General features: G+C 41.9%; 7 protein-coding genes and 1 long non-coding RNA gene across 19 annotated transcripts; 4 read left to right on the forward strand and 4 right to left on the reverse strand.

Moving 5' to 3' along the window:
* Positions 1–3,733: 3,733 nt before the first annotated feature.
* Positions 3,734–5,591, reverse strand: LOC106601661 (uncharacterized). Its single transcript, XR_001328048.2, has 4 exons — positions 5,406–5,591; positions 4,724–4,813; positions 4,542–4,624; positions 3,734–4,427 (listed from the first exon to the last, which is right to left on the reverse strand). It is a non-coding gene; the product is annotated as an uncharacterized lncRNA (long non-coding RNA).
* An 86-nt stretch (positions 5,592–5,677) lies between these two features.
* On the reverse strand, positions 5,678–33,514 carry prorp (protein only RNase P catalytic subunit). 5 transcript variants are annotated; one of them, XM_045717295.1, is made up of 9 exons: positions 33,240–33,514; positions 32,003–33,007; positions 31,846–31,893; positions 31,529–31,661; positions 18,527–18,634; positions 6,868–6,981; positions 6,496–6,644; positions 6,081–6,276; positions 5,678–5,921 (listed from the first exon to the last, which is right to left on the reverse strand). In XM_045717295.1, exons 1-9 carry the CDS (start codon positions 33,275–33,277, stop codon positions 5,790–5,792), a joined length of 1,923 nt encoding a protein of 640 aa, XP_045573251.1. In that variant the 5' UTR covers positions 33,278–33,514; the 3' UTR covers positions 5,678–5,789. The 5 variants fall into 5 exon arrangements, with proteins under 5 accessions (XP_045573251.1, XP_045573253.1, XP_014048592.1 ...); XM_045717297.1 differs by having other exon boundaries at positions 32,003–33,514; XM_014193117.2 differs by lacking the exon at positions 6,868–6,981 and having other exon boundaries at positions 33,240–33,511.
* Positions 33,395–37,673, forward strand: LOC106600826 (serine/threonine-protein phosphatase 2A regulatory subunit B'' subunit gamma). The gene is given in 12 exon segments (XM_045694748.1): positions 33,395–33,403; positions 33,807–33,839; positions 34,040–34,129; positions 34,131–34,145; positions 34,280–34,392; positions 34,487–34,538; positions 34,771–34,830; positions 35,812–35,935; positions 36,123–36,157; positions 36,159–36,255; positions 36,346–36,482; positions 37,017–37,673. Coding segments are annotated over 12 exon segments (1,023 nt in total). The 3' UTR covers positions 37,275–37,673.
* Positions 37,674–41,642: 3,969 nt separating this feature from the next.
* On the reverse strand, positions 41,643–47,139 carry LOC106601171 (protein FAM177A1). Of its 2 annotated transcripts, none has more exons than XM_014193148.2 (5): positions 46,417–47,139; positions 43,883–44,059; positions 43,714–43,780; positions 43,482–43,579; positions 41,643–43,348 (listed from the first exon to the last, which is right to left on the reverse strand). In XM_014193148.2, the coding sequence occupies exons 1-5, from the start codon at positions 46,534–46,536 to the stop codon at positions 43,154–43,156; spliced, it is 657 nt and encodes a 218-aa protein (XP_014048623.1). In that variant the 5' UTR covers positions 46,537–47,139; the 3' UTR covers positions 41,643–43,153. The 2 variants fall into 2 exon arrangements, with proteins under 2 accessions (XP_014048623.1, XP_014048628.1); XM_014193153.2 differs by lacking the exon at positions 46,417–47,139 and adding an exon at positions 44,542–44,922.
* Positions 47,140–51,272: 4,133 nt separating this feature from the next.
* On the forward strand, positions 51,273–63,463 carry LOC106601170 (F-box only protein 33). Its single transcript, XM_014193138.2, has 4 exons — positions 51,273–51,848; positions 55,101–55,208; positions 55,649–56,316; positions 59,026–63,463. The coding sequence occupies exons 1-4, from the start codon at positions 51,421–51,423 to the stop codon at positions 59,289–59,291; spliced, it is 1,470 nt and encodes a 489-aa protein (XP_014048613.1). The 5' UTR covers positions 51,273–51,420; the 3' UTR covers positions 59,292–63,463.
* A 1,913-nt stretch (positions 63,464–65,376) lies between these two features.
* LOC106601134 (melanoma inhibitory activity protein 2) lies at positions 65,377–96,327 on the reverse strand. Of its 6 annotated transcripts, XM_045717339.1 has the most exons (26): positions 96,094–96,301; positions 95,634–95,721; positions 91,951–95,490; positions 91,566–91,817; positions 84,996–85,127; positions 84,774–84,884; positions 84,547–84,618; positions 84,290–84,400; positions 84,065–84,136; positions 83,815–83,919; positions 83,463–83,585; positions 80,721–80,832; positions 80,484–80,530; positions 80,302–80,392; positions 79,862–80,000; positions 79,316–79,417; positions 78,980–79,040; positions 78,828–78,863; positions 77,554–77,621; positions 77,366–77,448; positions 76,952–77,089; positions 76,233–76,361; positions 74,432–74,575; positions 67,185–67,231; positions 66,497–66,647; positions 65,377–66,261 (listed from the first exon to the last, which is right to left on the reverse strand). In XM_045717339.1, exons 4-26 carry the CDS (start codon positions 91,605–91,607, stop codon positions 66,086–66,088), a joined length of 2,292 nt encoding a protein of 763 aa, XP_045573295.1. In that variant the 5' UTR covers positions 91,608–91,817; positions 91,951–95,490; positions 95,634–95,721; positions 96,094–96,301; the 3' UTR covers positions 65,377–66,085. The 6 variants fall into 6 exon arrangements, 5 of the variants coding, with proteins under 5 accessions (XP_045573295.1, XP_045573291.1, XP_014048569.1 ...); XM_045717335.1 differs by lacking the exon at positions 95,634–95,721 and having other exon boundaries at positions 96,094–96,327; XR_006769675.1 differs by lacking the exons at positions 91,566–91,817; positions 91,951–95,490; positions 95,634–95,721; positions 96,094–96,301 and adding an exon at positions 87,338–87,747 and having other exon boundaries at positions 66,497–66,694.
* Positions 96,328–96,619: 292 nt separating this feature from the next.
* Positions 96,620–99,260, forward strand: LOC106601119 (gem-associated protein 2). Of its 2 annotated transcripts, none has more exons than XM_014193064.2 (10): positions 96,620–96,948; positions 97,049–97,133; positions 97,506–97,595; positions 97,681–97,740; positions 97,826–97,939; positions 98,049–98,093; positions 98,219–98,287; positions 98,374–98,484; positions 98,665–98,723; positions 98,801–99,260. In XM_014193064.2, exons 1-10 carry the CDS (start codon positions 96,821–96,823, stop codon positions 98,838–98,840), a joined length of 801 nt encoding a protein of 266 aa, XP_014048539.2. In that variant the 5' UTR covers positions 96,620–96,820; the 3' UTR covers positions 98,841–99,260. The 2 variants fall into 2 exon arrangements, with proteins under 2 accessions (XP_014048539.2, XP_014048548.2); XM_014193073.2 differs by having other exon boundaries at positions 96,621–96,939.
* A 342-nt stretch (positions 99,261–99,602) lies between these two features.
* On the forward strand, positions 99,603–105,325 carry LOC106601115 (pinin). Its single transcript, XM_014193052.2, has 9 exons — positions 99,603–99,774; positions 100,753–100,824; positions 100,919–100,996; positions 102,105–102,180; positions 102,273–102,367; positions 102,470–102,545; positions 102,741–102,896; positions 103,081–103,219; positions 103,342–105,325. Exons 1-9 carry the CDS (start codon positions 99,662–99,664, stop codon positions 104,619–104,621), a joined length of 2,085 nt encoding a protein of 694 aa, XP_014048527.1. The 5' UTR covers positions 99,603–99,661; the 3' UTR covers positions 104,622–105,325.
* The last annotated feature ends 37,393 nt before the right edge of the window (positions 105,326–142,718 follow it).

The following is a 142,718-nucleotide window of genomic DNA, read 5'->3' on the forward strand; positions in this document are numbered from 1 at the left end:
TGCAAGTAGAGATACTGGGGTGCAAAGGAGCAAAAAAATAAATAACAATATGGGGATGAGGTAGGTGGGTGGGCGGGCTATTTTCAGATGGGCTGTGTACAGGTGCAATGATCGGTAAGCTGCTCTGACAGCTGATGCTTAAAGTTAGTGAGGGAGATATAAGACACAAGCTTCAGTGATTTTTGCAATTCGTTCCAGTCATTGGCAGCAGAGAACTGGAAGGAAAGGCGGCCAAAGGAGGAGTTGGCTTTGGGGATGACCAGTGAAATATACCTGCTGGAGGGCGTGCTACGGGTGGGTGCTGCTATGGTGACATGTGAGCTGAGATAAGGTGGGGCTTTACCTAGCAAAGACTTATAGATGACCTGGAGCCAGTGGGTTTGGCGATGAATATGAAGCGAGGGCCAGCCAACAAGAGCATGCAGGTTGCAGTGGTGGGTAGTATATGGGGCTTTGGTGACAAAACGGATGGCACCGTGATAGACTACATCCAATTTTCTGAGTAGAGTGCTGGAGGCTATTTTGTAAATGACATCGCCGAAGTCAAGGATCGGTAGGATAGTCAGTTTTACGAGGGTATGTTTGGAAGCATGAGTGAAGGAGGCTTTGTTGCGAAATAGGAAGCCGATTCTAGATTTAATTTTGGATTGGAGATGCTTAATGCGAGTCTGGAAGGAGAGTTTACAGTCTAACCAGACACCTAGGTATTTGTAGTTGTCCATATATTCTAAGTCAGAACCATCCAGAGTAGTGATGCTAGATGGGCGGGCGGGTGCAGGCAGCGATCGGTTGAAGAGCATGCATTACGTTTTATTTGCATTTAAGAGCAGTTGGAGGCCACGGAAGGAGTGTTGTATGGCATTGAAGCTCGTCTGGAGGTTTGTTAACACAGTGTCCAAAGAAGGGCCAGAAGTATACAGAATGGTGTCGTCTGCGTAGATCTGGGGAAAGGTACCAAAAATGTCTGCAGCATTGAAGGTCCCCAAGAACAGAGTGGCCTCCATCATTCTAAAGTGGAAGAAGTTTGGAACCACCAAAACTCTTACTAGAGCTGGCTGCCCAGCCAAACTGAGCAATCGGGGAAGAAGAGCCTTAGTCAGGGAGGTGACCAGGAACCCGATGGTCACTCTGACAGTCTCAATGTCCTTGAGTGGCCCAGCCCGAGCCCGGACTTGAACCCGATCGAACATCTTCGGAGAGATCCATCCAACCTGACAGAGCTTGAGGGGATCTGCAGAGAAGAATGGGAGAAACTCCCAAAATACAGGTGTGCTAAACTTGTAGCGTCATACCCAATAAGACTCAAGGCTGTAATCACTGCCAAAGGTGCTTCAACAAAGTATTGAGTAAAGGGTCTGAATACGTACGTAAATGTGATATTATATTTTTATTTTTAATACATTTGCAAAAAATTCTAAACCTGTTTTTGATAGTTTCATTATGGGGTATTGTGTGTTGATTGAGGGGGAAAAAAATATTGAATACATTTTAGAATAAGGCTGTAACGTAACAAAATGTGGAAATGGTAATGGGTTCTGATTACTTTGCGAATGCACTGTATCTTACATTAGTTATCTTTTGTTGGTCTTTCGTGCCAGCCTTCAGCTACCCTCAACCCCTCCCATCAATATCTGAAGACCATCCAGTCACAGCCTTCAGCTACCCTCAACCCCTCCCATCTATATCTGAAGACCATCCAGTCACAGCCTTCAGCTACCCCCAACCCCTCCCATCTATATCTGGAGACCATCCAGTCACAGCCTTCAGCTACCCTCAACCCCTCCCATCTATATCTGAAGACCATCCAGTCACAGCCTTCAGCTACCCTCAACCCCTCCCATCTATATCTGAAGACCATCCAGTCACAGCCTTCAGCTACCCTCAACCCCTCCCATCTATATCTGAAGACCATCCAGTCACAGCCTTCAGCTACCCTCAACCCCTCCCATCTATATCTGAAGACCCTCCAGTCACAGCCTTCAGTTACCCTCAACCCCTCCCATCTATATCTGAAGACCATCCAGTCACAGCCTTCAGCTACCCTCAACCCCTCCCATCTATATCTGAAGACCATCCAGTCACAGCCTTCAGCTACCCTCAACCCCTCCCATCTACAGTTGAAGTCGGACGTTTACTTAGTTAGGTTGAAGTCATTAAAACTCGTTTTTCAACCACTCCACAAATTTCTTGTTAACAAACTATAGTTTCGGCAAGTCGGTTAGGACATCTACTTTGTGCATGACACAAGTCATTTTTCAACAATTCTTTACAGACAGATTATTTCACTTATACTTCACTGTATCACAATTCCAGTGGGTCAGAAGTTTACATATAGTAAGTTGAGTGTGCCTTTAAACAGCTTGGAAAATTCCAGAAAATGATGTCATGGCTTTAGAAGCTTCTGATAGGCTAATTGACATAATTTGAGTCAATTGGAGGTGTACCTGTGGATGTATTGCAAGGCCTACCTTCAAATTCAGTGCCTCTTTGCTTGACATCATGGGAAAATCTAAAGAAATCAGCCAAGACCTCAGAATTTTTTTTTTTTTAAACCTCCACAAGTCTGGTTCATCCTTGGGAGCAATTTCCAAACGCCTGAAGGTACCACATTCATCTGTACAAACAATAGTACGCAAGTATAAACACCATTGGACCATGCAGCCATCTTACCAATCAGGAAGGAGATGCGTTCTGCCTCCTAGAGATGAATGTACTTTGGTGCGAAAAGTGCAAATTAATCCCAGAACAACAGCAAAGGACCTTGTGAAGATGCGGAGGAAACAGGTACAAAATTATTTATATCCATAGTAAAACGAGTCCTATATCGACATAACCTGAAAGGCCACTCAGCAAGGAAGAAACCACCGCTCCAAAACCACCATAAAAAAAGCCAAACTACGGTTTGCAACTGCACATGGGGACAAAGATCGTACTTTTTGGAGAAATGTCCTCTGGTCTGATGAAACAAAAATAGAACTGTTTGGCCATAATGACCATCGTTTTGTTTGGAGGAAAAAGGGGAGGCTTGCAAGCCAAAGAACACCATACCAACCATGAAGAACAGGGGTGGCAGCATCATGTTGTGGGGGTGCTTTGCTGTAGAAGGGACTGGTGCACTTCACAAAATAGATGGCATCATGAGAAAGGAAAATGATGTGGATATATTGAAGCAACATCTCAAGACATCAGTCAGGAAGTTAAAGCTTGGTTGCAAATGGGTCTTCCAAATGGACAATGACCCCAAGCATACTTCCAAAGTTGTGGCAAAATGGCTTAAGGACAACAAAGTCAAGGTATTGGAGTGGCCATCACAAAGCCCTGACCTCAATCCTATAGAACATTTGTGGGCAGAACTGAAAAAGCTTGCGCGAGCAAGGAGGCCTACAAACCTGACTCAGTCACACCAGCTCTGTCAGGAGGAATGGGCCAAAATTCACCCAACTTATTGTGGGAAGCTTGTGGAAGTTTACCTGAAACATTTTACCCAAGTTAAACAATTTAAAGGCAATGTTACCAAATACTAATTGAGTGCATGTAAACTTCTGACCCACTGGGAATGTGATGAAAGCAATACAAGTTGAAATAAATCAATCACTCTCTCAACTATTATTCTGACATTTCACATTCTTAAAATAAAGTGGTGATCCTAACTGACCTGAGACAGGGAATTTTTACTCTGATTAAATGTCAGGAATTGTGAAAAACTGAGTTGAAATGTATTTGGCTAAGGTGTATGTAAACTTCCGACTTCAACTGTATATACGCATAGATTGCATTTGGATTACTGAAAATGTGTTATTTGGGATAACTGGATTCGTTCTGACATTTGTGATTTATTATTTGTGTACTTGTTTGACATTTTTGCTGTACTGATAGGAGCTAGGAGCAATCAATTAATTATAATATTATTGTGTTGTTGCATCACTAATGTATTAAGCTCGTGAGTATCTCTCATGCTTAATACTAGAGTGGCCCACAATTTATTCCAGAAGAGCTGAAACCACATGTCTGTTAGTAAGTTAATTTAACCTTTATTTAACTAGGCAAGTCAGATAAGAACAATGACAATGATTTGTTTAACACTTATGGTTACTACATGATTCCATATGTGTTATTTCATAGTTTTGATGTCTTCACTATTAGTCTAGAATGTAGAAAATAGTAAAAATAAAGAAAAACCCTGGAATGAGTAGGTGTGCCAAACTTCTGACTGGTACTGTATATCTTGAAACTTCTCAGCTACACCGGTGTTTTTTTTGACAATTGTGTAACACTTACAGAAACCAAGAGGTCTCATCTCAGCACTCTGTGTGTACACCTGAGAAATGTTAGCCATCCTCTTACACAGCATATCCACTGGGATTTCATAACCGTACTTGTACTTGCAGGCTCGTAACGAGACCTCCGGACTTGGGACTTGCTGTCAGCTGAACACAAATGAATCGGTCACGATTACAGTCATTATTACATACATTAACTAATACCTTTCACAAGGTTCATTTAGTGTGTATTGGATATTTCAATATTAACACGTTTCTTACCCGTCATTATAGAAATGACGCAGCCAATGTTTTCTGTGATTCTGAATGAGTGTGTGACTGTGGATGGCATCAACAAGCTTGTCCTATGGGAGAGATTGAAGAGTACATCTGATGACTGCATATAACATCACATAGGCATATTGATAACTGAGTACTGAAATAGTCATAAAGGGTGTTCTTACTGGAATTCTGTGTGATGACAACTGCACAGTCTTGTCCTCTGATAGCTACTGAGGTAAGGCCACCTTGGTTGATAGCCTTGAATGCATATTCTGGGAAAATAAATATAACAGGGGAAAATTATGCATCACTCCAGACTTTTGTTAAGGTGAGAGATCAACAGCTTCAAAGCTGTCACTGCATGTCATGATGAAGGCTATTCATCACATTGACGGGCTCAGACCATGAACGCACCTGTGCCAATGACAACTCATTACTGAACAGCTAGTTGCTACTAAGTTAGCCTCCTATGGCCATGGTGTAACGGTCTACTTCTGTCAAATAACTTGACAGGAATTGCTAGTTCTAAAAGTTAGCTTACTATAGTAACTGTTTCAAACTCAGCATGAATAGTGGCAGATTTGAATTTGATCAGCTTACAACGTTAGCCAGCCAATTTAGTTAATTTCTTAACTGCTGTAGTTAGCAAACATAATCAATAAGCTAGCTGTTAGAAATCTGACAATATTAACATACTTTATCCATTCACTGACATTATAAAGCAGCTAGTTAGCTTTAATATTTTTAACTGAGCTAACGTTAGCTATGGCCAGGTTAGATAACATTAGCTACCTACTATAGTTGGCTACAATAATGACTGGGCAAGTTGGTATTTTAATTTCTTCAGAACTATCCCATACTAACCGACTTTTTTAGAGTCTGCTCTCCGGAGAGAAGATGGTAATATGTTGGTCAAATCCTGCACTCGACCCTCGGGACATTGTGTTGGTAAACAAGTAAATGTGTATAAAAGTTGCCAACTGAAAACAGAACTACTGAGGAAAAAGCATGCAAGATAATGACCCCGGAATTGGTTTAGGAACAGTAGTTGAGGTCCGGGTCAATCCAACAAATGTTGTTTTAAGACACCTCTTGGTTTACTGAATGCATTTAAAAAAAAATATTCTAGGACTACAAGAAAAGTACAAAACTTTTTTTCAGTCTTTTATTCTTTTTCACATGCTATAGTTTCATTAACGAACACTGTATTGACAGGTTTGTGAAGATCAAACAGTTCTAAGCGGGTCCTTATTTTGCGTTGGTGAGACACAGCCACTTCTGTGGAACTTCATAAGTGCATCTCTCTGCCCCATTCTCATCATAGGGGATGTGCCAGGAGCCTCCATTTGTCTGGACAATGGTGTCATAACTTAATATCCTCTGGAAAAAATGTACAGAACACAAGAATTGTAATAAACATACACATGCCATATTTATTTTTTATCAATGTGCCTTTTAGGTCCTCATGTAGACAACAGATACTATACTATGCATTGATGTGTAATAAATAAGCAAGCTCTATCTCCCTGTTACTCTCACCTGGAATCGTACTCTCTTTCCCGGGGTGTAGCTGCTCAGCACCAGCTGGTGGCCTCTCTGCCACTTGAAGAAGAGGCGTCGGGTGGCACCATCTGGCAGGCAGGCCTTGTGGTCCCTCATCAGGTCCCGGCTAACAAAGTTGCAGTGGTTCCCAGAGTGCAGTGTGGCATACAGCAGGAAAGGGTCATCTTCAGAACTGACAAACAACCAGAGGTGTCAACATCCAAACAAACCCAAAGAATCCTCATTGGTTACTTTATCCAATGTATTGCACAAAAACATATTTTCTTTCAGCCTTTAGTTATTCTCAATGAGATAAAGTCTATTTTGCAAGAGTGACCTGTACTCTTATAATATGGATATGAATGACTTACCAGAAAGCTATGGTTTGTAAGACACATAGGGCTGAACTCACATGTTGTCAGTGAAGAAGCAGTGGGCCTTCTGCTGGACCAAGCTCATGTCATGTCTGTCCCAGCTGCGTGAGGGCCGCTGCATGTGCTTCCTCCCCAGGACCAGGATGACTAGGCCCTGGCGCTCCAGCTCCGACACCACCTCCAGGAGCTGCATAGAAACACCAACACGATTAGTCATCATCACATATAATGCATTCGGAAAGTATTCAGACGCCTTGACTTTATCCACATTATAGCCTTTTTCTAAAATTGATTAAATTGTTTTTTTTCCCCCTCATCAATCTACACACAATAAATACTTCATAATGACAAATTGAAAACAGGTTTTTAAACATTTTTGCAAATGTATTAAAACTAAAATATAGAAATACCTTATTTACATAAGTATTCAGACCCTTTGCGATGACACTTGAAAAAGAGCTCAGGTGCATCCTGTTTCCATTGATCATCCTTGAGGATGTTTCTACAACTTCATTCGAGTCCACCTGTGGTAAATTAAATTGATAGGATATGAAAAGGCACACACCTGTCTATATAAGGTCCCACAGTTGACAGTGTGTCAGACCAAAAACCAAGCCATGAGGTCAAAGGAATTGTCCCTAGAGCTCCGAGACAGGATTGTGTTGATGCACAGATCTGGGGAAGGGTACTAAAACATTACTGCAGCATTGAAGGTCCCCAAGAACACAGTGGCCTCCATCATTCTTTATGTTTGGAACCAGCAAGACTCTTCCTAGATCTGGCCGCACAGCCAAACTGAGCAATCGGGGGAGAAAAGCCTTGGTCAGGGAGGTGACCAAGAACCCGATTGTCATTCTGACAGAGCTCTAGAGTTCATCTGTGGAGATAGGAGAACCTTCCAGAATGACAACCATCTCTGCAGCACTCCACCAATCAGGCCTTTATGGTAGAGTGGCCAGACGGAAGCCACTCCTCAGTAAAAGGCACATGACCACCCGCTTGGAGTTTGGCAAAAGCCACCTAAAGACTCTAGGAACATGAGCAAAAAAGTTTCTCTGGTCTGATGAAACCAAGATTGAACTTTTTGGCCTGAAACCTGGCACCATCCCTACGGTGAAGCATGGTGGTGGCAGCATCATAATGTGGGGATGTTTTTCTGTGGCAGGGACTGGGAGACTTGTCAGGATTGAGGCAAAGATGAACGGAGCAAAGAACAGAGAGATCCTTGATGAAAACCTGCTCCAGAGAGCTCAGGACCTCAGACTGGGGCGAAGGTTCACCTTCCAACAAGACAACGACCCTAAGCACACAGCGAAGACAACACAGGAGTGACTTCGGGACAAGTCTCTGAATGTCCTTGAGTGGCCCAGTCAGATCCCGGACTTGAACCCGATCGAACATCTCTGGAGAGAACTGAAAATAGCTGTGCAACAATGCTCCCCATCCAACCTGACAGAGCTTGAGGGGATCTGCAGAGATCGGGAGAAACTCCCCAACTATAGGTTTGCCAAGCTTGTAGTGTCATACCCAAGAAGACTCGAGGCTGTAATCGCTGCCAAAGGTGCTTCAACAAAGTACTGAGTAAAGGGTCTGAATACTTAAGTAAATGTGATATTTTACTTTTTAATTTTTAATTTATTTCACCTTTATTTAACCAGGTAGGCTAGTTGAGAACAAGTTCTCATTTACAACTGTGACCTGGCCAAGATAAAGCAAAGCAGTGCGACACAAACAACAACCAGAGTTACACATGGAATAAACAAACATACAGTCAATAATACAATAGAGAAAGTCTATATACAGTGTGTGCAAATGAGGTAGGATAAGGGGGGTGAGGCAATAAATAGCCCATAGTGGCAAAATTATTACAGTATGGCAAATTAAACACTGGGGTGATAGATGTGTAGAAGATGAGTGTGCAAGTAGCTGTACTGGGGTGCAAAGGACCAAAATAAATAAAATAAATAACAATATGGTGATGAGGTAGTTGGATGGGCTATTTACAGAATGGCTATGTACAGGTGCAGTGATATGTGAGCTGCTCTGACAGCTGGTGCTTAACTTCTCTAGGGTAGGGGGCAGTATTTTGACGTCCGGATGAAAGGCGTGCCCGTAGTAAACTGCCTGCTACTCAGGCTCAGAAGGTAGGATATGCATATTATTAGTAGATTTGGATAGAAAACACTCTGAGTAGTGAATGATGTCTGTGAGTATAATAGAACTCATATGGGAGGCAAAAACCTGAGAAAAATCCAACCAGGAAGTGTGGAAATCTGAGGTTTGTAGTTTTTCAAGTGATTGCCAATACAGTATACAGTGACTTAGGGTTCATTTTGCACTTCCTAAGGCTTCCACTAGATGTCAACAGTCTTTAGAACCTTGTTTCATGCTTCTACTGTGACTGGGGAGAGAATAAGAGCTGACTCAACAAGTGGACTGCCTGAGGCCAATGAGTTGTTTACTGCGCAGTCACGCAGGCGCGCCGTTCCTTCTTTTTCCTCTGTAATGAATACGCTATTGTCCGGTTGGAATATTATATTTATGATAAAAAGACCCTAAGGATTGATTGATTGTAAACATCGTTTGACATGTTTCTACGAACGGTAATAGAACTTTTTGACTTTTCATCTAGGGTTTTACGCTTGCGCATTGTGCCTTTGGAATAGTGATCTGAACGCGCGAACAAAACTGAGGTATTTGGATATAAATATGGAGTTTATCGAACGAAATGCACATTTCTTGTGGAAGTGGGAGTCCTGGGAGTGCATTCCGACGAAGATCAGCAAAGGTAAGTGAAGATTTATAATACTATTTCTGAGTTTTGTTGACTCCAGAACTTGGCGGGTAACTGTATAGCTTGCTTTGATGGCTGAGCTCTGTACTCAGAATATTGAACAATGTGCTTTCGCCGTAAAGCTATTTTGAAATCTGACACAGCGGTTGCATTAAGGACAAGTGTATCTATAATTCTTTCAATAACTGTTGTAAATGTTATCAACGTTTATGATGAGTATTTTTGTAAATTGATGTGCTCATTCACCGGAGGGTTTTGGAGGCAAAACATTTTCTGAACATCACGCGCCAATGTAAAATGGGGTTTTTGGATATAAATATGAACTTTATCGAACAAAACATACATCTATTGTGTAACATTGAGTCCTGGGAGTGTCATCTGATGAAGATCGTCAAAGGTTAGTGATTCAATTTTGCTGTATTTCTGTTTTTTTTGACGCCTCTCCTTGCTTGGAAAATGGCTATGTGGTTTTTCTTGTCTCAGCGCTGTCCTAACATAATCTAATGTTATGCTTTCGCCGTAAAGCCTTTTTGAAATCGGACAATGTGGTTGGATTAACGAGAAGTATATCTTTAAAATGGGATATAATAGTTGTATGTTTGAGAAATTAGAATTATGAGATTTTTGATGTTTTGAATTTGCCGCCCTGCTATTTCACTGGCTGTTGAATAGTGTGTCTCGCGGGTGGGACGCTAGCGTCCCACATACCCCAGAGAGGTTAAAGCTAGTGAGGGAGATATGAGTCTCCAGGTTCAGTGATTTTTGCAGTTCATTCCAGTCATTGGCAGCAGAGAACTGGAAGGAAAGGCGGCCGAAGGAGTAATTGGCTTTGGGGGTGACCAGTGAAATATACCTGCTGGAGCGCGTGCTGCGGGTGGGTGCTGCTATGGTGACCAGTGAGCTGAGATAAGGTGGGGCTTTACCTAGCAACGACTTATAGATGACCTGGAGCCAGTGGGTTTGGCGACGGATATGAAGCGAGGGCCAGCCAACAAGAGGATGCAGGTCGCAGTGGTGGGTAGTATATGGGGCTTTGATGACAAAATGGATGGCACTGTGATAGACTACATCCAATTTGCTGAGTAGAGTGTTGGAGGCTATTTTGTAAATGACATTGCCGAAGTCAAGGATCGGAAGGATAGTCAGTTTTACGAGGGTATGTTTGGCAGCATGAGCGAAGGATGTTCTGCTGCGAAATAGGAAGACGATTTTAGATTTAATTTTGGATTGGAGATGCTTAATGTGAGTCTGGAAGGAGGGTTTACAGTCTAACCAGACACCTAGGTATTTGTAGTTGTCCACATATTCTAAGTCAGAACCGTCCAGAGTAGTGATGCTGGACGGGTGGGTAGGTGTGGGCGACGATCGGTTGAGGAGCACGCATTTAGTTTTACTTGCATTTAAGAGCAGTTGGAGGCCATGGAAGGAGAGTTGTATGGCATTGAAGCTTGCCTGGAGGTTAGTTAACACAGTGTCTAAAGAAGGGCCAGAAGTATACAGAATGGTGTCGTCTGCGTAGAGGTGGATTAGAGAATCACCAGCAACAAGAGCGACATTGATGTATACAGAGAAAAGAGTCGGCCCGAGGATTGAACCCTGTTGCACCCCCATAGAGACTGTCAGAGGTCCGGACAACAGGCCCTCCGATTTGACACACTGAACTCTGTCAAGTAGTTGGTGAACCAGGCGAGGCAGTCATTTGAGAAACCAAGGCTGTTGAGTCTGCCGATAAGAATGTGGTGATTGACAGAGTCGAAAGCCTTGGCCAGGTTGATGAATACAGCTGCACAGTATTGTCTTTTATCGATGGCGGTTATGATGTCGTTTAAGACCTTGAGCGTGGCTGAGGTGCACCCATGACCAGCTCGGAAACCAGATTGCATAGCGGAGAAGGTACGGTGGGATTCGAAATGGTCGGTGATCTGTTTGTTAACTTGGCTTTCAAAGACCTTAGAAAGGCAGGGTAGGATAGATATAGGTCTGTAGCAGTTTTGGTCTTGTGTCTCCCCATTTGAAGAGGGGGATGACCGCAGCAGCTTTCCAATCTTTGGGGATCTCGGACGATACGAAAGAGAGGTTGAACAAGCTAGTAATAGGGGTTGCAACAATTTCGGCTGATAATTTTAGGAAGAGAGGGTCCAGATTGTCTAGCCCTTCTGATTTGTAGGGGTCCAGATTTTGCAGCTCTTTCAGAACATCAGCTATCTGGATTTGGGTGAAGGAGAAATGAGGGAGACATTTGCTAACATTTCTTAACACTTTTTGCTTTGTCATTATGAAATATTGTGTGTAGATTGATGAGGGACAAAAACAATTTAATACATTATATTATAAGGCCGTAACGTAAGAAAATGTGGAAAAAGTCAAGGTGTCTGAATACTTTCCGAAGGCACTGTATATGGCATTATGTGGGCGAGCGGTTTGCTGCCTTCAACATTATGAACAAAGTGCCCTGTGGTGGCAGTGAGATTATGGTATGGGAAGGCATAAGCTACGGACAACGAACACAATTGCATTTTATCGATGTCAATTTGAATTCACATGTCGCAAGGATCTGTACACAATTCCTGGAAGCTGAAAATGTCTCAGCTCTTCCATGGCCTGCATATGGGATGCTCTGGATCGACGTGTATGACAGCGTGTTCCAGATCCCGACAATATCCAGCAACATCGCACAGCCATTAAAAGGGAAAGGGTGATACCTAGTCAGTTGTACAACTGAATGCATTCAACTGAAATGTGTCTTCCGCATTTAACACAACCCCTCTGAATCAGAGAGGTGCGGAGTCTGCCTTAATCGACATCCACGTCTTCGGCGCCCGGGGAACAGTGGGTTAACTGCCTTGCTCAGGAAGAGGAGTGGGACAACATTCCACAGGCCGCAGTCAACAGCCTGATCAACTCTATGCAAAGTAGATGTGTTGTGCTGCATGAGGCAAATGGTGGTCACACCAGATATTGACAGGTTTCTGATCCATGCCCCTGTGACAGCCGCACCACGAGCCACACAGGAAAAAACCCTGCCTAACAAATATCCCTTTCATTTTATGTACTCAGTTTGCACTATATACTGTATATGGCGATACATATAATATATAAATGATGACGTGACACATAGCTTGTTTCTTATATCCCATACATAACTTTATTGCAGAAATACAGTTTGACATTTGCTATCATTGTTTCTATGTTGAGTGCATGATCCATAGTTTACGAGGTAATAGTCATTGGTATAATTTAACTCAATCATCTAACTTTATCATTTAACCATTCTCAAGAAAATAGTCACAGTTCAATGTAATGTCTTGTTTATCTCTGTGTCCCAGCAGTCTTAAAGGCGTTACATGGTCAATCTGACGTTTGCATTTATCGTGCAGCATTTACGGTGATATGGCCTCTGCAGAAGTCAGGGCATTCACACTTTGTGCGCTTCGCTGAGCAGTGCAGAGCTGTTGTGAAGGAAGTTGTCAAGGAAGTGAGTTTGTGTTTATACAGGACCTCCCACACTCACCTACCGTCAACCAATCATGTCAATGTGGAGCTATAGAAGCTCTCCACATTGTTACAACATCTAAGAGGCTCACAGCGATGCGGTACAGAGCTCGATTTGGCCTCTGCGCGCCTTCGGAGGCTCCGTAATTGCGTCACACCATCCACACGGCCCCCGACCACATTTGTGGATCAAACATAAATGGGCTTTTACAGCCTCATGTCTGCAGCATGGATGCCGCTGTGTTCTGGTAAAGGAGGCCCAAACGGAATCCCAGGCTTAAAATAGGGTTCCGGCGGGCGTTGGGAAGTGCCAACACTCTGTTCACCCCGGAACCCCCCCCCCCCAAAATTGTTTAAATAGTGAAGTACAGTTATACATTGATATCGTGTACTGTTACTGCTAAAATAATTATTGTATTTAAAAACATGATCTATATATCTAAACGTTATATCATTCTTGTCATAATGTAAACTTGATGGTTTGCAGACTCCCTTTGGACCAGAGAATGGAACTGGCCACTCTCCTTATAGTCTTTGTGGAACTTCCCTTCAGGTAGTTTATTTTTGGTTTGTGTACGTTCTGTTCCTGCACGTTTGATCAAAGTAATTTTTTAAGTTAAGACTGTATAGGACAGTCCGTTTTTCATTTCAAATAACGTATCCCTTTGTATATTTTAAAGCACTTTGGTTTATTTCCTTGACATAATTTGTATTTTCTAAGATTTGAGAAATAAACCCTTTGTCAGTGGTGTGTATTCATGGATGCCAAGGGAAGCCAAGCTTCCCCCAAAAATGTGCCAATAAAAAAAACATACAATAATTTATCTTTCATCTCTCTGTGTTTCATAATTTTCCTTCAATCCGCAAGAGGCTTAATGTATCTCACCGGAGAAAGCATCCGAGCGAGCCAAACAGCGCCCCTCTGTCCCTTTTTGTGTAGGCCATCTATCTGATGCGGTCTGGTCCAAATGAGTATGACCTTGTTGCTCCCAGTAGCACTGAATGGAATGCAAGGGAAGCCATCGAGCATTTGTCCTCCCTTGTTAAAAAAAAGTATAAAAAAATTATCCAGCATTGAGCTAAACTGAGTGAGCTCAACTGTGAATGGTCCTGGCGCACCAAAAAAAAGTGACAAGGGAAGCCAGTTTGTATTTTGGCGTCACTCCTATCAAATCGCATTGAGAGCATACGTCATTGAAATAAACAATTTGAATTGTTGCATCATGTTGTGTTGTTGTCCTCCGGTGACTAGCTAGCTAGCTAAAGTTGGGCCTTCCTAAATTAGCCATGGATGGAGATAGGGATTTGGAATTTGGTTTTAATTAATTCTCCGTACTGGCCAATGATTATAACCCAACCATTAATTCATACATTGTTGTGCCCCTGGCCTGAGAGGATTGAAGTTCAATATGCACTGTAGCTATATGTAGAAGGCTAATGTTAACTAGCTAACGTTGCCCATGAATGTAAGTTAGGCTAGCGAGCAAGCATTTTAGCCAGGCAGCCTAGGACAACAAAAAATAAAAGTGTGTACCTAATGACATTAAAATATTTTTCTTCTTGCACACACACACACACACACACACACACACACACACACACACACACACACACACACACACACACACAGAGAGAAATCAGAACCATGGCAGCCACATCATATTTAGCTTACGTTGATTGGGCTAAATAGTTTTTGGTATCTTTTAATTGTCACTGTATTAGACTAAGCAGAGATGATTTGATGATGTTGAAATGTTGAAGTTGACATGTTGCTGGAATAGTGGAGGCAGCTCCTGTTTTCTTTGTGACTTGCGGTAACTCTCCATGGTTCTAAATCAATAGTTTAGTGGTCCGAAAATGTCAGAAACAATAACTTGCTTGACCATGCTGTAGGTCATGTAACAGTCTGTTACTGTAAATGCAATATGCTTTGTGGACTAAACCAGACAGAGGTTGCTATCCGGTTTTGTGATAAAATAAAGTTATGGTTGAATTTATTCTGTCACTGTGTCTTCTTATTGTCTGCCTTTAGGCATATGAATTAACAGGTTATAGAGGAAACAACGCAATTATCACAACACAAATGTTATAATATGGCATTTATTCTGGCTTGCCCAGTGGATTTACCCACACACCGCTACTGATCCTTATATTGTTTGCACCCTAATAAGTTGTTTCTCATTGCCTGCTTGGTCATCCCGAACAGCCCTTTCCTTTTTTTGAAGGTATCTGTGGCCAATGATGCATATCTGTATTCCCAGTCATGTGAAATACTGATTTCCTTATACGAACTGTACCTCAGTAAAATCTTTGAAATTGTTGCATGTTGCATTTATATTTTTGTTCAGTATAATAACTAAGTGCAAATATCTGTTGGTAGAGTCATAGTTTCACACACATGCAAAAACTCCGACATGTCTGATTGTATGTCTGTCTGATGTGGTTGAGAATGTAGACGAGTGGGTTGGGGAGATGTGACCTTTAGCTGATAACTAGGACAGAAATCAGCACCACAAATACACAAATACTGATTTTAGTCATATTAAAATGGAAGAGAAAGCCCCTCAATAAGGCATCAGAGTCTGTAGGTGTGCTGAAACAAAGCTACTTGTGCTGCATTTATACAAATACAGAACTGCTGTATTTGAAAGCTGGGAGCAGGTTATTCATATCTACTCTATGCAGTCAGTGCCCTGAGGCCACAGTCCCCCCTGCTCCTCACTAATGCTTAGCTCACCTGTCAGAGAAACAAGATGCTAAACAGCTGTGGGGAGGTGGAGGGATTATTCACACTGTGTGTGTGTTTGTGTGTGCATGGCAGACTGCTGGCCAGGCTCTGTGGTGACTGAGGGTTCCGCTTACAGAGCACAGATATAATACTCTGTGGGTTTCTTCGGCTTTGAGCCCATGGTTAAATAAATATACACAGCACTAAAAATATACCCATCTTTCCCACATGAAAAAGTGTTGTAATTTGTTAACAGCCTCCCACAGCACCATGCAGCTGTGACAATGCCATCTCCTCTGTGTCTCAAGTGGGGGAAGCACATGGGTAACTTATGTGGACTGGCATTACAACTTATTCACTTCATTGGAATTCAAGACGGATATTTGTATTTGGCTCTTTCCGAGGGGGTCAATACATGCTGGCGTGGCTGTGCTGTGCACTATATCATCCCCTAGTAGCAACCCGGAGAGAGGGAGCAGACATACCGTACATCCTGTCCAGAATTACTTAATTGTACTGAGTTACAAATACAAGATAGGCACCTTTTATATTCCGTTTCATCGGAATCCGTAATATTGACAGTGATTCCAGCCTTAGTCATCAGTGGGGGAAAAAGCCATTTTCTCCCACTGATTCAACCTAAGTCCGAGATGTTCGAGAGTATTTGCTTTCATGATGATGACTGATGCTCGACCATTCAAGTAGTAAAAAAGTTCAGATTTAGGAAACACATCCCCTGCATTGGGATATTGCTTTTGATTGACGCTGACTGTGGTTTGGTTAGTGTGGAAGACTGAGTAAGACTAACAGTGAGTCAGTATGAACCTAAACACACTGATGTGGAAGTGGTAACACCAGCTGTGCATTATGTTCTAATAGCTACTGTAGATAGGTTGCAGGTCTAATTGCACTGCAGAAGCCACATCACTAGTAGTGCTGGGAATTGCCAGTGACCTCACGATATTATCACGTTACTTACGTGCCGATTCGATATGCAATGTGATTCTCACAATGCTATATAAACTCTCGCTGTCAACTGCGTTAATTTTCAGCAAACTTAACATGTGTAAATATTTGTATGAACAGGATGAGCCTGCAGGAAGGGTATCACATGAGGGAGGAGGATGCGTTCCCTGTAACACACAGCGTTGAGATTGCCTACAGTGACAACAAGCTCAGTCCGATGATGCTGTGACACACCGCCCCAGAGCATGACGGACCCTCCACCTCCAAATCGATCCCGCTCCAGAGTACAGGCCTCGGTGTAATGCTCATTCCTTCGACGATAAACGGAAATCCGACCATCATCCCTGGTGAGACAAAACCGCGACTCGTCAGTGAAGAGCACTTTTTGCCAGTCCTGTCTGGTTCAGCGACGGTGGGTTTGTGCCCATAGGTGACGTTGTTGCCGGTGATGTCTGGTGAGGACCTGCCTTACAACTAGCCTACAAGCCCTCAGTCCAGCCTCTCTCAGCCTATTGCGGACAATCTGAGCACTGATGGAGGTATTGTGCCTTCCTGGTGTAACTCGGACAGTTGTTGTTGCCATCCAGTACCTGTCCTACAGGTGTGATGTTCGGATGTACCGATCCTGTGCAGGTCTTGTTACACGTGGTCTGCCACTGCGAGGACAATCAGCTGTCCATTCTGTCTCCCTGTAGAGCTGTCTTAGGCGTCTCAGAGTACGGACATTGCAATTTATTGCTGTGGCCACATCTGCAGTCCTCATGCCTCCTTGCAGCATGTCTAAGTCACGTTCACGCAGATGAGCAGTGACCCTGGGCATCTTCCTTTTGGTGTTTTTCAGAGTCAGTAGAAAGTCCTCTTTAGTGTCCTAGGTTTCCATAACTGTGACCTTAATTGCCTACCGTCTGTAAGCTGTTAGTGTCTTGACGACTGTTCCACAGGTGCATGTTCATTAATTGTTTATGGTTCATTGAACAAGCACGGGAAACAGTGTTTAAAACCTTCACAATGAAGATCTGTGAAGTTATTTGGATTTTTACTAATTATCTTTGAAAGACGGTCCTGAAAAAGGGACGTTTATTTTTTTGCTGATATATATATATATATATATATATATATATATATATATATAGTGATTCGGGGACAGTGATTTTATTGTGATTTGATGTTCTAAACATATTGCTCACCATATGACTGCTGCAGAGGGACAATAGAGAGCCATGATAAATGAAATTTTGATCAGTCAAGAAAATAAACGTGCTGAAAACGAATTGGCTCCCTATTTAAAAAGAAGATGGAGAATAAGCTATGAAGGAAAATAGTGGAGTTTTGGTGCAGGTACAGCCAACTTCCGCAAAAATTATATTGCGATATCGTCAAAAATAATATTCTCGTCGGCCTCCCGAGTGGCGCAGTGGTCTAAGGCACTGCATCGCAGTTGCTAGCTGTGCCACTAGAGATCCTGGTTCAAGTCCAGACTCTGTCGCAGCAGGCCACAACCGGGAGACCCATGGGGCGGCACACAATTGGCCCAGCGTCGTCCGGGTTAGGGGAGGGTTTGGCCGGCAGAGATGTCCTTGTCCCATCGCGCTCTAGCGACTCCTGTGGCGGGCCGGGCGCATGCACTCTGACACGGTCGCCAGGTGTACAGTGTTTCCTCCGACACATTGGTGTGGCTGGCTTCTGGGTTAAGCAGGCATTGTGTCAAGAAGCAGTGTGGCTTGGTTGAGTCGTGTTTCAGAGGACGCATGGCTCTCGACCTTTGCCTCTCCCGAGTCCGTACGGGAGATGCAGCGATCAGACAAGACTAACTACCAATTGGAGACCACGAAATTGGGGAGAAAAATTGAAATAAAATAAAAAATACCCCAAAATGTAACTATCGTCCCCCGCCCCATCACTAATCAATAGCACAACACCACATCCTTATGTGTCAGATCAATGGTGCCAACCTAGGCTCAGAACATTTCATACCCTGTGATTGTTGTTCCAGTGAGTTTGGCAGGTCTGTTGCTTGCGAAAATAGGCAAAGCCTTGCCTTAACTCATGACACTGATGTATTCTGGACTCACATTCGCAGAGAACTCACCGTCTGCGACTGGTTCCCTTTGATGCCGATGTTGGCCACGTTGAGTCCATCTATGACCACGTCAAAGGCCGGCTTCCGCTTGACAAAGTTCTTGAAGCTCTCCAGCTCCTAGGAGAGGGAGAAACACTTGGTTACCCAAGCTACCGGTTTACATATGTGGTTAAATGTTTTATGCTTCCATTTGAAATGTTTGTGCATGTCAAGTCCATATTAAATGTAATCTTTTTCAAATGAAATGACTCACATGAAATGACTCAGGTGATCTATGAGGGAGTGGGAAATTCACATACTTATTCACAAAAAAAAACTTGAAAGTCTTGAGCACCAGCTCATGATGCATGCTGGTCTGTACACAACAAGGATGAACTTCAGTAGCAGGGCAAGATAAATCAAACATGGCATGGTCAATATTTACTTAACTCGACAGCCAGGACTTCCCTCTCGCTCTTGTTTTTCTTTCATTGTTTCCGTTTCAATGGGAACCTGGACTGGCTCCAGATATAAGTCTGGCAGTACACAGTACAGTGCAGAATTTCTGGATAGACCACATGCCAACCCCAGGCCACACCTCCACGTGTCTGTCTGTCTATCATGTACATTCTACACTGCACGTATGCATTGGTCTCTCATGTTGCTGTCACTGCTGCTTAGTACATAGGAAATAGAGATCCACTGACACATGAACGTTATGAGTTTGGAAAATACTTTTTTTAGATTGCGACATACATGGTCAGTCTTGTTGCCTTCTCAGGAAACATGGTGTATATATTAGCATTTCTATGTGATGATAAAAATGGGAAAAAATTGATTGCGACATACATAAAACATTTTTTTAAATTAATTTCATCACATATAGATGCTAATATATTCACCATGTTTCCTGAGAATGCAACAAGACAGACCAACTACAGCCTACAAACCAACAAATAATGTGGTATAAGTGTCCATTATACAATACTGTAGCCCATGGAACAGGCCAGTACTTTCACTTCTTTGTCTCTGCTAGCAAAGAGCCTGAAAAATCCCCTGACACACCCCCAATACAAACCTAAAAGTCCACCAGAACAACAGTAAAGTACTGTATACCCCTGAGAAAAATACTACTATAAAAAACTGTAGCAAATTTAGCTAAAGCTTTTGACTTTGTAAGCAACAGCATTACAATGAGACATCTGTATGGGACGGAAAGAGGAATAATATTTGGGAAATCCCTATGTGGTGCCGAAGGGAGAACGAGTTCTGCAACTAAAGGACATTAAGTACTGAAGAAACGTTCAGGCCCTGTTTCAAGCCATAGACATTAATATACATCATTAGGCCTCTGGGATAAAGGCAGAATGTTAACATCTCGTTAACCAATAGCCTGGGGAGGAGCTTACTTTCCCCTTTACTTCACCTCTACCTTATTAACACAGCTTGTTGTGTTGCTATCTACTCCCCTGCAGCACTAGCAGTTGTCATGGAGAGTTGAGGTACACAATGGGACTGGAAGAACTGGGAATTCCCAAAGGTTGTAGGGTCACGTGACATTTTTTGGGGGGGGGTTTATCACCCGTTTTTTCTCCCCAATTTTGTGGTATCCAATTGGTAGTAGTTACAGTCTTGTCTCATCGCTGCAACTCCCGTACGGACTCGGGAGAGGCGAAGGTCGAGAGCCATGCGTCCTCCGAAACACAACCCAACCTGCTTCTTGACACAAAGCCCATCCAACCCGGAAGCCAGCCGCACCAATGTGTCAGAGGAAACACCGTACACCTGGCGACCGTGTCAGCATGCACTGCGCCCGGCCCGCCACAGTAGTCGCTAGTGTGCGATGAGACAAGGATATCCCTGCCGGCCAAACCCTCCCTAACCCGGACAATGCTAGGCCAATTGTACACCGCCCCATGGGCCTCCCGGTCGCGGCTGGCTGCGACAGAGCCTGGACTCGAACGCAGAATCTCTAGTGGCACAGCTAGCACTGCCTTATAGGCTGACCACACCGCTCGCATCGCAAAATATATTTAGAAATCTATGTTATAAAATTATTGCACCCACACTGCTCACGCACACGAACGAGCGTCTGCGTTGCCAAGGGCTAAATCAGTTATATTTCTGACGCAGATCGTGCTGCAAGTCCTGCCTCTCCCATCTCCTCATTGGTTTATAGAAGCAGGTACCCATGTGCCATCTCCTCATTGGTTATACCCACGTGGGTGATTGAAAGACGAACTGTTGCCGGTTGTCGTGGTAATACTATGAAAGTTTAGATGCCAATCGCCATATAAGTTAAACGATGAAAAAGCCTGGAAGGAGGAGAGATGACTAGAAACGATTCGGTTGACTGTTTTTATGTGTGGATTAAATGTCGGAGTAGAGGACCTTGTGCATTTCAGGTAAAATAACAACCTAATGTTTATATCCCAGGACAAATTAGCTAGCAACAGCAAGCTAGCTAAATAGGACAAATTAGCTAGCAAGTGCAAGCTAACTAGCTAAATTGCCATAAATGTGTAATGCTTTTCGATCTGTCCCCAAATTAATGTCATTGGTTCAGAGTTTGTTTTGATATTTTAACCTGCGTGTCGTGATCGCGTTTGGTGTAGGGGGACAAAATAAATGTATGCACGATGGCGCACAATGGCGCACGCTCGCAGCCGGTTTGGGTTCCGTGTTAGACCACAGCGCCACTCGGGAGGCCTTTCACGGAACCCAAATGGCTACGCACGTGCGCCATCGTGCTTAAATTTATTTTGTCCCCCTACACCAAACGTGATCACGACACGCAGGTTAAAATATCAAAACAAACTCTGAACCAATTACACTAATTTGGGAACAGGTCGGAAAGCATTAAACATTAATGGCAATTTAGCTCCCCAAACCCGGACGACGCTGGGTCAATTGTGTGCCGCCCTATGGGTCTCGCGGTCACGGGATCGAACCCAAGGCTCTAGTGGCACCTCAGTACTGAGATTTCACAGACATTTTCAATCTCTCCTCGTCCTAGTCTGTAATCTCAACATGCTTCAAACAGATCACCATTGTCCCAGTTCCCAAGAATTCCAAGGTAACCTGCCTAAAATACTGTAATCATCCTGGCACTCACAACTGTAATTATGAAGTGCTTTGAAAGGCTGGTCATGACACACATCAACACCATCATCCCAGACACCATGGACCCAGTCCAATTCGCATACCGCCCCAATAGATTGACAGATGACGCAAAATGGCAATTCACACTGCCCTCTCCCACCTGGACAAGAGGGGAAAAAACTATGTGAGAATGTTGTTCAGACTACAGCTCAGCGTTCAACACCATAGTCCCCTCCAAGCTCATCACCAAGTTGGGGACCTTGGGACTGAACACCTTCCTCTGCAACTGGGTCATGGACTTCCTGGCCCAAGGTGGTGAGGGTAAGCAACAACACCTCTGCCACGCTGACTCTCAACATGGGGGGCCCTCAGGGGTGTGTGCTTAGTCCACTCCACGCACGACTACAACATCATTAAATTTGCTGGCAACACAACGGTGGTCGGCCTGATCACCGACGGCGATGAGACAGCCTACAGGGAGGTCAGAAACATAGCAGTGTGGTGCTAACCACCAGAGGACACCAACCTCTCCCTCAACGCCAGTAAGACCAAGGAGCTGATCGAGGACTACAGGAGAAAGAGGGGAGAGCACGCCCCCATCCACATCGATCGGGCTGTAGTGGAGCGGGTTGTGAGCTTCACGTTCCTTGGCTTCCACATCATTAAGGACTTAACATGACCCACTCACACCCGCACAGTAGGGTGACCACATGTCCCAGATTGTGCAGGACAGTCTTGTATTTTGGTCCTTGGTCCCATGTCCCACAACCAAACAATCATGTCCCACAAATAATCAACAAATTCAAACACTACTAATTTATTTTTTAAAAGGTTGAGGGGGGGTTACACAGACAGACTACATTGTCCAGCAAAATCATCCCGTTGTCCCGCATTTGGGTATTTTAAATGTGGTCAGCTTCTACCCCCAAGCCATAAGACTGCTAAATAGTTCATCAAATGGTTACCCGGACTATCTGCCCGGACCCTACTGTCTCTATGCAAACTCACAAGACTATATATATATACACACACACTACACTGACACTTTCACACAAAACGCATTCACATACACTACATAAGCACACAAACCGACACAAAACAAACACACAAACATACACTTTTACACTATATGTTGCTGCTACTCCGTTCTTCATTTTACTCTTACTATTATATACTATTATATATCCAGATAATGTCACTTTACCCTGCTTCATGTACATACAGTGCATTCGGAAAGTATTCAGACCCCAACAATAAAAACTCCACATTTACATAAGTATTCAGACCCTTTACTCAGTACTTCGTTGAAGCACCTCTGGAGCGACTACAGCCTTGAGTCTTCTTGGGTATGACGCTACAATCTTGGCACGGTATTTGTGGAGTTCCTCCCATTCTTCTCTGCAGATCCTCTCAAGCTCTGGCCGGTTGGATGGGGAACGTCACCCAACAGCTATTTTCAGGTCTCTCCAGAGATGTTCGATCAGGTTTCGGCAATGGCTGGGATACTAAAAGACATTCAGAGACTTGTCCCGAAGCCACTTCTGCGTTGTCTTGGCTGTGTGCTTAGGGTTGTTGTCCTGTTGGAAGGTGAACCTTCGACCCCAGTCTGAGGTCCTGAGCAGATTTTCATCAAGGAACTCTCAATACTTCACTCCGTTCATCTTTCCCTCCATCCTGACTAGTCTCCCAGTCCCTGCCGCTGAAAAACATCCCCACAGCATGATGCTGCCACCACCATGCTTTACTGTAGGGATGGTGCCAGGTTTCCTCCAGACATGACTCTTGGCATTCAGGCTTGGTTTCATCAGACCAGAGAATCTTGTTTTTCCATGGTCTGAGAGTCCTTCAGGTGCCTTTTCGCAAACTCCAAGTAGGCTGTCATGTTCCTTTTACTGAGGAGAGGCTTCAGGCTGGCCACTCTACCATAAAGGCCTGATTGGTGGAGTGCTGCAGAGATGACTGTCCTTCTGGAAGTTTCTTGGGGACCGTCAATGCTGCAGAAATGTTTTGGTACCCTTCCCCAGATCCGTTCCTCAACACAAACCTGTCTCGGCGCTCTACGGACAATTCCTTCAATCTCATGGCTTGGTTTTTGCTCTAGCATGCACTGTTTTAAAAACCTGTTTTCGCTTTGTCATTATGTGGTATTATTGTGTGTAAATTGATGAGGAGAAATGGTATTTAATCCATTTTAGTATAAGGTTGTAACGTAACAAAATGTGGAAAAGGGGAAGGGGTCTGAATACTTCAGAATGCACTGTATCTATCTCAAATACCTCATACAAGCAATCATTTCATGGTAAATTCTATACCCGTTGAATTTAGCACTTGACAAATAACATTTGCTTTGATATCTTAATAGCATTAGGCTATACAGTGACGTTCCACATAACTGTATTCAATCCAACCTCCCCAAACAAAAATTGTAGATAAAAATACATGTGGCTGTTCCACCGGTCTGTCATCTCCCTCTAGTCTAAAGCGCGAGGAACAGGTTGTTATGTTATGTTCTTTGGCTGGGCCTATATTCTAAAACCCTGCAAGCCAGGGTGTTCCCTGTCAACCTGCTGCAAAATGTTGCCCTTTATATCCTGGTTAGTTACAGAAGAACAATAAAATCTTACTTCTCAGTGCAAGACTATGTTATGCCTATGCTAGGAATTCACCTCTGAAAGTATTAATTTGGACAGACAGAGAAATAGGCTAACAAGGCTAACATAAAGCAGTGCTGCACCGCAGACAAACCACAACAAGTGGTTTCTAATTTTAATCTGTGAATCATAGACAAAATTATTTTTGTTTAAATGGTACCGTTGCTTTTCAATTTGTTCTAAACACATTTTTCTTTCACTCTTTCATGTGATAGACTTTACAATGAAGTTGAACCTTGCAAAGAAAACACCAATGCTGCATAGGAGCAAAGCTCCAGCCCCAGGACTGAGGGCCTTAGTTTTCAGTGCCTCACACTGGTTTCACATCATAAACTACTCACTCATGTAACCATGGGGGGTTAGAGTCCGCGCAAGCACACACACACACACACACACACGCACACACACAAACAGGGACTTTCCAGGGTCACTCATGTGAGAGCCTGTTGAGGGTTGAAATGTGAAACTCTTTTGTGCAGCTTATATGACTGCAGCAGGCCAAAGAATGTCCAAACTATGCCCAGATATAAACAAGACTAGTGTTACCTAAAGCAACAGAGAGGGATTACAGCTCAGGACAGGGATTTAACAATGTATTACAGTTCATCCTGACAGGCAATCGAGTAATCAAAGGTAATTGCATTTCTCAAATAAACTGCCATGAAATAGCCTATCACTTTATTATACAATATACACTGAGTGTACAAAACATTAGGAACACCTGCTCTTTCCATGACGTACTGACCAGGTGAATCCAGATAATATATGATCCCTTATTGATGTCACTTGTTAAATCCACTTCAATCAGTGTAGATGAAGGGGGGAGACAATTAAGACATGGATTGTGTATGTGTGCCATTCAGACGGTGAATGGACAAGACAAAAGATTTAAGTGCCTTTGAACGGGGTATGGTAGAAGGTGCCAGGCGCTACCGGGTTTTTCACACTCAACAGTTTCCTGTGTGCATCAAGAATGGTCCACTATCCAAAGGACATCCAGCCAACTTGACACAACTGTGGAAAGTATTGGAGTCAACATGGGCCAGCATCCCTGTGGAACACTTGACACCTTGTAGAGTCCATGCCTCGACAAAGTAAATCTGTTCTGAGGGCAAAAGGGGGTGCAACTCAATATTAGGAAGGTCTTCCTAATGCTTTGTACATCTGTACAAAAATGATATTTCCCATGCTACGGTATCTATAAAGGATAGTTCCCATTGCGCTAACACCAGTTAGCATTGGTCTCCAAACTTTCCAAGTTCGACTCTGGGAAAGTAGATACAGGGCCACATTGCCAAAATCCTGAAGTATCCCTTTAAGCCAAAACAGATTTAAGAGAGTAGTTCTCAATGGTGGCAAAAGTACCCAATTGTCATACTTGAGCAAAAGTAAAGATACCTTAATAGAAAATGACTCAAGTAAAAGTGAGTCACCCAGTAAAATACTACTTGAGGAAAAGTCTAAAAGTACTGCACAACAACAACACTTTCTGTGGCAAACAGAAGCAGAAGGATCTGTGCACCCCATTTAATGAGAGTGCAACAGAGGTGGTTTGGTGATCCATGCATGTGATGAGCAACCTTACCTGAGACCGGAATTAGCTTGACTGATGCACTTTCTAACCCAGGTAGCCTGTGTGCCAGACAATGCAACTTTACAGGTCTCAGACAAGTTACTCATCACACAAACATGGTCACTGATCCACCTGTGCTACACTTCAACCCCTTTTGACCTACTCCTTGAAGAGACACATCCAAGCCACAGGACCAATGCCTATTTAGCTCAACAGGCTAACACAGTCAGAAACATGTTAACCTTATAATGACTACCCTTGCCGGAGACTTAAAACGTACACGTCTAACACAAACTAACACATGTCAAACTAACACGCCTTCAGGTCTCAGGCAAGGTTCTCATCACATAAGCATGGATCACCAAACCACGCTCTTTTGATGAGTAACCTAGCTGGATCTTGAATACTTGTATTAGTGTAGCAGATTGGGATCTGTGAAACTCACTCCTCAGTCTGCGCAATTAAAGAAGGCCTCTCCATATGAGCTGAATCAGGGGGAAGCAGTACTCGCTAAGCAGTCAACGTGATGTCCTTTACAATGGTGCCACTGGACTTGGATCTACAGATGCGCTGGTTCAACAACTTGGGTCGCTGTGGAGTGAGTTTAGGGGGTGAATGTAGCAGATCGGGATCTGTGAAACTCACTCATAAGGCTGAAGCGTCGCCCCTTGTGCAATTGAAGAAGGCCTTTTTAAATAGCACGGTGGGTTGGAACACTTCAGGAGGGCGGTCAAGTATGTTTGCAAGGCAGAGGTCCTGTGTTCGAGTCTCAGTATGAGCTGAATCAAGGGGATGCGGTACTCGTTAAGCAAGCAACGTTTCATCCTTTACATTAAACTCCTGAACAGATCCCTATAGGCTTAAGCTAAGTGGGCTAACACATAGAGCAGGGTAATATTGGTATAAATCCATATTCTGATAAACTGCCTGAATTGATGTGATAACAATAAATAGAACGATATGTTTTTAACAATGTGCAACTGTTTTGTTTGTTATTATCCTTTAAACTACTACAACTAGTTTGATGGTTGTAACCATCAATTGTCCCATTAACAATCAGCCACATTAACAAACGTATTTCATTTCAAACTTTACATTTCAATGGTATAGGCTGCTTACCGCTGTACATAGCCCATCTGTAAATAGCCCACCCAATCTACCTACCTCATCCCCATATTGTTTTTAATTTACTTTTCTGCTCTTTTGCACACCAGTATTTCTACCCGCACATCATCATCTGCTCATCTATCACTCCAGAGTCAATTTGCTAAATTGTAATTACTTCGCTACTATGGCCAATTTATTGCCTTACCTCCTCACGCCATTTGCACACACTGTATATAGACATTCATTTTTTTTCTATTGTGTTATTGACTGTACGCTTGTTTATTCCATGTGTAACTGTGTTGTTTGTGTCGCACTGCTTTGCTTTATCTTGGCCAGGTTGCAGTTGTAAATGAGAACTTGTTCTCAACTAGCCTACCTGGTTAAATAAAGGTGAAATATTATTTTTTTTTTTTTATTACCGTAATGAACGATATCAGCAAAAGGCCTGCAATAAGTGAAAGATATGGACGGTGTCGATCATTTTCGGTCTATCGTCCCAGCTCTACTAACAAAGTCTTGTGACATGCAAGAGCCCTGGTTCAAACCCAGTCAGTCACAAGAACACGATTAAATAGGGAGTGGAACGGCTATCCTTAGAAGGGCTATGACAGGGCTATTCAACTATATTCTAATGTGGGCCAAATTGTTGACACTCCTAACAAGGCCTGTGATCATCATAGCGGGAAACAGAAGGCACGTCCACGTTCCAGACAGTCTTAACTTTCAGGAATGGGGTCATAATAGCTTATAGCCAAAACGGTTAAAATGCTAGAGCCAAATTCATAGAAAGAAAATGCATTAAACATGCCACATTGGCTTCAGAAACCACCAGAAACTTCTGTTGACCACAGTGAGCGTTTGATTCTGTCTGTTTTCCTCTACCTTTCCTGGCTGGCAAAGTACCAGGATGTTGTCTCTGGTTTTGAATCTGAAAACTGAATCTGAACGCATCTGAGAAGTCGAATATACAAAACTTTGATCAACTTGAAATTATAGTTTGTAAACTTGATACACAGACAATGAATGCAATATCTACCATATTGAAAATGAAAATATAAATATTGCATTTGAATATTCAATTAAATTGAATTATAAAAGCTGAATGCAATATTCACTCAATTGTGTTTCAAATCATGAAATACAAGTTCAATTTATGAATACAATGATTCAATTTGTGCATTACAAATAAAAAAAATGCAATATCCTAATACAAATGTAAAATTATGGAATTCAAATACAATTTATGTTGGCACTGAAATCGCCCCATATATTTGGTTCAAAACATTCTCGAAGACCTAAACCTCAACTGGAGTTGTGTAGAAAGGGTGTGACCATTGAGCAAGTTGAGGAAGCTCCTAGGTATAACATTGGATGGTCAATTACCATGGTCAAGTCATACTGAAAAAGTTGTTGTGAAGATGTGGAGGGGTTATGTCTGTTATTAAAAGATGTTCTGTCTTTTTTTTTTTTACATACAAATCAACTGTACTAGTTGTTCAGGCTCTGGTCTTGTCCCATCTAGATCATTGTCTGGTAATATGTCCAAGTGCAGCAAAGACAGACCTAGCAAAGCAGTAGCTGGCTCAAAATAGAGCAGCACGTCTTGCCCTTAACTGCACATACAGAACTAACATCAACAACATGTATGCCTGCCTTTCCTGGTTGAGGGTTGACGAGAGATGAACTGCTTCTCTTCTAGTTTTTATGAGAAGCATTACCGTAATGAAAATTCCTGATTGTCTGCATAATTAAATAACATTCAGCTGAGACACCTATACCCAATAAGACATGCCACCACATTTAAACATGTTTTTTAACAACATCCCATGGAACGGCAGGGACTGTGAGGGGACACACACACACAAACAAATACATGCACACACACAATTTTTGTTGTTGTATTGTTGTGGTTGTATATAGTTGTATTTTACATTTATGTGACTGTCCTTTGTTACTCATGTTTCCTGTTTTTTGTGGACCCCAGGAAGAATAGCTGCTGCCTCTGCAAAAGCTAATGGGGATTCAAATAAACAAATAATTGTATGTTTCCTACCATGCATCTGTAGATTTCTTATTGATGAAACATAAATGACCACATATAGGAGAATGACAAATGGAGGTAAGCTAGTTACAGTACACTTATTTTGACCTGAGAAGAGCCTACAGGCAGCTATCATCAAATACCCTTACAATGAGGTGAAACGGGTCTTCGCCAGTATAAGGTTAAAATGCATTTTGTCACTTACATATTGACCAGCCTTTTTCAATGTTTGAAATGTGTGGCTGTGCTGACTGACTCTAAGAGCGGGCTCAGTGCAGATGCAGAGAGAGAGAGACAGATACATGTTCTGCAACTGGAAATCCCCATCATCTCATCTAATTGTGGAACAGGCCTGATCCCTTGGAGGACGACTTGCTATTTTAATCAGTAGACCCCCAAGCTCATACAACTGGCCCTCACGCAGCAAAATATCATGTTTAATTCAGGAGATAAACCCCTAAACAACAGAAAACCCTAAGAGTAAAGCAAGATCAGCCCTGAACAACACTGAATCATGAAACACTGCATTTATGGCTGAAAAGTTTGACCAATACTTAAAAAATGTAGCCCGAAAACATCCATTACCAAAGGAGTAGTTAAATCCAAAATAAAACTTTGCCAGAGGTTTTTCACATTTCTTGGGCAATTCTCAAAGTGTGCATGTGGAGAAGTCTGCAGTGCTTGTCGTTGAATTCACGTGCAGATTTGGTTTGATACGACACTAGCACTATCTAGTGGCCATTGTACGCAACTATTCTGCTGTCGAACTACACACTGAACAAAAATATAAACGCAACATGTAAAGTGTTGGTCCCATGTTTCATGAGCTGAAATAAAAGATCCCAGAAATGTTCCATAAGCACAAAAAGCTTATTTATCTCAAATTTTGTTCACAAATTTGTTAACATCCCTGTTATTGAGCATTTGTCATTTACCAAGATAATAGATCCACCTGACAAGTTTTCAGTGGTGGAAAAAGTACCAAATTGTCATACTTGAGTAAAAGTAAAGATACCTTAATAGAAAATGACTCAAGTAAAAGTGAAAAGGTCACCCAGTAAAATACTACTTGAGTAAAAGTCTAAAAGTATGTGGTTTTAAATATACTTAAATATCAGAAGTAAATGCAATTGCAAAATTATACTAAAATATACTAAAGTAAACGTACAAGTGTAAATCATTTCAAATTCCTTAAATTAAGCAAACCAGACGGCACAATTTTCTACTTTTTAAAATGTATGGATAGACAGAGGCACACTCCAACAGTCGGACATCATTTACAAACAAAGCATTTGTGTTTAATGAGTCCTCCATATCAGAGGCAGTATGGATGACCAGGGATGTTCTCTTGATAAGTGCGTGAATTTCACAATTTTCCTGTGCTGCTAAGCATTCAAAATGTAACAAGTACTTTTGGGTGTCAGGGGAAATGTATGGCGTAAAAAGTACATCATTTTGTTTAGGAATGTAGTTGAAGTAAAAGTAGACAAAAATATGAATAGTAAATACAGATACCCCAGAAAACTACTTAAGTAGTACTTTAAAGTATTTTTACTTAAGTACTTTACACCACTGCAAGTGTGGCATATCAAGAAGCTCATTAAATGGCACAATCATTACACAGGTGTATCTTGTGCTGGGGACAATAAAAGGCCACTCTAAAATGTGCAGTGTTGTCACACAACACAATGCCACATATGTCTCAAGTTTTGAGGGAGCGTGAAATTGGCATGCTGACTGCAGGAATGTCCACCTGAACTGTTGCCAGGTGGACTGATTGTTAATTTCTCTACCATAAGCCGCCTCCAACATAATTTTAGAGAATTTGGCAGTATGTCCAACTGGCTTCAGAACCGCAGACCGTGTGTATGGCATCGTGTGGGCAAGCGGTTTGCTGATGTCAAAGTTGTGTCAACAGAGTGTCCATGGCGGTGGTGGGGTTATGGTATGGGCAGATATGAACTACGGACAACGAACACAATTGCATTTTATCGATAGCAATTTGAATTCAGAGATACCGTGACGAGATCCTGAGGCCCATTGTCATGCCATTCATTCGCAGTCATCACCTCATGTTTCAGCATGATAATGCACGGCTCAATAGCTTCGCACAGCCATTAAGGAGGAGTGGGACAACATTCCACAGGCCACAATCAACAGCCTGATCAACTCTATGTGAAGGAGATATGTCGCACTGCATGAGGCAAATGGAGGTCACACCAGATACTGACTGGTTTTCTGATCCACACCCTTACCTTTTTTTTAAGGTAGCTGTGACCAACAGATGCATATCTGTATTCCCAGTCAAATCCATAGATTAGGCCCAAATTAATTTATTTCAATTGAGTGATTTCCTTATATGAACTGTAACTCAGTAAAATCTTGGAAATTGTTGCATGTTGCGTTTATATTACAACCAACTGTACTCAAAAGGATTGGCTGACCAATTACATAAAGCTGACCTGTAGTGTAGACAATTTGCATAATGTGTGTGGACACTATCAATGCAGAGATAGAGGACAAGAGGGAGACAAACTAAGAAAAAGAGGTTCCCAAACCTCTGGAGTGGTCTTATTGAAGACGTCTCTGCCTTGGATCACGTCCCCCATCACCCTGTCTTTGAGCTGGGTGTACTCCTCCCGACTCAGCTGGATGGACTCCAGCTCTGCCTGGCAGCTCCGACACACTCCCCTGGTTAAAAAGGCAAAGGTAACAGGGTCAGAGGTTAATAAAGAATTTCCATTTTCCAGCCATCTAGATTTCGAATAGAAGTAGAAGTATAGAAGTAGTGGTGTATGAAGTGCTGATTCAAACTCTGAATTCATTAGGTCTAATGGTTTAATGAAGAAAATGAAAATAATGTTTATGTTGTTACCTGGGGTCTACGGTGGACCAGCTTCCAATCCACTTCTGTTCTGGAAGACTGGCAGGAGAAGATATCATAATCAAACCAAAATAGGCACAGCCCATGCTTTGTCCCAATAACATTGTGTGATTGTAGGCTTATTTAGTAACCTATATTCAGGACTTACCTATCAAACCAAGCTTTGATATCTTTAGCCAGAGTCTCCTCGGGATAGATCTGGTTGTCCCTCATATGGAGCAGGATGGCCTGCAGCCCGTCCTCGTGGCCCTGATGAGAGAGACCACACTGGAACAGGGCCTGCCATGTCTCCTGGTTGGGAATGAGGCCCTTCTCCATCAGCTCAGCATACAGGGCCCAAGCAGTGTCACCGTCACCATGCAGCACCGCCCCAGCGATGGTATCGCCGTAGTTACGCGGTGATGGCGTGATAGCCCTCTTGATGTTCTCCAGAATGGTCAGCGCCTCCTTCCAGCGTTCTGTCCTGCTGAAGCCTTTTATGAACAGGCTGGAGGCTCCAGTGTCTAATGTCCTGAACCGGCTCCTCATGATATCATACATGTCAAACACCTCAGAGTGGTGGCCGCTGCCGACACACAGGGTGAGGTACCGCAGTAGCAGCTCGTAAGACAGCGTACCGGTATCCATGGCAACATAGGCCAGCAGGGACTTGGCCACGTTGATGTCTGTCCCATCGGCCAGCATTGATGAAATCATCCGGACGTCAAAGCGATCAGGATTCGGTGAAGTCAATTTTAGGCTCTTCCATTCTGAGGCAGTGAGAGGGTGGTCTGGGGGTTCCACTCTCTTGTTCTTTCTGGGGAAGTCTGGTTCCTCCTCAGCCCTCTTCTTTTGGTACTCAGCAGTTCTCTTGGCTGTCCCAGCAGCAAACACTGACTTGGGAAAAGGGAGCCTCTCTCTGATATTGAATTCCCTCTGTCTGTCCTCTTTCCTATTGTTACCTGCATGTCTACTCCCTCCTTTAGTGCATAAAAGTCTGGAACTAACTGATAGCTTGCTAATCACATTATTCAGGGGAGTAAAGCCAGCAGTGCTTGGATTAAAGAGTGGGCTAATGTATTTCAGACATATTCTTGTTTTTAATATCAGGAGGGAGCTCATAGTTAGTAACAATATACTACTACTGTACACTGTCAGATGTGCTGTCTCATGTCTGTGTTGAACAAAAAAAACAGTCAAGTGAAGTCAGGGATACTTTAAGAAACGAGGTTCAAACTAATTAGCTAGCTAGAGACTTTAATTGACATTGCCTATAAACAAACAACCAGCTTGCCGGTTTTATTATTTCGATAAGGAGTCCGGAGACCCAATATCTACATGCACTTGTTTTGGATGATAATTTGGCTAAATAAATGTAGCTAAATAACACTTTACGGAGTATTCACCTGCAGAAGAAGGCATGCCTGTGATCAGAAAGTCGCATATCATGACGTCACAATCGTGTGACATTTCAGTTCAGAGGTCACGTCGATAGCCGACCAATCCCAAGCGAGCTACGATTGTTTAGAGATTTTAGAGACGCTGGAGTTAAGAAGTTATCATGACTTTGGTTTGCTAGTTTTCATGTTATTACGAACAAACAGAAGTAAAATGTCAAACGATAAGTTAGTGCACTGGAAAGAGCTTTTGAAAAGAAGATTGGCATCCTCCATGAATGGTTTGCTGCATCCATATATTGGTTGTGTTTATTTAACTAGCTAGCTAGGCAAATTTCATAGAAACCTGAATAGCTAGTTAACGTTGCTTCTTTATTTTTGAGTAAGAAGTACCTATTCAGCTAGATAACTAACTACAGGTAGCCACACTAGCCATCTACCCACGTATTTCAATGATTGAACCTTCACACAGCCTTATTGTGTCAACCTGTTACGTTGACTTATCAATTTCTGTTCAGATCAGAGGGCTGAGGAGAAGAAAGTAGACGAGACAATACTCTTTACTAAAGAGCACAGAACTACAAGAACATTCCACGCTTCTACTACAGGGCAAGCAATTGCATTTTCTGACAATCTCTAACATTCTAACTAAACATTTTAACTAATCAACAATTTTTTAACAGCTTTATAGCCTAAAATAATTATGATATTATTGACGTTTTCTATCATTAGCCTGCTTCTGTTTTACTTTTTTGAGGGGCTGAAAGGATCATGTTTAATGAAGTCTTTTATCTTTGTGACCCATATAGCTTCCTGCAGAGGATTAAGTTCTCAGACAGAAACTGCTAGAGGAGTCCAGAGCCATCTTTCTGCAGAGGAAGAGCCTGGAGCTTCTGAACAAATGAGGAGTTACAGGTGAGACTAACATCTGGCAGAATCAAACAAATGTTTATTAAAATAGAAAGCTTTACAAGCACCGGAAAAGTGCATAAGTCTATTCAAGTAATCAAACCTAATTATTTTACCAAAATCTTCTTTCTGTTATATAGATCCTGTGGTTTCTGCTGGACAAACACCAAGTGTCATCCATGACAGGAGATGAGGCGATGATAAGCTATGACTGTTTTCTGAACTTTGGAGACAAAGCAGGAGTAAAGTGCAAGTGAGTACTCTGCATATTAGTCGTTTTGGAGCCACAAAGTTTTGTGCTAATCTTGAGCAGAATTACCTCTGTGTACATTCACATTAGCCCAAAGGCTGGTGTTAAAAGGCGACATGAATGCCGTGATGATGAGACATAGTGTATTTGTAAGCTAGGGGTTTATTCAACATGATGTAAAGGCTGTTGAGTTCCATTTCATTCTTAAACGGAAGATGTAGTTCATAGGCCTTTCGCTCTGCCGCTCTGCTTCAAAAGAATTAACTACAACTAAACAGAATTCAACAGCTTTTACATCACGTTGCAGAGCGTTTAGAGCAGGTCTGGGCAATTCCAGTCCTCGGGGGCCTGATTGGTGTCACACTTTTCCCCCATCCCTAGCAAACACAGCTAGGGCTGAGTCTCCATGACATGGCCGGACAGGGTTACCTCTGCGAGTCTGTAAGCTCTCTACCTACTATTATACTTTCAGACCAAAAGCTTGTGTTGTTGGCTCCTTACTGAAATAGGGATATCCCTTCCCTCCTTACTTTCTCATGATTCCAATTGAGGTTGCCCATTTGTGCCTTTCAGAGATGTGAAAGATGATATGTACTATGACCTTGAGGCAGGAACCAACCTCTTGTGAAGTATCTCTGGTTACAGTAAATGGTTTTCTTATTCACTGTGACATCATGTTTTTCTCAGTGACCCTTTTACCTTTGGATAACCATTCTGTATTGCTGTCTTTTCCAGCAAAGAGACAAATGTTATGACTTTTGGGGTGTAAATTGTCCAAGTAGCCCCAGATTTGTGCACCTCTATCGCTTGGTTGCGTAGTTGCCATTGTTATCATTTTACAGACACTGCAGCCATGTTGATGCCCAAAAGTAGAATGGGAGCTAATGAATATTCGCCTAGATTACATTAGTGACTTAGAAATAAGATGAGATGACATTGCTGAAGTAGGCAAATATTTTGTAGGAAAAAACTTTGTCATCATGTTGTTAAATTTACTTTAGACAGATGGCAATGTTGTCATTAACTAGCAAAGCTCCTCAAAAATAGCTTGCGATGCTAACATTAGTGCGCTAAAAATTCGGTGGTCCCCCCTCAATCCTAGCTAGCTACCTAACGTTATACTGCAAATAAAGTCAATCTGGCGACAACAAAATGATGACCAAACGATTTCCTAGTAATAATTTGCCTTCTTTTAGAAATATCATTGTGTTTTCAAGGTTTAGTAATGCATTAGACCAAATCTTCATCATCGCCCATTGAGGATGCATTGAGTAGAATGTTCAGTTGGCCATCAGTCCTAAAACGAACGTTCTAAACGATATTGTGACAATGTGCAACCCATAAATAGGTTGAACACCAGGCTGTTTGGAATTCAGGTTGGATTGAGTTGGTATGTGTGTGTGTTGTCTTGTTATGTGACAGGACGTGGAAAACTACATTTTAAAACTGATCCCCACACTCCCTCAGCTGGATGGCCTGGAGATGTCCTTCTATGTCTGCACCGCTGTCCGCAAGTTCTTCTTCTTCCTGGATTCTTTACGGACTGGTTAGTTAATGATAACTAACCAGAAACACTAGTCAAATGTGCAGATTTATACATGTATAAGAGACGCTGAGGTTTTGAATTCCTATCTGTAAGATTCCGATGATTGATCTTCATGCCTACAACTTGTTTGCCTGTGCCCACTCTTACAAACAAACATCTTGCTCCATTTATTTATGTTAATTTCCAGGGAAAATTAAGATTCAAGACATCTTGGCCTGCAGTTTTTTTGGATGATCTACTTAAGCTGAGAGATGAGGAGCTTTCCAAGGAGAGCCAGGAATCCAATCGGACTAATCGGACATCGGACTAATCTGAAGCCGGTAATACCTGAATGTTAAAATAAAAAAAGGTACTCTAGATGTGTTTGTTTTGTCTTGGTAAGATGGTCGATCCTCTGTTTCCTCTTGCAGGTCAATACCTGAATCTGGACAAGGACCACAACGGCATGCTCAGTAAGGAGGAGCTGTCTCGCTACGGCACTGGCACTCTGACCAGCGTCTTTCTGGACTGCGTATACCGGAAGTGCCTCACCTACGACGGAGAAATTGTAAAAACCTTATCTTCTTGGGGTCTTCCCTTGGGAGTTTTTTGTTGTTAAACTATGGTAAGGTCACTTCTGCTGACTTTTTAAAAGGACATTCTACTCAAATTCATGAAAATTAAATTATGTTCTCTTCCTTTGAAACTCATCTCAAAATTGAGGACAGTTTAATTTTATGTCTTGATCTCAATGACATCATAGCCAATTCTATATTAACTCCAAAAATGTTTTTGCTAGTGTAACATTACTGTATTTTAGCTAACAATTATTACATACAGTACATCTATTAATAGGGTTGGCTACACTTCCAGGATTACAAGCTAGCTAGATAGTTACCTTGGAGATTTCTCTGACAATCATGAGAATCTGAGGAAGATATGTAACTTGTCACTCTTACCTTAAAATTATTATTATTTATTTTTATAATTTTTTTGGAGTGGCGGCAACAATATAGCAGCCGCTGCTAAATGAATATAGGGGTTAACACTGGACCTGATTTAATACTAAATCTGGTCTTGACTTTGTGTGCATCTCTCCCAGGACTATAAGACGTACGTGGACTTTGTTCTGGCTCTGGAGAACAGGAAGAAGCCTGCAGCGCTGCAGTACATCTTCATGCTGCTGGACATGGAGAACTAGGGTTACCTCAATGTCTTCGCTCTCAATTACTTCTTCAGGGTGAGACGGACATCTGACAGAACATGCCACATTGGGCCAGAAATAATAGAAGTCAATGGAGACAGCAGACAGCGGGACTCCTGCTCACTGTATAAAAAGTGTTGTCATCTATTATGTTAAAAAAAAAAATCCACCAGGCCATTCAGGGGTTGATGAAAATCCATGGGCAGGAGACGATATTTTTCCAGGATGTCAAGGTAAATAGACTTTGTTACCATATTCACCATGGATGAAGTAACTGAAGTGTACTACTGGTTACTGTAAAATGAGCTGGAAGTATCCGGAAATAAGTCTCATCCAGAAATGTTGTGGAGGGATTAGGTTGTGGGTGTCAAGGATTTTTATGGAGTTAACCATAAGTCATAGTGCTCAGTAGGTATTCAGTGCTGCTGCTTTTGATTCCCCAAGATCTAATCTATTTGCTGATACAATATTTAATGCTAGCTAGGTTTCCCTCCAATTGGTGACAGATTTTCATGCGAATATACAAAAATGTGCATAAAGAAAATGTTTATTTTCCCACCAGTGGTGTGTTTCCATCAAATAGACTTCAGTGCATGAGATGGAGTACACAAAATGTACTTTTCGTGTACATTTTCATGTACCGAATACAAATCTAAAGTTCAATGTGTTTCCATCGCATTTTCAACTCTACCGAGAGTTTTGTTACAAAAATTGTAGCAAATGTGCCTACTCTGGTCTTGGCACATGCGCTCTAGCCAAAAGCTCGCAGACACAGTGCTGGTAGGCTGTGCGTGTCGGCATTTTTAATGCTGCGGGAGGAAGCACATGGTCAGACAGACAACTTTGGGATGAGGATATTTCTTTGGTCCTGCAAATTATTTGGAAACTGTCTGCTTTGTAGGCATTATCCTACCTATTGTGTTAAAAGCACCTCTTTGCCGCATTATTCACACACAGAATTTGCTGCTTAAATTTCAGTAGCCTACCTCTCTTCTCCTAGTTGGGTGTGCGAGATCAAGTGTGCCTTGTATGTGTGGTCTAAATAGAGTACCACAGTATGAGTCATAATACCCATAAAACCTAGCGGTCAAACAGGGAAATGGTTCCAGTCGTTTTTCCATCATTCATTTTCCCATAGGGGATTTTAGAAACTCTTAAAATAAGGGCTGTGTTTCATGTAGGCTTACCCTGGCGTGACGTTTTGATTTTGTGTGGTTTAAAATAGTAGGCTAGCCTATGCATTGGCGGAGAAGCATGGGGCAGTTATCTTTCCAAGGAAATTAACTTCTTAAATATGAACAGGCTATAGTTTACTACATTGCCTAGAAATACACATTGATCACCCATATTTGTCTCTGTCTGAAAATCGTCCCACTCTTAAAAAATAGGCTATCAAACGTAACTCAAGAGAAAGTGCAAGTGTCTGCTCTCGCTCCAAACTCTGCTCTCTTCAAACTACATCTAGCCTATTGGCTGATATAGCCCAGTAATGCCAGATGTCCACCAGATACATATCCATTTTGTTTTGCCGAATGTCTAGTCCGCATTTTCCACACTGAGATGGGCTTCGGTTTTCAAGTAGCTAAAAGCTAGCTACACTGAACAAAAATATAAACGCAACTTTAAACGATTTTACAGAGTTACAGTTCATATAAGGAAGTCAGTTAATTTACTTAAATTCATTAGGCCCTAATCTATGGATTTCACATGACTGGGCAGGGGCACAGCCATGGGTGGGCCTGGGAAGGCATAGACCCACCCACTTGGGAGCCAGGTCCAGCTAATCAGAATGAGATTTTCCCCACAAAAGGGCATTATTACAGACAGAAATACTCACAATTACCGCTGTTGGTTTCAGGACCAGTTCTTGCGGTAGTGGGTGGGAGTTGGACAGCAAGCAAGTGGGTGCGGGTTGAAGAAATCAGTCTCGTGCAGACCTCTACATCAAGGTCATCACTGTTCACTTTCACCACCCTGTGAAGTTTGTATGACTTTACTCACATAACTGTGGATGAAAACATAGTTAGTAGCTAGGTTTCCATCCATTTGGCGACAGATTTTCATGCGAATGGCCTATTCTACAATCCGCATAAAAACAATATGTGCATTTTCCCACCAGAAGCTATCCAATTGGTGACCGATTTTCATGCAAATATATTTTTTTAAATGAGCATAAAAACAATATGCACATTTTCCCACCGGGGTTTCCATCAAATTGACATGTTGCGGATAAAAGACAGTGTGTGATGACATAGTGCATCATAAAAATAATTTTGGGGTTAAATTCCCAGGTATCAAATAAAAACGTTAAATGGGTTTCCATCGCATTTAACTCTACTGATGGTTTTGTCAACAACATAAAATTGCGTTGTATAGCGAATGTACCACTCTGGTCTTGGCACGTGGGCTCTAGCCAACAGCTCAGATACAGTGCTACTACATGATATTATTATGGACAAAAGGGCGAAAATATTTGCATTTGTCAAACAGCAGCCAAGCATCGATGATCACCAGAATACGACCCACAATATTTGGAAAGGAGCATCACATCTCTTCACCATGCACTTTCACCACCCTGTGAAGTTCATCATCATTTTTTAAATCTGTAGTCTAATAAACTTTATGCTTTCCCAAGTCGTAGTGGTAGGACCACACAACATGCCATCGCATGACTCCAAGTTTACTTCGATATGATGGTTATTATATAAAAATTTGCGCATTTAAAGCGTTTCCACCGACATTTGTCGTATAAATAATTTGACCGACACACAAAAAGAGCCCACCTTATCTAGCGTATTTTGTTTTGTCGACATTTGGAAAGTTTACCAACAAATTTTTCAATAGGACCTGTCAGTTTTTTTATAAATTTTTTATCCGACGTAAAAAAAAAAAATCGTGCCGACAGGTCATTTGTTCATTCGACATGGTGGGATCTTTTTGTTTCGACGGAATTAATTATGTGAGAAATAGCGGCGGAAACACCTTTTTTTATGCGCAAATATTTATATAATAACCATCCTATTGAAGTAAACTTGGAGTCACGTGTGTGGTCCTGACTCCCACTACGATTAAGGAAACCATGCAGTTTATTAAGTTACAGATTAAATAAATTATGATGAACTTCACAGGGTGGTGAAAGTGCACAGTGATATTGATGCTCATTTCCGCTAAATATCGAGGGTCATATTCTGGTGACTTGATGCTTGACTGCCGTTTGACAAATAAAAATATTCTCGCTCTTATCCATAATAGTCTCGTCATGTAGACTAGCCTACCCGCACAGTATCTGCGAGCTGTTGACTAGAGTGCAAGTGCAAAGATGAGAGTAGTCATATTTGCTGTTTGTGACAACTATCGATAGAGCTGAAAATGCGATGGAAACAAATTGAACACTGGGTTTTTTATTCGGTACATGAAAACTTAAGAACAAAAAGTATATTTTGTGTGCACTACATCATCACACACAGATGTTTATCTTCAAGTCAGTTTGGTGGAAACACCACTGGTGGGAAAATGTGAATATTTTCTTTATGTGGATTTTAGAATATTCCCATGAAAATCTGTAGGGGGAGAAGGGCCTTGGTCAGGGAGGTGATGAAGATCCCAATGGCCACTGTGACAGAGCTCCAGAGCTCTGTGGAGATGGGAGAACCTTCCAGAAGGACAACCATCTCTGCAGCACTCAACCAATCTGGCCTTTATGGTAGAGTGGCCAGATGGAAGCCACTCCTCAGTAAAAGGCACATGACAGTCTGCTTTGAGTTTGCCAAAAGGCACCAAGATTGAACTCTGGCCTGAATGCCAAGCGTCATGTCTGGAGGAAACCTGGCACAATCCCTACGGTGAAGCGTGGTGGCGGCATCATGCTGTGGGGAAGTTTTTCAGCTGCAGGGACTGGGAGACTAATCAGGATTGAGGGAATGCTGAACGGAGCAAAGTATAGAGATCCTTAATGAAAACCTGCTCCAGAGCACTCAGGACCTCTGACTGAGGCGAAGGTTCACCTTCCAACAGGACAATGACCCTAAGCACACAGCCGAGTCAATGTAGGAGTGGGTAAATGTAAATGCTTTGGGACAAGTCTGAATGTCCTTGAGTGGCCCAGCCAGAGCCCGATCTAACATCTCTGGAGAGACCTGAAAATAGTTGTGCAGCGACGCTCCCCATCCAACCTGTCAGAGCTTGAGAGGATCTGCAGAAAAAAATGGAACTCCCCAAATACAGGTGTGCCAAGCTTGTAGCGTCATACCCAATAAGACTCAAGGCTGCGATCGCTGCCAAAGGTGCTTTAACAAAGTACTGAGTAAAGTTTAAATTTATTTTAATTTGAAGATCTGTTTTTGCTTTGTCATTGTGGGGTATTGTGTGTAGATTGAGGAATGTTTAAAAAAAAAAAATCTATTTCAGAATAAGGCTGTAAAGTTAAAAAAAAAAATGTGGGAAAGTCAAGGGGTCTGAATACTTCCCGAATGTTAGTTGAAGATTCTTGACACACACTCCTGTGGACTAGGCAAGACAGTTGTATGTAATTTAAATGTTTATTAATGTACAGTTCATATAGAAAAAGAATATGTATTTTACTCAAATTATTATTTTACATTTACATTTCTCATTTAGCAGACGCTCTTATCCAGAGCGACTTACAGTAGTGAATGCATACATTTCATTTCATGCATTTTTTGTATTTTTATAAAAAGCTTTCAAATGAAACAAGCAATTTTACACACGGTAAAAAGTAGTTATCTTGACAATACTGCGTTCCAAAAGAGTAGCAGATTTTAACATTAAACATGTTTGGCTTTACCTTAGGCATCCCTCTCAAGCCCTGTACACTGAGAAGGGACAATAGCAGATAAGGTCAGCTCCAGCAGAGATACAGTGAGCTCAAAGTATTGGGACAGTGTGTTTTGTTTTGGCTATGTACTCCAGCACTTTCGATGCAGACGGTCAGCTTTAATTTGAAGGTATTTTCATCCATATGAGCCGTTTAGAAATGACAGCACTTTTTGTACATGGACTCTTTCTCCCCCCCCCCATTTTAGGGGCCCAAAAGTATTGTGACAAGTTCACTTGTGTGTATCAAAGTTATCAAAAGTTTATTTGGTCCCATATTCTTAGCACACAATGATTACATCAAGCATTGGATTCATTTGCTGTTTTGTTTGTGTTTCAGATTATTTTGTGCCCAATTTGTGTTAGGAATATCGGACCAAATACATTGGTGAATTTGTTCCAATACTTTTAGTTCCCCCATTTTAGGGGACCATGTACAAAAAGTCAGTCGTTTCAAATTCAAAGTGCTGGAGTACAGAGCCAAAACAAATGGACACTGTCCCAATACTTTTGGAGCTCACTGTATTTCTAAATATACGGCCCTGGACGACAGGTTTAAGAAATGTCTTTGATTGGACAACAGTAATGTCTAAAGTGTTCGCACAGATGCCAATGAGCAACGTGTGAAGTTATTACATTAAAGGCCTGGGGACAGATCCCAACATTAAATTGATGGACTCTGAAAAGCACTGTGCATAACTTCTCATAGTAACATTTGTGGTCATTCTGAAATTAAAATAGATTTATGGTTAGCCATGGAATATAAATCATTTTCAGTTCAAATAAATCTTTACTATTCCTATAACATTGTGCACATCTGGAATAGTTTTATTAAAAGGTAACTTATCTCGCCGCTAACTGGCTGAAAATAGCTGCTGACTTATTGTATAACAATGTTATGTACCTGAAAAAAAAAATCAAAGACATTTCTTAAACCTGCAAATAGTTAAAATCAGCATCAGATATCATCCCTGTGTTTATTCATTGTCACTGACACACAGCAATGTTCATTGCACACAAAAGTTCATGCATATTTACAACGCAGCATGATCGATTAGGCAAAAATAAGAAAACTACACGATAGAAAAAAATGTTGAGGATTCATCATTGAATCAATATGATAATAAGAATTCTATGCTATAGCAAAAAAAAAGGCTACATCGTGAAATGAGAAAAATGGAAACACCTATTTAATTGAACTGTTAGGTGGGGATGGGGGCAGGACATCTGTTGGCATCAGGTGTGGGATCTTGATCCAGCTCGAAGCTGACGTTGACGAAGGAGGCTTTGCCCTCCGGCTGCTCCGTGGCTGGCTGCTGGATCTCCTGGTTGTGCTCCTCCTCAAAACGACGTTCTGCCTCCTCAGACAGCCGGTTCTCCTCCTCCTCCTCATCCTCCTGTCAGTCACAACATGAATGGAAAAACAGGGATATTACAAACTACATCATGGAGTAGTAACAAAGTAGAAGTAATGAAGCATTCCAAGGTCTGTAAATAGATGCTTTCCACAAAGACAAGACAACAGCATACCTCCTTTTTCATTCTGTAGTACTCGTCAATAGCATACTGGTACTTGGGTGAGGTAATTCCGAACAATGAGGCCATTCTCTCCCCAAGATAGTCACAAACTGAAAGTAAAAAGCACAAGGTAGAGGCACAGTATTACTAACACACAGAGCACTCAATTTATATAGGCTACATTTTAAGTCACTCATCATACATGTGTATCTTTAGAGTGTAGTATACAAAATACCACATTTACCTGAAATAGTGGAGGTTGCCACTCTCCACATGTGAAACCAAAAGTATGGACCCCAATTCAACTTGGACTATCAAAAACATGACACAATAAGAAAACAAAGTTAACAAAATGTGGGAATTATTAATTCTATTCAAGTGCATGTCATGGAGTAAAGTCCAGAGAAACCAACCGGGTCAGCTGAGGTCTTAACAGCGATAGAAACTTGCACTTCCTCATCTTCATCTGTGCTGTATTCCTCCATGGTCTCGCCACTGGCAAAGTAAATCGTCCTACGGGGCACCTTCTGCTTCTTCATCCCCATGTCTCCCAGCTCCACACTCTCAAACTCCTTCACCATATTGGAGCTCTGTCAATCATCATAACAGTTAATTCTCCTGACGTGTTTGGTTACATACAGCTGGTAGAAACAGAATTTTACTATCATAATTTAACTACTAGAAAGATTAGCAGGTACATTAGGATTGTTGACATTTGTCACACATTTGAATGAAAACATTCCAACGCAGCATGTTTATTCAAGCCGTTTCTGTGAGTGTTTAATTCGTACCGTAGCTAATTAAAGAGTGCTAGTGGCTGTTACTATGGTAGCTAGCTAGCTATGTATGTCGTATAAATGTACAATTGTGAACGAATTGGCTACAGAATGCACATATTTATACCTGTTCGAGACAGCTTGCTACTAGCTAGATATAGCTACTAGCCAGCTGCTGAGGCTAACGTTACAGTACAATGAAGTAGCTAGCTAGCTAAAAAAAAACACACACACACACATTCGTTTTTTGGTTGGCTAAACTCATGAGAACAGGTATAACATTTGAATAATCACACCTTTTCAGTGTCCATTGCTTGCCCCAAAGGGATGATGACATTAGAGATACAGCGACGCCGTTCTTATGCCGCGTTCAGATCAACTCGGAAGTGTCCTACTTCCAACTTCTGTTTGTTCAAGACAACTGAACTTGGAAAAAAACGAACTCCGACTGGAAAACATATTTTGAACGGTAATCCAACTCGAAATTCACATGTGGACTCGGGCCTCTTTCTAGAGCTCCGACTTTCCGACCTGAAGATCACAGATGTCATGATTTATCCTCGTATTTTTTCGAGGTCCCAGTTATTTTGAACGCACCATTATTAGCTCAGTGATCACACTTCTCTGCGGGGCTATCAGGAGTTACCACGGCCACAAAATCAGAAGGCTCGCCTACCCGACCAATCAGATGAGGGAGTGTGATGGCGCGTATTCTGCTTCGCGGAGAACACCTCATTTTCGAAATGGTATTTTTGGTATTTTATTAGGGTCCCAATTAGCTTTTGCAAAAGCAACTATTCTTAGTGGTGTCCACACATAACATGACAAAGTACAGAACATCAATAGACAAGAACTACATACATTTTAAGCAGAACATCATTGGCATATCTCGACTTCAAGTTTGAGAACCAAATAACTAAATACATTCGGCAACGTAACTAAAATTCGTAACATTTACAAAAGGACAAAAGTTTTGGGCGAAAATGTAAATATATTTTCATGTTTATTTTCCCCATTAAAACACTTATATACCTGTCTAGGTTGAAACTGTTGCTGTTAAAATACAATAAATAATTTCATTCTGAACTGGAATAAACAGATTGATCACATCACACCGATGTAATACAGAACACACACACACACAGGCTTTTTGATCGTGCAACCCTAAGTAACAGTACAGATACAAAATTCTGACCTACTGTACATCTTACTGTATAAATTATTGTTGATAGAAAGTCTAGGTTGGAACTGTTGCTGTTAAAATACATATTTTCTATTCTTAACTGGAATAAACTGATTGATCACATCACACAGATGTAGACCAGAAAAAACACAATCCTAATGAGAGGTGTGTGGCTGGTTGAATTTTTCAACAAGCATGTCTATTCTGGGCTCAGTTTTTGATAGTGCAACACTGAGGTCATGCTCAGCATTGACACCGTTTCTGTACTTGAGAACCCTGACTTGCATAGGTATGTGGTGCCAAACTGGATCAGAATATCTACTGGCATCCCTGTAACTCAGTTGGTAGAGCATGGTGTTTGCAACGCCAGGGTTGTGGGTTCGATTCCCACGGGGGCCAGCACAGAAACAAAAAAATGTATGAAATGTATGCATTCACTACTGTAAGTCGCTCTGGATAAGAGCGTCTGCTAAATGACTGCAGATGAGCTACCCAGAACTGTGTGAGTGTTTGCCTCAAAGTATCTTGCTTCAATCAGTTTATTCCAGTTCAGAATAAAAATTACTTGTATTTTAACAGCAACAGTTCCAATCTAGACTTGTTTTCAACAATTATTTTTACAGTTAAATGTACAGTAGGCCTGAATAATTTTTTATCTTCATCTGTACTGTTTCGCCAGGGTTGTGGGTTCGATTCCCACGGGGGCCAGTACAAAAAAAAATGCATGAAATTAATTCATTCACTACTGTAAGTCGCTCTGGATAAGAGTGTCTGCTAAATGACTAAAATGTAAAATGTTAGGGTTGCACTATCAGTAGCTAGTTAGCTTGCTTTGGCTAACGTTAGCTATTAGCTGTGTAAAGTTACAAGGCCAGTGGATTGTTTGAAAGAGAAACTCACATCTACTACTATGAGAGATAGTACTCCCTTATTTCTGCATATCATCACCTGTTATAAAATGACAACAATGCCTTGCTAGTTGACTTACTTTTCCACTTTCGAAGCACTGTTTCCTGAAGCATTCTGCCCTGTTCTGAAAGAACTCCCTGGGTTTACCGTCATGTTGTGCCTGGATGTTTGGTCGTGTCGTTTTATTAATTTGTTTCATTACTTATCACTTCCCCACACAAAACACATTGTGGGCGCTCCTCGTTATTTCTCAAAGTTTGTATGAAAGAGACAAAAAGTAATCACTGTATTTGCGTTTCATGACGATTGAGCTCAGTCAGAACTGTGGTTAACATGAGTCCGTTTCATGATGGCGACTGGGAATAACAAATCAGCGGCTTGAACCACAGCGCTGCAGCGTGTGGGTCGCGGAGTGATTTTCAACCAAACTGCAGGGAAAAAAATCTGGAAAACCGCGAAGCAGAAGGGCATCTCCCTCTACCTCTCCCACTCGCGCAGCTGCCAAACTGAGCAGAGAGCGCACTGAACCGAGAGCGCAGTTTCACTTGGCCAAATAAACTCCAGTAATTAATGAAATAATTATACATTTACGTCGCGACCCACTCTTTAAGAAATGCTGCTGTAATTTATACCATACACTTTTACAACATTCATTTCATTTTGATAGTGTTGAAGTACTAACTAACAATGGAATGTTCCTCAATAAAATTGAAGATGGGTCTTTTAATGGGTGTCCCAACTCTATGGTCACTAAAGAACCGAGGTAAAGTTGGTTTCATATTCGCACATTCGAACATTCAACAGACATTCGCCAAAAGCTATTTACAAATGTAAAAATCAATAACTAATTAATCGTTTGTCACATAATCATCAAACTAGATATGATTTATTCTATACACGTCTAACATACTTTTACAACCTTTGTTTTGAATACAAATTCCAGTTTTGATTTTATAGAAATATGTAAATATATTTTATGTATTTCTATAAAATTAAAACCTGGAATTTTCCCGCAAAACAAAGGTTGTAAAAGTATGCTAGACATTTATAGAAAAATCATACCTAGTTTGATGTTTCTGTGACAAACGGTGAATTAGTTATTGATTTATACTTCTTTAAATGTCATTTTATAGATTTTTATGTATTTCTATCAAATCAGAACTGGAATGTTTACTCAAGGCAAAGGTTGTAAAAGTATACTAGAAATTTATAGAATAAATCATACCTAGTTTGATGATTCTGTGACAAACGGTGAATTAATTATTGACTTATACAGTTTAAAATAGCATTTTATAGATTTTATGTATTTCTATAAAATCAACTGGAATTTGTATTCAAAACAAAGGTTGTAAAAGTATGCTAGACATTTATAGAATAAATCATACCTAGTTCAATTTTTCTGTCATAATCAGTGAAAACGTTATTGATTTATATAGCTTTAAATGGCATTTTATAGATGTTATGTATTTCCATCAAAACTGGATTTTTTTTATTCAAAACAAAGGTTGTAAAAGTATGCTAGACATTTATAAAATAAACTCTATCTATTTTTATGTTTCTGTGACAATCAATGAGTTAGTTATTGATTTTTACAATTTTAAATGGCTTTTGGCGAATGTCTGTTGAATGTCTGTTGAATGTGTGAATATAAAAAGTGCCTTTTGGCAAACTCCAAGCAGGCTGTAATGTGCTTTTTACTGAGGAGTGGCTTCCATCTGGCCACTCTACCATAAAGGCCTGATTGGTGGAGTGCTGCAGAGATGGTTGTCCTTCTGGAAGGTTCTCCCATCGCCACAGAGGAACTTTGTAGCTCTGTTAGAGTGACCACCGGGTTCTTGGTCACATCCCTGACCAAGGACCTTCTCCCCCGATTGCTCAGTTTGGCCAAGCGGCCAGCTCTAGGAAGACTCTTGGTGGTTCAAAACTTCTTCCACATAAGAATGATGGAGGCCACTGTGTTCTTGGGGATCTTCAATGCTGCAGAAATGTTTTGGTACCCTTCCTCAGATCTGTGCCTCGACACAATCCTGTCTCGGCACTCTACGGAGAATTCCTTCGACCTCATGGCTTGGTTTTTGCTCTGACATGCACAGTCAACTGTGGGACCTTATATAGGCAGGTGTGTGCCATTCCAAATCATGTCCAGTCAATTGAATTTAGCACAGGTGGACTCCAAGTTGTAAAAACATCTCAAGGATGATCAATGGAAACAGGATGCACCTGAGCTCAATTTCGAGTGTCATAAAGGGTCTGAATACTTACAGTATGTAAATAAGGTATTTAGGTTTTTGCTTTGTCATTATGGGGTATTGTGTGTAGATTGATGAGAAAACATTTAAATACATTTTTAGAATAAGCCTGTAACGTAACAAAAGGTGACATAATTCAAAAAAATACAACCGACAAATTTTCTTCCATCCACCATGCAGGTCAAGTGACGGGCACTAACCACACCTGGGATTCTTGTCACAAGGTTTTCCTGTTTCCATTGACAACCCAGAGATGACTCCCTGAACAGGTGCCCTGCCCCTACTCCGGTGTTTGAAGCATGATACTTTGGGTGATTCGATTCTTGTGAGGCCCACGCCTGGTCACTCTGATTTGATTTTACTTTTCCTAACATAGGCTACGATTCACCGTCTTCGAGACGCCAAACTGATTTCCCAGATAATCACCCTTTTCAAAAAAATCGCATCCCAACAAGAAACGAATCCTTGTCTGATATACTATCATCCCCTTCAATTATCAACACTTATTTTTCATTTCATTCTTCACCACTACTTTTGTCCATTCTTCTTCGGTATTGGGTTGGCGGATCGCAACCAACTTTTACGGGAATACACTGCTACCTACTGTACTGGAATGTGAGGCCAGTCACGGCCTACCTACATTAACTTCCGGTAATACAAAATTGGGAAAAGGGAACATTACCCTGCCAACTATTAACCCTCACTAAAAAACTCACCACCCCATTCCATTATTTAATCCTACTCCAGGCCAATGGTCAGGGAGGACAGAACACAACACTCAACACTCCCTGCGAGTCTTCTGCAGTACAACCTCACAATCCTAAGTACTTCTCTGCAGCTGCCACCACCACCTTTATTTTCTGTGACTTATGTTCCATTTCTACAGTACAGATGACAACCATGGCTATGAATGCTAAGAAACCCACCTTACTGAAGCACATGTTATTCCCATCCCTCTCTATTGGTCTCTGCCTACTCACAGGAATCCCATCAGGATCTCTCACCCTGTACCCATCTCTCTCTACAACTTTCTTCACTGCTTCAGCATATGACACTTTCTGTACTACTCTGACGCCTGGAGTACTACTCTGACACCGGACACCTCCGATCTCCAGCGCCATGGGCACCCCCACAGTTTACACACACAACTTTCTCCACCAATACTACACATTCCTTAATCTCATGCCCTCCTACACACTTCTCACATCTAGGAATCTCCCTCCTACACACTGGTGCGACATGACCATAAGCTTGGCACCTATAACACTGTAGTATTTTCGGAACAGAAACTCTCACGGGATAACTAACACATCCTAACTTGACCTTGTGCAAAGACTCTGCATCAAAACTCAGCAGAACAGCCAATGTCTTCTCCATTTCACCATGCTCTCCACCGGGTCTGCATCGCTCCAAACGGTTGGCCTCACAGACACCAGGAATCTTCCATTTCAGCTGATCTTCCGCAATACTTAATGCCACCCACATTATCACGCCTTTCAACAGCGCCCTGCTCCGAAGAGCAAAGCAAGTCACAGTTCTTGTCCCTAATCACATGGTCCGGAGCGCCCTCTCCCTCTGGATGGAAGAAACACAATAAATCACTGTTGAGTTACTTTCACCAACTCAACAGTCCCAAACCTATTTTTCCATCCAACCTGAAACCACATATGGATCAGCCAGAATACAAGTATCCATTCTCTCCACAAATCTCACTCCCACTGGGCCAGAATCATCCTTGTCATCATCGGGACGAGGCTCCAACTCGGCGCTCTTCACCGCAGGTACTTCATCCTCACTCTCGTTACATTCAATTTTCTTTTGTAGCTCTTCCGAAAGTTCTGTATGATCCTCTTTTCCATATTCACTCAAAACATGTTCCACTTTTCTCTTTTTTTCCTTGTCCAACATTTTCTCCCTCATCAGATCTTGCAGGCTTGTGCAATCCCCCACTCCATATTTACTCATATGTTCCACTTTCCTCATTTTTTCCCGGTCCTCTTTCTTACAGGCCATCCAGCCCAAAGACGCCATTTTTGCCTCTCCTTCTCTACATGATGCACTTCTCATTTCAAACTCGGCATTCAATTACACCATGATTCCTGCCTCGACTTGATTGGTTCTTTTTTCCCATTCCATCAATTTACAGATAAGAAATTGTTGGATGCAACCAAATATGTGTATATGGCATTCAATCAAATACCCCTAAATGTGATGAAGGTGTCTGCTATTGGATATTGTCCTTGAAAAATAATTCCTTTTACATTTCTACAGCATTGGCTGTGCTAGTTAGGTCAATAATATGGTATCCTACACTATAACGGCAAAGAGAAAACGAGGTGGTCTTGTCGTGGGCAGAGAATTCAATAAAATGCACCCTTATGTGGGGGACTCAACTGCAGTAAAAGTTCTCCCCCTTGTGCACTTGAGAGGTATGGCAAAAATAAGTAATTGGGCCAAACCACTATTGCAAATGGTTTGATAAAATAACTATATTTGCAGGTGACAACTAAATTAACAACATATTCTACAGAAAATGAAAGTATATCAAACATATGAATATATAAGTTAAACATAAAGTATGATCAAACATATGAATATGTAACTTAAACATAAATGATGTCGGCCTGTTTTCAAAAAGTGAAACGTTGCAGAATATTGTTTTCATCCCCACGTAGTCATAAGTGGTATGATCCAATAGTATTGAAAGCAAATCTGCTGGATGTTTAGTTTTAAGGAGAGCGAGTACCGGAACTGGACTGTTGTCGTACAATCTTACAACGGTTATATTTACACTTTCTGTCCGCGATTAATACCGTAGTTTAGTGGTCTGCGCCATGGCTTTGTACGGGGGTGTCGGAGCCATGGCTTTACCTAGCGAGCTTATCGTCCATATATTTTCATTCTTGTCCGACAGTGACAAGCTTCGGGCCTCGTCCGTGTGCTCTCGCTGGAGGGAGTGTCTGTTTTACCCATCGCTTTGGACGGAGCTGAAGTTGCGTGTCGGAGGTGGTGCAAACCGGGGAGGCTCTGGCTCCGAACAGACCCCAAGATTAGAATTTCTCATGAGGAAGTTTGGCTCCTTCGTGCGCGAGCTACATCTCGAGGTTTCCCCTGTGGACGGATATCTAAGCCCACTGAGCGGAGTGGAGGGCAGGGTAGAACCTGTAGAACGCGACCCTCAATTGCTTGATCGCTGGGAAGACGCAAGGATCACCTATTTGGAACAGGTGTTGTGTGTGCTCGGATGTATTCGAAATAACAGGTAGTTGGATAGTTACTACAATTATTCAATACATGTTTAAAGCAAATTGAGTCAGCAACTCCATACGTGTCGATTTGAGTGTTTGTTGGGTCGTAGTCAGCTAACGTTAAGTAGCTAGCCTAGCTATAAACAAACTATCATTACGTAATCGGGTCATGTCGTTACTCTACCGATTTCTGCTTAACGTTATGCTACTTGTGTGGTTTTCAGTCTGTTGAAGCTATAATCTGACTACTTGGAAAAGGCATGTCAGTTTGAAGTCTGTTTTTCTGCTTGCCTTGCAAAGAATGTTGCAAGGAGTTTTTTCAATGACATTTGAACAACAATGCAGCAGCAGTGGTGGTCATGCTCAGGGAATCTAGCTAGGCTCAACCACTGAGGTCAACAATGACATTGGCAGCATGTTGTCATTCAGGGTTGGGTGGGTTACTTTCTAAATGTAACCTGTTACTACTTACCTGTCCAAAATAGTAATCAGTAACGTAACTTTTGGATTGTCCAAACTCGGTAACGTAATCTGATTACATGAAGTTACTTTTAGATGACTTCCCCTTAAGATGCATATGAAGAATGCAAACATGTATGTTACCAATTGAACGATATCTATTGCAGCATAAATACATGTTAAAGTTTACATAGCTGGCCTTTATATGGATGCTACATTTTAATTTATGGGTTGGTTATTTAGGGTTCTTCTAACCCATTGCTTTCTACTACATTTAATTATATCTTTACATTTATAACCGAAGTCTATCAGAATTCCAGTCATTCCAATTATACTACGTGATCTTCAAGAATAGGACTTGGAAGTATAGATTAGCCAAATTGTTTTAATTGAGCATAACCCCAAAACTAAGGATTTACTAGCCATCCCTACTGTTTATGATTTTGTTGTCATGGAGGATTGATTGGGCTCATTGATTCGAGTTGAAAAATAAATGCTGCGCTCATGGAATGGTATGCTTTGAGCACTATTGAAAAGTGCTATTTACATGTGAAAAATGAATGCCATATGCTGCATTTGCTATAGGCCTATTGTTTACTTTTTTGTTGGCTTTGATATATTGATAATATGCAGTTGTGTTAAAGGGCAAATCCACAGATGAAACAATAACAAAACGGTCGCCCCACCTCTGTTTTTGGTAATAAGTTGAGCGATGGGCCTGGAGAAATGTAACCACTCTCAGATTAGTAGACAGAGCTATTGATGCAAGGACTGACCATCCATGATATCAAAATTATTGTTTTATCCAGTGTTTGTTTAAATTTCCAATGTTAACAAACATTGGTGAAAAACAAGCTTATATTTTGGGTTCTCATGGAGTGTGACAGATGAACTAAGCTGATGACGCATTTAAATTATATTCTTCAATAATCAATGGATATACACTACCGGTCAAAAGTTTTAGAACACCTACTCATTCAAGGATTTATTTTAATTTTTACTATTTTCTACATTGTAGAATAATAGTGAAGACATCTAAACTATGAAATAACACATATGGAATCATGTAGTAACCAAAAAAAGTGTTAAACAAAGCAAAATATATTTGAGATTCTTCAAAGCATCCACCCTTAGCCTTGATGACAGCTTTGCACACTCTTGCCATTCTCTCAACCAGCTTCACCTGGAATGCTTTTCCAACAGTCTTGAACGAATTCCCACATATGCTGAGAACTTGTTGGCTGATTTTTCCTTCACTCTGCGGTTCGACTCATCCCAAACCATTTCAATTTGGTTGAGGTCGGGGTATTGTGGAAGCCAAGTCATCTGATGCAGCACTAAATCACTCTCCTCCTTGATCAAACAGCATTCCTAACCTAGCCCACAATGTCTGCTGTGTGAATCTATTTTGAAGTTTCAAAGGAAGATAACAGAAAGGCCATATGCAACGTTTGTGCTGCTATTATTTCCCGAGGGGAGAAAGTGAAATCGTTCAATACCACAAACCTAATTAGTCATTTGAAAGTGCATCACCCCCAGAAAAACTAAGCGCACACTTCCAACAACTAAACAAGTTCAAGTCCAGCAGTCATTTGAAAGAGTAAGAACATTTCAGCGAGACAACTCAAAGGCGAAACCCATTAAAGCCAAGATAATGGAATTGATTGCCCTTGACAATCAACCGTTCTCGGTCGTGGGGGATGTTGGCTTTCGCCGACTGGTCGAGCACCTCGAGCCCCGGTGCACACTACCAAATAGGCGCTATTGTCTAGTTTGAGAAACAGACGCCTCACAAGTCCTCAACTGGCAGCTTCATTAAATAATACCGGCAAAACACCAGTCTCAACAGCAACAGTGAAGAGGCAACTCCGGGATGCTGGCCTTCTAGGCATGGAAGACATAGCTTGGACTGTAGCCTACAAAAGCATATTCCTGCTGTTTTCCCGCGATCCATCAAATACATTTGGTTTGTCATCATAGTGGTCTCTGACTTACGGTCAGACTCTCACACGTTGAATAAATTTAAACTTGCACCTTTTTCATTGCTGATTTGAATGTCATTGAGAACAGAAGTGTCAAAGATTTTTTTCCCACAAACATCATTTCTGAATTTAAAAGTAATCCTTAAAGTAATCTAGTTTTTCGAAAGTATCTGTAATCTGATTACAATATTTTTGCTGGTAATGGATGACAGTTCGTTTTTTTGTAATCACTTGCATGTAACGGACTACATGTAATCCGTTACTCCCCAACCCTGGTGATGTACAACTCTGCCTTTTCAAACATGTACTTTCAATATGCTAATATCTTTTGGACACATTTGTGTCCTGAAAAGTTACACTTGCACTGCCACAGAGATGGCTTAAAAGTGTCTTGAGGCATTTCTTTGTTGATAACTAATTCCAGTGTTCATTCAATTACAACACACTTGTATAAGAGAGTTCGGGAGATTTAGTGGCACAATCAAATGCGGGAAGCTGGGTTTGTGGTAGTGGACCAAACTCCGTTCAATGGTGAAGGAAGTCACCATGGAGTGGAATTTAGTCTGCTATGTTTGTGGTGTCTAGCTGCTAGGTTTGTGGTGGACACCAGTGTGTGATGTTGAAAGGTATTTATTGTCAGAGGCTTTCTGGCAAATTGGTGACGACATGTATACTGTTTGATTGTGTTTGTTGCAGACCACAATTAGAACATACTATCACTGACCTCCACTATGGCTGATTTGTGTCCGGTTTTGACTAAAGCTCATATCTCTCTCTCCCCGCCCCCCACCCACCTCTCTCGCTCTCTCTCGCTCCTTCTCTCAGAAATCTCCAGAAGCTGAGTCTGTATGGGGATACATGCATTCAGGATGAGGGCATTCTGGACAGTGCCTATCTCCAGCAGGTTGACCAAGGAGGCAAGAAAATCAAAGAGTGAGTAGCTTTTAGGCAAGGCTACATCTTACCCAGGGCGACAAAAGGGCATACAGCAGGGCTCTACACTAACCTTTTTTACAAGGAACATGTGTGCGCCTAAATTGAAAAACGTCAGGACACATAAAGAAATTTAGGAACACAATGAAAATAATTTGAGTTAATAAAGCTAGGATCCTGATTTTTCTTCGAGGTCGCACAGCAAAATACTTAGGTTCACAATCATTCAAAATCACAGTACAAACTGTTCTCAGTTGAAATTCTGCCTCATAGAATTACATAGAACACATAGGTCATTTTAATAGGATCTCTGTTCTGCCCATACAGGTTTTGTTTTATGTATTCATTGTCAGTGAGTAGGCCTTTATTTGCAGAAATGGAACAGAGAAAAAATGTCAAAAGTTTTCAAACTTTCTGTGTTTTCCTCTGGGCTGGGGTAGGATCCAACAGCTGTTAGTGGAGGTTCTGTCTAACAGCAGGAAGATAAAGTGGCTGTCCTCCGCCTTCATGCTGGGCGTGGTGACCCCATGCTCCCTGGCCTCTCTGTCCAACCCCAGTGCAGGCTCCCTGGAGCACCTTGGCTTGCTGGACAACCAGCTGTCTTGCCTGGTCTCCCCTGTGGAGCTGGAGCGGCTGGTCCACCTGCGTTCCCTGGCCCTCGACTTCTGTGACTTCACCTCTGAGTTGAGCCACCTACTGGCTGGAGGAGACCGTGCTCCGCTACACCGCCTCTCCCTGATGCTCAACGGCGCTGCTCTGAAGGCTAAGCCGCTCGATGGCACCGCCAGTGAGGACGACTGGAAGGCCCTGGTCCAACGCAGCGCTAACCTGCGGGTCTACATGATGGCACTGGATGTGTGCAGCCAGGACCTGCTGAGGGTGCTAAAACCAAGCCTGCCCCTGGAGAGGATCCACCTGGACAGCTACTCTACCTTGGTAACAGACGGAAACCTGGAGCTCATTGCCCAGCAGTACAACAAGACCCTGAGCCACTTCGTCCTGATGAGGGATGACACCGGCTTCCCTGACCTTGGCATCAACCGAAACGAGGACCCGCTGGTCCTACTGGCCTGGCGCTGCGTACACCTCTCTGTATTGGTCATCCACGGTGAGCCTGGTCCAGATGTTAGCATTACATAGCTCACCACTCTTTTAGTGTAGCCTAACATTTTAATGGAAATTATTGATTTCCAATGGCATGGGTTCTACAAGATGTTCTGATAGAAATATTTATTGCTGGTTATTTCTGGGAGTAATGTTATGTGGGGCGGCAGGTAGCCTAGTGGTTAGAGCGTTGGACTAGTAACCGAAAGGTTCCTAGATCGAATCCCCGAGCTGACAAGGTAAAAATATGTCGTTCTGCCCCTGAACAAGGCAGTTGGATGTTCCTAGGCCGTCATTGAAAATAAGAATTTGTTCTTAACTGACTTGCCTAGTTAAATAAAGGTAAAATAAAAAATAAAAATAAAATGTCTAGTAGGGCTGACCCCATTTAGTCGACTGGTTGATTGATTGATTGTTTTGGGTGATAGGCTGCTGGTCGACCGAGTAGCAACAACAACAAAAAAATCATGGTGTACAAGACATCTGTCTGAGTGGACTGATCCATTGTGGAAGCCGTGGGGATGACACAGTCCAGCAGTCTAAAATGTGCTACTGAAACTGTATATGGTTATGTAAGAACAATGGTGCAACACAAATCAAATGTTTTTAACAACTGCGCCCTCTCACACTTTGGATAGTAGTCACTGTCCTCAGTTCTGAAACACATCAGTACACTGTTGAATTGGCGTCTTTTACTAGACCATGTTGCTAAGTGCGTAATAGTTAACCAGCATGGTGTTGAGAACAATGCTGTGGAGGTAGCAGCGAAGTTAGGAGAGATGAGAAAACAGACTTTGCCTTAATTGTCCAAGAAAATTAAGAGTGGAAACCCCAACTTAATTAGGTATATAGGCCTAACTGCTAATGTGCCTGACTTTCTAAATCATCCATAAGCCTCCCAACTGGTGCAGCGGTCTAAGGCACTGCATTGCTGTGCTTGAGGCGTCACTACAGACTCAGGTTCGATCCCAGGCTGTGTCACAACCGGCTGTGACCGGGAGTCCCATAGGGCGGCGCACAATTGGCCGTTTTTCCTTGATCTCCTTGTTGTTATTATTATGATGATGATGATAATAATTATAAGTAATTTCATTCTCATTAGTCGGCTTAGTATAGCAGCCTTGTATAACCACCATTGAGCTGTAGGTCTAAGAGCGCATCCTGTTTAGTATTAATACTGTAACTTGGGCCTATATTTCAGTACTTACAGTTCATTCGGAAAGTGTTCAGACCACTTTTTCCACATTTTGTTACGTTACAGCCTTATTCTGAAATGGATTAAATAAAACATTTTCCTCATCAAGCTACACACTACCCCATAATGAAAAAGTGAAAACAGGTTTTTAGAAATGTTTGCAAATGTATTAAAAACATAAAACAGATGGCTTATCTACATAATTATTCAGACCCTTTGCTATGAGACTCGAAATTGAGCTCTGCTGTCAAGTGTGGGACCTTTTATATAAACAGGTGTGACAAAGGGTCTGAATACTTACGTAAATAAGGTCTTTCGTAGTTTTTTTTTTTGGGGGGAGGCAAACATTTCTAAGTGCCTGTTTTCGCTTTGTCTTTTTGGGGTGTTGTGAGTAGATTCCTGAGCAAATGTTTTTATTTAATCTATTTTAGAATACGACTGTAACGTAACGGGGGATAAAGTCAAGGGCACTGTAAATAGGCTACTGCATGAATCAATTTATTCATTCATGTCATCACAGTCATTCATGATTTGAAATGCAATCAAGCATTTAAGTTTTTAAGAATTTTCAACCAACTCTCTGGTCCACTTATAATTTATTTTGTGTAGTTTACATTGTTCCAAACGGTCAGAGAAATTATATTGTAATCTAACAGCACCTGTTTGGCACACATAATATGCATGCAGCGCTTGCTCCTTACCTCATTTTTCTTGATCTTCAGTATTTTCCATAACTAGTCAAATTTATTCCACACAGCTGACTTCCCCTTTACCAGTAAGCAACAAGTAAACATTATCCTGTTTCGAGTTTACTTGTCAAGTCCTCTGCATCCGATTTGCTGTTACGTGTTCAGAGTTTCTAACGAATTTATTGATGTTATTATGATATGCTGTAGGTCAAGCCCTATTGGTCACGTAAAGAGAGCAAGGGTTGAGGGAATATTTTTTCCTAAACAAATTAGGGATTTCGGTAACACAATTTTTCAGTCAGAAATGGCAAATTATGTTGCAGCTTCTGCAACACGGACAGCGCACTGTTGATGTTCTGTGGTGTCGATGCAGCAGTGAGGAGAGCGAGACAACAGGAGCTAGTCAGTCACTCGCTGTCTTATTTTTTTTTATTTTTTTACACAGCGCCGCATGTCTGAGCCAATCAATTGCGGTCAAACTCCCTCTAGTCATTTGTGCCTTAATTATTTCAACAAACGGGTTGTTTAAAGCATCAGACAAGCTCAGTGCATATAGTTGATTTGATTAAAACTCATAGGATGTGTCAGTATATGGAAAAATACATGTTTTAAAATTGACCTATCGATTGGTTGAAAGAACAGTATCTTGGTCGACTAATAAAAATAAGGGGACAGCCCTAATGTCTAGTGTGTGTGTATTATAGAGGTCATATTGGCAGCATGTTCATATGTATAGAACAGATCAAATGGAGTTGTTTTACATTCAATATCCAGTATGTTCTTTCGACAGTGGCGTTCAATGTGATTCTCCTCTGTCTGAACACTACAGGCTACACTGTGTGGTCCCATAACCTGGTGGCCATCTCCCGTCTGCGTGGCTCCAGCCTCAAGGTCCTGGCTGTGTCCGAGGAGAGCATCGACTTCGACCCAGACCAGAGGGTCTTCATGGAAGGTGACCCCGTCCACAACCTGGTGAAGGAGGTGTCCCTGGGCCTGGGGCGCGTCTGGCACCCTTCTATGGACTCCAACCTGGTCCTCAGCGAGCCCACCCAGCACTTCCACAGGGAGATGCAGAGCTTCAGCTTGGGCATGTAGGCTAGAGCTGCAGCTACCAGACCGGGCAGCCATCTGGGTCGTGTTCATTAGGCATCAAACAAAAGAAAACAAGACCTAAACAGGAGGGACCCCACTTCACCAATAAGCAATGCACATTTTCTGTTACAACGTTTTCCATTGAATGACCTAATGAACACAACCCTGGTGTGATCTTGCCTGCTGCACATGCTGAGTGTTTGTCTTGATGATCTAATCACCTTATAGGTCCCATCTAATTTACATACTTTATCTTTTATTTGTGTTTATTTTCTTCTCTGTAGCATGAACTTATCCTCTATGTGCCGTGTTTATCAATATTAGCTCTATATTTATATCTATCTATATATATCCTGCTTATGATTAGGAGAGTATAGTCAAATATTTGTTTAGTAGCTAAATGAGCAATTGGTGTTGCAAGGGGGCTTTTCTACACAGCTAGTTTAGTTAGTTGTATTGCAAGCTTTTTGTTGTTGTTGCTTTGTGTTTTATCTTAGCAAGTGCTGAGTTATCAGTTAATCCACCTTGGCTTTTTGCAATGATGGAATCCTGTGTACTTGTTTGTGCAAATTTTTTTTTAAATGGGATATTAGTCTAGTAGTCTTCCGGTAGAGGGAGGGACCGTGCTGATGGAGTGTGTGGTTAGGCCTCCCTCAGCCTAGCAAGATCCTGTCAGCTCTTTACTTTTGTGTTTTGGAGATGATATTGTTGCTATGTTACGGGACTAAGATCCTGCTGGTTCTTCTCAACCCAGAGGTGGGATATGATAGGTTTCCACACTGAGTTTCCTACGTTCTGCTGCAGTACTTAAGTCAGGGGTTAGCATTGCGAGTCGTACGCTGCAGTTTGTTCTCAGAAGAATCCTCTGTGTCTCAGGTGGGCAAAACATGATTATATGAAGATGGTGATGATGAGGATGTATATACTATGAAACAATCAGTTAGTCTGTCAGTCTAATGCAGTTTTCTTCACATTTGCCTTGGAAAACCCTTTGTTTTCTAGTATCAATAGTTTTTGCCATCCAATCTGCCCCTTTTACCATGGGGTAAACAAACTTAGTCGTACATTTGTTTTAAGATTTAAGGTGTTTAAAGAATGGCAAAAAGCTACTCCTTGCACATGTTTCTCTTGTTCACAGCTATGTTGGCTGATTCCAGGGCCACAGTGTTTCACCATCTGAATGTTGGATGGAGGGAAGTATGTGCTTGCTTGTTCCAAATCTCAGGATTTTTGCACTTTCAGTAAATTTGTCCATTGAAGGCTTTCTTTTAATATAAAGCTTTCTGTTGATCTGCGGGCCAGTGTGCGTGGTGGTGTGACTGGATACTAATACTGTGGAAAGAGCTCTTCCAACACTACGCACACCAGAGGTTGTTGGTTTTATTTTTCTAGACGCGCCTTCTCGTTTCCTCTTAACCTTTTTAAAAGTTAACATCCTTGATGTGCGTCTGTGAAAATACTTTTAATGGCGTTTTCTATCGTGTATTTGACGTTTTTTAGAGCTCAGAGTAGTAGAGAGAATCTGAGGTTGATTGCTCAGTGGTAGATGTAAATATGAAGCTAACAACCTTTTTAATGTGTAAAGTTGCCTGCTATCCAGAATTCCCCTTGTATACGCATATCTTTTTGTTGTTGCTTGTAAAGCTCCGGGAGCCAGTCTTGACTGATAACGCAGTAGTGCTTGGAATAGGTGACCTGTGGTTGTTCTGTGCTGCTGAGACGTTGGAACATTCCGGAAAAGAGGTTTCTCTTGATCTTGTGTGACTTGTGAAGCTGTCGGTCGGCTATTACTATTTGTTGTGTTCCTCCGTGCCCATAACTTTCATTGGTACTACCAAAGCCAGCCATTTTAGTCAAGGAAGAGAAACACAGTATGCAAAGTTCTGTATATTGAGAAAAAATACGTTTGTTTGAACCGATGCCAGCTGTTTCTAGGCAATGTAATGATCAGCATATGGGATCCACTGCTAACCTGTTTAGTTGTGGCAGTAAGATATGAGCCTGCATGCACGGTTCACCTTAGTCTATCTACGGTTGATCCATGAGAAGTGATAACATGTATATCGTTTCAATATTCCTTTAACAGAGGGATTCTTACCTTTTTTTGTTTTTAGTACCACACCAAAAAGGATGTAGATAATATTCTATATTTGGAGTTAACTTGTTTGTGCTGTGCAGGGGTAGTGTAAGACCTTGTTAGAGGATGACAAATGCCAGTCAATTGTTAAAATGTGTAAAACATCCTAATGCTGTGCCTAAATCCAGTGTAGCTTTCGCTCTTTTTGTTGTTGTTCGTTCCAGTTCACCATTCATTGTCTAGTACAGCATTTGACTACCGTTAAAGCATCTCATTTCTGCATTGTGTGTGTGTGTGTGTGTGTGTGTGTGTGTGAAGTTTCAGAAGTGCATACATCAAAGAAGGGAGTGTATGGTGTGCCCCTTTCTCACCAGTGAGCAGGAAACAACCTTTCTCAGGGTTACTGTCAGTTGAGGAGGAGAGGTGTTCCATGCCTAAAAAAATAAATGATGAAAGTTAGGAAGAATCTTTTTTCCAACTTGTCACTGGATTAAACAAAACGGTCTGTCAGCGTGTCTGCATCAGCTGCCAAAGATAACTGTGTGAAACGACCCTTATGAAGTGCCCACGTGCTGGCATAGGGCAGGGCCAATGGCTGATCAGCCAAAATGTACTACTATGACTGCTCCTCCACAAATACTACTAGAAATATACCTACTGAATATTGGGTGAAGTTGGACCACATGTGGTGCACAGCTGTGCTGTGGCTTGGTCAACAACAGAGCTCTCGCTCACCAGTTTCATTGTGAAAAGTGAATGTCATTTAAGTATAGATAAAATCAAGTTTGGTTGACTCTTTCAGCCCTGTACGCTGCTATGAGACGTGTAAGGAACATTCCACTGGGGAGTTAAAAACCAACAGAAAATGGCCAAATGTCTGTATAAAATGTATTTTCCAAAATATTTTTTTTAGGGGTAATTGGATCCAGTAAATTATGCACAATTGGTCTTTGATGAAAACATGGTTTGCTGTGTGAAGTCATATAGAAGTGGTTGTGCAGCCCAGTCTCACTCTGCATGTTAACAGTCATAGTAGTGGAGGTATTTTCTTTTTATACTCTGTAGAAAAATACCAGTTGGGTTATTACAGCTTACAAATCAGTTGGATCTCATTTTTTTGTTCTTGACATTTTATATGCAATCACAATCCACATCTCTCTTGTTGAAAAGGAGGAAGCTATATAGCGACAGTGAGCTGCTTGAGGGCATGTCCATCTCAGAGAGTTACCTGTAGAACCTCATTGTGCTGCGAAAGCTACGGCTAAATGACCTCATACCAGCCTTATTAAGAGTGTAAACGCTTGAAGTCAAGAGACCTGAGTGAGTGTTTTGTTTTATTCCATTATTAAACACCTGCACCACTATCATATAACAGGTTCACTGTTGTGGGGGTCAGGAGGGAAGTGAGCTTAAATCAAGGCACATCTCTTAATGGCTGACTTGCATTACAGCCAAGTCAAACGCATATATTCCAGTGGCTTTTATTTTTCTATCACTTACAAATGGAAATAACAATGTGATTGTTTTAAGATCTTGACTCTTCGGAAGCCAAACTCTGTTTCAAAGGCTACCGTGGGTTACAGACATGGTCTCTATGAGACTGGCCAGCGGGCCCCAGTTTTAAGTGGTATGAATGTTGTGCATTTGTTTAAAATCAGGATATTTTATTGCAAAATAAGTCATGCATTACAGGTGGCCACCATGGGGCACGGGCAGTGCGAACACCTAGGCTGTGTCCTTATAAGCTTTCGGGGGGAAAAAATAACTGTGCGTATTTGTATATATCAATACATTAATGTATACTCTTATGCAACATATGTCCGGGTTCTATTTATGAACATTTGTAAGCTTTGATGGTTTTACCACTTTTGCTAAATGTTAAAATATTTGGACAGGTGTGTTCTGTCAACTTTGTCTCAAGTGAGCGCATAGCATTGTACATCTGAAAATGGGAAATCCACTGGTGCAGGTGTGAACATTTTTTATTCGAAAAAGTGATAACTAAAGAAGGAAAAGCCTAAGTGACATATTGGGTAAACCAGCTGAATGTTGAATGGTCCTTTTTAAACCAGTGAATAAAAGCATTACAAAAGACAAACATGGTCTTTGTTATTCATGGTGGCTTAATTTGAATTGCAATAATCCTGTGCTGATCCTAGTTTATGGCAGTGCTTTACCTTTGTAATTTTACCTCCCATTAACCCAGTGTACAGTTGAAGTCGGAAGTTTACATACATTTACGTCATTTAGCAGACGCTCTTATCCAGAGCGATTTACAAACAGGTTGGAGTCATTAACTCGTTTGTTAACAATTTGTGGAGTGGTTAAAAAACTATAGTTTCGGCAAGTCGGTTAGGACATCTACTTTGTGCATGACAAGTCATTTTTCCAACAATTGTTTAGACAGATTATTTCACTTATAATTCACTGTATCACAATTCCAGTGGTTCAGAAGTTTACATACACTAAGTTGACTGTGCCTATAAACAGCCTGGAAAATTCCAGAAAATATGTCATGGCTTTAGAAGCTTCTGATAGGCTAATTGACATCATTTGAGTCAATTGGAGGTGTACCTGTGGATGTATTTCAAGGCTTAACTTCAAACTCAGTGCCTTTTTGCTTGACATGGGAAAATCAAAAGAAATCAGCCAAGACCTCAGAAAAAACTTTGTAGACCACAAGTCTGGTTCATCCTTGAGAGCAATTTACAAATGCCTGAAGGTACCACGTTCATCTGTACAAACAAGTATAAACACCCCAGTACCACGTAGCCGTCATACCGCTCAGGAAGGAAACGCGTACTGTCTCCTAGAAATGAACGTACTTTGGTGTGAAGTGCAAATCAATCCCAGAACAACAGCAAAGGACCTTGTGAAGATACTGGAGGAAACGGGTACAAAAGTATCTATATTCACAGTAAAACGAGTCCTATATCGATATAACTTCAAAGGCCGCTCAGCAAGGAAGAAGCCATTGCTCCAAAACCGCCATAAAAAAGCCAGACTACGGTTTGCAACTGCACATGGGGACAAAGATCATACTTTTTGGAGAAATGTCCTCTGGTCTGATGAAACAAAAATAGAACTGTTTGGCGGAAAAAGGGGGAGGCTTGCAAGCCGAAGAACACCATCCCAACCGTGAAGCACGGGGGTGGCAGCATCATGTTGTGGGGGTTCTTTGCTGCAGGAGGAGGTGCACTTCACAAAATAGATGGCTCCATGAGGGAGGGAAATTATGTGGATATATTGAAGCAACATCTCAAGACGTTAGGAAGTTAAAGCTTGGTTGCAAATGGGTCTTCCAAATGGACAATGACCCCAAGCATACTTCCAAAGTTGTGGCAAAATGGCTTAAGTAAAGTCAAGGTATTGGAGTGGCCATCAAAGCCATGACCTCAATCCTATAGAAAATGTGTGGGCAGAACTGAAAAAGCGTGTGCGAGCAAGGAGGCCTACAAACCTGACTCGGGTACACCAGCTCTGTCAGGAGGAATGGACCAAAATTCACCCAACTAATTGTGGGAAGCTTGTGGAAGGCTACCCGAAACATTTGACCCATGTTCAACAATTTAAAGGCAATGCTACCAAATACTAATTGAGTGTATGTAAACTTCTGACCTGAAAGAAAAGCTGGAATTAATCTATTATTCTGACATTTCACATTCTTAAAATAAAGTGGTGATCCTAACTGACCTAAGACAGGGAATTTTTACTAGGATTAAATGTCAGGAATTGTGAAAAACCGAGTTTAAATGTATTTGGCTAAGGTGTATGTAAACTTCCGACTTCAACTGTACATGTTAGAGCTAGACGTTGTGTCATGGCACAGCTGATACGGTCCTTTTCAGGTCATGTAAGGGTTAGTTCTACCTGAAGAGGACCAATATGGCATGCCATTTGTAAATACAAATTGAGCAGAAAAGTGAGCTGCTATTCATTTATTTATAATATTTTGTGATTCCATCCTTATCCCCTAAATCATTTGATCTATGAAAATGTAAGACAACTGTAAACACTTGAGCATAATTTATTAACACTTTTACAATATCTCATTTTCCCTCAAAGCTAACAGTACTGTAATTTCTTGACATTTAATTATCAAACAATGGACGGTCAAGAACTCACAGCTAAAAGGTAATGAACATCTTTCAGGTCAATTGACAGAAAATGTTAATGGACTAAGGGTGGTATACACACACACACTTCCTTCTAAACAATATTGACAAGTTCTCTTAATATATACACATGGCAAGAATGCAAGGGACTTATTTCAAAGTAAAATTAAAAAGCCTTTGACATTGCAAGAAAACACAGCCTTCTCAAAACTCAGAAAAAGGCAGTCTCACAGGCAGTTTACCATCAGCAGATTCACATAACTATGGAACTTCAAAGACACTGCATTCAATACCAGAAATACACATAGCAACAGTGATGATCACTCAGTTCCAGTTGTGTAAAATTCATGATGGTATTGTATTCTCTCAACAGTCCTAAGCCACTAATCTATTTTTTTGTGTGTGTGTGTGACAGACTGGGGAAACAATTCCACTGTCGGCCTCTAAAAAAGGGAAAGACAGTCAAATGACTCTAGGTTACACTTCATGAAACTGTCCTTGAGCACACCCTAAGTCGCTCACTACCAGCACAACAGGAAGTGAAGTGCCACACAGGAAGCAGGCGGAGAGAGAGTTTCTCCCCCAGAGGGAGGGGGAGAGATGGCTCAGATGACATCATGTGGAGAAGGGGACTGGTCAGGAGGCTGTTCGCTGTCTGGTGGGGAGGGCCTTGGAGGGGGTCCAGGGGGAAAACTGTCTGGGTGGGGCCTCATGGGAGGGTAGCCCAAATGCAGCAGAGGTGGAAATCGCCCAAACATTCCCGGAGGAGGTGGTCCTCGCACTTCAGGGGAAAACAAGGGGGAAAGCTTTACGTTTAGTCAGTCTAACAGTATACATGCAGAGTCATTTAACCTGCAAGATGTAGTGACTGTGGTATAAAATTATATTCCTCATCCCATCCATAGCTTGTTAATAGAACCAAATTATTACATAAAAACCTTCAGTTATAAATGCATTATAAGTACAAAGCACATATGAGCCTATAATATGAAAGGGATACAGAGAATAATACTTACTGCCTACGGGGGGCCCTGCTGGACCTCGTGGGGGGAAGAAGTCTGGGGGTCCGTAAGGGCCTGGGGGGCCTCTGCGTGCAAAGTAAGGGTCCATGGGGGGGAGGGGACCCATCCTCATGTCTCTCAGATCTCCAGGTGCTGACATGTGGGACTGCGGAAACATTTTAAATATAGATGAAGGATCTTCATTTGTTCACCCTGTTGCAGGAAAAATGTCAGGGGAAAAAAATATATACTAATAATTTTAGTTACTCAGTCAGGGTCTGAATAGTCAAATACAAGTGCAATTTCAAAATGTGGTAGAATGTGTAGAATTGCAGAAAATCTGAAACTGCTAATTTTTCTCTCCACCCCATGGCAAATAAGTAGAATTGCAGCAAAGCGCTGTTTTTCTCTCTGGGGGGGGGGGGATTTCTTTCACCCAGGGCCCCTAAAAGGCTAGGGGCCTTACTCTGACAATGTGTGGGTATGAATGTGGGTACGCAGACCCGTGAGCCACTGGGCCATGATGACAAACTCAGATTCTTTGTAATCCCACACCCCCATCAAAGTTAACCATCCCCGTAATAGAACATTTTATTATCCCCAATGGGAAATTGTTTTTTCAGCAAAAAATGCACCTGTGGACAGAGAGAGACAGTACATGAATGGGCCAATGTATTGTTAATATAAGGGTTAGAATACTTACATCTCTTTCATTTTCACCAGGACCCATGCTGTTTTCCATAAATGAGTCTGCAAGAACACAAGACAAAAAAACACAGTAAGAACCTAGCTATATCCACTTCAATCTTTGGTGGGTTTATTTCATTCAATCCTTAAGAACTTGATGAAAAGAGGGTTCATTCATGCTCTTTAATGCTATCAGCTCAACTCTGTCAAAACAAGGGAGTTTCCACATTGGGCACAGTGTTCTGATTAATATGTATTGCTTGAAAAAGCAATACATTACATATTACTGTGTACGGAAAGTAACATATTACTTTGAGTTACTTTCGTGGGGGAAAATCTCAAACTCAGTTTGTTTGACTGTCAGAGGGAGCAAGGCGAGCCGCGCACGCTCTACCAAAGATAGTAAGTAGCCTAACTCAAGTTTGATCACAAGATTCTCCTTTCATCTGTGGCGCTGCTTTCCTGTGCTAGTCTACAAAAGCTGAGCTATCATATGGGCTGCTTACACACACACCACACCCCCCCCATTCGGAAAGTATTCAGACCCCTTGACTTTTTCCCACTGTTACCTTAGTCTTATCCTAAAACAGATGTTTTTTTATCCCCTTATCTAAACACAATAACAAAGCAAAAACAGGTTTTCAGAAATGCTTGTCAAAAATAAATAAATACTGAAATATCACATTTCCACAAGTTTCCAGACCCTTTACTCAGTACTTTGTTGAGGCACCTTCAGCAGCGATTACAGCCTCCAGTCTTCTTGGGTATGACGCTACAAGCTTGGCAAACCTATATTTGGAGTTTCTCCCCTTCTCTGCAGATCCTCTCAAGCTCTGTCAAGTTGGATGGGGAGTGTCGCTGTACAGCTATTTTCAGGTCTCTCCAGAGATGTTTGATCGGGTTCAAGTCTGGGCTCTGGCTGGGCCCCTCAAGGACATTGAGATCCGCAGCCACTCCTGCATTGTCTTGGCTGTGTGCGTAGGGTCATTATCCTCTCTGAGCAAGGCCCTTCTCCCCCGATTGCGCAGTTTAGCCAAGGTACCAGTTCTAGAAAGTGTCTTGGTGGTTCCAAACTTCTTCCATTTAAGAATAAAAAAGACCACTGTGTTCTTGGGGACCTTCAATGCTGCAGACATTTTTTGGTACCCTTCCCCAGATCTGTGACTCCACACAACCGTCTTTGAGCCCTCTTTCTTGGACCTCATGGATTGGTATTTGCTCTGACATGCACTGTCAACTGTGGTGACCTTATATAGACAGGTGTGTGTCTTTCCAAATCATGTCCAATCAATTGAATTTACCACAGGTGGACTCCAATCAAGTTGTAGAAGCATCTTAAGGATGATCAATGTAAACAGGATGCACCTGAGCTCAATTTCGAGTCTCAGTTCTGTTATTTTTTTTAAATGAGCAAACATTTCTAAAAAACGTTTTTCACTTTGTCATTATGGGGTATTGTGTGTAGATTGATGAGGAAAATGTTTTATTTAATACATTTCACAATAATGCTGTAATGTAAAATGTGGAAAAACGGGTCTGAATACTTTCCAAATGCACTGTACACTGTAAAAGATCTGTGCAGATATTTGGCTCTCTTTTCATTCAAAATCTCTGGTTCTGGTTATAGATCGCATGTACACGAACCCTAGAGATGTATAGAGGGCACACTTGCCACTAGATGGGAAAGCCCTTTACGGGGTTTTGCTATCAAAGAAGCAATCAATGGGATATGAAGCTGAAAGTAACGCACACGTTAGTTGACAAAGTATGTTATAATGTGTGTGTGTCCAGTGGGACAGTGAGTGAGTGCCTGTGTGTGTGTGTGTGTGTGTGTGTGTGTGTGTCCAGTGGGACAGTGAGTGAGTGACTGTGTGTGTCCAGTGGGACAGTGAGTGAGTGCCTGTGTGTGTGTGTGTGTGTGTGTCCAGTGGGACAGTGAGTGAGTGAGTGTGTGTGTGTGCCTGTGTGTGTCCAGTGGGACAGTGAGTGAGTGCCTGTGTGTGTGTGTGTGTGTGTGTGTGTGCGTTCCAGTGGGACAGTGAGTGAGTGCCTGTGTGTGTGTGTGTGTCCAGTGGGACAGTGAGTGAGTGCCTGTGTGTGTGTGTGTGTCCAGTGGGACAGTGAGTGAGTGCCTGTGTGTGTGGTGTTCCAGTGGGACAGTGAGTGAGTGCCTGTGTGTGTGTGTGTGTGTGTGTGTGTGTGTGTGTGTGTGTGTGTGTGTGTGTGTGTGTGTGTGTGTGTGTGTGTGTGTGTGTGTGTGTGTCCAGTGGGACAGTGAGTGAGTGATTTTGTGTGTGTGTGTCCAGTGGGACAGTGAGTGAGTGTCTGTGTGTGTGTGTGTGTGTGTGTGTGTGTCCAGTGGGACAGTGAGTGAGTGCCTGTGTGTGTGTGTGTGTGTGTCCAGTGGGACAGTGAGTGAGTGCCTGTGTGTGTGTGTGTGTGTGTGTCCAGTGGGACAGTGAGTGAGTGCCTGTGTGTGTGTGTGTGTGTGTGTCCAGTGGGACAGTGAGTGAGTGCCTGTGTGTGTGTGTGTGTGTGTGCTGTGTGTGTCCAGTGGGACAGTGAGTGAGTGCCTGTGTGTGTGTGTGTGTGTGTGTGTGTGTGTGTGTCCAGTGGGACAGTGAGTGAGTGCCTGTGTGTGTGTGTGTGTGTCCAGTGGGACAGTGAGTGAGTGCCTGTGTGTGTGTGTGTGTCTGTGTGTGTGTGTGTGTCCAGTGGGACAGTGAGTGAGTGCCTGTCTGTGTGTGTGTGTGTCCAGTGGGACAATGAGTGAGTGCCTGTCTGTGTGTGTGTGTGTGTCCAGTGGGACAGTGAGTGAGTGCCTGTCTGTGTGTGTGTGTGTGTCCAGTGGGACAGTGAGTGAGTGACTGTCTGTGTGTGTGTGTGTGTCCAGTGGGACAGTGAGTGAGTGCCTGTGTGTGTGTGTGTGTGTGTCCAGTGGGACAGTGAGTGAGTGCCTGTGTGTGTGTGTGTGTGTCCAGTGGGACAGTGAGTGAGTGCCTGTGTGTGTGTGTGTGTCCAGTGGGACAGTGAGTGAGTGCCTGTGTGTGTGTGTGTGTCCAGTGGGACAGTGAGTGAGTGCCTGTCTGTGTGTGTGTGTGTGTCCAGTGGGACAGTGAGTGAGTGCCTGTGTGTGTGTGTGTGTGTCCAGTGGGACAGTGAGTGAGTGCCTGTCTCTGTGTGTGTGTGTGTGTCCAGTGGGACAGTGAGTGAGTGCCTGTGTGTGTCCAGTGAGACAGTGAGTGAGTGCCTGTGTGTGTCCAGTGAGACAGTGAGTGAGTGCCTGTGTGTGTCCAGTGGGACAGTGAGTGAGTGCCTGTGTGTGTGTGTGTGTGTCCAGTGGGACAGTGAGTGAGTGCCTGTGTGTGTGTGTGTGTGTGTCCAGTGGGACAGTGAGTGAGTGCCTGTCTGTGTGTGTGTGTGTCCAGTGGGACAGTGAGTGAGTGCCTGTCTGTGTGTGTGTGTCCAGTGGGACAGTGAGTGAGTGCCTGTCTGTGTGTGTGTGTGTGTGTGTGTGTCCAGTGGGACAGTGAGTGAGTGCCTGTGTGTGTGTGTCCAGTGGGACAGTGAGTGAGTGCCTGTGTGTGTCCAGTGGGACAGTGAGTGAGTGCCTGTGTGTGTCCAGTGGGACAGTGAGTGAGTGCCTGTGTGTGTCCAGTGGGACAGTGAGTGAGTGCCTGTGTGTGTGTGTGTGTGTCCAGTGGGACAGTGAGTGAGTGCCTGTGTGTGTGTGTGTGTGTGTGTGTCCAGTGGGACAGTGAGTGAGTGCCTGTCTGTGTGTGTGTGTCCAGTGGGACAGTGAGTGAGTGCCTGTCTGTGTGTGTGTGTCCAGTGGGACAGTGAGTGAGTGCCTGTGTGTGTGTGTCCAGTGGGACAGTGAGTGAGTGCCTGTGTGTGTGTGTGTCCAGTGGGACAGTGAGTGCCTGTGTGTGTGTGTCCAGTGGGACAGTGAGTGCCTGTGTGTGTGTGTCCAGTGGGACAGTGAGTGCCTGTGTGTGTGTGTCCAGTGGGACAGTGAGTGAGTGCCTGTGTGTGTGTGTGTGTGGTGTGTGTGTGTGTGTCCAGTGGGACAGTGAGTGCCTGTGTGTGTGTGTCCAGTGGGACAGTGAGTGAGTGCCTGTGTGTGTGTGTGTGTGTGTGTGTGTGTGTGTGTGTGTGTCCAGTGGGACAGTGAGTGAGTGCCTGTCTGTGTGTGTGTGTGTGTCCAGTGGGACAGTGAGTGAGTGCCTGTCTGTGTGTGTGTGTGTCCAGTGGGACAGTGAGTGAGTGCCTGTCTGTGTGTGTGTGTGTCCAGTGGGACAGAGAGTGAGTGCCTGTCTGTGTGTGTGTGTGTCCAGTGGGACAGTGAGTGAGTGCCTGTCTGTGTGTGTGTGTGTGTGTGTGTGTGTGTGCCAGTGGGACAGTGAGTGAGTGCCTGTGTGTGTGTGTGTGTGTCCAGTGGGACAGTGAGTGAGTGCCTGTGTGTGTGTGTGTGTGTGTGTGTGTGTCCAGTGGGACAGTGAGTGAGTGACTGTGTGTGTGTGTGTGTGTGTCCAGTGGGACAGTGAGTGAGTGCCTGTGTGTGTGTGTGTGTGTGTGTGTGTGTGTGTGTCCAGTGGGACAGTGAGTGAGTGCCTGTCTGTGTGTGTGTGTGTGTGTCCAGTGGGACAGTGAGTGAGTGCCTGTCTGTGTGTGTGTGTGTGTGTCCAGTGGGACAGTGAGTGAGTGCCTGTCTGTGTGTGTGTGTGTGTCCAGTGGGACAGTGAGTGAGTGCCTGTCTGTGTGTGTGTGTGTCCAGTGGGACAGTGAGTGAGTGCCTGTGTGTGTGTGTGTGTGTGTGTGTCCAGTGGGACAGTGAGTGAGTGCCTGTGTGTGTGTGTGCTGTGTGTGTGTGTGTGTCCAGTGGGACAGTGAGTGAGTGCCTGTCTGTGTGTGTGTGTGTCCAGTGGGACAGTGAGTGAGTGCCTGTCTGTGTGTGTGTGTGTCCAGTGGGACAGTGAGTGAGTGCCTGTCTGTGTGTGTGTGTGTGTGCCAGTGGGACAGTGAGTGAGTGCCTGTGTGTGTGTGCGTGTGTCCAGTGGGACAGTGAGTGAGTGCCTGTGTGTGTGTGTCTGTGTGTGTGTGTGTCCAGTGGGACAGTGAGTGAGTGCCTGTCTGTGTGTGCCAGTGGGACAGTGAGTGAGTGCCTGTCTGTGTGTGTGTGTGTGTGTCCAGTGGGACAGTGAGTGAGTGCCTGTCTGTGTGTGTGTGTGTGTTCCAGTGGGACAGTGAGTGAGTGCCTGTCTGTGTGTGTGTGTGTGTGTGTGTGTGTCCAGTGGGACAGTGAGTGAGTGCCTGTGTGTGTGTGTGTCCAGTGGGACAGTGAGTGAGTGCCTGTGTGTGTGTGTGTCCAGTGGGACAGTGAGTGAGTGCCTGTGTGTGTGTGTGTGTGTGTGTGTGTGTGTGTGTGTCCAGTGGGACAGTGAGTGCCTGTGTGTGTGTGTTCCAGTGGGACAGTGAGTGAGTGCCTGTGTGTGTGTGTGTGTGTGTGTGTGTGTGTCCAGTGGGACAGTGAGTGAGTGCCTGTGTGTGTGTGTGTCCAGTGGGACAGTGAGTGAGTGCCTGTGTGTGTGTGTGTGTGTGTGTGTGTGTGTGTGTGTCCAGTGGGACAGTGAGTGAGTGCCTGTGTGTGTGTGTGTGTGTGTGTGTGTGTGTGTGTGTGTGTGTGTGTGTGTGTGTGTGTGTGTGTGTGTGTGTGTGTGTGTGTCCAGTGGGACAGTGAGTGAGTGCCTGTCTGTGTGTGTGTGTGTGTCCAGTGGGACAGTGAGTGAGTGCCTGTCTGTGTGTGTGTGTGTGTGTCCAGTGGGACAGTGAGTAAGTGCCTGTCTGTGTGTGTGTGTGTGTCCAGTGGGACAGTGAGTGAGTGCCTGTCTGTGTGTGTGTGTGTGTGCCAGTGGGACAGTGAGTAAGTGCCTGTCTGTGTGTGTGTGTGTGTGTCCAGTGGGACAGTGAGTGAGTGCCTGTCTGTGTGTGTGTGTGTGTGTCCAGTGGGACAGTGAGTGAGTGCCTGTCTGTGTGTGTGTGTGTCCAGTGGGACAGTGAGTGAGTGCCTGTCTGTGTGTGTGTGTGTCCAGTGGGACAGTGAGTGAGTGCCTGTCTGTGTGTGTGTGTGTCCAGTGGGACAGTGAGTGAGTGCCTGTCTGTGTGTGTGTGTGTGTGTGTCCAGTGGGACAGTGAGTGAGTGCCTGTCTGTCTGTCTGTCTGTCTGTCTGTCTGTCGTGTCTGTCTGTCTGTCTGTCTGTCTGTCTGTCTGTCTGTGTGTCTGTCTGTCTGTCTGTCTGTCTGTCTGTCTGTCTGTCTGTCTGTCTGTCTGTCTGTGTGTGTGTGTGCCAGTGAGTGAGTGCCTGTCTGTGTGTGTGTGTGTCCAGTGGGACAGTGAGTGAGTGCCTGTCTGTGTGTGTGTGTCCAGTGGGACAGTGAGTGAGTGCCTGTCTGTCTGTGTGTCCAGTGGGACAGTGAGTGAGTGCCTGTCTGTGTGTCCAGTGGGACAGTGAGTGAGTGCCTGTCTGTCTGTGTGTGTGTGTGTGTGTGTGTGTGTGTCGGTCTGTGTGTTTTTGTGTGTGTTTCCAGTGGGCCAGTGTGTGCCTGTCTGTGTGTGTGTCCCCAGTGGGCCAGTGTGTGCCTGCATGTGTGTGTGAGTGTCCAGTGTGTGCCTGCGTGTGTGTGTCCAGTTGGCCAGTGTGTGCCTGTGTGTGTCCAGTGGGCCAGTGTGTACCTGTCGGTCTGTGTCTCTGTGTGTGTGTGTGTGTGTGTGTCCGTCCATCCAGTGGGCTAGTGTGTGCCTCTGTGTGTGTGTGTGTGTGTGTGTGTGTGTGTGTGTGTGTGTGTGTGTGTGTGTGACCAGCATGATCACCCAATTTAAAAAATGTACTTGTTAATTTACTCCATTACTCATAAAAGTAATCTGATTACGTAATGAGTTACCCAACACTGGGCAAAATATCCTGCTCATTCTCTACCTAACATATTGTTCTTCAGAGGTACACTTACTAATCATCTACACTTCTACAATTCAGTGTGCTGCTGACAAAGGAGCTTGGTCTGAATCACATCAGCATTAAAAAGATCCTGTCCTGAAATGTATTTCATCACTTCAGTTACATACTCCAAGCACTAAACATCCTTTTGAAGTTTATTTGACCGAGTGGCTATGGTGCAGAGATACAGTATCAATCACTTTTTTTTAAACTAATTATACAGCGCTGTAATACAGAGAGAGAAAAGGACAAAAAGGAGGGTTCTCACCAGATTTATCTCCAGGGTGGGGCCCAAAACTGTGGGGCTCAGCAGGACCGGGCCTCCTGGGTGGGGGGGGGCCCATAGGCCCGAGGGGAAAGGCTCCGGGCAGGGGTCTCCTGTAGGGAAGGCCTGGGTCTGGATACATATACCCTTTATGAGCAGAGAGAGAGAGCACCGTTTCATCAGCCTTATTCAGACCAGCTGCGCTGAGGATGGGGATCAGAACAGAAATGTCCAAATCAAAACAACCAGTGTGCTGTCCAAAGGGGACTGGAGCCAAAAGCAGAAGCCTCTTTGCAGGTCACAACAAAAAGAAACAAGCATAAAATCATGATGCATTTACTTAGTACACAACAAAACAGTGACAGTAGTAGAATGGGTATGATGGAATTGTCGCTGATTAATCAAAATACAGTGATGCCACACGCTAAATCGCTCCCCCATGATAACTGAACTAAATGGTTAAAAAGTTCCTAGTTCCAGGGCCTCCTGAGTGGCGCAGCGGTCTAAGACACTGCATCGCAGTGCAAGCTGTGCCACAGAGATCCTGGTTCGAGTCGACACAAACCAGTGGCGGCTCAGGCTCCTCAATACATTAGTGAGGTTGGGCAATGAGGCCTGGCTCGCAGATGGCGTTCCAATTCATCCCAAAGGTGTTCAATGGGGTTGAGGTCAGGGCTTTGTGCAGGCCAGTCAAGTACTTCCACACCGATCTCGACAAACCATTGTGCACAGGGGCATTGTCATGCTGAAACAGGAAAGGGCCTTCCCCAAACTGTTGCCACAAAGTTGGAAACACAGAATCATCTAGAATGTCATTGTATGCTGTAGCGTTAAGATTTCCCTTCACTTGAACTAAGGGGCCTAGCCCGAACCATGAAAAACAGCCATAGACCATTATTCCTCCTCCACCAAACTTTGCAGTTGGCACTATGCAGTCGGGCAGGTAGCATTGTAAAAAAAACATTTCATGAAGCTCCCAACAAACAGTTCTTGTGCTGAAGTTCCTTCCAGAGGCTGTTTGGAAAATCGGTGTTGCAACAGAGGACAGACAGTTTTTACACACTACAGCACTTGGCGGTCCCGTTTTGTGAGCTTGTGTGGCCTACCACTTCGCGGCTGAGCCGTTGTTGCTCCTAGACGTTTTCCACTTCACAATAACAGCACTTACAGTTGAGCGGGGCAGCTCTAGCAGGGCAGAAATTTGACAAACTGACTTGTTGGAAAGGTGGCCACATTGAAAGTCATTGAGTTCTTCAGTAAGGCTAAGGCTGTGTGCTCAATTGTATACACATGTCAGCAAAGGGTGTGGCTGAAATAGCTGAATCCACTAATTTGAAGGGGTGTCCACATACTTTTGTATATATGGAGTAGTCATACACTCACTGGCCACGACTAGGTCTGCACCTCACAGACTGACAACAGTGAACCAATAAAGAGAATCTCAAACCTCTAACAGGGCCGGCTGACCACAACAGTAACCAACTGAGGGGAATTGTTTAGCTGTGAAATAATCTGACAGTCGATTAACAAATATAACTCACTCTCACCCTATAACTAATTATATGTCTCTACAACACAAAAGAAATTCCGGACATCTTTACATAGCAAAAGATGGTAAAACATACTGACGTAAATAAATAACGAACACACACCCTTTAGGGCTGATACTGAATGCAAATTTGTATTTTTCACACACAATATAGTAGACTAGAAGATTAGAATAGAATAACTGTCTGTAGTGATTGGAGGGAGGGGCTGCTGAGATCAAAGGGGGGGGGGCGATAGCGGGTGGTCATTGCTGTACCTGGAGGGGGTATAGGCGCGCCCCTGCGATCCCTCTCCCAAGTGGGAGATATCGAGCCACTGTCAGAGTGAGGACCACCACTCCGATCAGAGTCCACCCCACCAGGGGGGTCTACTAGGCCTCGGGATACTGGTTATGAGAGAGAGATGTGGGAGTGGTAGGTGAGCAAGAAAGAGAGAGAGACAGCATAATGTCAATGAGTTCATGAAGCAAGGATGACAGGACCAGAACAATACGTCATGTGCAAAGACAATGCTCCCTCTGTAGGTGATACAGCTGCACATCATTCCCCTTTTTGCTGGTGCATGCTCACCACCAAGGCAATTCAACTATAAAGATAAGCATCTCTGTAACAGATGTATCAACCTTCCAGCAAATTAAGATTCAGCATGTATTTGTATCAGTTGATTAAGAACAGATTTCAGTTTTGCTTTACTCAATAACTTAATTGACAGGATATTAAGTAATAATCAAAACTGAATTAAATAATAACCTATTTATCCTGCTTTCTTAATGGTACTTTCACCATGTCATGGCACATCAGTTTGTACTAAATAGAAAACGTAAATAGAATCCTAATTATAAACTCATGACATGCCAACGATTAGAACATGATACTCTGCGATGCTTAAAGAACACACGTCTCAAGCCATGTACATTTGGCTGCGGTGCAATGCCACATGATGCACTGAAGAGGGGGTTTGGACTGGAGAAGTCACCTCTGCCTCCCGGTCCCATTGGAGGGAAGTTTGGTGAGAGGTGTGGCGGGCCATCCATCAGGGTGGGCGGAGACAGGAAGGCTCTGTTCTCAGAGGTAGGGTGACCCAGGGGGGAGGGGCCATAGGGTGACCTTTCACCTGCAGGACAGGGAGAGACAGAAAGTTCAAATATCAGAATAATGACCTATTAAACACCTAGTCCCTAGTACACGATAGGCACTCCTGTAGATCTGAGAGGATTGGATGGATAGTAAGTAGTTCTGTTAATAACTTCATCTTGCCTTTTGGATTGTCGCCATATTGCTTTCACCTATCCAATCCTCTCAATGTAGGGAGTAGGAGCTACGGGCGAGTTGGCATTCAGCAGAGGATATGATTATAGTTAGGGTGAAAGGAGGGCTATTGTAGACTCACCTCTGAATGGAGGTCTGCCCATGTTGTCCAGAGCATAGGGGTCTTTCTCCACCAGATCTAGCTTGAACTGAGTATCAGTCAATCTGCATGGAGACACACCACAGCTGGAGAATACTTTCCACATTGCAGGGAAATACTATTTTGTAGCAACACGTCCGGTGAAACTGACTGTATTCTTTAGTACTTACTTTTGCCTGAGGTGTGCATTCTCTCTTTTAATGTCAGCCAGGTCACGGTCGGCAGCTCGTGCTGCTAGCTACAATGCAGACAACAGAGATTACAGATGAGTCGCCAAGCTGAGGAAATCCCATTTAAGCACCAATTCCACGTTTCTGCTGCTCATCAACAAAAATTTGATGTGGGTCTTGGGGGTGTGGCTTGATGTGGGTGTGTCATGTTTGTAGATTGTACCATGGCAGTTACTGTTGTATGTCCCTCTTGAGACACCGTGGCAACAGCATAGCCACTATCACTTCCTCAAAACAGTCTGAATTGATCTAAGGTCTTAGCTAGATGTAAAATTATGTGACTAAGGTGTTTGGTGCAGTATTTCTCAAGTAAAAAAAAGACATGTGTGTGGGTGTGTTATGTTCATATATATTGTACCCTGCCTGGCAAGTTACTGTTGTTTGTCCCTCTTGAGACACCGTGGCAACAACATAGCCACTATCGCTTTCTAAAAATTGTCAGAACTGATCTAAGGAGGTCTTAGTCACACAATTTTACATCTAGCTAAGGTGTTTGGTGCAGTATTTCTCAAGTAAAAATAAATAAAATAAAAACTTTAAAAAACTAGTCAGTGCACTGCAGAGTGTATGAGTACTGAGTCAGCTGCTGCTGGCTGCACTCAGGACTGATTTCAGAAAACATGTCTACAACATCATCAGCAAGCTGTCAAACTATCTTAAATAAAGCAAAAGCTTCACGCTGTTTATCAGTGCCCAAACATCACTAGCTAGCTAAGTTCCATGTAGTAGTAGCTAGCAGGCACATTGAGCAGGCAGGCCACGTTAGCTAAATCAGCTTATCAAGTCACTGGCGAGTGCCGTTTTTTTTTTTCTACAATCCATTACCAGAGTTTGAATCTGTCTTGCAGTGTTTGCGCAAGTTTGTCTCAAAGCCTGGTAGGTTCTGCGATTGGATAGAGCGCAATCAGTGCAGATTTTTGGCGTTACCGTCTCGTGTTAGTGGGCATGGTTGCAATCCAAACCCAGCCCTTATGTAAATTGTGATGACCTCAGTTAAACAAATCTCACAAAACTCAGTTTTGCAATATACTGACCTTATGACCAAAATTATCCTACTTACGCTTTAGTCAATTTTGGCACTGGAATAAACATTTCTAATATCGATGCCACATAGGCTGTTTTCAACCAGAAATGCATTCAGTTGCTCTTTAACATGACTATGAGCTGAGGTGTGCTCCATGGTAGTAACATACATACACACACTATGTACTTACCCAGTTATTGTGTGCCTTCTTTTCCTGGGAGGTTATCTGAAAAATGGAGGGAGAATGGACATTTGTTATTGGCCATACATCAGATAATTGCATGTGGTTTATGTTTCCCCCCCCTCTTCCAGTCTCTTATGACATGCTGTCAGATCTCCCACCTGGATCTTGTAGGCCTGGTTGGTCTTCTCCAGCTCATCCTCCAGGTCTTGTGCTCTTTGCCTTTGTGTGGAAACAAAACAGCACCTTGATGCAAGCACTCGCAATACAAAACGCCATGCGAAAATGTGCAACTCTATATTTCACAAAATGAATTAGATGTATTCGATTGACAGCAAGTGTACTGAAAGTATACCTTTAAATTTCAGGCCTGTATGAAAACACCGTAAACAAGAGATTTGCAGGGTAGGTTTGGAGACAGGTGATATCTGGAGTCAGGGATGGTTTATTTGTGTGTGTGTGTGTGTGTGTGTGTGTGTGTATGTCCAGTAGCCGACCTGTAGCTGCTGAGCTCCTCCACGGCCAGGCTGATACTCCTGTCAGCCTTGGTCAGCTTCTCCTCCTTCTGCAGACGCTCCCTCTCCTCCACCGTCAGCATCCTGACACCAGGGAGAACACCCATTATATGTATACCACAGAGTGGAACAGCCATGATCAGACAAACATTACCAGGCCATGTGTGGTCCAGTGCATCTCAGTTGGTAGAGCATGGCGCATGCAATGCCACAGATCGTGGGTTCGATTCCCATTGGACCCTTACATAAAAAAGGTATGCACGCATGACTAAGTTGCTTTGCATAAGTGTCTGCTAAATTACATATATTATTATATTACCAGGCATGCAGCAGTTCAATAGTCCCACTTATTGAATTTAGTTATTATGAAGTCTAACCAAACTTTCATAAATCAGCCATTATAAATGCTTATAAATCCTTCATACATTTTTTGTTGTTGTTGTTATGATCAGCCTGTATAAAATTACATAATGTTCACGGATGAAGCTGTGCATTTGGGTCAGCCTTAGAGTGGCTCCTGTACAGTACCTGTGTAGTTTGAGCTCATTCTCCTGGTACATCTCCGTCATGATCTGCAGTTTCTGTTGTAGTTTCTGCACCTGGCCGGTGTACTTCTCACTCTCGGTCTGCAGAGAGTCCTTCTCATTCTCAAGTTTCTTAATCCCCTCTGCAACCCAAGAGTCAACCTGGTGTTAAAAACTAGACATGGTTTTCATTAAATGTCAGAGGTTTACAGCAGTTTAGGCCGGTTTCCCGGGCACTGACACATGTCCTTTTTAGTCCAGGAGGACAAGGCTTAATAAGGCTAAAACCCTTTGTGTCTGTTGTATCATGAAAACAGCAACTGAAGCTCATTTCAATATAAACCTACAGACATTTTATGTACATTATAAAATTAACTTAGTTATATTCTTGTTTTGTTCTCCGCCGTGATAAGTTACTACTGAACAGCATAATACTCTGCTTACCTTGGAGATCCTCCATGGCCTTGACTTCATCTGCTAGCTTGGCAAACACCCTGTCCTTGTCTTCATCCACCGACTTCAAGTCTGCATTCATCTAAGAAGAAAAAAAAACAAGTCTCATTTTCCATCTATTGCTGACAAGAGTTTTGTTTGTAAAACAGAATTGAATTTAAGTGAAGACATACCTTGGCTGCATGAATGAGTTTCTGTATTCTTTGTCGTTGATGGTTATCTGTGTATAAAAAAAAAGAAACAAAAAAGTTTAAATCTGGGAAGACACAGATATCCCACTTCCTCAATATCCTGACACAAATGTTTTTTTTTAAATCCCATCGATGATGATAATAATACGAAAAGACAGTGAGCGAAAGCCAGTTGATCATACTTACTGGCGGTTATAGCCTTATCTACCAGAACCTCACCTGGCCCCTCTCCACTTTCCACCCCTCGTGTCCCATATCTCTCCTCTCCGTTGGCTCCGTCCTCCAGCACTGCGTCCCAGTCCTTTATCTTCAACAGGCAGTCTGTCAGGGACTAATGGAGAGAGAGAGAGAGCGACAAGGCTTTACCATTCAAATAACTATAGTTTTTCCCCCAAGGAAACTTATTTTGTTGAGTGGTACATACAACAAAACACAGTATATACCATTTATAATAATTAACAGGCAATAGAGGATTAGCATTTTGACCATCGCCTCAAACAGGTTGCGCCACTTAGGGTGTTAACTAACTAATTGTTAGTTGACACTAGGGCTGTGGTGGTCACAACATTTCATCAGCCGGTGATTGTCAAGCAAATAAACTGTCGGTCTCACGGTAATTGACCGTTAATTAATATAAACACATTTAGCATCTCCTGGCTTCCACACATTTTTTATTTATTTAACTAGGCAACTCAGTTAAGAACAAATTCTTATTTACAATGACGGCCTAGGAACAGTGGGTTAACTGCCTTGCTCAGGGGCAGAACGACAGATTTTTACCTTGTCAGCTCAGGGATTCGATCTAGCAACCTTTCGGTTACTAATCCAATGCTCTAACCACCTGCCGTCTACAAGCCATTTTAAAAAGTCTAATAAATCCATGTAATATAGCCTACACCTTCACAATAAATCCATTATTTATTGTAGACAGGTCTAAAGAAGCATGATATGAAGAAAATGTTGTCTATTTCAGAAGAAAATATACTCAGATGTCCTTATGTTAGGTCCTGATGTGGCTGTGCCAAATGGCTGTGGGCTACACTAGTTAATTTAGCAGACAAGATTTGCTTATAATTCCCTGGCATTACTTTATATTATAGTTTGAAGAATACAACTGAACAAAGCTGAATAAATATAAATATTTCTCCAAATGAGTTGAGGGAGTGCACACATGCGGCTATATGCTTAATTTAGAGTTATTAATGTAACTTAAGTTATACAAATGTTGGGCTATATGTTTTGATTTGAAAAAAGTCGCTTGAAAGGCATGAGCTCTGCTTTGTTTGTTTTGCGCAGGCTGTACACACAAATAGTCTCATTCACAATTTGACAAGCACTTGATCATTCCTCAAATTTCATGGCCGCAACCCCTTTGCGGCCGTAATGCGACCCCAAAAAATCCATGCCTTTTGCGGCCAGAGTGCTGCGTTGTGCCCTTCTCCTGGTGTGTGCTGTGCAATCCGAAGCGTCTCTCACTCACACCGCTTTCCGTCACGTGATCGTAAAAAAAAAAAAAATTATATATATATATATATATATAAATCATTTTTTTGAAATTATTATTATTATTTTTTTTTAAATCGGTCTTTCTCACAGGCTACAAGTTAAGACAGAATCATCAGGGACGCAACAGCGCACGTCCTTATCCAATTTCGAGGTGCGTATTGAAGATATTTTTTTGTCAGCCAACAAGATGTGTTGGCCTAACAAACAACAAAAGCACTAGCCTATGTCAATCTACTATCCCCCACAACACAAAAGTCGACCTATTCTACTCTGTGCGAGAAATAAATATTCCAAACAGTCTGGGAGAGTTGTGGGATGCGATAGATCCCAAATGATTCGGCTATTTCTTCACATTATAAGCACAGCAATGCGCACATGGTAGTGGGCTATAGGTGCGAATGTTTCAAAACACCATTATCAAAAGTGACAGTAAATGCAATTATGCATGTAATGCTTTTATTATAAAGGTGCATTTTTATGGTGAAAATGATCTTCCCCAATCTTGAAACTCACTCGCTGCTTATATATGCCAGTTAGGGTCTACACCCCTTGTAAAGCAGATCAATGTGCTTAATTTTAAGAAGTTATTTGGCCACTTCAGTTGTGATACAAACCTTAAAACATATAGGCCTATGGGCTAGGCTACATGAGGTGTGTGACTATGATTCGAACAAGTCGCAAAAAAGGCATTGTTTCTGATGATGGGCATCATTCACAAATGATAATATATTATTCACAAGTGATAGGCTAATATTGTCACCCATCAGACTATTCTTGATTTAATCTTGTCTTTACATATACTAAATAAAATATGTGTGACATTTGTTTTGATTTCGAATGGCCCATTATCATGCACCTGCAAACGGAGGATGCTTTTCCCCGTGGTTTATTTTCATGCCAGCCAGGTAGGCTATACTCCTGTTGTAAATATAAGCAATGTGCTTAACATTCAGAAAGTTGAGAAATAAATATAGTAGGCCTAGCCTATAGAAAGCTGATGGGATCCTCCTCTTTTTATTAGCGGCCATCACTCTGTTTTTTGCATAGCCTATAGAAATGTTGCGCAACATGAGCTCCTACGAAGTGCTTGATTCGATTTTCGAAGACATTTACATTCATGTCAGAGTGATTAGAGGGACAATAGAGAACTGAGTACCAGGCAGTTAGCAAGTTTGGTAGGCTACTAATGACCAGCAGCAGCATCAGACCTTGGAGAAGCTTAATTACCGTGACTAAACAGTCATCTGAAATTTGACTGCCTTCATGACTGCCGGTGTGTCGGTAATATGGTCACCACCGCAACAGTCCTAGTTGACACCCTCAGTAATCTTCAAAGTGTGTGGTGATTGGTTTTTCCCAGTACAGGGAAGTACAGGGAAGAATATGCAAAAGTTTGTTATAGGCACACACTTAGCTGCATGTGGTTTTTGCCAGTGCAGTAATATGAATGCAAACCTTGATGCTCTCGTCTTTGGTGGCAGCATCCTGCACCATTCCAGTGTAGGAGCTCTCACACATCCTCATCTCCTCCTCCAGTTCACTCATCCGCTCCCCCCAGCCCTCTGCTTCCTGGGCCAGCTGTGGGAAGAGGGGGAGAGGGTGAGGACCCCACCAGAATATAGGACACTTTCCGCTTTCTCTTCAGCACAACCCATGCAGGTTATTTGTATAAACGGCAACCAAGCCTGATATGGAACTGGAGTATAAAACACTATTAGTGACAGAGCCATACTTTCAGATATCAATGGCTCTGATTCGTGGGTACTGTTTAGCTGTAAATGGACATCTTATATGTCAGGTTACATACCTGTGCATTTTTCTCCTGGAGCAAGGCCTTCTCTTCTTTTGCTGCCTCCAGATTATTCTGATTCCTCTCACTGTTCATGTCATATATTTTCAGGGTTGTCTGTGCCTGAAAATAGAGCAAAATGTGTTACATCTATCCTGGCTCTAAGTGTGTGGACATGACTAACATGCCGAACAGGAAGAAATGACAATTAACATGTTGTTCATGATATATAACACTAATGCGGACATGTGTCAGCATCATACTTTACCTGCTCTGTCTGGGACTTGAGGTCGCTGGTTTCTTCTTCTACAGTTTTCAAGGTTTCCTGCATATCTGCAATCTGTAAAATCACGCAAATCACCACATCTTAAAAATAAATGAACTGTGAAATATGAGAGCAAAGAGTGAAACTGAAAAAATAAAAGATGTCAATGCATAAACATCAAAACGCAGGATAAGGTGAAAAAAATATCCAGTCTGAAGTCAAACTCACCGTCTTCTCCTGCTGCAACCTCCTCGCTCTCTGGATATTTAGGTCCTCCTTTAACTTTTCTATATCATCTCCAAGCTGTGTATTTGACTGTTTCAGCCTCTGGAACATCACCTGAAGAGGAGACCATTATAGGTTTACTTGAAAGTCACACGCTTACCAAGTCCTTTTATACCATTTGCCAGTGTATTTAGAGGTGAAATATTAGAATGTTTATTCAGTATTGAGAACAATCATACTGTGTAATTTGTGTGCCTTACCTCCAGATTCTCCCTCTCTGCGGCCTGAGCCAAAACGCCACTATTCCGCAGGGCACATTCCAGTTTTTCATACTAAAAAAGGTACATAAATAAACATAAACAAACAGTAGCAAAGGCATTCATAACACACAGGTCTATCCAAAACATGTAATTTCCGAGGGCATTGAATTGAATAGTTTGCGAATCCAGTCAGACACACATACTGCATTCTTTGACATAGGACTCACTTTTTGTTGAACCTCACTCAAAGTCTTAAGTACTTTGCACTTTTCATCTAATAGTTGAGCCACCTTCAGGCCCATCCGCCTCTCTTTGCCAGAATATAGTCTGCTCTTTATCTGGAAACAAAAACAATTTTGTGAGCTTGGTCACTCCCCGATCAAAAGAAAGAATGCTGTTGTTCATCTTTATACTTGCATGCTGGTATAAATATCAGACAGTCAACTTACACATTGGTAGAACCTGCAGGTGAACAATAGGAGGGTGCCCAACCCCAGTAATGCAGTGACGATGACAGCTTCCCATGGTAGTCCATACAGGTCAGGACCTGGCCTTACATCATCAGGAAGGGATGACACAACCTGGGTAGAAAATCAGATAAATTACTTACAATAAAAAAAAACTTGCTATAGTATTTTCATTCAGGTTTCAGGCCCTGGATTGTGGGTATGTGACAGTCAAAATGCAAACGTCCAACTTCCTCTAAACACAGACACACAGCTAGTTGTTGTGAGTGATTGAAAAGTAAAGCGATTGTCATTGCAACAAGGAGCCACAACAAGCTCGCATAAAACACCATTGTCTACTCCAAGCTTAGGACTCTGGGTCTGAACACTTCCCTCTGCAACTGGATCCTGGACTTCCTGACGGGCCGACCGCAGGTGGTGAGGGTAGGCAACATTACCTCCGCCACGCTGACCCTCAACACAGGGTTGTGTGCTTAGTCCCCTCCTGTACTCGCTGTTCAACCACAAAATGAGTGGCCACGCACTACTCCAACACAATCATCAAGTTTGCTGACAACACAACGGTGGTAGGCCGGATCATCGACAACGATGAGTCACCCTACAGGGAGGCAATCAGTGACCTGGCAGTGTGGCGCCAGAACAACAACCTATCCCTCAACGTCAGTAAGACCAAGGAGCCGATCGTGGACTACAGGAAACAGGAGGGTGAGCACGCCCCCATCCACAGCGACAGGGAGGCAGTGGAGCAGTTCGAGAGCTTCAAGTTCCTTGGTGTCCAAATCACTAAAGACTTAATATGGTCCAAACACAAGCACACAGTCATGAAGAAGGTGCAATAGCATGGGCCCTCAAAAATCCTCAAAAAGTTCTACAGCTGTACCATTGAGAGCATTTTGACTGGCTGCATCACTGCCTGGTATGGCAATAGCACCGCCCTCGATTGCATGGCACACAGAGGGTGGTGCGGACAGCCCAGTACTTCACTGGGGCAGAGCTCCCTGTCATCTATATCAGGCGGTGTGGTAGGAAGGCCCGGAAAATCATTGAAGACTCCAACATCCCAAGCCATAGACTATTCTCTCTGCTTCTGCACAGCAAGTGATACCAGTGAATCAAGTCTGGCACCAATAGCCTCTTGAACAGCTTCTATCCCCAAGCAATAAGACTCATAAATAGCTACTACTCTGTTTATCTTATATCCTGATGCCTAGACACCTTACCCGTATACATATCTACCGCCATCACTCCACTATCTCTGCACATTGTAAATACTGTATTGTAACTGACCTTGTATACAGTATGTTTACTTATTGTGTTTGTCATATTTCTTGGGTGTTTATTTGTATAACATTGTTATTGATTATTGCACTGTTGGGTTTTGAGTTTGCAAGAACTGTATTTCACTGTACATGTGACATTAAAACCTCAAATTTGAAACTAACTAGCCAGCTATCTAGCTACTTAGGGTGTTTTCACACTTGGTCCATTTCAGGCAATTTTTGTGAACTCAGTGCGGTTGGCTTATTTTTTTGTTTTGAGATCGGTTTGCATGAATTCTGCGGTAATGTGAACAGAAAGCTTCCCAGGTTCGCTTGTCAGTATTCCCGCACCACACACACTATTTAGGCATTTCTGCGCATCCTTGACAATCGTCAATCAATATCTAAAAACAGCACGTTTTTCCCCGCGAATCTCCACATCATCTTCTCTGTTTTTGTTGCACCAATGTGAGGGTTTATGGTAGAGGGACAGGTGTTGCAGTAGTCTAGTGTGTGGTGCAGGAATAATTACAAGCGAACCTGGGGAGTTTTGTGTTCACATTACCCTGAAAAGGGAACCGTACCTCTGAATTCAAGTGAACCGAACTCAGACCACCTCTCGAGAGGGTATCGGTTCGCTTCGGGGGCTCTTTTGAGGGTCTGAGTTCTTTTGGCGTGTTCACACTGCAACCAAAAAAATTAAGCGACCCGCACTGAGTTCACATAAATTGACTGAAAGGGACAAAGTCAAGTGTGAACACACTTACATTAGGATACAACAGATAGCTAATGTTAGTTACCTGGCTAAATTAGCTAACATGTCATTAGTTTACGTTACATTATCTTACCAGGAAACAGTGTTCTCGTGGACAGCAAGACAAGACACTAGCTAGCTAGTTAACTAAACAATGTAGATAAGCCATATTTGACAGTCCTACACAATGAATCATTGAATTCACACAAATTACAAAGTTGGGTTACTTTAGCTAGCTACACCATTTGATGTTTTTAGCATTGACTAGTCCAAGCTAGCTATCTAGCATGCTAACTGGATTTGACACTCACATCTCTCACTTTCTCCACGGCTAGAGTGTAATAGGTCCTTGCTGTCATTTTAAAATCAGCCAATTGGGTAGCAACTGCCTCACCACTTGTTTGATCTTCCATTTGTCGAATATTTCATTGAAATATTATTTCCATGATTATATTAACATTAAAAAAACGAATGCCAAGCTGTCATCCTGAAGTATCAGTGGCAACATGAAACTAGAGAGTTGGGACACGTATGACGCTGAAACGTGCGCAGGTTGATGCTATTTTATGCACCCAGAACTCGCTAAAACGACTCACTTTCGTTTATATTGTCCTAAAACGAATATTGGTTGATTTGTATAATTCTAATCCTACACAATAATGTGTTTTATTTGACTTTTCACTCAAAGGGAGTATTAGTAAATGTTACAACGCCCCCACTTCCTGCTTTAATGTTGAGTTGGTATATTCTCAACGTCACCAATTGTAGAACTATCCATGCTGTCTTGCATCATTAGGACACCCCTACCCCATGATGTTGTCATTTAAAATGGTTGAAGTTACAGTTAGGTTAGAGTTGAGGTTAAGGTTGGGGTTAATATTTAGTCTAGGGAAGTCCAAAGGATTCCAAATAGCCCAAAATCTGTCCACGAAAATAATCCACGAAGTGAGGAATTTTTGTATGGAGGTCAATGAGAGTGTCTAATTTGGTGAACAACAAAATCGAATTGCTAATTTGCTATGTGAGTCTTATTTGATCGAATATAAGTTTCGTAATGGTTAGTTTGTTACAAATGCACTGTTATAAGTGAAGGCACGTGGCATCTTTGAAAAAAATACTTTATATCGGAAGTTGTCATACAGATAGAGGACCCATCAAATAAAATGTTATTGGTCTTGGTCATACACCTTTTGCAGATGTTATTGTAGGTGCTTATGATGGATATAATCAGTTTTAGCATGGACATAACCCCTTTTAGCATGGGGAAAGGGGGATACCTTGCCAGTTATACAATTCTGCATTTAACCCAACCCCTCTCAATCAGAGAGGTGCCAGGGCTGCCTTGATAGACATCCACATCATCACCTGGGGTACTGTGAGTTATCTACCTTGCTCAGAGGCAGAACGTCAGATTTTTACCTTGTCAGCTCTGAGATTTGATCTAGCAACCTTTCGGTTACTGGCCCAACACTCCCATTGAGGGTTCCACCATTTTAAAGTAGTCAACTGAATGGGGATTCCTATGAATTGGGAGCAATTAGCCAATGAAGAAGAAGAACATTGAATACTTTAAAATGGAGATAGCCTCAATGGCACTGCCCATGCTGTCACAGATGCTATAGTGGCACAGATACAAGATGAGTCCTCTATCTATCTCTATAGACTTTTGTTCACATGCATATCTACCTTATCATTGGCTAAAATGGTCCCACCTGATCTCGCCTCCTTCCATCTTAGAGGAAATGTATTTCCATTGTTAGAGCGGGTCACTTTACAATCTTGTCAATATAATAGACAATTCTTGCTGACACTCAAGCTGATGAAACGTGGATGAAACAAATGCAAATGGTGGTACTCTACAAAATGTTTTGAAAACAACACATATTCAACCTCTATACCTATTCTCAAATAATCTATGAACATGGAATAAGTGACCTTTCCCTCCAGCTGAGACCAATTGTCACCAAAGTCCCTCCGCTGCCACCTGCCCTGTCCTTTAGGAGTAGGCCCAGAAGTTGTTGTTGGTTGGGTGTTTACCTTTCAGCTAACTTCTCAGTGCATGTCCAAAACACTACCTCTCACTCACCTGGTCAACATCCTGAACCTCCATCTCTATTCTCTATTTAAAATGCTCATGTTATTGCACTACCACAGTGCAGTGAATAGCCTAGTCACCAAAGCCAACTCCTCAGAGTGTTGGATGATGACAGTGATAGATGATATATTGCATACCAGAGAAAAATACCAGAGGTTTTAAAGGACCAGCTTCTTCAGCTATCGGGCCAATTAAAAGTGTATCGGGCTGTTATGTCTAATTCAAATGCCACAACCAAAGTTCCCTCTTGGAAGAATTAAGCTATTATATTATATTGATGATGAAGAGGGGGCATTCATATTGACACATGCATTGTGCAGTCCAATCCTTTTAAATTAGATCTCATTACATCTCAATAGATGACCTCAATAGATCAAATCTGTCGGAAAGATATCAGTTTGTCTCTGTGAATGGTTTGTCCTCTGACAAATCAACTGTATATTTCGGTGTTCCTCAAGGTTCCATTTTAGGACCACTATTGTTTTCACTATATATTTTACCTCTTGGGGATGTCATTCGAAAACATAATGTTAACTTTCACTGCTATGCGGATGACACACAGCTGTACATTTCAATGAAACATGGTGAAGCCCCAAAATTGCCCTCGCTGGAAGCCTGTGTTTCAGACATAAGGAAGTGGATGGCTGCAAACTTTCTACTTTTAAACTCGGACAAAACAGAGATGCTTGTTCTAGGTCCCAAGAAACAAAGAGATCTTCTGTTGAATCTGACAATTAATCTTGATGGTTGTACAGTCGTCTCAAATAAAACTGTGAAGGACCTCGGCGTTACTCTGGACCCTGATCTCTCTTTTGACGAACATATCAAGATTGTTTCAAGGACAGCTTTTTTCCGTCTACGTAACATTGCAGAAATCAGAAATGTTCTGTCCAAAATTGATGCAGAAAAATGAATCCATGCTTTTGTTACTTCTAGGTTAGACTACTGCAATGCTCTACTTTCCGGCTACCCGGATAAAGCACTAAATAAACTTCAGTTAGTACTAAATACAGCTACTAGAATCCTGACTAGAACCAAATTTTTTATCATATTACTCCAGTGCTAGCCTCCCTACACTGGCTTCCTGTTAAGGCAAGGGCTGATTTCAAGGTTTTACTGCTAACCTACAAAGCATTACATGGGTTTGCTCCTACCTATCTTTCCGATTTGGTCCTGCCGAACATACCTACACGTACGCTACGGTCACAAGACGCAGGCCTCCTAATTGTCCCTAGAATTTCTAAGCAAACAGCTGGAGGCAGGGCTTTCTCCTATAGAGCTCCATTTTTATGGAATGGTCTGCCTACCCATGTGAGAGACGCAGACTCGGTCTCAACCTTTAAGTCTTTATTGAAGACTCATCTCTTCAGTAGGCCCTATGATTGAGTGTAGTCTGGCCCAGGAGTGTGAAGGTGAACGGAAAGGCACTGGAGCAAAGAACCGCCCTTGCTGTCTCTGCCTAGCCGGTTCTCCTCTCTCCACTGGGATTCTCTGCCTCTAACCCTATTACAGGGGCTGAGTCACTGGCTTACTGGTGCTGTTCCATGCCGTCCCTAGGAGGGGTGCGTCACTTGAGTGGGTTGAGTCACTGACGTGGTCTTCCTGTTTGGGTTGGCGCCCCCCCTTGGGTTGTGCTGTGGGGAGATCTTTGTGGGCTATACTCGGCCTTGTCTCAGGATGGTAAGTTGGTGGTTGAAGATATCCCTCTAGTCGTGTGGGGGCTGTGCTTTGGCAAAGTGGGTGGGGTTATATCCTGCCTGTTTGGCCCTGTCCGGGGCTATCATCGGATGGGGCCACAGTGTCTCCTGACCCCTCCTCTCTCAGCCTCCAGTATTTATGCTGCAGTAGTTTACGTGTCAGGGGGCTAGGTTCAGTCTGTTATATCTGGAGTATTTCTCCTGTCTTATCCGGTGTCCTGTGTGAATTTAAGTATGCTCTCTCTAATTCTCTCTTTCTTTCTCTCTCTCTTTCGGAGGACCTGAGCCCTAGGACCATGCCTCAGGACTACCTGGCATGATGACTCCTTGTTGTCCCCAGTCCACCTGGCCGTGCTGCTGCTCCAGGTTCAACTGTTTTGCCTGCGGCTATGGAACCCTGACCTGTTCACTGTGATTACTATTATTTGATCATGCTGGTCATTTATGAACATTTTAACATCTTGGCCATGTTCTGTTATAATCTCCACCCGGCACAGCCAGAAGAGGACTGGCCACCCATCATAGCCTGGTTCCTCTCTAGGTTTCTTCCTAGGTTTTGGCCTTTCTAGGGAGTTTTTCCTAGCCACCGGGCTTCTACACCTGCATTGCTGGCTGTTTGGGGTTTTAGGCTGGGTTTCTGTACAGCACTTTGATATATCAGCTGATGTAAGAAGGGCTATATAAATACATTTGATTTGATTTGATGACAAAGGGGTATATTTAAAGCAGTCATTTAAACATTCTTACCTGTACAGTGAGCCATTTCAGAAGCACCTCAACCATCAGCATATGAGAAATAGTATCACCAGTGACTTGATGTGCAGAAGTCAAAAGATATTCCACCACTGCTTATCTTTAACTCCCTCCCTGGTTTGCCCATCCATCTACCAGTCTGAATGCCCCCCTCAGTAGAGATATATTTTCTTTTCAGGTTGGTTAGGTCTTCGTTTTCCTTGCGAGTAAAACAATCATCATTGATGCAGTTTGTCTTGTCTGTATCTGCAGGAGAACATATTGTATTATGACACCAATTCATTCTTAAAACATGAAGACATTGTCAATAAATGGTGGTCAGATTTAGCACACTTCTAACAATGACCGAATGACAAAAACTTTGACAAAATATGCTAACCTTTCCAATGTTGACATGCAAGAGCCATGCAAACACTGGTAGGAATCTTTTTGTTATGTTTCACAAGAGTATTTCTAGTTTTTGTAGTGACACACGTTTTGTCTTCATCCTCCAGAAATCCACCAGATGGAGTTTTTGTCTCATCCATGTAATACTGCAGGAGCCTCTCAAAGTCTGATATTATAGCAAGGTCCTTATCACCATCTTGGCCCTCATTCAAAGTCTCTGAGCGTCTTAGACTGTAGTCAAGCCACAGGAGTATGTGCTTCCCAAACAAGTCCAACAAAGTAGTTCTCACCTGCACTTAGGTGCTTTTGGATATTCTTGTATTCTTTCAAAAATGTTGTCGCTCTGTCAGAGTCCTCTACTGAAGGTGACTGAGACTGTGGTTCTGGTTCATGGTGGTCCAAGTCAGGAATAACAGGTAGGGGTTCTTGTTATTCTTCTTCTCATCCCTTTAGTTCTGATAATTCTTGATAATTAGAACAACTATCTGAAAGGAAATTCTCACCTGAATACAATGTATCATGGTCTACTGTTCTCTCTGACAGAGTAATGACATCATTAGCTTCATCAGTGGGGGAAAGCTGATTGACTGCTGGTAAATTATCAAAGCTAATTCGCCCATCATCGGTTTCGCTATCCTTTTGGCCTAATTCTTGTGCTCTCTCCTTCTAAAGACTGATCTTATTATGCAATCCTTTGGTCCTTTTTAAAAGTATTTCATTGCTACTGACTCTTAGATGTGATTACTGTCATCCATCTGATTCCTGTTTTCTTGTGGCAGATTTTTGTCCTCAATTGCTGTCGTCTGGTCATTCATCATCCTGGATCTATCCTTCAGGACGTTTTCCTCGTCACTGTCTTTTTTAGATTCATTGACTTCCCGTGGTCATGAATGAAATCTTCCACTGACAAGTTTTCTGTATCTGCCTCCTCAAGAATTGCTGTCTGTCTTTCTTAATTTCCTGTTACTGTCTCAGGGGGAACTAGCTCTGAGCAATCAGGATAACTTTTGATTTTAGCATCATGTCTCGAACGGCTCTGTGTTTCATCATTCTCAAAGACATTGTCTCGCTCAACTTCAACTATTTTCCCTGGTTCTATCCACTCTGTCTCAGTAACTTCAATATTTGAACCCTCTCCCTCTTCCTCTATCTCAGATGCTTTGCCCACTATATTACTTTCCCTACCATCATTGGCTTTTTCAGATAAAAGTACTTGTAGTGTCATCATTTAGTATAGTTGAGTCTAACATTGGGTCATGGGTTATGTTTATCAACCCTACTTTATCTATGGGATCAGCCTCAATGTGCCACTCCTTGGAATGATCAGAGGAGAGAAATTCTTCTTGATCAACAACTTACATTACATTGGAATTACTTTCCTCATAGTTAGAAGAGAACCTGTGTTTCAGAGAAACTGAATCTTTGTTGATTTCTTCAACATGAACATTCTTATCTGGTGCATTGAATGCATTCTCATTCTTGTCCTTACTTTCCACCTCCTCACTTGAGGTAATCAAATGATGTCCTTCCTGTCCTGAGACATTTTCAGTGACAGGTTCAGCTAGGGACAGATTCAGAATAAGTTCAGCTTTGTCAGCATTATGCAGATAGGGGTCAGGTGTCTGTGTGATCTCCTCCAGCACTGAAGCATCATCTGTAGCTGGCGTGTTTGTCTGATTATCACTGTCCTCTTCTGCTGGGCACTGAGCCACTAGAATACTGTCCTCTCCTGTCAGATTGGATGAGACCACTTTAATGCCTGTAGGGTCAATGTCAATGTCAATGTCTTCCACCTCAGCATACATCAGGTAGCTCCTCTGTTAATATTTCAGATTTTGTCTGAATAAGAGTCAAATCAGATAGATTTGAAATCCCTGAGCCTTCTAAAACGTCCCGACCAACTGAATGATCAGTCTCAAAATCATCCAGGCTATTTTCAGAGAGGTCAGCAGCAGGACTCTCTTGATGGTGATTAGAGACATCTTCATCACTTGAATGCATAAGCCCATTGAGGAGCACAGTTTATTTTTGCATGTCCTCATTGTCCAACACCAATTGGTTTGGCTCTACATCTCCACGAGAACGGAAAGGTTCATTAGTGGTGGTGACATCATCTAACTCTAATCTACCTGCAGAGTTATGCTCATCATTTTCACTGATCTCAGCGGTAGCTTTTTCAGGATCAACTTCAAGATTCAGTATGCCAGTTGTGTTCTTTAATTGAGGGTCGTGGGACAATGAAATATTCTTGCTAGTGTCAAGTAGCTTTTTGAATGCCTCCTGTATTTCATTAGCACTCTGAACCTTACCTATATCTAATGGAGGGGGATGTGGAGCCTCATTGCTGTCATTACCATCATATGGGATAGCCGTCTGAGGAGTAGCGGAGATCTCTCTATTGGCATCTGCGGCTGCCGGTTTTCTATCTGTTACCTCATCATTTTGAGCATTTTTATAATCAGTATCTGCCTGAAATGGTGATGCCAGAGTGTCAAACATGGATGAGAACACAGACTGAGACTCTGTTTCTGACTGAAGGCTTATATCTTTATACTCTTTATCCTTGTCTATAACTATATCCTCCTCCTCCTCATTATCCTGTTCCCCATAAAGGCCTGCAATATTGTTATAGATGCTGCCATACCACCCTGCATCTTCCTCTTTTCTAAATTCACCATCTTTGGTGATTTCTTCCTAACGGTCTTCTTGACCGTCGTCATAATCCCCAACAGGTTTTGAGGGGTGTGTGTCTGTTCTCTCTGTCTCCTTACCAGTGTCATCATCTCTGTGGTGCTCTGTTTCTTTTATTTGCTCCACTGTAGCATTATGATGAGACTGACTTAAGTCAAGGTCCTGTGGGTCTGTTGTACCTGTCATTTCATCTGGATCAATGTTTTCCTCTCTGCCTGCTGCTGGTACTCTCTCTTCAACTTTATCCTGATAAGACTGACAAAATTTAAGACATCTCTATTGCCAATATGGTATGGCCTCAACCAGGAGTTAGAAGGTGGGGGTTGCTCTTCCACTTCCTTTTCAATGGGCTTCTCCTCCTCTGGAGCTTTTTCATCAAAACCGAAGGCACTAGTCAGTCCATCTCCAAACCAGACAGACATTTCGGTTTACTCCGTCTCTTCCTCAAATTGGTTCCCATCAATGTCCAAAGCACGTTTCCTGCTCCTGAAAGACTGTTCTGGGTTGTCTTCTTTGGGATCATCAGGGCTTTCCCCACCTAAACCAAGCCATCCAGTTACCGTAGCGTCAATCCACTGAGAACCACCTTGTTCGCTAGGTGCAGGTTTGGTATCCTTGGAGAAGTCTTCCATTCCGGCCTGATTGGTATCTTTGTTCTTGTTACATCACTGCTCTGTGACGAAAGTTTGGACACAAAGACATCTTTGGAAGTTTTAGATTCTGGAGCATTATTGGTGGTGATCTCTTGAAATTCTGAACCAATATAAACTTCATAGTTCCACTCACTGGAGTCATTATCAATTCATGTGCCATACTCATCAATGCAGAAGAAGTCATGTTTCTGGAAGGAACAGAAGAATAGCTTTAACAGAATGTCTTTAATAGAAAGGTTTAAAGCACTGATTATTCACCCTTTAATACACATACTTTCAGTACACATATACATTCCCAAAACTGAAATGCATAGAGCACTGCAAAGATTACCTGTGTGGCTACTTCTTTCTCTGTGATATGCATAAACTTCCTAGATTTTCACTGCATATTTTAGAAAATACCAATATCGTGTGTCAATCTGAAATACAGTTTAGGGCACAAACATTATTGCATATTTCACATTCAACAAAATATATGTAATTGATCGTAATTTTAGTTGTATTGCAGTACTTTTCTGTTATGGGTTGTAATGAAAAACGCTAACACTTCCTGTCCAGAGATCATCTCCTTTACCACTGAGTTTGTTGTAAACAAATATCACATCCCCTATTTTGAAGTTAAGGAATCTAGTCCTCTCCCTGATGATCTCTTGTGGCCCTGACCAGACTCAGAAAGCCTATGAAAAGTCACATAAGGTCATAATAGGAATTTTTACTTTAGAGGAAAGGATAGAAAAAACGAATTTGTTTAATGAGATGCATATTTCTTTCTTCTCTTGTTGTGTACTTACTTTCATAATCCCCAAGTTAGAGTTGGAAAAATGCAAATAGTAAATGTCCAAAAGTATGTCGTTGAAATAGCCATATTGATGTTGGAAAGTCCAGTTATGTAAAATGGTCCAGATACTAAAACCTGACTAAAGTAGTCCTTGAGGTGAACAGTTAGGATGCATTGAACTCCATTGTGTCAAATTGTCATTGCCTTCAAGCTGTTGATGTCACATCTCAACAAGTATGGACGTGTCAATAGCTAAATGAGGGATTCAAGATACAATGTAACTTAGGGGTAATGATTAACTTCGTGCGCTTGTAACAAGATATCAATTATATTTTATTAAGAGCTGATCAATAATAAACACAAACAACCAATGATTAGATCATTATCGCCCTTCAGGTGATTTAAACTATTTGTATAGTCACTATGGCGTAGTAGATTTTGTTAGAAAAAAATATGTGGAACATTCTATTTTCGACTTCGACCTGTGGAACTTAGAACTCAAAATACACCGTCTTCTTTGAATCGCCATGGCAACGGGCGCATTCTTTATGCGTCATGATTGATTCGAAAGTCGAACAAGATGGCGACAACGTTTGTTTTGACGTGGGAATTGTGTCGTTATCCAACAAAACAACCTTTATAATGTGATATTTTAAGAAGTACAATAGTAAGTGCAACGGTCATTGGTAAATTTAACATTATATCAGTCTGACACTGACCATATAGTTTGCAGCATCAGCATGAAATCTGACGTGGAGGAACTGATGCCCAGGCTTCTGCCTGTGGAAACATGCGGCATTGAAACTGGGGAAGACTTCAATCTTAACGAGCCTCCAAGAAATCCCCAGGAATATCTGAGGCAGGTTCAGTAAGTCCCTCAGCTCTGTCTTTTGATATTTTTTTCACGCATATGATCAGGAAACACGCATTCACGTAAGTAAAAACAACACTGCCTTTCTCATTTTCAGATTAGAGGCGTCTCTCTGTCCAGATGTTGTGGTGGCTAAAATTGATCCAAAGAAATTGAGAAAGAAACAGACAGTGAATGTGTCGGTGAGTTTCACCACACTACCACAAATTAAATGTAGCATACTGTCTTGATTTTCCCCAGCCAACACATATTTTTGGGGCTCCCGAGGGGCGCCGCGGTCTAAGGCACTGCATCTCAGTGCTAGAGCCGTCACTACAGACACCCTGGTTCGAATCCAGGCCGTATCACAACCGGCCGTGATTGGGAGTCCCATAGGGAGGCACAATTGGCCCAGCATCGTTCAGGTTTGGCCAGTGTAGGCCGTCATTGTAAATAAGAATTTGTTCTTAACTGACTTGCCTAGTTAAATAAATAAATAAAAAAAAATTTATAAAGGGGAGAGATAGCGAGAGAGTCTGTCTGTATAATTTCCTGTTAAATCTTCTATTTGGTAGCTCACGGCTTGCCAAGTTGCTGCACAAGGATTTTCACCGAGTTTAAAATGGCAGCGGCAGCAAGTCAGCAACTTCTCAGAAATAAGACGGGTAACTATAGATTTGACTACCCTTTCGAGTTGTTTGTCACTTTGTTTTGAAGTGACTTATTCTGATAATGTTTTACTACTTGCAGAGTATCAGTAAGCACAGACTACACTGGAGTGGTCAAGCTTTAGATGACAATGTGTTAATGGTAAGTATGTGGATGATTGTTGTTGTTGGTAAAAGTGAATTGTAAAATACAGCAACCTTAAAGTATGTGTTCTGTCTGTATCTAGCCAAAACAGGATGCAGAGGAACAATGGAAAAAGTTATGCCTGGGTGAAAATGTTTATCTGAACTCTCCTCCAACTGACCCTGTTACTGAAGATCCAGGCCTTGATTATGTGAAGGTAACTGTATATAGACCACAGAGGAAATATTTAAGTGATGCATCTTGCAAGATTTCTGTGTAAAAATGGACATTAATCATGTTTGATATTTACCCACCTGTTTCACCAGGTTGGTTTTCCACCTTTCCTTAGCATAGTGAGCAGGTTAAATCAGGTGAGTGTTTTCACAGCATTGGCATGATACTTACTACACATATTTTTCATCAATTGATGCTTTCTTTCATTACCTCAATGACAATACTTGTGTTTGACACTCTCTAAATGATTATTTCCTTCTAGGCCACAGTCTCTGCAGTTTTGGAGTACTTGATAAACTGGTTTGAAGAGCGAGAGTTTGTCCCACAGTTAGTAAGTTCAGTTTCTTTAATATTATCAATACAGCGTTTGTGCCTTTTTTAATGCTTTCATGGCTAATATGTGCTCAACTTCTCTAGGGAAGATGGCAGTATGCACTGCTGGCTTGCCTTGAAAAACCTCTCCTCCCTGAAGCACATTCTCTAATAAGACAGCTGGCCAGACGGAGTTCTGAAGTGCGGACCAATCTGGTAGGGTGATATAGTGGCTTGTATTAATGTTGAGATGAAAGGTTGCAAACCAACTTCCTTATGGAGAATTAAAATGTAACTACATTAATGTTAGATGCTCAAATGTTTGCATGATAATATTAGATAATGATGAACAGAGTATATTGTAGTCATTTTGTTTTTCTTTCTTTCCCATTACAGGAACACCAAGAAGATGAAAGGTTGTCTCCTCTCAACTTGATGATCTGCCTTGTTGCTAGGTAAGTTTATTTGACTTCACAAACTAATAGCCAGGAAACCGTGTCTTTTGATTGCTCATGTTTTATTTTTTACATAGGTACTTTGATCAAAACGACTTGGCCGATAAGGAGGACTAAACGGGTTGATGAAATCCACGATGAGGCTGAAACTCATCACCCCATGAGCTGTAGCTCTGAACCCATCACCATGCTCAGATTTGGGATCCACAGGGAGTTGTACTGTGGCAATTTGAAGCCTTTAGATAAAGCAACTATTGAGTCTTATGGAGAACATTTGACCCAGTACATTTGGCATTTAGAAAACACTCTTATCCAGAGCGACTTACAGAAGCAATTAGGTTTAAGTACCTTGCTTAAGGGCACATCAGCATATTTTTTAACTTAGTCTGCTCAGAATTCAAACCAGCGACTTTTGGTTACTGGTCCAATGCTCTTAACTGCTAGGCTACCTGGTGCAATTAGACAGTTTCTTTTTTTCTATTACAGTTTGTGTTCACTTTCTGGTATTGCTGGAATTAAATAAAATATTTGCTTTCACAATTGTTGTGGCTTCCATCTCTACAAGCACTGCTATGTACCATCAAGAAAAACTGTATGCCATAAAGACATAAGACATCCTTTATTCTGAATTAGTGTTTTAGTGACTGTTACCAGATATTTTAGGCTCCACTGTTCTGTGGTGTAACTCTTGGACCAAAACAACCAAATTACAAAGTATTTGTCATTATCAGAATCATTCATTGATCAACAAACTAATGGAGGTGTTGACTGGAGAAAGCTTACAATTTATGGCCGTGTGCGTTTAGATAACGAAGTTGCCGATTGGGCTTTTGAGTTGTCAATCAAGATAGTGAAACGCGCTTATCACCCAGTGATGCTTTGCGACGAGCGACCAACACTTAGCGTGCCCGTGAGGAAAGGTAGTTACTGTAGCTAAGATGGCGGTGGCAGTGGGATCTTTGCAAGCCCAGCTTGAGAAAGCGAAAGAGAGTTTGAAAAATGTAGACGATAATATTCGTAAATTAACTGGTCGGGATCCTAATGAATTGAGGTATGACAAAAAGGCATTTTAAAACGTAAATTGTATTAACATTTTCAGCATTCGTTCGTCCTCTAGCTAACTGTGCTGAATAGCTAGCAACAAATGCCAATCCCACGACAAAAATGGCATCTCCCATTCTCGTGCATAACCAGCTAGCCGCTTGGTTGCGTGCCTGTGCTGTCGACTGGAATCGGCCGTGTGCTAGTTGGCTAGCTAGCTGCAAGTACAAATACTTATGCAATTACTATAGTTAGGTAACTAACGTTACTGTTTTTACTTAGCTAACGTTATGTCCATACATTATTGTTCAACTGGTAAAGTTAGCAAGTTGGCTAGCTACTCGGTTGTTGCTCGCTAGTGTCCTCTGGCTGGCTCGTTTCGATTCAGTTTCATGTTGACTAGTCAGAGTAACTAACGTTACTTGAAGTAACAGTAGTTAGCTATGCCATATTGATATTTTTGCTCTTTATTCTTTTTTTTATTTTATACCCCCCCCCCCGCGTAACGTTGGCTACGTTTTTCTAAAAATAATGACAGTTACAGCTAGCTCTGGTCGATCTATGTTAACGTTACATCTAAATGTAATGGAGCAGGTCTCGAACCCTCGACCTTCATGCCCTAATTCCAGCGCGCTATCGACTGTGCCGCAAAAGCATGCTCGTACGGCAGAGTCGATTTCCGCGTTTATAAACCCAGGGTCGTTACACTACTCCCTCCTTTCAAAGGGCGCGTCCTCGCGGCTCTACGTCTTACAGGAACGCGCTCACCGGCCAAGCACGCGCACTGTCGTGGATGCAAGGTCCGGTCCCACTTCTGACACCAATGTAATGAAACAGCAGGGAGGGAGCAGGTCTCGAACCCTGGATCTTCTAGCCCGAGGTCCGGCGCGCTATCGACTGTGCTGCAAAAGCATGCTCAAGTGGCAGAGTCGATTTCCGCACTTATAAACCCAGGGTCGTTACAGTAATTTCTATGCTTTCCTTACAGACCGGGCCAAGTTAGACGGCCAACCATCCCAGGTGTTGGAGGAGGTAGGGGGCGAGGAATCAACTTGTTGAGGTAAAACACATTTCATATTTAGGCTTTCTCTCCAATAGTATGTGTGATGTTTGTATTTCATTGAGCTTTATGTCATATTTGTATTTGTCTGCAGACGTGGACTCTCCGACATCAGCGGTGGACCAGGAGGACCCCCAGTGAAACAGAGGGATATTGAAGGGGCCCTCCTGAGGTAAGCGTAATCTGTAGATCTGGCCCATTTCCAGATGTAGTGGAGATGAGTCCATAGCCATGGGAAGTAAGGGTGTTACAACACCCCTGAAAAAAATCGGAATAAAAATGTATATAAAAACAATTCTCAATGGGCCTTCCTGTATTAGGAATCCAGGCTGTAGGGAGTCCCACAAGGCGGCGCACAATTGGCCCAGCATTGTCCGGGTTTGACCGTTATAGGCCGTCATTCTTAATAAGAATTTGTTCTGAACTGACTTGCCTAGTTAAATAAAGGTTACATTTAAAAAGTAGTAGTTTATTATTATTATTATTAACTGACTGATATAGCAGTCTGCAGCACAGGGATTTATTTCTCTCACAAAAGTAATGTTAGTGCGCTGGGCCTTTACTACTGCTGTATTAGTGGATCGATACAGCAATCTGCAGCACAGGGATAAATATTTTTATTTTATTTTTTATAAATTAGTAGACAAATTAAAACATTGCGTTGTCAGAACATATAATTATTAAAAGTAAATATCCTCTATAAATCACACTGGATATGCAGGGAGGTTGGTTCAAGTTGTCTTTCAATTGCATAATCTCCTTACTCTGTCTTGAGCTTGCAACGATTGATCAACTGGTACTGGCTCACAGTGTGTTAGGACGTTTTAGGGATTAATCCAGCAAAATAAAATGTACAGATCTCATACATGTCATCTAAAGAGATTTAAGTATTTTGAAGATGAAGTAATTTTTGCTTCCCTCATCCTCTAATGCCTGGTTGAGTAGTTAACAAAAAAAATCTAAAACCAGTGCAAATCCGCTAGCTACTAGTTACCGTACACAGGATGGATGCACAGACAAGTGAAACTAATAGACACCGAGGATATTGACAAGGCAGATAGCCAAAGGGAGACGTATATTGCGCAAGAACCCAACTTTCACTTGGTAGGCTGTCATTCTTTGTTGCATGATTATTGCAGTCACTTCCATATGGTGTCACTTAATCGGCAGTGGGCACTCCTAAAAAGGTATTGCCCTACACCTGGTGGCATTCAAATGGGTTTCTATTTGATGTGGCCTGTAAATCACACATTTGTATTGCTCATGTCTTTGTTGTATAGGCTGGCCGGTGACCAGAGAGGGAGGAGAGATTCACGCCATGACAGCGACGCTGAAGATGATGACGATGTCAAAAAGGTAGACCATCATTATACACTCACTGTCTGAATGAATCTTTTACCTTGATGTTTTAAAAGTCCAACTCTCCACTTGCCTTTGTCCAAACACAGCCAGTGTTGCAGTCATCAGTAGTAGCTACCTCCAAGGAGCGTACACGTCGAGACCTGATCCAGGATCAGACCATGGATGAGAGGGGAAAACAAAGGTAACATGTCATTGTACATGCATAGGGAAATAATGGTCTTTAGTTTGTATCTCCAAGAAATCATGTAAATGTTATTATTTGTTTTGTCCTTTTTCCCTATAGGAATCGACGCATGTTTGGCCTGTTGATGGGAACATTACAGAAATTCAAGCAGGAATCTAATGTGGCAACGGATAGGGTAGGAATATTGTTTACTCTAACACTGGTGAACTAGTACTCTAATACAGTAAATGCATGAAAAGTCACCTTACAGAATTAAGCCTTTGAGCTAGCTTGGTGAAAATGATTCATCTATCTATCTATCTATCTATCTATCTATCTATCTATCTATCTATCTATCTATCTATCGTAAATAAAACCCATCTCTTCTCAGCAAAAGAAACGCATTGAGATTGAACAAAAATTGGAAGTTCAAGCTGAACAAGAGCGCAAAAAAGTAGAGGGCGAAAGACGAGAGCTCTTTGAGGAGAGGCGTGCCAAGCAGACAGAGCTGAGACTGTTGGAACAGAAAGTGGAGCTTGCTCAGTTGGTAAAGACTTTTCTTGAAACTTGAAAGCAATATTCAACCTCATTGGTTGTGCTGGTGCCAAAAAGAAAATGTTTTAATCTGTAATAACATTGCACTAAGGTGAAATGAAACCTTTGTGTGTGTGACCGTTTTCCCCATATGTAGATGGGACGATTGAATGCTCATTAACTTTTTTGTATTCTAGCAAGAGGAGTGGAATGTGCACAACACAAAAATTGTCAAGTACATCCGCACAAAGACCAAGCCACCCATCTTCTTTCTGCCTGGGAGGATGTGCTCAGCCACTCAGAAGCTCTTAGATGAGTCTCAGAAAAAAATGAATAGTAAGCAATTGTGCAATTAGCCAAATTATTCTGCCCTCCAACAAGTAGCCATAATACACTTCCTATCCTTGGTGTGCATTGTGGTGTTACTGAATCTGTTTTTTATTTATCCCTGTTTCCAGTTATGTTTGAGGAGAGACGCGAGGCATTTGCTGAGCATCTGAATAAGATGGAGGCTCGGCCTCGGCGCCAGTCTCAGAGGGACACCGCTCTTGGTAAGGACCTGAAGAAAGAAGATCGAGAGGAGGGTAAGCCCACGGGTCAGGTAGTCAAAGTGACAGGTAACCGGTTTGATGTGGAGATGGAGGAGGAAGATGAGGCAACAATAGAGGAGGAAGAGAGGGATGAGGGTATAAAGCGTAAGGAGGACAGAAAGAAAAAGCCAGTAGAGAAAGTCGGGGAGCAGGAGTCTAAGAAGGGGGGGACTAAAGCAGATGAGATGGAGGAGGCTGAGGAAGACAGTCAAGACACTAGAATAGTGGAGTTCAGAGATGTGGGGGAGCAGATGGAGGCTACTGCAGTAGTGAGGGAGGCTGAAGGGCAGGCCAGAGATGGGGATCAGAAGATGGAGGATAGTCCAGTGGAGGTAGGTAATGAGAAAGGAGTAGAAGAGCAGCAACCGGTTAAGGTAGAAAAGGAGCCCCTTCACGGTCAAGACCTCACAGCTGTGTCAGACAACCAGGAGAAGAGCATTGAAATGCAACCAACCGAAGATGAAGAGCCACGTACAGAAGTGGCCACACCCCTGCTCTCAGAGTGCAACCCTAGTGTGGAAGTCTCTGATGTAACATCTATGGCTCCTGAGGTTCAGATCCCCCTACTGGAGGCTGGAACGGAGCCAGAGCCACTCACAACCGAGCAGAGCCAAGAGGCTGATCAAGTTGTCATAAAGCAGACCACTAATGCCCAGCCTGCCCAGGCCCAGGATGATGCTGCGGCTCCCAAGGAGCTGGCGCCGCCGAGCAAGGAAGCCAGCAGGGGACGTAAAAAGTCAAAGGACAAGAAGGGAGGTGGTGGTGGGAGAAGCAGCAGTAGCTCATCTAGCAGCTCCTCCGGCTCCTCGTCCAGTGGGAGCTCCGGCTCCTCCTCTAGTGGCTCCTCCAGCAGGAGCAGCTCCTCCAGTGGCAGCTCCTCCAGCTCTTCTAGCAGGAGCCGCAGCCGAGGGAGGAAGGACAAGAAGCGTAGGAGGAGGCCATCCGAGAGGGACAGGGAGAGGAAGAAGGCAGTAGTTGAGAGGAGCCACAAGTCATCCAAGGGCAGTGGTCGTGAATCCAAAGGTTCCAAAGATAAGATCTCCAAGTCTGACAGGAACAGGACCACCTCTGAAGGCAGCCGGTCAGGGAAGAGGTCCTCTCGCGGTGACAGGGATCGCAAGTCAGATAGGAAGGAAAAGAGGCGTTAAAGTTGAGTGAATTCTGCTGTCATGTCATGCTTAGTTTTGTTTCTACTTTTGATAAATACATTTTCGTAACTGAAATGTTGTGGATTTCCTTAAATGCAATTCACCAGAAGAGGGAAGCTAAACTGCCTCCGTGTATTTTCTTGGAATAATGTGGGTTTTTAATCATCAAAGCTTTTTCTCTAGTCACCAGTCAGTTTTGACATGGTCTTGCCGCTTTGGTTTCTGGACTTCTTTTACCTTGATTTTTATTTTATTAGACTTTTGTATTGTCTGCTTTTACTGTAATTGATGCATCAAGTTTACATTTTCTCCCCCATCAATGTCTTTAATTTTCTATAGCATAGGAGCAATGAGAAGAGGGTGGGTTGCATACTGGTGTATTCTCTGAATCCAGTGTTGTAAAGGTGGTAGTTGTGCATTTTCAGTTGTATAATGTTGAACACTTGTAACCTACAGCTTTTGATCCATATAAAGCCAGTCTGACCATGCACAATGTCTAGCTATGCATTGTGGAAGACACATGTTTTGGAAAGTAATGTTAATCTTTTTTTTGTCCAAATGAAACCTAAGCATCTTCAATAAAAAAAAAAAACCACGATGACTTGTCTGAAATGGCTCCATGTCAATGTTCCAAGATATTTTTGTATTTTCAGTGCCAACAGCCTCACAGTCATTAAATGCCACTTTCAAATTAGGATGCTGAACTCCTGACTCCCGTGTATTTTGGAATGTCGCTTTAGGATGTTTTTAGATGAATAACTGATGGCGCATGTTTCATAGAATTCATGGATAGACCCTCTGACAGACTAGGACTTTATTTTAACATTGAACGTCTGTGTCATATCAATCTGTAATATGTCATTCATTGCCATAGTTCCCAGCCTTCATACGCTGTGCAAAGTGACTTGAAGGTAGTCCTATTTGAACATGGTGCAGGCAAAGAGCAATGTGTTTCTCTAATGCTAATGATATATTATTTAGATCAAGTGACTTGGATGAGTCCAGTACTAAATGTACAGATGGACAATTTAAGTTTGTAGATGACTGACCACCCTCTTCATAACTGGCATATAAATGGAAATATTAACACAAGGTTATTGGTTAGTGTGACTGGATACAAATGTAGTTAAACTGTACAAATCACACTGGACGCAAAGGCATTAACAATGTCTCTGAAATGTAAATTCCCAGAAAGTTGAGACTTTAGATTTTATAGATGTTTTGTGCAGTCGGTCCTTCATTCTAGTTATACCAGAGGCGCAGTACTTGTAATATCCACTTGGTGTCAGTAGTGCCTCAGTGAGTTTCTGTTGCTGACTCACTGGCTGCGTTTACACAGGTAGCCCAATTCAGATTTCTTTACACTAATTGATCTTTGGAACAATTGGATTGGCTTATGCCAATAATTGGGCAAAAGATCAGAATTGTGTTCCCTGTGTAAATGCAGACACAGTACTCGTGGACAAACTATGAATGCTCTTGGTTATTTAAAAAAAAACAAAAAAAAAGTAACCTTTATTTAACTAGGCAAGTCTGTTAAGAACAAATTCTTATTTACAATGACGGCCTACCCCAGCCAAACCTGGACCAATTGTGCACCGCCCTATGGGACTCACAATCACGTCTGGATGTGATACAGCCTGGATTCGAACCAGGAACTATGGTGATGCTTCTTGCAGTGCCTTGGACCGCTGTGCCACTCAGGCGTCCACATAATCAATTGCAATGTTGTTCATTATAATCTTTAAGTGTATAGACTATTTACTTTTGATTTGGGGTCAGTGCAAGGATAAAGGTTGTTTACTAGGCCTGCTAGTAGATAGTGAGGTCCAGCTGTGTCCCCAAGATCTCCCCCTGAATCCCTGTAGCCAGGCAGATGTTGCCCCTAACCCTTTGCTCTGAGTTGTTCTTGTTGAAACCATATACTGTGTTGCCATGTCTATAATACAATATATCTAAGCAAGACTCTAATATAACTAACTTTGTTTCTCCTCCATTGCCCACTCATCCCCTTCACGCCGGCTTGTGCATTGGGCAGCAACAAAGGCATTCCATTTTGTCTGTTTCTGGCCATCTTCTCCACCATGCCCCAGCTCTGCTGATGTTGTTGGACCTCGGTCTCGATTGTTCTCCACCACATTGTCTTGGGCCTCCACCTCTTAGTGCCTTCAAAAAGTATTTGCACCCATTTGCTTTATCCACATTTTGTTGCATTACAGCCTGAATTTAACATTGTAATTTAATCAATGTCAAAGTTGAATCATGTTTTTAGACTTTTTTTAAAATTAAAAATTAAAAGCTGAAATGTCTTGAGTCAAAAAGTATTCAACCCCATCGTTATGGCAAGCCTAAATAAGTTCAGTAGTAAAAATGGGATTGAGTCACGTAAGACTCACTCCCTGTGCAATAATAGTGTTTAACATGATTTTTGAATGACTACCTCATCTCTGTACCCCACACATACAATGATCTCTAAGGTCACTCATTTGAGCAGTGAATTTCAACCACAGATTCAACTACAAAGACCAGGGACGTTTTTCAATGCCTCGCAAAGAAGGGTGCCTATTGGTTGATGGGTAAAAATAAAAAGGCACACATTGAATATACGGAGAAAGAAAATGAATGAAATGTATGCATTCACTACTGTAAGTCGCTCTGGATAAGAGCGTCTGCTAAATGACTAAAATGTAAATATCCCTTTTAGCATGGTGAAGTTATTAATTACACTTTCGATGGTGTATCAATACACCCAGTCAGTACAAACATACATGCGTCCTTCCTAACTAATTTGCCAGCGAGGAAGGAAACCGCTCAGGGATTTCAACATGAGGCAAATGGTGACTTTAAAGCAGTTTAATGGCTTTGATAGGAGAAAACTGAGGATGGATCAACAACATTGTAGTTACTCTGTCTATTAGGTTCGTGTTGTGGAGTAAAGGAGGAAGCCTGCACAGAATAAAAACATTTCAAAACATGCATCCTGTTTGCAATAAGGCACTAAATTAAAACTGCAAAAAATGTGGCAAAGAAATTAACTTTATGTACTGAGTACAACGTGTTATGTTTGGTGCAAATCTAATGCATCACTGTATGACTCTTCATATTTTTAAGCATGGTGATGGCTGCGTCATGTTATGGGTATGCTTGTCATCGGCAAGGACTAGGGAGTTTTTTAGGATACAAAGAAACAGAATATAGAGCTAAGCACACGCAAATCCTATAGGTAAACCTGGTTCAGTCTGCTTTCCAACAGACACTGGGAGACAAATTCACCTTCAGCAGAACAATAATCTAAAACACAAGGCCAAATATACACGAGTTGCTTACCAAGACGACATTGAATGTTCCTGATTGGCCTAGAGACAGTATTGACTTAAATCGTCCTGAGAATCTATAGCAAGACTTGAAAATGGCTGTCCAGCAATGATCAACAACTGACTTGACAGAGCTTGAAGAATGTAAAAAAAAAAATTATGTGCAAATATTGTATAATCCAGGTGTGTAAAGCTCTTAGATATTTACCCAGAAAGACTCACAGCTATAATCGCTGCCAAAGGTGATTCTAACATGTATTGGTGTCTCAGGGGTTTGAATACTTATGTAAATTATATATTTCTATATTTCATTTTCAAGCAATTTGCAAAACTGTCTAAAAACATGTTTTCACTTTCATTATGGGGTAGCTGGTAGCTGGGTGAGATTTTTTTTATTTTTATCAAATCCATTTTGAATTCAACAAAATGTGGAATAAATCAAGGGTATGAATACTTTCTGAAGGCACTGTACATCTGCCCTCTGGAGTCCAATGGACAGCTATTCTTGGGATGGAGTCTGCACTCTTTCTCAGGACCTGTCCAATCCAGCAGGGTCTCTTGAGTATGGCATCCATGGCTTCCTGCTTTGTTTGTCTAAGGAGGTTGGTGTTTGATATTGTGTTTGGCCAGAAGATGTGCATGATTCTCTGGAGAAGACCGGGGGTGTGTACAGGACAAAAGTGAGTAGTCAGCTGTTCTTTCTCCCGGCTCATTAGCGTCCTGCGTCTCTGATGAGGCCGGATAATGTAGCCCTTCTATTGATTCTCATCCTCCCTCCCTCCCTCCACCCAACAGCCAACTGACTGACCCACCGGAAGAAAACTGCTGGATAAACAGTACCAGACCTGGGTTCAAATACTATTTGAGCTTGCCTTGCACAATGAAACCAATAAAATAGTGTTAAAACTGAACCCTGGCACTCCAGGCTGGCGTGAGAAAACGGTCAAAATATTTGAAATATTTTCAGATCTCAATATTACAGAAGTGGAGTAAGGGAGTGCTGGGTAGGGGAGGGACAGTGAGTGACCAGCATGATAAACAGATGTGGAGTAATAGGCTAGCGACAAGGCAAAAAAGAGTACTGTGTAGTTTCAGTAGGTAACTACAGAGCAAAATAGTAATGAAGTACAGAAAACAATACCTAGATTTTAATTAGGTTCAACTACAATGAAGCTACTGCAAAATGTAGTTCACTTCTCCCCAACACAGAGATACATAGTTTTGATGTCTTCACTATTATTCTACAATGCAGAAAATAGTAAAAATAAAGAAAAACCCTTGAATGAGTAGGTGTGTCTATACTTTTGACTGGTAATGTAAATTGCCCTGGTTTATTTTGTATTGTGTTATTCTGTCTCTAAAATGGTTTCATACGGCTCTTGTTATAACTAGGACTATGAGCACTGCCTTGCCTCTGTTGTGTTTGATTAGCTGAAGCCAACTACCTTTTCAATGTGTTAATCCTTTTCATGACACAAGGATATAGACTGTGTTTAGACAATTCTGTAAATTCTTTCACTAATTGGTATTTTGACCAATCAGATCAGCTCTGAAAAAAATCTGATGTGATTGGTCAAAAGACCAATTTGTGGAAAAAATATCAGAATTGGTTTGCCTGTGTAAAGGTAGCCATAGAAGCATAACCAAATTGCAGGAAAGGAACCTTTAATACAACAGTCAGCCACTATAGCAGCTCTAACATTTCCCCTCTTTCCCCCACTGAAGGTTGATTCAAAGTCTTTTGAGGTGACCCGGACAGTTGTGGTTGTATTTCTGGGGCCATACCCAGTTGAACAGCTAACTGGTCATTCTGGGCAAGACGCAGCGACAAGGGCAGTATCCTTCCTGTATGACTGGAAGGGTATTCAGGGCTGACCAATCTCCATAGACAAACATTGGCAGTAGAATGGCCTTACTGAAGAGTTCAATGACTTTTAACGTGGCACCGTCATAGGATACCACCTTTCCAGCAAGTAAATTCGTCAAATTTCTGCCCTGCTAAAGCTGCCCCGGGCAACTGTAAGTGCTGTTATTGTGAAGTGGAAATGTCTAGGAGCAACAATTGCTCAGCTGCGAAGTGGTAGGCCATAAACAGAACGGGACTGCCGAGTGCTGAAAAATCGTCTGTCCTCAGTTCCAACACAACACTACCGAGTTCCAAACTGCCTCTGGAAGCAACGACAGAACAAAAACTGTTCGTCGGGAGCTGAAATAGGTTTCCATGGCCAAGCAGCCACACACAAGCTTAAGATCACCATGTACAATGCCAAGCATCGGCTGGAGTGTTGTAAAGCTCGCCGCCATTGGACTTTGCAGTAGTGGAAACATATTCTCTGCAGTGATGAATTACGCTTCACCATCTGGCAATCCGACGGATGAATCTGGGTTTGGCGGATGCCAGGAGAACGCTACCTCCCCGAATGCATAGTGCCAACTGTAAAATTTGGTGGAGGAGGAATAATGGTCTGGGGCCATATTTCATGGTTCGGGCTAGGCCCCTTAGTTCAAGTGAAGGGACATTTTAACACTAAAGCATACAATGACATTCTAGACGATGCTGTGCTTCCAACTGTGTGGCAACAGTTTAGGGAACTGGCTTGCACAGACCGGCCTGCACAGAATCCTGACCTCAACCCCATCAAACACCTTTGGGATGAATTGGAACATGACTGCGAGCCAGGCCTAATCGCCCAACATCAGCGCCCGACCTCACTAATGTTCTTGTGGCTGAATGGAAGCAAGTCCCCGCAACAATGTTCCAACATCTAGTGGAAGCCTTCCCAGAAGAGTGGAGGCTGCTATAGCAGCAAAGGGGGGACCAACTCACTATTAATACCCATGATTTTGGAATGAGATCTTCGACGAGCAGGTCTCCACATACTTTTGTTCATGTAGTATGAGGGCAATGCACGGCAGCCCTTTTCAGATGGCATTTTGGCTGTTGAATGGCCTCCTGATATGTGGCAGTTCCATGAAGTCTCTGTTTTTATTAACTGAATGTTTTTCCTGGTTTTCTCCTGTTGGGTATGGAAAGTGTTACATACAAAACACAAGTGTTCAAAAATACTGCATTTTGGAAATACATGACAATGTTTTTGTTACTGTATTGCATTTGTGTGTGTTTATTTATGTATATTGGAGTAGGTATACATTACTGTAACAATCTTTTATAACCGGCTACAGTGTAACACTGAAAATGCAAAAGGCATAAACCTACTTATGGGATATTCATAGTAGTGTTTTGTGTTGAGCACATCAGTGTGTTGTTGGTTGGTAGACAGATGTATTCATATGATGCATGTGTATGTCATTTTGATGCAAAAAATAAACATTTTGGAAAGAGCAAACAGTTTTGAATGCAGTGTTTGTTTTTGCTAGAGATTTGTACAGTTTTTTGCATTTTGTGTTTAGAGTTTTGGGAAAATGAGCCAAAGATTCAGAAAACGTGTGGAAACAATTGTGGAAAACTGTAAACCACCATATAATGCTATTGTGGCAGCCATAATGTATTTGGAGTCAAATGTGGGCAGGGCCACCTTACGTAATTGCAAGAGGCTAAACATATAAAATCCACAGAGGAACATTTTACTGAAAAGAAATGACAGTTTTCACTGTTTCAGCCCACTTGGGTCCTTAGAACAGATTAGATTACAATACCCACAAAATCAAAAAACATGTAACTGTATGTATTTCTGTCATACAGGACCATGCAGCACTGAATGAGAGCAAGTTGTCTATTAATCAGCTACCAAAAAGTAAAGCTTACGTTCATAAATATTACGTTTATTTTTCCACCGATTGTATCTCTGTGTTTACAGGTCTATATTTCCAAGATGCATTAAGATATCGTAATGCTGTTTATTTGTGTATGTAGTGCAGACAACTGACTACTTGTATTCCACATTAGCAATACCAGAGCTTGCAATATTGGGTTACAATATTGGGTTACATGAGCTTATGTCCCCCCCCAACCAGGCATTCACTTTTTGAGTTTAGAGTGTGTCACAATATATATCAATTTAACCATGTTTTTGGGTAAAACATTTTTTTCACAACCATCCATTTCATAAATGGGAGACATTACAGATGTAAAAAAACATGGTTGTTCATCTCAAAAACAAAATCCCTTTTTGAGGATTGTCCACAAGCCTATAAGGGACGGTTCTTGGAGAGCTGCCCAGCAGGACAGTTTAGGTGCTGGGGTGTAGGGGGAGGCAGGGGTAGGGGGGTACTGTGGTAGAGAGGGGCAGTGTGAGTGACCAGCCTGATAAACAGGAGTGGGTTATGAAAAACGTAATGTATTTGGTTCCTGGTCTTCCTACAGAATCAGGTAATTGTTCAAGTGACTGTGTGAAAAAGGCAAGCTATTGGAGAAATGACGTCAACAATAATTTGAGGGTTTAATAATAAGTTACGATACTTCTCTTCTTGGCCCGTCATCATATACAGCGGAACTGAATGATCTAATCCTCCTGACTCTTACATTTAGGTGTTCTTTGAGCACTAGTACTTTCTCAGTGGTCAGCAGTTTTGACAGTAGTCCGATTTTCAGATCAATAGTGAGATTTTTCCCTTCAAGCTTCAAAGCCGAGGGTGGGTGGGGGTAGAGCTGGGCTTAATGAGACCACAGGGCTCTTTAGAAGCTGCTGTGTGTCCCCTAAAGCCAGCTCAAACTAGCTGGAACACACTAGGGGTGTGTTCCAAAATGCATACTTGTGTTCTATCTAGACTAGAGCGTTTAGCGAGTCCGGAAGTAAACTGTCATTTTTCAAGGGCGATTCCAAACATAAGAACGCGAAAAGGCAAGTACTAAGTGTGATGGAATTGGAGACAAGTGGGAGTGGTGCTGCTTTGTGGGAGTGAATGATGGTCAAAGATTAAAGTAAAAAAAAAATTTAATAAAAAATTAAACATAATAAAAAGTACATTTGAATGACACTTAGGGGCAGTGTTTTTACAACTAATGCCGGTTTGCCTGAGGATGATGCCGTGCAGGTGTTTGTACACGTATATACACACACACTCTCATTCAAATAAACACATACAAGAACACACACATACATGTAATAGTGCCAGACATGCACACAAACATATACAGTTGGCATTGCTGTTATGATTTTAGTTGTCCTTGATGTCCTTTGTTTTTGCATTGTTGTTTTGCTGTTTTCTTCTGTCTTTTCCTTTTTTCTCAGTAATTCTCTTGGTTGATGGTGCATTGGGGGGGTTCTTGGGGGTGGGGAATGGAATTCATTGTATTTTAAATTTTTCTTCTTGGGGGGACTGTGGGAGGGGTCTCGAATGGTTGAGGGACAGCTATTGGGAACTGTGGGGGGGATCTTGGAGGGTTCGGGTTCACGTTTTTTGGCCTGGTGGTAGATCTGTCAACGTGCCCTTGAGCAGGGCAATGACCATGGATGCTTCTGTGTGTCGCTCTGAATGGGAATCTGTTGGATGACTGGTATGATGTAGTTGTTGAGCGGCTTCACTGCAAGTATATTGTATGTTTCGAGTTTTCAATAAAAAATTAAATACAATTTTTAAAAAGTGTGATGGAAATTTTATACATGTGCTTTTCTTATAACTCATTTGTGTGTTCTATTCATGTGCTTTTCTAATAACCAATTTCTGTGTTCATGCAAGTGACTGACTGTACGAATCCTCACTATCAGTAGCCGCAATTTGGCAGTACGCCCAGACCTTGTTTTGAGAACGAAAGATATCTTAGTTTCAAGGTCTCAGCTTAGAGAGAAGAAGCCTCGTGAGGCATTGGTCTGTCACATGTTATGAACCAGTATTGGTCAGTCACATGAATGAAACAAAACGGTAATGATGAATTAATTATGCTAAATCATGCAAATATAACTGTGTATAGCCGTTTTTAAGGCAACTGCTGGGACTGCCCAAGGAGAGCTCCTGATTGACATGTGTACTATGGTGCAATGAGTTGGTTGGAACCTCACCAGTGCGCTGACAATAAACGATGATTGATTTAAGATTGACTTTGAGTGTCCCTGTTTAAGAATTTCCATAACATAAGTATACCGGAAGTTCTATTAGCATACTTGGGAGGTCTGGAAAACGAAGCACACATGGGAGCATACTTTTTCGTTCCCTTCGCCAGGAAAGCTATCCCATAACACCTTGCGACACAGCGAAAATTATTATTATTATTTTTTTTTAAGTATTATGTTTATTTACCAATCCATTTTTTAAAACTAATTATTTCATATGAATTTTGAATTCAAATGTTAAGTCACCGCTGTTTATCAGCCCGCTAGCCAAGCTAAGTTAGCTCGTAGGACGCGATTGCTAGCTAGCAGGAGATCTCGTCCTGGTTATTAGCTAAACGAGCTAATTATAAAATCAGCAGTATCAATTCTGAAGACCAGGACATTTTTTTAATCCTGAATTGGTGAACTTGCTAGCCAGCTAATTAAACATGTAGCAAATTGTTGTTTTTTGTTGTTGTTTGTTTTCAGGGACAGATGGCAACTGATGTGTTCATTTCACTCCATGGCAGGACAAAATATTTGTGCCCGACTGCTTTGGAGGCAAGACATTTTAACAACATTTGATTAAAAACGTAGGAAATGCAGCTAGCTGTGTTCTGTTCAATCTAGGCTTGCTAGCCAGCCAAGTTATTTGTGCATTAATACATGATCAGTCAATACATGCATGCAGAGTCTGTTCACCTGACGTTAGCTAACTTTCTTGTTACTTTCCCCTCTCCTCGTTTTTCACCATTGCATATAAAGAAAATGTTTTAAATAATGAAATGATAAAGTAAAAGTAAATCAGTGACAACTTGATCAAGCCTATGAACATGTAAAACTGTTTACAAAATCATTGCACATTGACAAGGTAGTTGTGGTTCTCAGCAACTGGAACCAGCACTGAAATTTGAGCAGTAAGGTTAATTTCTCCTCACTTGGCATTATGTTTCTGCTCTGTTTAAGCACATCCCACCCCATCAGCAAGACAGATGTAAAGAGCTTGCAAACCTCTTTCCCGAACTTGAAACATCACTATGTTAAAGGTAGATCCACACGTTATTCTCTATCATGCAGAATTGTCAGCTCATTGTAACATGAAGCTCATTCTAAAATACAGACGAGTGATTTCTGCCCCAGGGTACTGCACCGCGTGCACATTTTTATTCCTGCCCAGCAAACACCATGTTCAATTATTCATTGTCTACAATTTAGACCACAGTAAGTTGAATGGGGTGTTAGTGAAAGGCTGGAACAAAAACCGGTCAACTTCTGTCATGTGTATAAAAAACCTGTGGCTTTTATGACAAAATGTGCCCTCATGTACTGAACAAGCTTTTGAATGTTAATCTCCTTGATGTGCTTCACTTGGGGATGCTAAAAGGTTTATTCTATTCTACTGAGCCATTTCCTTTATGTTCGTATTATCTTTTATTATTTATTGTTGTTGTTTTATAGTCGAGAAGGAACCTGCAAGTAAGCATTTCATTGGACCATGTGTATCCTGTACATACGACTAATAAAACTTGAAATTTGACTTATTTTGTACAATGGACTGTGTTGTAAGAATTCATACACAGATACAGGAAAACCAATTAAAGGGTCCATATTGTTTTTGAATGACAAGTGTTGATGTCTCCCCACGGTTCTGGTTTTGAGGCTTAGGCATCTGGGGACTGCATTTCATTTGTCTAATCCCCTGCAAGGAGTGAAAAGCATTAATAATATTTCAATGTTGTATTAATTTAATTTCATATATATTCCTGTTTGATATGCATGCATAATATGAAATTGGACATGTTCTCCTTTATAATATGCCAGTGTTTGTTTTGTATTCAATGCATTTAGCTTACATTAGGATGAAGTAGTCTAGGCTTTCTAATCTAGTAATGCATCATATCACCTATCAATTAGTTATCAATGCATAAGGTGAATATAAAATCTATCTTTAACGTCAGTGTCATTTAATAATATGCATGGGTGTAATAGCATGGGTGTTATTTATCACAATGCAAGCCTGCTCATTGAAATAAAACACCAGCAGTCCTAATGCAATGCAATATTAGCTTCACGGTGAAACACCACTATTCTGGCTATTTGTCATTCTTAAACTCAAAAATGGTTGTTTAGCTTACCTGTTATACATCCACAACTGTCACACCCTGATCTGTTTCACCTGTCCATGTGATTGTCTCCACCCCCTCCAGGTGTCGCTTATTTCCCCTGGTGTATTTATCCCTGTCTCTGTGCCAGTTTGTCTTGTATGTTCAAGTCAACCAGTGTGGTTTTTCCCATGCTCCTGCTTTTCGATTCCTCCCGGTTTTGACCTTTGTCTGTTTTCTGGACGCCATTCTGTACTCTGAACTGGTTTTGACCCTTTGCCTGTCCACGACCATTCTCTTGCCTACCCCTTTTGGATTGTTAATAAACATCTTGGACTCTAACCATCTGCCTCCTGTGTCTGTTCAAATTTTGCGGATTTTAAGCGCTCTGCATCCTCCCATACCAGGGCATATCAGCGGAGGTTTTGCCAACCGCACAACTAAGGGAGCCAAAAATGAATTATTTAGGATATATTATTTCAAGGCTATAGCCTACAAAGAAATACATTGTGAAGCATTTGCGAGTGCGACACAATAGGGACATAATGCTTTCAGAATTTAAACATTTTGTTCTATTAAATCAGTCTATATATTGCGCATATAGGCTGTGACTTAGAATGAAATACAAAATGACTTAGTGCCTTTGAATTCATCTTTATAAACACGTTTGGCCAGTCTGTGGCTTCAGGCTCATGCGATAGTGCCTGGAGACGGTGTTTAATTTGTAAATCGGGGTTCCTGGAAAACATGGTGAGTGAGGGGTGTTTATCAGGGTGGCTCTGAGGAACCGAAACACATTGAGAAAAAAAGTGTCAAACCCAACTTAGCAGCGCAGCAGACCGAGTAAACAGCCAAGTAGCCTACTCTCTATGGTGGTGAAATGGACAGCCCTCTCCAAGGTGCTGATTAATTCAAAGCATTATAGATGTCACTGCAGTATGCCCACACACTTGAGTATAGCTGTGGGCTTACACAAGTCAGATTTCTTATAGCCTAATTTTCTAGACATCAATGTCCAGCAAATCTTGTAGATGTCACTGCAGAACACCGGCCATATGCATATGCACACATACTCAGCTGAGGGGTTTACAGGACCTGAATTTCATATCATTTTCAAGACATCAATGTAGCAGTAGAACAAATATCAGAATATAACTTCAAATAAAATGGGTCAATGTAGGCTAAAGCAGAACACACATGAGAATATATAGGCCTCCTGCCTATGTGATGATATGATGCGCATATTCAGATTAACTTCACGGTACAGAACAAGTTTGTAAAGAAAAAAAAAAGAATACATTTGTTTTCAAAACCTCCCACAATGACTCCCCTCATGTCAAGTCCATTTAACTCCTGACAGTCAATTTCTTGCTCAAAGCCATGAGCGGGCCTGTGACGTTTAGCCTCCTAAGACTGTTCAGAAGACTCTGGCTGTACAGTATTTTTATTTTGAGTGTTAACTATAACCTGGGTGTCCTCTTTAGCCTTGTCTATAAGGCTTGCTGCCACCAAATGCGCCTTGGTTCAGGCATGTTCAAAAACCATTTTTTTGAGAGCTTTGTTTATTTTTAACATCAGACAGAGGCAGTTACTGTACATTCCACCCACTCTTTTTCTAGTTTAATCCCTCCAGTCGTTTCTAGACCCAAGCTCCCTACCTTCTTGCATGTTGTACAGCCCAGCTTTGAATTCTGTATGAGGGGCAAACTTCAAATTGCACCTTCTCTGAGCAAACTTAAGCCCTCTGCCCCCCCAGCTCTCTGTCTCCCTCTCCCGCTGAGTCTGACTCGCTAGTAGGCCTACTAGCTAGTGGAGGTGCCAGTGGTGATGCTGAACTGGCAGGATTACATCGCCACCAGGAAAAGTTTGCCCCTCTCCTCCGGCACTGACAGTTATCTGGCTCGTTCTGGGTTCGATTCACCATCTTTCTCTGTATTTTTGGACTTGAAAAATGTCAAACTCGATTGCCTTTTCTTATCCATTTTTTATTTGGCTTTCCCACGTTTCAAACTCTGTAGGGAGACAACTAGCCTTAGGCTACGTGACGTGATGATGTAGGGACCTCTTCAATAGCTGAGCACCACTACCAAGATCCTGCTCTGGCTCAAATTAAGCACTGCCTAGAGAGCTGGCCAGCAGCAGAGAATATCCTCTCCACACGTGCAGATCCACTGGGGATGCTAAACACCCTTTCTGTTTAAAAAAAAAGTAGTTTAAAAAAAGTTTTTAGTAGGCCTAAAGGTTTAGGCAAAATAACCCAATCAAAACAGAAATGTCCTTGAACGCGGGAATATGCCAGGCCTATTGGGCCAAAATCAATTCTGGCCTATTGTGTAGATAATGGATTGAAAATGAATGAAAAGTTTAAGAGATCTGATTTGTAGTTTATAAATACTTTGCTACAATGCCACTTAGTTATCTACCCACCTCGTTCCTTTTTAGCATGTGTACATAGTAAGTACACCATCATGCTTTCGTGATACGTGTCTTTCAGATTCCACCATGATTCTTTAGTTGTGGACACTACATCACCGCACTCCCCCTCTTGATCTTGGTCCTCATCTTTGTAAGTCACCTTGATTTAGCACCTGTGTGTTTTGATCAGTTTCTTTATGAAAATGTTTAGCAAACTCCATGACAGTAACTTAAGCAAGGGGCTATAGCAGCACACAAGTAGACTACAAATGCATGCTGGAGTGGGCATTTGTTCTGAGCTTGTTAAGTGAGCACTACTGGAGCGAAATTGGAGCGGGCGAGTAGGTCGAAGCTCCAGACTTTGGGAATCTTGCTCCACGCTCCAGTCAAATTGTGCACGCTCCCTCCTCTCACATACTCTGTCCCACACTAGAAGGTATGCTGTCTCAGGTGTTCTTGGAAGATCACTTTTTAAAGGACAGGAGACGCAGCTGTGCATTCTGGAAAACAACCCAAATATGCTGCCAGCTATATATGCTGACTGATGGGGTATTGGTAGATCCATCACACATTCATTTTGGTTGTGTCCGAAATGCCAGTCTATTCCTAGTGCACTACTTTTGACCAGGGCCCATATTGTTGGACGGTATATACCCTTAAAAAATAAACTCTGGACCTTGAAACCAGTTCCACTGCATTTCCTGGATTGATTTTGACCTGGGACACCAGATGTGTGCAACTAATTATCAGGTAGAAGAGAACTAGCAGGCTCTGGACCTGGTAGGGTAAGAGTTGAATACCCCTAGTGTATAGCATGCGTATCCCGTACGTATGACTCATAAAAGTTGATTTCAAATGGGATCTTCAAGTTAATTACACTGTAAAATAGACATCCATGCGAGTAACACGTTACAGCAAAAGCATGTCACCAAGAACACCAGTGCATAGCTTGCGCGCTGCAGCCATCAGAAGTGTGTGCAGAACCTGGTGGAATAAAGAGACTGCCATATTAACATAGAGTGATCTAATTGGTGTGATGTCAGCTGATGCTATTCTGCCTGAACTGACTGCGCTTGGTTTTTAAATGGTTAAAAGTGCCGTGATGACAACTAAACCAAAAATCGGACATTTTTCCATTGGAATTTGGTTGTGCTTTTAGATGGTTGAAAGCATGTGATAACGTATTGGGAATTCAGCAAACTTCTTGCTGTCCTTTTGAGTGGGTGAATAAAGGTTGAAATCTTATTGATCAACATCTCAACCAAATATGATCGAATTGTCCATGCGCCCAGTAGGTGGGTTGCGTAGTATATTCTGTGATTTGAGGAATCTATTTAAGAAATTACAGTATACTGCAGTATTTGTGACAGACAGGCAAACGTACCTATCAGCTTGGTTTCAGCCTTGCTGCTGTCATTGCTTGCAGATGTAACATCTGCTTCCAACTCACACCCTCAAACACGTAGATCCCCTGAACGCAGCTCACTTTCCAACTCACACCCTCAAACACGTAGATCCCCTGAACGCAGCTCACTTTCCAGCTCACACTCTCAAACACCTAGATCCCCTGAATGCAGCTCACTCTCCAGATCCCAATCACCTGAATTCTAATCGCCTGTTCACAGTTTTTACTATAGCCTATTGGATTTCCTGTTATCTACATATTGCCTGATCTCCCGGAGTACGTTACTAGCCTTTTCCCTGCCTGTACAGTTGCCCTTTTGGACCCCTGTGTATGACCTTCTGCCTGCCCCTGGACCCAGCTACCATCCTCCTCCTGTGGTCCTTTGCAATAAACACCTGCTGCGCGCTGCGCTTGAAACCAGCTCTCTGTCTCCCCTCTTGTTCATTACAGCAGAATCTTTAAATATGCTGTCCATTCAACAGAACACCCTCTACTCCAAGAGACAGGGATGTCTTTTTCATTCCAGTCAGGGTGTAATAGCAACTCTCCAGATTTGTCTACCCAGTTCTGTCATTTCGAGAATGCTGAAGCTAGAAATACATGTTTACCTGGCTAAATGAGCATCTGACTAAATGTCTTGGTGCTGCTGAGCCATACCATACCTTGCCTAGTGCCTACCTACCGTCCTCAGGTCACACTTTGAATTAGGGCTCACCTTAAAAGGATATGTGAATCTCAATGTGACTTCCCTGGTTAAAATGATAACATAGATTTGCACTATACAGGCTCCAGTAGTTCCTTACAGAACTATGCAGACCTAACCTGCAGACAGAGTGCCATGGAAACAGCAGGATTGGAAAATAAAGAGCTACCATTATGTTGAATTTCCTCAATGTGTACCACCCATCATCATCCATCCCAACTACTGTGTACCCAACTGCTCTGCCTTGCGCGTGTAGGCACTTAGATCAGCTCCACTTGTAGCTGGAAAGTGCTCCAGCACCAACATGTCAGCAGAGAGAGTGTGGATGTAGTGATAACAAGCTTGAAGCTAATGTTATAATGTATAGCGTACAGGTCGCAGTGGTGGATAGTATATGGGGCTTTGGTGACAAAACGGATGGCACTGTGATAGACTGCATCCAGTTTGTTGAGTAGGGTATTGAAGGCAATATATGTATATATGCCAGGTTATCTTATGGGAACAGCTATACAGTGCATTTGGAAAGTATTCTGACTCCTTGACTTTTCAGCATTGTGTTACGTTACAGCTTAATTCTAAAATTGATTCAATTGTTCACACAATACCCCATAAAGACAAAGCAAAAACTGTATTTTAGACATTTTTGAAAAAAACTGAAATATCAGCTTTACATAAGTATTCAGACACTTTTCTCAGTACTTTGTTGAAGCACCTTTGGCACCGTTTACAGCCTCGAGTCTTCTTGGGTATGACGCTACAAACTCGGCAAACCTGTATTTGGGGAGTTTCTCCCATTCTTCTCTGCAGATCCTCTCAAGCTCTGTCAGGTTGGATGGGGAGCGTCGCTGCACAGCTATGTTCAGGTCTCTCTAGAAATGTTCGATTGGGTTCGAGGTCTGTTGAGGGGCCCACTATCGGCCTATTTATTGCCTTACCTCCTTACTTCATTTGCACACACTGTATACAGATTTTTCTATTGTGTTCTTGACTGTACGTTTGTTTATCCCATGTGTAACTCTGTGTTGTTTTTGTCGCACTGCTTTGCTTTATCTTGGCCAGGTTGCAGTTGTAAATGAGAACTTGTTCTCAACTGGCATACCTGGTTAAATAATGGTGAAATAATAAAAAAAAATTAAAGAATTGAGACTTGTCCCGAAGCCACTCCTACATTGTCTTGGCTGTGTGTTTAGGGTTGTTGTCCTGATGGAAGGTGAACCTTCACCCCAGTCTGAGGTCCTGAGCGCTCTGGAGCAGGTTTTCATCAAGTATCTCTATGTACTTTGCTCCGTTCATCTTTCCCTCGATCCTGACAAGTCTCACAGTCCCTGCCACTGAAAAAGATCTGATGCTCTTCTGGTCTTTTAGTCTTTTAACTCCAAGTGGCCTGTCATGTGCCTTTTACTGAGGAGTGCCTTCCGTGTGGCCACTCTACCATAAAGGCCTGATTGGTGGAGTGCTGCAGAGATGGTTGTCCTTTTGGAAGGTTCTCCCATCTCCACAGAGGAACTCTGGAGCTCTGTCAGAGTGACCATCTGGTTCTTGGTCACCTCCCTGACCAAGGCCCTTCTCCCCCGATTGCTCAGTTTGGCCGGGCGGCCAGCTCTAGGAAGAGTCTTGGTGGTTCCAAACTTCTTCCATTTAAGAATGATGGAGGCCACTGTGTTCTTGGGGACCTTCAATGCTGCAGAAATATTTTGGTATCTTTGCTCAGATCTGTGCCTCGACACAATCCTGTCTCGGCACTCTATGGACAATAACCTCTACGGACAATTCCATGCATTGTCAATTGTGATACCTTATATAGACAGGTGTGTGCCTTTCCAAATCATGTCCAATCAATTGAATTTACCACAGGTGGACTCCAATCAAGTTGTAGAAACAGCTCAAGGTTGATCAATGGAAACAGGATGCAACCAAGCTCAATTTTGAGTCTCATCGCAAAGGATCTGAATATGTATGTAAATAAGGTATTTACGTTTTTTATTTTCCATAAATTTGCAAAGATTTCAAAAATCCTGTTTTTGCTTTGCCATTATGGTGTGTTATGTGTAGACTGAGGAGAAAAAAAGGCTGTAACGTAACAAAATGTGAAAAAAGTCCAAAAGTACTGCAGCTAGTTTAGTGATGTTCTGTAAAATGGATTCCTAAGCCACATACTTTTTGGCAGAGCATTTAAATAATCCATTAACATTCCTAAGTGTGTATTTTCCCCATGCATAACTCACACACGTACACACACACACCACTCAATTGTGTGTATTATTTATCTCTTAGAAATACACATGCATACACACAGGCCTGCAAATATCCGAGAGAGAAAGAGAGACATGAAAATCCTATTCCATTTTTAGTATTGGCCAGCTGAAATAGGTTGGCGGTACTGGCCCTTTCCCACAAACGGCAGCTCCAGCCAAGCAGAGTGGAGGAGTAACTCATGTTCTCATTGTCTTTCTGACAGATCCCACTACAAAGCCTGGGCCTGTTGGGTGGGATGGGAATCAAAGCCAGTGGCTGAGCCATGGGATCCGGGGGTACTGTAGCCTATCCTTTGCTCTGACCACTTTGGCTGAGACACCAAGTCAGGAAGAGGGGAGCAGTAGGATAGTAGGGTAAAGTGTCACCTGGGCCACCGTTTGATATACAGTATCAGGGAGGGCAGTCAAAATGAAAAACCTTCTTCTTGTGCTTTTGTGTTACTAGCTTGCTTTTGTCAGCTCCAGTGCAGTGGACCATGTTTCTATTAGCTTTTTCATAGAACAATTTCCATTTGAATTTCTTGGAGTCACAGTTATTATGCAAAACTATTACCATGTGTAAATCGTACAGTCTCATGAATAAGTAAAGAATGGTAATGTTCAACGTGAAATTAGACTGGGAAAGCTACACATTCTTAACAGACCAACTGCATGTTTCAGGGAAGCCATACATTTATGTATCTATATGTATGACGAGTGTATGTACTGTACAGCTTCAATCACAGAATAATATCCTATAGTGAGTGATGGAGACAGCTGTGTTGTTCACACTGCTGCAGCTGTAGCTGGATACAGTGCTAAAGAATGTGCTGCCAGATCAGTGCTCTTTTCACCTTGGAATAGAGTTTACCTAGTCTAGTTGGGTCTGTGGGCATTGTCACAGAGAATATTTTCCAGTTTGAGTTTATTGACCCTTAACTAAATTTGGGTGAACACTTTGTGTCGTGGCAGTGGGGGATTGATCACTTGGGAAGTCCACTGCAGGTCTACTGTGTACTGTATGTCACAGCCGGTTATAGGATGAGGAATATTAGCATAAGAACTGTAAATGTGTCTGGTCCCTGTCTCATGTTAGATATCCTCAGAGGGCTGCATTAAAAGTCCAAGGAGGACACATAGGCTGTGTCCTAAATGGCACCCTATTCCTTATATAGTGCCCTACTTTTGACTAGGGCCAATAGGGAATAGCAACCTTACTCCCCAGGTTACATCATCTTAAGTGAGGGTTTTAACGCTTTCAAGTGAAGCTTATTTTCAGTTTGGGAAGAAGTTATAAATGTAGAGAGAGAATAGGGTACCTTTTGTAAGGCTTTTAAATGTGTGGAGGTGAGGACTGTTGTGGAATTTTGTCCAGAGATAATGTTTTTGAGCTCATCTCTCCTCCACTGAGAAATAGTCTACCAGACCCTTCCTGCTCATATGGGAACAGTCAGTGGCAAACAAATCCCTGTTATCTGTGTGCTACAAGGTAAGAGTGTCAGTTCTACATCACCTTTCTATAGTTTTTCGTACAGTACGGCACCTCTCAAAATACTGTCATAACTCAGACTTTTGCTGTCTGTTTCGAAGTTTAAACCAAATGAAGTATCCTGTTTTTAGAGAATTTCGATCATGTGTATATATAATACTATTTCTGGCTTTCGCCTTTTAGTCTGAAAAGTAGCACAGCTGCTTGAAGAAAAGAAACCATAATTCTTTTACAAACTTGATTCATCACCATGTTTCTCTAGCTGAGACTCTAGTCTATTGATGTTAACATCTGATAAGGTGTTCTGACTGAAGCTACGTCTGTTTTTCTTTCCTGAGCGCCTCCCGCCCATGCGACAGGTTCTGCATACGGCTTCTAATTCGATGGTGTTCTATTTTTAAACAGCCGAAAGCCTCAGGTAAGTTTAATTCCTGTATGTGATGGAGTGGTTCTAGCCAGCCAGCCAGCTCCTATCAAAAAAAAAAAAATGCTGGTTGCCTTGGAAACCAATCCACCATTAAGTTCTACATCACACTCCACTGCAAAGATTTTTTATAGTGTGGTTGAAAATTGATTTTCATAGTTTTTTATTTTTCCTTGTTTTTTGGATTGTGTAAATTCAATCTAGCCCTATAGCTTTGTAATGGATCTCCACTAGCAGTTAATGTGATTAGGATAGATCTCTGTTCTCGGTACTCTGTTCCCCTTTTATAAACTGGCAGTGTGGAGAAGGGATTTTTTTGTCGACATTTAGAATGTTTGCAGATATACAAAACCTTGCAGAGAGCACATCCATATATTTTTTGAAAAAAAATAGAAACTATTGGAAACAAGACTGAAAGGTGCATATCTAACAAAATTATAATGTACGCTTAATCCAGTATATGCTAATATAGAGAATGTATTATAAAAGAGACAAAATTCACAAATTCCACAGCACATTGGCAGAGTCATGTCTTAAGTGTAAAACAAAAAATGACTCAATAATCCATACTTTCTGGGAATGCTACAGTTGAAGTCGGAAGTTTACATACACTTAGGTTGGAGTCATTAAAACTCGTTTTTCAACCACTCCACAAATTTCTTGTTAACAAACTATAGTATTGGCAAGTCGGTTACGACATCTACTTTGTGCATGACACAAGTCATTTTTCCAACAATTGTTTACAGGCAGATTATTTGATTTATAATTCACTGTATCACAATTCCAGTGGGTCAGAAGTTTACATACACTAAGTTGACTGTGCCTTTAAACAGCTTGGAAAATTCCAGAAAATGATGTCATGGCTTTAGAAGCTTCTGATAGGCTAATTGACATCATTTGAGTCAATTGGAGGTGTACCTGTGGATGTATTTCAAGGCCTACCTTCAAACTCAGTGCCTCTTTGCAGGAGGAAACAGGTACAAAAGTATCTATATCCACAGTAAAATGAGTCCTGTATCGCCATAACCTGAAAGGCCGCTCAGCAAGGAAGATGCCACTGCTCCAAAACTGCCATAAAAAAGCCAGACTATGGTTTGCAACTGCACATGGGACAAAGATTGTACTTTTTGGAGAAATGTCCTCTGGTCTGATGAAACAGAAATAGAACTGTTTGGCCATAATGACCACTGTTTTTGGAGGAAAAAGGGGGAGGCTTGCAAGCTGAAGAACACCATCCCAACCGTGAAGCACGGGGGTATTATTATTATTGAAAGTGCGTGGGCTACGGAGAGAAACAAAATGGTGCAGTTTCAGGCCAGGTGGTAGAAAGTGATGCAGGCGCTGGAGATGGTGGATTGTGCTAGTGGATCTGTGCAGGTGGGATGTAGTGGATGTTTGTATGATGTTGTCGTTTGTATGATGTTGTCGTTTGTATATGTAAGTTTTGTATTGTTTATAAAAGATTTTGAAAAGTTTGCATAGAAAATAGATGCAACGATTGCCTGCTAGGGTGCGTTTCCATTTAACTATCTTGTGTTGATGAAAACAACTGGACGTAGTGATGACACGCCTACAGTATTGCAAAAACTTATAGTGTCAAATAAAAATGTAGTGGTTGAAGTGTTTCCATTATCCATTTAGGCAAATTGCGCATTAATAAATTGTTGAGAGCCTGTATATGCCCTCCCACCTATCTGTTTCACATCTCAGGTAGCCCGAGAAAGCCAGCATGGATAGAATGCAATAATTGACAAATATTTGACATATTCTAATAATTCTCAATTGCCAATGTGTCGCCACGGTCGATGTCATGGTGGAACTTGCACTCCTGTAGAGCTGAAATACTTGGATGGTGAAACTTTCCAGACAACCAGAAAAGCAAGGAGAAGCAATTCAGGCATTCTTGAAAGTCAGGACAATCCTTGTCCTGCAAAGAAACAATTTTCTAGTTAAAAAAATGCATTTAGCAAGACATAGGCATTTTGAGTTAATTGTGGAGTGGAGCTTTATATTTAAGCTATGCGGCGACATCACCTGCATACCTTCAAAATGATTCAGCAATCATCATTTATTCTAAAAACATTGTTTCCATCATCATTTGTCGCAATAAAGAAAGTTAAACAGAAGAAAAATCCACCCCTGTCTAGGATAAAAATGTTGTCTATCTTTAGAAAATAGACTTGGATCCTGTTAAGGCCTTGCAGCAAAGGAAGCATGGAAGCATTTCTGCTTTCTTTCAGGACAGAGAAGCGAGGGAGAAAAAAAAACGTAATCAAAAGAAAAAATCTGAAGCTCAGCAAGCGAAAATACTCATTGATAACGTGATTCTTGCAATAACAATGAACACATGCATCCATACTGTCTGTTCAGGACATTCATGTTCACTTGGCTAAATATGTCACCATCCCTGAGAAGGAAGAATTATGCATTTGAATTTGTTGAGTTCATAAACGCAGTGATCCAAACAGAAGTAATGAATAACATCCACAGTGCCAGTTTTCACACTTTGATTGTAAATGAAAACACTGACATCACAGTGAAAAGTATAGGGAGCAGAATATGTTTGCACTGCTCAGTATATCGTGGATGCTATAACCGAGTTCTACACAGAACACAATCAGGGTCTGCAGAAGATGGCGATCTCACATCTCATGGTGTGTCTGTCATGTTAGGCAAGCACAACGGAGTGGCTACAATATTGAAACGCAAATACCCAATATGACTGATCAACACAGCGTCGCTCATAGGGAAGATTTAGGCACTGATGATGCCTGGAAAAAGGCGTGGTGTCACCACGCCTGACCCAGAAATACATAGCGCTACTGAGGTCAGAGCCGGAAAGCATCAGCAAGCATCACTCAGATTACAAGTTTATTGTAAAAGAAGAAAATGAAAATGGGAGTGTTGAATACATTTTCAGATATGGTAACGATGACACTGAAGTGTAAGGAGTTGGAAGACGTGGCTAAACTTGTTGACATTTGTGGTACTTTCCAAGCGTCAATCGCAGACATTGAACGCAGGTTCTGTCTAATGAACCGGATCAAAACTAAATCGAGGAACTGCCTTCAGGTGAAGAACTTGGATCAGCTCATCAGAATAAAGTCTACCATACAAGAAGAGGGGGTAATAAACCTGGACAGAGTCTACAATCACAGGAAAAGTGGTAAGAACAGAAGACAGAATTTATAAAGGTACAAAAGATTAGATTAGATTCAACTTTATTGTCATTGAACAAGTACAAGTACAGTACAACGAAATGCAGTTTGCATCTGACCAGAAGTGCAAATAAGAGTACATTAAATGTACAAGTGAAACAATTAAGTGCAATGTATGTTAAGTGGGATGTATAAATGTGCAATGAAGGCAAATGGCAAGTACAAAAACCAACCCTTTCCATTATCTGTTTAATTTTACATTGATTTTGATCGAACAAAGCCTTAACTTGACTATGTGCTTTATTTATAATATCATAAAAAAAAACAGAATATTGAATATGTTTAAAGGCAACTATGTTGTGCTTGTTGTGTGTCTGCACACAAAGAATGATTCCCATTACCATAGGGCCAGCGGACAACGGAAAGGACAAGTGAAATACGTTTTCAGGTGAACTGTCCAAAACATAAGTGATCTGTTTGATTAGTGGACAACAAATGTAACGATTAAAACTAAGCAAAACACTAAGCACTTATATTTTGCTATCATTTTGATACTGAATGTTATCAGATCTTCAACCAAAACCTAATATTAGGTAAAGGCAACCTGAGTTTACAAATAACAACATAACAAATATACTTATTTTTATTTATTTAATGAACAAAGTTATGCAACACCCAATTCCCCTGAGTGAAAAAGTAAATGCCCCCTTACACTCAATAACTGGTTGTGTCACCTTTAACGACAATGACTGCAACCAGATGCTTCCTGTAGTTGTTGATCAGTCTCTCACATCGCTGTGGAGGAATTTTGGCCCAGTCTTGCATGCAGAACTGCTTTACTCAGCGATATTTGTGCGTTTTCAAGCGTGAACTGCACGTTTCAAGTCCTGCCACAACATCTCAATTGGGAATAGGTCTGGACTTTGACTAGGCCATTCCAAAACTTCAAATTGGTGCTTTTTAGCCATTTTCATATAGACCTGATTGTGTGTTTTGGATCATTGTCTTGCTTGCTGACCCAGCTGCGCTTCAGCTTCAGCTCACAGACGGATGGCCTGACATTCTTCTGTAGAATTCTCTGATGCAGAGCAGAATTCATGGTTCCTTCTATTAAGGCAAGTCGCCCAGGTCCTGAGGCAGCAAAGCATCCCCAAACCATGACACTACCACCACTATGCTTGACCGTTGGTATAAGGTTCTTACTGTAGAATACAGTGTTTGGTTTTCACCAGGCATAATTGGACCCATGTCATCCAAGTTTTTGGTTGGAGTAATTGCAGCTAAAGGTGGCACAACCAGTTTTTGAGTGTAAGGGGGCAATTACTTTTTCACTCAGGGGCAATGGGTGTTGCATAACTTTGTTTATGAAATTAATGAAATAGGTATATTTGTTATGTTGTTATTTGTTCACTCAGGTTCCCTTAATCTATTATTAGGTTTTGGTTGAAGATCTGCTAACATTCAGTATCAAAAATATGCGAAAGTAGAGAAAATTAGAAAGGGTGCAAATACTTTTTCACAGCACTGTGGGTAAGGGTTAAAGTGACTAGGCAATCAGGATATATAATAAACAGAGTAGCAGCAGCGTATGTGAACTGTGAAAGTGTGTGTGTGTGTGTGTGTGTGTGTGTGTGTGTGTGTGTGTGTGTGTGTGTGTGTGTGTGTGTGTGTGTGTGTGTGTGTGTGTGTGTGGCGTCAATATGCATGTGTGTGTTTTGTGTGAGCGTATGTAGTCCGTGTTTGTGTGTGTGTTGGAGTGTCATTGTAGTATGTGTGGATAGAGTCTAGAGAGTGGGGATAGAGACAGTGCAAGGGAGTCAGTGCGAAACAATTAAGATAAAGAAATAAATAATAAAGGGGGTCAATGTAAAGGCAGCCAGACAGTGATCCAATCAGCATTGAGTTCCAGCCAGGGAAGAACCCATTTTCCAAGAGACCACCCACACATCATGCATCCTTAATTCTGAAGTTTGAGGAATGAAATATAAGAAAAGGCAAAGTTATATTTTACAAGAAGATAAACACAGAAATACATGGTTGACATATGTACAGTTAGTATGTTAACCACCAGTAACAGTAAGCCCATGTATCCAAAAACAACTATTCAAGGAGAAAATATATTGTAAATGCAAAATGCTATTGATAGCTATGTTGGCACAACAATGTATAGAAACACCCAGGTAGAAGAATAGACCCACACAACTTTGCTCATGCATTTAGTTAACGTGTGTGAAAAATCACCACTTGAAAACACCCTGCTCCTCCAACACCAGCGATAATTCAACAGAAGTGCCTTTGCTTTCTAACCCTCTAACCCTCACTTTGCTTACCTCGTCCTTTTAGGACAATTGATCACTCTCACAAACATAGTCTTGGGGGGGGGGGGCGACCATCCAGCCACAGTCAGGCAGCCAGCCTTAATCGCTCCACTATCACCTGCCTTCCTAAGTAGGGTCCTATGCTGATTCAGTGGGTTTTGTTCTGGTCTGTTCATTTACCATAGAGGAAGCCGGGTGATTTTGACCAGGTTGGTGTTATTTATTTATATGACATTTTGCAGGATGAAATCTCTTGAGATGCACCATCTCGTTTTCAAGTGTCCAAATGAAAAAACAAACAAATAATACTTAGAAGCATGAATATGAGCTCTACTCGATGGATCTGTTGTGTACCTCTGGTCTGAGCTGACAAAATAACAAAGACTGACTGTAATAAAGCACTAATAATGATAGTAGTAATCATATTAACAGCAATTAGGGATGGATCGAAATTTACAGAATGGGTACCTGGAGGAAAATGGGCGAGGGTCATGCTTTTTCAATTTCAGTCAAGGGGAGCGTTTAGTATTTTTTTTAATCTAGCCCAGGGGAGGGTCATGTAATTTATGATATGTCAATAGAATTAGTTGCTTATTAGGCTATATATATTGATGTGTGCTCGATGCCGCCCCTCATCTCTGATTCTCTGCAGAGCCTATAGGCTATGAAGTGCATGCTCAGAGAAGCACAGAAGAACGGATATTCCAACCCTGAGCCCTGGCCTGCTCTGCTCTTGCTGATCAAAACTTTTTATTGTGCTGCTTAACAATTTATGTGCTGTGTAGGCATACAGTGGCAGTTCAGGAGGAGAGTCAAATAATTCTTCAAATCTTTGGGGGGGATTAGGCCTATTCCCCCCAAAATGATTTATTCTGCCCGGACTAGCCTATGTTCTGTTCAGTTTGAGAAGGAGAGCACGAAGATGAGAAGGAGGGCCAGAGGTCAATTTTGATAGCTTGCTACTACTATACTAGATTTTAATAAAAACAATATGTTTCTTGCCCATGATGTATTTATCACAGTTATTGACCTCATTATAAGCCAGATTTGAGAAACTTACATTATGGCGCAAAAACTTGAAGCTGCTGCACAATCAATTGGAAATGGACAGCTCATGGTGCTGAAAGTAGGCAAATTCGAGGAGGCATAATTAATTTCATCCGTCTTCATTTTAATTAGACTAACAACAAGAGAGTTTTGTGTTGGAGCCTATTTCTTCCTATTTAAGAAATGAGGTAGGCCTACCTGTTTGACAGACAAAATTAGGCTACACTACCGTTCAAAAGTTTGGGGTCACTTAGAAATGTCCTTGTTTCTTTGAAACAAAAGCAGATTTTTTTGTCCATTAAAATAACATCAAATTGATCAGAAATACAGTGTAGACATTGTTAATGTTGTAAATGACTATTGTAGCTGGAAACGGCTGTTTTTTAAAATGAAATATCTACATAGGCATACAGAGGTCCATTATCAGCAATCATCACTCCTGTGTTCCAATGGCATGTTGTGTTAGCTAATCCAAGTTTGTCATTTTAAAAGGCTAACTGATCATTAGAAAACCCTTTTGCAATTATGTTAGCACAGCTGAAAACTGTTGTCCTGATTAAAGAAGCAATAAAACTGGCCTTCCTTAGACTAGTTGAGTATCTGGAGCATCAGCATTTGTGGGTTTGATTTAAGGCTAAAAAGGCCAGAAACAAAGAACTTTCGTCTGAAACTCGTCAGTCTATTCTTATTCTGAGAAATGAAGGCTATTCCATACGAGAAATTGGCAAGAAACTGAAGATCTCGTACAATGCCGTGTACTACTCCCTTCACAGAACAGCGCAAACTGGCTCTAACCAGAATGTCACGTCACATGCGCCAAATACAACAGGTGTAGACCTTACAGTGAAATGCTTATTATAAGCCCTTAACCAAAAATGCAGTTCAAGAAATAGAGTTAAGAAAATATTTACTAAATAAAAGAAAGTACATTTTTTAAATAAAAAGTAACACAATAAAATAATAATGATGAGGTTATATACAGGGAAGAAGCTGTTCAGGAGCCTTTTGGACCTGGACTTGGCACTCCGGGACCGCTTGCCGTTCAGTAGCAGAGAGAACAGTCTATGAGTTGGGTGAATGGAGTCGGGCCTTCCTCTGACAAAGCCTACTATATAGGTCCTGGATGGCAGGAATCTTGTCGCCAGTGATGTACTGGGCCATACTTGATTAAGCTATTCACTTTCTGTACAATAGAAGATGTTTAACCCCAGACAGCTTTCAGGGAAACACTTGTGACCTTCTCTCGCTGGGTTAAGCCACAAAAGAAGAGTAGCCAGCATGTAAAGCTTACATTTTTATGCGTCAGTAGGCCTACTCTGTCTGGGGTGGAAAGGTAGGCTTAACTTTTGAAAGTACCATGATCAGAACCCTAATGATGTCTCAGATTAAATTCTTTGCCAACAGGGACAGTTTCTTTGCAAACAAGACACAATGATTTGGCATTGAAGAAAGATGATAAAATGAACACATCTCTCTGTCCCTTAGTCTGTAATTTTTGTAATTCGTGTGGTATAAAAAAATATTCTGCTAATATGTAAAATTACTTAGAATTGCATGAAATGTTTATAAAAAGCCATTTTTTTCTTGGGCTTGCAAATACGATGATGGATTCATACAATTATTTTACTATGAAGGAGATCATTCCACCCCTACTCTTATCAACTGTGGTCTGTGAACCTACAACCTTCTGGCCTGCAGCCCTGTGCTCTATCAAAATACTTGTGTTGCCATGCAATGCTTACAGGATGAAGTACAGTTTCTAAAACTGCATATCTAAGACTCTGGTCTGTCCAAGAAGTGAGGGTAAACGGTAGGCATGTTCTCTGCTATTCACTTTGTTTTAATTATTATTTTGGGTATAGGGGAGGGTCACCTGTTTTTTTTTCAAGCGTTCAGAGAGGATTTAGGTCAAATATATTTTGCTGAAAGGGGGCCATCCATTTTTGGTATTTGGTATTTTATTAGGATCCCCATTAGCAGTTGCAAAAGCAGCAGCTACTCTTCCTGGGGTCCACACAAAACATAATACAGAATGACATAATACAGAACATCACTAGACAAGAACAGCTCAAGGACAGAACTACATACATTTTTAAAAAGGCACACGTAGCCTACATATCTATGCATACACACAAACTATCTAGGTCAAATGGGGGAGAGGCGTTGTGCCGCAAGGTGTTGCTTTATGTTTTTTTTTAAAACCAGGTTTGCTGTTTATTTGAGCAATGTGAGATGGAAGGAAGTTCCATGCAATACGGGCACTATATACAGTTGAAGACGGAAGTTTACATACACTTAGGTTATAGTCATTAAAACTCGTTTTTCAATCACTCCACAAATTTCTTTTTAACAAACTATAGTTTTGGCAAGTCCGTTAGGATATCTACTGTGTGCATGACGCGTCATTTTTCCAACAATTGTTTACAGACAGATTATTTGATTTATAATTCACTGTATCAGAAGTCCAGTGGGTCAGAAGTTTACAAACACTAATGTCACGTCCTGACCATAGAAAGATGTTATTTTCTATGGTAGAGTAGGTCAGGGCGTGACAGGGTTTTCCCCCCTATGTTTTCTATTTCTATGTTTAGGTTCTAGTTTTGTATTTCTATGTTGGGGTTTTGTTTGGAATTATCTCCAATTAGAGGCAGCTGGTCCTCATTGTCTCTAATTGGAGATCATACTTAAGTAGGGGTTTTTCCACCTGGGTTTTGTGGGTGATTAATTTTGAGTCAGTGTATGTTTCACCTCTCTGTCACGGTTTGTTGTTTTTTGTATTCAGTTTATTTATGTATTGCATAGTTTCACAGTGTAAATAAAATGTGGAACGACACACACGCTGCACTTTGGTCTCCTCCTTTCGACAGCCGTGACAACTAAGTTGACTGTGCCTTTAAACAGCTTGGAAAATTCCAGAAAATGATGTCATGGCTTTAGAAGCTTCTGATAGACTAACTTACATAATTTCAAACTCAATGCCTCTTTGCTTGACATCATGGGAAAATCAAAAGAAATCAGCCAAGTCCTCAGCAAAAGAATTGTAGACCTCCACAAGTCTGGTTCATCCTTGGGAGCAATTTCCAAACGCCTGAAGGTACCATGTTCATCTGTACATACACCATGGGACCACGCAGCCATCATACCGCTCAGGAAGGAAACGCGTTCTGTCTTCTAGAGATGAACGTACTTTGGTGCGAAAAGTGCAAATCAGTCCCAAAACAACAGCAAAGGACCTTGTGAAGATGCTGGAGGAAACAGGTACAAAGCATCTATATCCACAGTAAAACGAGTCCTATATCAACATAACCTCAAAGGCCGCTCAGCAAGGAAGAAGCCACTGCTCCAAAACCGCCATAAAAAAGCCAGACTACGGTTTGCAACTGCACATGGGGACAAAGATTGTACTTTTTGGAGAAATGTCCTCTGGTCTGATGAAACAGAAATAGAACTGTTTGGCCATAATGACCATCACTATGTTTGTAGGAAAAAGGGGGAGGCTTGCAAGCCGAAGAACACCATCCCAACCGTGAAGCACGGGGGTTGCAGCATCATGTTGTGGGGGTTCTTTGCTGCAGGAGGAGGTGCACTTCACAAAATAGATGGCTCCATGAGGGAGGGAAATTATGTGGATATATTGAAGCAACATCTCAAGACATCAGTCAGGAAGATAAAGCTTGGCCGCAAATGGGTCTTCAAATGGACAATGACCCCAAGCTTACTTCCAAAATTGTGGCAAAATGGCTTAAGGACAACAAAGTCAAGGTATTGGAGTGGACATCACAAAGCCCTGACCTCAATCCTATAGAACATTTGTGGGCAGAACTGAAAAAGCTTGTGTGAGCAAGGCCTACAAACCTGACTCAGTTACACCAGCTCTGTCAAGAGGAATGGGCCAAGATTCACCCAACTTATTGTGGGAAGCTTGTGGAAAGGCTACCCGAAACATTTGACCCAAGTTCAACAATTTAAAGGCAGTGCTACCAAATACTAATTGAGTGCATGTAAACTTCTGACCCACTGGGAAGGTGATGAAATAAATAAAAGCTGAAATAAATCATTCTTTCTACTATTATTCTGACATTTCACATTCTATAAAGTGGTGATTCTAACTGACCTAAAACAGGGACTTTTTACTTGGATTAAATGTCAGGAATTGCGAAAAACTGAGTTTAAATGTATTTGGCTAAGGTGTATGTAAACTTCCGACTTCAACTGTAATACTGAACGTTTTCTTGAATTTGATCTGGATTTGGGGACTATGAAAATTACCCTGGTGGCATGTCTGGTGGGATAAGTGTGTGTGTCAGAGCTGTGTGTAAGTTGACTATGCACACAATTTGGTATTTTCAACACAATGTTTCAACTCTTAGCCAAGAAAGAATGGCATGTGTAGTATTAATATTAGCCCTCTGATTACAGTTAAGAGCAAAACGTGCCACTCTGTTCTGGGCCAGCTGCAGCTTAACTAGGTCTTTCCTTGTAGCACTGGACCACACGACTGGACAAAAATCAAGATTAGACAAAACTAGAGCTTGCAGAACTTGATTTTTGGAGTGTGGTGTCAAAAAAGCAGAGCATCTCTTTATTAAGGGAAGACCTCTCCCCATCTTTGCAAACACTGAATCTATATGTTTAGACCATGACTGTTTACAATCTATGGTACCACCAAGTAATTTAGTCTCCTCAACTTGTTCAACAGCCACACCATTCATTACCAGATTCAGCTGAGGACTAGCACTTAAGGAATGATTTGTACCAAATACAATGCTCTAAGTTTTAGAGATGTTCAGGACCAGTTTATTACTGGGTACCCATTCCAAAACAGACTGCAGCTCTTTGTTAAGGGTTTCAGTGACTTCATTAGCTGTGGTTGCTGATGCGTATATGGTTGAATCATCAGCATACATGGACACACATGCTTTGTTTAATGTCAGTGGCAGGTCATGGGTAAAAATAGAAAAGAGTAGAGGTCCTAGAGAGCTGCTCTGTGGTACACCATACTTTACATGTTTGACATTAGAGACGCTTCCATTAAAGAAAACCCCTTGAGTTCTATTAGATAGATAGCTCTGAATCCACGATGTGGCAGAGGTTGAAAGCCATAGCACTTAAGTTTTTTCAACAACAGATCATGGCCAATAATATCAAAGGCTGCACTGAAATCTAACAGTACAGCTCCCACAATCTTCTTATTATCAATTTCTTTTAACCAATCATTAGTCATTTGTGTCAGTGCAGTACATGTTGAGTGCCCTTCTCTATAAGCATGCTGAAAGTCTGTTGTTAATTTGTTTACAGAGAAATAGCATTGTATTTGGTCAAACACTATTTTTTACAACAGTTTGCTAAGAGCTGGCAGCAAGCTTATAGGTCTGCTGTTAGAACCAGTAACAGCCGCTTTACCACTCTTGGGTAGCGGAATTACACAAAGATTTTCCTCTAGGCTCAGATTAAAAATATGACAGATAGGTGTGGCTATAGAGTCAGCTACCATCCTCAGTAGCTTTCCATCTAAGTTGTCAATATCAGGAGGTTTGTCATTATTGATCGTTAGCAATCATTTTCCCACCTCTCCCACACTAACTTTACAAAATTCAAACTTGCACTGCTTTTCTTTCAGTTTTTTTATACATTAATATAATTGCTCACTGTTTGTCGTGGGCATTTCTTGCCCACTTTGCCAATGAAATAATCATTAAAATAATTGGCAACATCAAATGGTTTTGTGATGAATTAGCCATTGGAGTCAATGAAAGATGGAGTTGAATTTGTCTTTCTGCCCATAACTTCATTTAAAGTATTCAAGTTTTTTTCCACCATTCTTTATATCATTGATCTTGGCTTCATAATAAAGTTTCTTCTTCTTTTTGTTGAGTTTAGTCACATTATTTCTCAATTTGCAGTAAGTAAGCTAGTCAGATGTAAAGCTAGACTTATTAGCCACTCCTTTTGCCCCATCTCTTTCATCCATACAGTTTTCAATTCCTCGTCAATCCATGGAGCTTTAACAGTTCTAACAGTCAGTTTCTTAACAGGTGCATGTTTATCAATAATTGAGATTTTCATTTCAGAGAAGTCCGATTTTCACCATGTAACTGTTGTTATAAATAAAGTTCACTCCCTTAAAAAGTACTATTAAGGAGAATAATAACAATAGGCAAATATTAATAGTTACACTCACACAACATTTTGTTCACTGGCTGTCCCTCAGGCTGTGGCAGGAGGACACATTTGGCTGCCAAAACATGCAGTTCATTAGGCTACAGATGAAATAAGTTATGATGAACTTCACAGGGTGGTGAATGTGCAAGGTGTGTGCAAGGTGCAAGGTTTCCAATAAATATTGAGGGTCTTATTCTGGTGACATGATGATCGATGCTTGGCTGCCGTTTGACAAATACAAATAGTATCGCTCTGTCCATAATAATATCATAATGTAGATAGCCTACCTGCGCTGCATCTGTGAGCTGTTGGCTAGAATGCATGTGCCAAGACCAGAGTAGACACATTTGCTATATAACGCAACTGACAAAACTATCAGTAGAGTTGAAAATGTGATGAAATCCCATTTAACTTGTATTTTTCATTCAGTACATGATAATTTAACAGCAAAACTTATTTTTATGTGCACTATGTCATCATGCACAACCTTTTATCTGCAAAAAGTTGATTAATTTCAAACATTTTCATTTTAATTAGACTAACAACAAGAGAGTTTTGTGTTGGAGCCTATTTCTTCCTATTTAAGAAATTAGGTAGGCCTACCTGTTTGACAGGCATCTCCTTTGGGAAAATGTGCATATTGTTTTAATTATATTTTAGAATATTCACATGGAAATCTGTTGCAAATTGTAAGGAAACCTAGCAAATGAAGTAGTTATTTGGGCTTTGTCAGTGTTATTGTAGTCTACCCATGTCCTCTCATCTCTTGTTCAAATTGTACATTATGTACTGAATTCTATTTACAGCCCACATTGAATCAGCAATTAACCAGCTGTTAGAGCATTGTCTGTCTGTCTGTCTGTCTGTCTGTCTGTCTGTCTGTCTGTCTGTCTGTCTGTCTGTCTGTCTGTCTGTCTGTCTGTCTGTCTGTCTGTCTGTCTGTCTGTCTGTCTGTCTGTCTGTCTGTCTGTCTGTCTGTCTGTCTGTCTGTCTGTCTGTCTGTCTGTCTGTCTGTCAACCCCCCCAGCAGATGTTTTGAACCAGACTGTGTTATTTGGCCAGGGCTGTGTGTTTGGATTTTTGGTAGCACTGCATAAAGAAACAGTGCCTCTGCCACAGAACAAAGGGAAATGTAGTGTTTTCGGTCTATGCCCTGTGTGTTTCATTCTACCTGAATATACACTGAGTGTACAAAACATTAAGGACACCTTCCTAATATTGAGTTGCACCCCCCTTTTGCCCTCAGAACAGCCTCAATTAGTTGGGGCATGCACTCTACAAGGTGACAAAAATTCTTCCCACAGCTGTGTAGAGTTTGCTGGATGTCCTTTGGGTGGTGGACCATTCTTGATACACACAGGAAACTGTTGAGCATTAAAAACCCAGCAGCGTTGCGGTTCTTGACACAAACCGGTGCGCCCTGGCATCTACTACCATATCCCATTCAAAGGCACTTAAATCTTTTGTCTTGCCCATTCATCCTTTGAATGGCACATACATAATCCATGTCTCAATTGTCTCAAGGCTTAAAAATCCTTCATTAACCTTTCTCCTTCCTTTCATCTACAATGATTGAAGTGGCTTTAACAAGTGACATCAAAAAGGGATCATAGCATTCACCTGGATTCACCTGGTCAGTCTATGTCATGGAAAGAGCAGGTGTCCTTAATGTTTTGTACACTCCATGTACATTTAGCATAAACTCAATTTCAAACAAGAGGGGGAATTTCAACACCAAGAATCATCTGTGATTTATGTGTTCACGTCTGTTGGTGTTTGAACTTTTTCTTTTTCTTCTTTTCCTGCAAATGATTTGTCGTTCATGAAAGGAAATGTGTGTTCTCATATACTGACATTTTTCTCATCATCATAATTACAGACACCCTTAGGGTGGGATGCCTAAACACCAATTATTAATAATAGACTCCAGCTGGCCAGCTATATTTTCACATTCATGTGTAGAAATCACTGGATGCAAAACAGTATAGAGATTAGACTTATAGAGAATGGGGTAGGCAATGAGAAAGGCAATGGAAAAAAAACGTGGGCCAATGTGATTTAAAAATATTTTTTATTTTGTAATTGATGTCATCTTTTTCCTTGTAAGTCACTCTGAGTTGTTTTTATCTAAATAACCTTTTCACGCAGAAAAGTATTAGTCAGTGGTGCTTTACTGCTTAATGTGGTTAAAACATTTTTTTCATAGAGCTCGTCCTTGTTGACACTCCAAATATTAGTCAGGCTTGCCCTAGCTTTGTGAAATTTGGTGGTTCTATCGCCAAAGTCACAATTCCACTAGCTGCCCTGCTATAAATTGTGCTTTACTACTAAATACGGTCTGTACACTGTAAAAAAGTTACTGTTGTTTTTACAGTAACTTACTTGCAGCCAGTTACCTGTAAGTTATCGGAAAAAAGTACAGTATGTTACTGTATGGTATTTTACAGTATCCACTACTGTTACTGTAATTGCTTTACTCTAACCTGGGTCCAGCAACTGACTCATAGGTGGCCAAAAATAACTAACTGAACGCCACACCCGCTCAGTGTGCCTTGCCTTTTCGAGTGAATTGTAGAGTTATCCCCGATGACTTCCTTTGTTAGTGAATGAGACATGGTTGTTGAATTAGTTAATTTTCAGTTCGGTGGTATTCATCAAGTGAGTTCCCAGGCGAATGTCATCATTCAAATGAAAATCTTTATGAAAATACATTACATATCTTATGAGGCCTTATTTTTAGGCCTATTTTACCCTAATGCAGTGGCCTGAAACTCATGGTTTACAGGCCACATCAGGCCTGCAAGTAGGGTTGCAAAATTCCAGTAACTTTCCCAGAAATCCTGGCTGAAGGGTTATGTATTTTCTGCTTATTCCCTCCCATTTCAAGGAAGGGAAAGGGAAAGGGGATACCTAGTCAGTTGCACAACTGAATGTATTCAATCAAAATGTGTCTTCCGCATTTAACCCAACCCCTCTGAATGAGAGAGGAGGGGGGCTGCCTTAATCAACATCCACATCATCTCCCAACTGGGATTTCTGGAAAACCTGGGAATTTTGCAACCCAACTGCAGGTCACATTATGCTGGTTTGCAAAGTGATGTGTAATTCCAAATGGAATCCAGCCAGAGATAGGATATTCAGCAATTAGAGTTTTTATTCACACACAACCTGCATTCAGAATGACTGTCAGGGTTAGGAGCATTGATTAAGTAGACTACCTAAACTATTTAAACTGGAACGACCATTTCAGTAAAGGGTGCATTAAATCTAACTAACTGATTGAATTGGTGTTGACTTTTTTAAAACTTTGTGTAGCAAAAGATTAATAAATCAATCAATGAGCATGCAATTGTGTTATTCTGTGTATTTGTTTGCGCTGATCGTAACATAATGTTTCCACCATCGTTTCCTATGCCCGAAAAGAGCTTCTGGACATCAGAACAGCTATCACTAAGGACTTCTACTTCAATGAGTCGAAGGCGAAGTCATTGATTATCGTGGGCCAAACCCAAAGCCCAGACACTCAAAGGATACCTGATGTCGGAGAGGGGATAAATCGCCTCTTACCTACGTTCTGTTGACGAACGTCCAATCAAAATGGAGAATAAACTGGATGAGCTCCATTCGAGACTAGCCTTTTAACGTGATCTGAAGAACTGTAATATCCTATGTTTCTCTGAGTCGTGGCATAACAAGGACATAGTAAATATACTAGCTGTTTTTTCTATACATCAGAAGGACAGAACGGCTGTTTCGGGGAAGATCAGAGGAGGGTGTGTGTGTCTTTTTGTTAACAGCAACTGGTGTACGATTCCTAATATAAAGGAAGTCTTGAGGTTCTGCTCACCTGAGTTAGAATACCTCATGATAAGCTGTAGACCACACTATTTACCAAGAGAGTTTTCATCTTTATTTTTTGTAGCTGTCTAAACCAATGCTGGCACTAAGACCGCACAGAACGAGCTGTATGGGGCCATAAGCAAACAAGAACCCGCTCACCCAGAGGCAGCGCTCCTGGTGGCCGGTGACTTTAATGCAGGAAAACTGAAATATGTTTTACCTCATTTCTACCAGCATGTCACCTGTGCAACTTGAGGCAAAACAACTCTAGATCACCTTTACTCCACACACAGAGACACATACAAGCTCTCCCTTGCCCTCCATTTGGTAAATCTGACCATAACTCTATCTTCCTGATTCTTCACAAGCAAAAACTCAAACAGGAAGTACCAGTGATGTGCTCAATACGGAAGTAGTCCGATGAAGCGGATGCTAAGCTACAGAACTGTTTCACTAGCACAGACCAGAATATGTTCCAGGATTTATTCAAAGGGGTTGAGGAGTTTACCACATCAGTCACTGGCTTCATTTAATAAGTGCATTGACATCCTTTTCCCCACAGTGAACGTACGTACATATCCCAACAAGAAGCCATTGACTACAGGCAACAGTCGCCCTAAGCTAAAGGCTAGAGCTGCCCCTTTAAAGAAGTGGGAAGCTAACCTGGATGCTCATAAGCTATCCCGCTACATGCTATTCGCTCCGATGAACCATCAAACAGGCAATGCGTCAATACAGGACCAAGACCGAATCAAACTACACTGGCTCTGACGCACGTCGGATGTGGAAGGGCTTGCAAACTATCACAGATTACAAAGGGAAACCCAGCCATGAGCTGTCCGGTGATGCAAGCCTACCAGACGAGCTAAATACACTTCGAGGCTAGCAACACTGAACTATGCATGAGAGCACCAGCTGTTCCAGATGACTTCATGACCACACTCTCCGTAGCCAATGTGAGTAAGACCTTTGAACAGGTTAACATTCAGACGGATTACCAGAACATTTTTATTTATTTATTTATTTATTTATTTCACCTTTATTTAACCAGGTAGGCAAGTTGAGAACAAGTTCTCATTAACAATTGCGACCGGGCCAAGATAAAGCAAAGCAGTTTGACAACATATAACAACACAGAGTTACACATGGAGTAAAACAAACATAAAGTCAATAATACAGTAGAAAATAAGTCTATATACAATGTGAGCAAATGAGGTGAGATTAAGGGAGGTAAAGGCAAAAAAAGGCCATGGTGGCAAAGTAAATACAATATAGCAAGTAAAACACTGGAATGGTAGATTTGTAGTAGAAGAAAGTGCAAAGTAGAAATAGAAATAATGGGGTGCAAAGGAGCTAAATAAATAAATAAATACAGTAGGGGAAGAGGTAGTTGTTTGGGCTAAATTATAGATGGGCTATGTACAGGTGCAGTGATCTGTACTAAGAGCATGTGACAAGTGTCTTCACTGACATTTTCAACCTCTCCCTGACCCAGT

Source organism: Salmo salar, chromosome ssa01, assembly GCF_905237065.1.
Source record: "Salmo salar chromosome ssa01, Ssal_v3.1, whole genome shotgun sequence".
Lineage (NCBI taxonomy): Eukaryota > Metazoa > Chordata > Actinopteri > Salmoniformes > Salmonidae > Salmo > Salmo salar.

Bases quoted from the DNA above. Each gene is read 5' to 3' on its own strand.
- prorp (XM_045717295.1), bottom strand. From the start codon at position 33,277: ATGCGACTTTCTGATCACAGGCATGCCTTCTTCTGCAG. The intron at 31,662-31,845 runs GTAACAACATAA...CTTTTTAACCAG, and splicing joins TGGTCCACCGTAGACCCCAG to GGGAGTGTGTCGGAGCTGCC. The intron at 6,982-18,526 runs GTGAGTTCTCTG...AATTTACCACAG, and splicing joins AAGGGAACCAGTCGCAGACG to GTGGACTCGAATGAAGTTGT.
- LOC106601134 (XM_014193094.2), bottom strand. From the start codon at position 87,439: ATGGAAGATCAAACAAGTGGTGAGGCAGTTGCTACCCAATTGGCTGAT. The intron at 83,586-83,814 runs GTATGTAACCTG...CTCTTCCCACAG, and splicing joins TCCAGGAGAAAAATGCACAG to CTGGCCCAGGAAGCAGAGGG. The intron at 76,362-76,951 runs GTGACTTCTCCA...TCTCATAACCAG, and splicing joins AATGGGACCGGGAGGCAGAG to TATCCCGAGGCCTAGTAGAC.
- LOC106601115 (XM_014193052.2), top strand. From the start codon at position 99,662: ATGGCGGTGGCAGTGGGATCTTTGCAAGCCCAGCTTGAGAAAGCGAAA. The intron at 102,368-102,469 runs GTAACATGTCAT...TTTTCCCTATAG, and splicing joins GATGAGAGGGGAAAACAAAG to GAATCGACGCATGTTTGGCC. The intron at 102,546-102,740 runs GTAGGAATATTG...ATCTCTTCTCAG, and splicing joins CTAATGTGGCAACGGATAGG to CAAAAGAAACGCATTGAGAT.
- LOC106601171 (XM_014193148.2), bottom strand. From the start codon at position 46,536: ATGAAACAAATTAATAAAACGACACGACCAAACATCCAGGCACAACAT. The intron at 43,781-43,882 runs GTTGGTTTCTCT...TGTTTTTGATAG, and splicing joins TTAAGACCTCAGCTGACCCG to TCCAAGTTGAATTGGGGTCC. The intron at 43,349-43,481 runs GTATGCTGTTGT...TGTGACTGACAG, and splicing joins ACTACAGAATGAAAAAGGAG to GAGGATGAGGAGGAGGAGGA.
- LOC106601119 (XM_014193064.2), top strand. From the start codon at position 96,821: ATGAAATCTGACGTGGAGGAACTGATGCCCAGGCTTCTGCCTGTGGAA. The intron at 97,940-98,048 runs GTAACTGTATAT...CTGTTTCACCAG, and splicing joins CAGGCCTTGATTATGTGAAG to GTTGGTTTTCCACCTTTCCT. The intron at 98,094-98,218 runs GTGAGTGTTTTC...ATTTCCTTCTAG, and splicing joins TAGTGAGCAGGTTAAATCAG to GCCACAGTCTCTGCAGTTTT.
- LOC106601170 (XM_014193138.2), top strand. From the start codon at position 51,421: ATGGCTTTGTACGGGGGTGTCGGAGCCATGGCTTTACCTAGCGAGCTT. The intron at 55,209-55,648 runs GTGAGTAGCTTT...GGGCTGGGGTAG, and splicing joins GGAGGCAAGAAAATCAAAGA to GATCCAACAGCTGTTAGTGG. The intron at 56,317-59,025 runs GTGAGCCTGGTC...TGAACACTACAG, and splicing joins CTCTGTATTGGTCATCCACG to GCTACACTGTGTGGTCCCAT.